Genomic DNA, 136584 nt, shown 5'->3' with positions numbered 1-136584 from the left:
TGCACTGCCTGAGAGTGTGGTGGAGACAGGTTCAATCCATGTATTCAATAGGGAATTGGATTGTTGAGTGAAAAGTAGGGGTGTGCAGGGGTACAGGGAGAAGGCCGGAGAATGGCACTCGGTGAATTGCTCCTTCGAAGAGCTGATGCAGGCACAATGCGCTGATTGGCCTCAGTCTGTGCAGTAACCATTCTGTGATTCTGTCATGTAGCCATCTTCCAGTCCAGATCAGGTCGGTGTTCAGTCATCTGTTTTCCCACATTCGATCCTCATCAGCTAGTAAACATACCAAAGAAGTTCAATAACCTCACATGGGCAGTCAAGGTCAGTCAATTCCTGCTCAAATGCCATATCATACCAACTGCGCCAGCAGCCTCACACACTGCTCAATGGAGTACACCCACATCACTCACCTACCTACAATTTCTATCACTCACAATGCCTCACTCACATTCACAAGGCAGTGGACACGCTTTGGGGTGTCAGGAGGTGAGTACCTTGCTGCAGAATTCTCAGCCTTGCTGACCCGCTTTACTAGCCAGAGTATTTATATGGCTGGTCCAGTTCAGTTTCAATGGTAAGCCCCCAGGAAGTTGATGGTGGAGGATTTGGCAATGATAATTCCATTGAATGTCAAGAGACGATGCTTTGATTCTCTCTTGTTGAGATGGTCATCGCCTGTGTCATAAAAACATAATAATTTTCATAATATTATCGTGATCTATTATGAAACTGGGTTCATAGTGGGGTTTGGAGCATTTTTTCTGTGTCTATGTGTGTGGGGGATTTAATTGAATGGACACAGCTGGCCTGGAGGTTTTGAGTTATCAACAACCAGCTAGGCTTGAAATGCTAAATACGTAAACATAGCTGACGTTTTATAACGTGAGGTGTGAGGATCATTTGCATTTTTAGATAAATTAGATTAGTTTGAATTTCAAAGAGATGGTAAGATGTTCCACCTAATCAGAAGAAGCTAAACAAAACAGTGTGTTTATTTCTCCCAAAAGTTACTGATAAGATTAGTGCTATGAAAAATTTATATTATGAGAAAAGCAAAGATGCAAAGATACATTGGAACAATGGAATTTGCATTACAAAGGGAGAAACATGAATAAAGGAGATGAGGCTATGTGTAAGAGGAGAAGGCTTTCTAAGATCTAGCACAAGTGTGAAAAGCCTCCAGCCTCTGTGGATCAAGTTGCTGTCTACAGGAACTGAAGCTGAGAAAGCTCATTTTGAACGTGACTGTCCAGGGTATTGTGTTGCTTTACCTGGGTCTTTTTAAATCTATTTGTTTTTACTGCTGCCTTAAGGGAGGTCTAACTGGGAGTCAGATTAATTGGGGCTTTTAGAAGTTATTATAAGAGTAATTTATAGACTCATGTATGCGCTTGAAATCTTTGCTTTTGTTAATAAATGTTTAATTTAGTTTTCTAAAATCCTCTGAAGTCGAGATTGTCTCATTACTTCTGAATTCAAGGCACACATCTTGTAATTAAATACAAATTGCAAAACAGTTGTGACCACGTGATCAAGTTTCTCTGGGGGATTTGACCAATGTGACATGCATCAGAAGCCAAACCTGGCACTTGTGGCACTTGTTACTTGCAGCCCAAGCCTGAATGTTGTCCAGGTCTTGATGCATACGGGCACAAACTCCTTCAGCATCTGAGGAGTGGTGAGTGGTGCTGAACATTGTGCAATCATCAGAAAACATCCATACTTCTGACCTTATGATGGAGGGAAGGTGACTGATGAAGCAGCTGAAGATGGTTGAGTCTAGGACACTACCCTGAGGAACTGCAGCAGTGATGTCCTAGGGCTGAGATGATTGGTCTCCAACAACCACAACTATCTTCCTTTGAGCTCGATTTGACTTCTTGCAAATACTCAGGAACTGCAACCTGCAGGAGGGGAGCTTCATGTGATCAAGGAAGAACAGACTGATGATGATGAAACACAGTCACTCACTCACACAATCACAGCGACCAGATCAAGTGCTAACACTTTGTGTGCTTTAAAAGATAGCTTTGAAGTTGGGTGTGTATGTGGTGAGCTTCATTGAATCACTGTCTAATGAAGTGTCCCAATGGGGCTCAATGCATGTTCGAGGAAGAGCACCTCGTCTTTTTATTGGGCACTTAACAGCCTTCTAGACTCAAAATTCAGTTCAACAATTGCAGACTGTATCCTCTGTGCACCCACTTTGGTTTCTTTTCTTTGCATGTGTCAGCCATAATCTTGTTGTTTCTTGCTTTTGCTTTTGTTCATCATTCTGCCATTGACACCTCCTCCAGACTCATCTTTTTTTAATTTGCTTTTTTCATTGACACTCCCTTTGTCCCTGCCCCACCAACTCTTTCGTCAGTTGATATCTCCCATCTTCTGCCCTGTCACAGACAATCCTTTTTCTTTTTTTATCCACTCTTGTCCCATTTCCCTTGTTGAAGATCTATTGCATCTCTAACTTTTCACACTTCTCATGCAAGAAATGTTAACTCTGTTTTTTACCTAACAGGTGTTTAGAATTTGAAATGCATTGTCGGCACAGGTGGTGGATTCAGTTGTAGAATTCAAAGGGAATTGGGTAAGTACTTTGTTAAGGAGAAGTAAAGGAATGCAGTAATGGTCAAGGGACTTGACTTAACATATCCCAGCATGCCAAAACCATAATTGCTAAGTAGTTAACGTTTAAAGTTCAGGCTGTGACAGAGAGAATGTTGAACCTTGCACATTCTCAGGTCTTGCGAGCATCTGCAAGTCCATATCGGGCGATGAAGAATGAAAATATGGAAGATTGGGAGTTTTGGGAGTTAGACTGGAATCAGAGAATGGTAATAATATAGATTAAGTGTGCTCTTCAACAGTTAGGGAAAGGACAGATGGTGCCAGCTTAAATAAGAAGGCAGGGCTCTGCCTGGGGGAAGGTGGGGTCAGATGCTGCATGTACCTTTGTACCAAAGACTTCTCTGCTCAGTGTAAACCTATATATTGAAGAGATCGAAATCTGGAAACTGTTCTTGTACGTGACCAATAATGTATAAATATGATGAACACTTGTAGTTTAGCAGAGTCCTGTCTCAAGCTGCATTGAGATGGTGCCCTCCTTGCAATTGCTTGAATAAACGATTGTAACCTGTACCTGAGTCTCCTGTGGTCTGTTCATCAAAGACACCACAACAACTTAAAGTAGCAAAATTAACAAAGACATGAGGGTAGGGGTTAAAAGTAAAATACTGCAGATGCTGGAAATCTGAAACAAAAACAGAAAATGCTGGAAAACCTCAGCCGATCTAACAGCATCTGTGGAGAGATAAAGAGAGTTAACGTTTCGAATCCGTATGACTCTTCTCCTTTCAACCGATGTGAATAAGTTTAGTGCCTTGACCTTTCTTCACAAACCTAATCTCCTTTCCATTGCTTCCCTGTATTTTCAGCAATTTGGGGACACAAGAGTCAAAATGAGGAAAGAACATTAAAAATTTTCTTCCAGAGGAAATGTTTCCCCATGCCATACAACACCAGAGACCTTGCCTCTCAATTTGTTTCACTTTATTTGTTCTTTGGATGTGAGCATCTCTGGCAAGCCCAGCATTTGTTGCCCATCCCTAATTGCCCTTGAACTGAGTGCCTTGCTAACGCTACTTCAGAGAGAAGTTAAGAGTCAACCACATTGCTGTGTGTCTGGAGTCACATGTAGGCCAGAATGGGTAAGTACAACGGCTTTCCTTTCCTGAAGAGCATTGCTGATGGGGTTTTTGTGACAATCTGGTAGTTTCACGATCACTATTACCAAGACTGGCATTTAATTCCAGATTTATTAATTAATTCAATTTAAATTCCCCCACCCCGCACCCCCCCTCTCATAGTGGGATTCAAACTCATGTCTCCTATCCTAGTAACATTACCACTATGCTACCATCTCCATGGGTTATATCATATGGACTTTCCAGTCACCTATAAATAATAGATAATATCAGGCTAACCACGACTCTATGAATATTTACACAGGTTGGGATGAATTTACACATGAGCAGGGAACCCACAACAAGTGATACCATATCGCTCTCCAGTTATAAATTTGGCGCAATATTCAATTCCACTGCCTGCTTTAGAAAACTGAAAACTGAATATAATGTGTGTCTTGTAATGCTCATCAAATGCCAATTACCACAACTGCCCCCAAAACACCTGACAATGTGTGATGCAACTGCTCACAGTGTGAGCTGAGAAAGCTTATTTTACATGAGGTAACTGAGCTCATAGTGAAATGGCATGCCTCAGTTTCATGGGATCATTCTCTCAGGGTAAGTGAGGTCTGCATTGTTCACTCCGTCATCTCACTTAAAGGAAGTTAATACCACTGACCACTCTGTGCAAAGTTGAAACCAGGGCTGATTATTCAATACTGAGCCAGGTAGTATTACCTAGAAAATCTCAGCAGCATCGGCAGTGAAGAAAAGAATTGATGTTTTGTGTCCTCAAGACCCTTCAACAGAGCTGTGTGAATCCAAGGAGAGGGGTGAAATATAAGCTAGTTTAAAGCCGGGGCGGGGGGTGGTGGAGGGGGGGGCAGTGGGTGCGGGTGGAAGGAGGGGGGTTTGGTGGGGGGAGAGAAGTGTAGGGGGGTGGTGTGGTTGTAGGGACAAGCAAGCAGTGATAGGAGCGGATAATCAAAAGATGTCACAGATAAAAGAACAAAAGAACACAGAGTTGTTGAAGTTGGTGATGTTATCTAAACGAATGTGCTAAATAAGAATGGATGGTAGGGCACTCAAGGTATAGCTCTAGTGGGGGTGGGGTGGGCATAAAAGATTTAAAAATAATGGAAATAGGTAGGAAAAGAAAAATCTATATAAATTATTGGAAAAAAACAAAAGGAAGGGGAAAGAAACAGAAAGGGGGTGGGGATGGAGGAGGGAGTTCAAGATCTAAAGTTGTTGAATTCAATATTCAGTCCGGAAGGCTGTAAAGTGCCTCGTCGGAAGATGAGATGTTGTTCCTCCAGTTTGCGTTGGGCTTCACTGGAACAATGCAGCAAGCCAAGGACAGACATGTGGGCAAGAGAGCAGAGTGGAGTGTTAAAATGGCAAGCGACAGGGAGGTTTGGGTCATTCTTGCGGACAGACCGAAGGTGTTCTGCAAAGCGGTCACCCAGTTTACGTTTGGTCTCTCCAATGTAGAGGAAACCGCATTGGGAGCAACGAATGCAGTTGACTAAGTTGGGGGAAATGCAAGTGAAATGCTGCTTCACTTGAAAGGAGTGTTTTGGCCCTTGGACGGTGAGGAGAGAGGAAGAGAAGGGGCAGCTGTTGCATCTTTTGCGTGGCCATGGGGAGGTGCCATAGGTGGGGGTTCAGGAGTAGAGGGTGATGGAGGAGTAGACCAGGGTGTCCCGGAGGGAGCGATCCCTACGGAATGCCGCTAAGGGGGATGAGGGGAAGATGTGTTTGGTGGTTGCATCATGCTGGAGTTAGCAGAAATGGCGGAGGCTGATCCTTTGAATGCGGATGCTGGTGGGGTTATAAGTGAGGACAAGGGTGACCCTATCATGTTTCTGGGATGATGACAAAACACTCAGACAATCACAGCGACCAGATCAAGTGCTAACATTTTGTGTGCTTTATAAGCTAGCTTAGAATTTGTGTGTGTATGTGGTGAGCTTCATTGAATCACTGCCTAATGAAGTGTCCCAATGGGGCTCAATGCATGTTCGAGGAAGAGCACCTCATCTTTTGATTGGGCACTTAACAGCCTTCTAGACTCAAAATTCGGTTCAACAATTGCAGACTGTATCCTCTGTTTACCCGCATTGGTTCCTTTTCTTTGCATGTGTCAGCCTTAATCTTGTTGTTTCTTGCTTTTGCTTTTGTTCATCATTCTGCCATTGACACCTCCTCCAGACTCATCTTTTCTTAATTTGCTTGTTTCATTGACACTCCCTTGGGCCCTGTCCCACCAACTCTTTCGTCAGTTGATATCTCCCATCTTCTGCCCTGTCACAGACAATCCTTTTTCATTTTTTATCCACTCTTGTCCCATTTCACTTGTTGAAGATCTATTGCATCTCTAACTTTTCACACTTCTCATGCAAGGTTGTTGGCCTGAAATGTTAACTCTGTCTTTTACCTAACAAGTGTTTAGAACTTGAAATGCACTGTCAGCACAGCTGGTGGATTCAATAGTATAATTCAAAGGGGAATTGTCTAAATACTTGAAGTAGCAAAATTTACAAGGACATGAGTCAAGGGGGTAAAAGCAAAATACTACGGATGCTGGAAATCTGAAATAAAAGCAGAAAATTCTGGAAAAACTCAGCAGGTCTGACAGCAGCTGTGGATATAGAAACAGAGTTCATCTTTCGAGTCCATATGTCCCTTCTTCAGAGTTTTAATTTATGGTAAGTGGGATTTCTTTTTTAACTTATTCATTCATGGAATGTGGTCATCACTGGCTGGACCAGCATTTAGTGCCCATCCCTTATTGCCCTTGTTCAGGGGACATTTAAGAGCCAATCACATTGCTGTGGGTCTGGTCTACCAGACCAGGTCAGTACTGCAGATTTCTTTCCGTACGGGGCATTAGTGAACCAGGTAGCTTTTCACAACAATCAGCATTGGTTTCTTGGTCATTACCAGAGTTTTTAATTCCAGGTTTTTTTATTGAACTCAAAGTTCATAAGGGCTGTGTTGGGTTTTGAAGCTGTGTCCCCAGAGAATTAACCCTGCACCTTTGGAAAGTCCAATGATAACACTACTATGCCACCACCTCCCAACTAACAGGACTTTCCTTGAAGGAGTTGTCTCAAACTCGGTGGGCTGAATGGCCTCCTCCTGTGCTGTACAAATCTATGGCCTGAGTTTTTCGAATGCCGGGGTTTCCCTCGCCACCATCTGAAGGGCCAATGGGGAACACGTGTCCATTGATTCTGACTGCCCGGCAGCCAATTCGCGCTCAAATGTGCGTCAATTGGCAGCAGGTGGGGCTTCCCTCCTCAGGTTGGAGGAAGTCCCACTTTAGAAAGCTGATTGGCTGTCAGCTCTCCAGTCCCTGCACCGCAAGGAGCTGCAGTGGCCTGAAGACGAACTTCAGGACTGGAGAGCAAGTAGGTTTAAAGGGCCCCAGGGGATGGTAGGGAGGGCATGGAGGGCGCAAAGAGGGTGATCAGCATGTCAGGGGAAAGGCCAGGGGGTGGAGGGTGGGCCAGTGGCCACTGAACCTTAAGGGACGGGGGCGCACTGAGTCAGAAGGGGTCTTCTAATGGATGTGCACCCCCAGCTTTCCTGCCCCTATTTCCGCCAATATTGGCCACTTAAGGGCCTCAAATGGGGCAAGGGCGGGCTGAGGCTTTGCCCGTCCCAGTGTGAAATCACTGTGCGGTCGGGGCAGATGGGAACGCAGAAGGAATCCCATTGCTTTCATTTCACACTCCCACCTTTCGCCTAAAAACGCGCTGGTGGGCAATTCAGGCCCATGATCTTATGATTGCAAAGCTCTTACACATTAAAGTGTGCAGTGCCTCCTGGTGCTCATGCCCTGGTAGCACAAGAAAACTAGTTACTCCCATTTGGTACAAATAAGAGTCATTGAATGATACATTCAAGAAGGAAGACATTTGGCCCATTGTACCTCTGAAAGGCTTATTCAATTATTTCCACTTTCCCCATGGCGCGATGTATTTTGCATTGAGAACACAAGATATAGGAGCAGGAGTAGACCACATGGCCCATTGAGCCTGCTCCACCATTCAATACAATCATGGCTGATCCTGGACTTCAACTCCACTTTCCCACCCTCCCTCCATGTCCCTTGATTCCCTGAGAGACCAAAAATTTGTCTGTCCCAACCTTAAATGTATTCAACAATGGAGCATCCACAATCCTCTGGGCCAAAGAATTCCAAAAACCAGCAAGAGAGCAGAAATCTGCCCGAGGCATGGAGCTGCCTCAGGGAGATTAATATCAAAATGAAACATTGAGAAAAAGAAAAAAGAAAATTATTCAGCCATGTCCCCTCGTGTGACAGTGTCACATGAGCTGGGACATGTTTATGAATTTTCAAGAAAATTTTTACTGAATTAATAAAACCTTCATGAAACCTAATCCCGCCCGTGGATGGGTTTCCATGAAAAATGCGAAGGCCGCCTGGGCTCTTCACCCGCCTCCCGCCAACCTTAAGGTTGGACGGAGAGCCCTGCTCAATTGGTTAGTTACATTATTAATGACCTTAACAGGCCTTTGATAGTTTGGCAGGTGCAGAGCCGACTCCGGTGCACGCCCGCAAACGCAAGATCAGAATGATGATAAAAAAAAAACAAAAAAACTGCGGATGCTGGAAATCCAAAACAAAAACAGAATTACCTGGAAAAACTCAGCAGGTCTGGCAGCATCGGCGGAGAAGAAAAGAGTTGACGTTTCGAGTCCTCATGACCCTTCGACAGAACTGTTCTGTCGAAGGGTCATGAGGACTCGAAACGTCAACTCTTTTCTTCTCCGCCGATGCTGCCAGACCTGCTGAGTTTTTCCAGGTAATTCTGATCAGAATGATGATGATGTCAGGAAGCACGCCTGATGTTACCGCGCATCATTTTACGCATCGGCAAGCCAGGCTCACCCCTGCAGACCGACCAGAAGATTCTGCCCCATGTGTTTATCCAGCTCCATTTTGAAAATTATTACCGAATCTGCTTCCACCACCTTTTCAGGCAGCTTAGTCCAGGTCACAACAACTCGTTGCATAAAAAAAATCATCGTCAATTACCTCCAATCCATCCCCTCTGGTTACTGAGCTTCTGTCATTGGAAAAATTCAGTGTGTCTGTCAATGGCATCTTCAAGCAACCAGCACATTACTTTTGAGTTGACATCAGTTGTGTGGTGGGGGTTGTGGGGGTTGCATGATGAGCACCTCCATGACCCTATCTTAACTCCAGCATTTAAAGGGCCAGTCCAAAGGCTGTGTGCCCCATCCACAAGACGCATCACAGCAACTCACCAAGCCTCCTTCGGTGGCACCTTCCAAACAAGGTAAAAGAATGGATTCAGAATGGGCCCCCTCCACTCCCCCCACACCTTGATACCTCTCGCTTTGCGCTATTGGGATTGTGAGGAGCTGGAGAGAGATACTCTGTGAAGAAACCTGCTGCTTTTACTTAGAAGGCATGTCTGGAAGTGGACAACAAGGTCCACAAGCAGGAATGTGGTCCTGCTGTCTTGGCTTGAGTGCATTAATGCATTAGTGACCTAAGTAGCTCAGGAATTTGCATTGCACATTCACCTACACACTGCACCACCCCCAAGCCCATCAGGCCACTTCTCATACGCACATACAAGGCACACAGATTTTTTGTCTGCTCCTTCATATTCCCATCTATCCATCCACCAGCCCTAACCCTTATTCAGTTTCATATCCCACCTGATAGTCACCCTTGCAAAATGCACTGCATGGGTGAACGCAAGCCGTTCCCCCATAGGTCTATTATTTTTCTCATTGTGGGAGAGGCTGTAAAACACAAGGGTCTGGGAAGAAACTGGACATTACAGCTCACAACAGCAGAGGAGGAGGCTCTGAAGATCAGTGGCATTCGGAGATGTGGGTACAGCTGCTCCCCTAGCTCCCTGATGACACAATGAAATCCCAGTGATCTACAGATCAGCCACCACAGTCAGGTTGACTTGATTTCATCAGCAAGTGATCATCTTCATAATGATACGTTGGAAGGTGCTTACCTTACAAATTCATATCTTTTCTCTTTGATAGGGCCTCGGTACATGCAGCAGGATTTCAGGACAAAGCAGCCCGTTTGATCGGCACCCATCCAGTATCATAAACAATCACTCCCTCCACCACTGACGCCCAGTAGCAGCAGTGCATACCATGTGCAAGATGCACTGCAGCAACTCAGTAAGGTTCCTTAGAGAGCACCTTCCGAATCCTTGACCTCTACCACCTAGAAGGACAAGGGCAGCAGATACATGGGAACACCACTACCTGCAAGTTCCCCTCCAAGTTACTCACCATCCTGACTTGGAAATATATCGCCGTTCCTTCACTGTCGCTGGGTCCAAATCCTGGAACTCCCTCCCTAACAGCACTGTGGGTGTACCTACACCACATGGACTGCAGCAGTTCAAGAAGGCAGCTCACCCAGCACCTTCTCAAGGGTAATTAGGATGGGCAATAAATGCTGGGCCCAGCCAGCGAGGCCCACATCCCGTGAATGATTAAAAATAAACTGAGATCTTGTATATGTGGGAAGTTATAAGCCTGACTTTACCCTGACTTTCTGTGGGATTATTGATGCAGAATTTTAATGTGTCACGAGAAAGATTTGTTATCTGATAATGAATACAGCATGATTAACCACCACTTCATTCTGCTTAAGATTTCCAAGCAATTGGAACATAAAAGCGGGAGAATGAAATGTGCACACATTCACATTGAGAGTAAAGAGTATCTGCACACTGACTAAATCCAAATTAGGTACAGCCAAAACTTTATCCTGTCACTTTGACAACTTGCTATTTTGTTTCCTGCGATCTAGTTTGCCACTTTAGTAGTGTCTCCAGCTTGTCATGTAACCTTCTACAGAATGAGTTCAGTGCATTTTTGAGATTAATTTAAATGATATACAGTTTTATGACTAATTTGTAATCTGTCTTTGTAAAACAGAATGTCGAAGGCAACAACTTGAAGCCTATCTGGCCAGAAAGGGAAAACTGAAGGTTCCAGGTCCCAATGCCAGGTTTGTCAGAATTTCTCTGCCAAGTGATGGACTGCATGTGGCTACATCTCTTTGAATGAATACTTGGAATAAAAGAAGGACAAAGGCAGCAGATAGATGGGAACACCACCACCTGGAAGTTCCCCTCCAAGCCACTCACCATCCTGATTTGGAAATACATCCTTCACTGCCAGTGGGTCAAAATCCTGGAACTCCCTCCCTAACAGCACTGTGGGTGTACCTCACCACATGGACTGCAGCGGTTCAAGAAGGCAGCTCAGCACCACCTTCTCAAGGGCAATTAGAGATGGGCAACAGATGCTAGCCTTGGTGACGACACTCATGTCCAATGAAGGAATTTTTTAAAATGTCCATAGACCTAGTGAATGATGAATCCTCAGAGGAGGTGAGTCACTCTGAGGGTGCACTGTCACAGGAGTTCCCAAGCATGAGGTCAGATACTGGCAATTCTGTGGCACCAGTTGGATGAGTAGTTGGCTGCTGATTCACATTATACAAGTGAGCAATAGCAGACAAGGGTGGCGGGGACAACAATGGGGTGCCCACATTGGAGACCACCACCCTCTCCAAACTCTACTTAGCTGGGCACAGATGTTGGGGCCTATCGATGAAAAGGATAATCATTGAGGAGACCTGGAAAATGTGGGCCCTACTGACTGGCTTTCCAAGCACCTCTCCACGATTTCAGAGAGAATGAAGTGATGTCACAGGGCATTGCAACAAAGTCTTCTCTCATGGAATGAACTGACCAACTCTATGGATGTAGCAATTAACCACATTCCTGCAAACCCTGGATGCCAACATGGCTGCCTCCTTAAATAGAATAAAGTTATATTCGCCTTGTTCTTGCAGTGCCTCAATGAGCCATTCTGCTGCTCCATAACAGAGTGGAGTGTGGGACACCTGTGAGAATGATGATGAAGGGGATGTGGGGACTCCAACCAAAGCTCTCCCACTTCCCACCCCATTCCAGTCAATACTGCACACCATGCCTCCTCTCCTGATGACCAAGTCTGCCCCTACTGAGTTGCACTTGGAGAAATCTTAGGAGAAGTGGGGGCCTGTCATGGACTACAAACCCAGGTGACATTGGCCGAAAGCAGCTCAGCACTTGGAGCAGGGATCTGAGCAGCCTGCCTCTACCTCTGCACAGGGCTTGCAGCTCCCAGTAACACATATGAGAAAATATTACGCTGGGAAGCTTTCCTTCTTTAGTAGAATCATTTAATCATTTGAATCTTTTAATCAAGAATAATTTACACCACTTTCCTATCTTGCCCATTGTTGGTTGCTGGGAATCGCATGGCTTTTGTTATGGTACAGCTGATGGTAAATGCCGAGCTGCCCAAATCCCAGAGGGAAACTTGAAACAGCTGCCAAAAAGGTTTTTGCAATTTGTATAGTATGAGAAGAGGTTCTGAAATCAGTGAGTGATATCCCCGATTACTTGTGATGATTTTGTAGTAAAGTAAATATTTATTAAAAATAAGCAAAAAATACAACACAATTACACTTAATCACAAGGATGGCTTTAGACAGTAAACAGTACTCTAAAATAGTTCCAAAAGATCTTAACTGAACTACCCTCAGAGCTAACCTTGCCCTTGTCTGTTCAGCAACTATTATAGATTTTAAAATCTATAGAATTCCAGTAATTTTTACCAAGCAGTGCCTTTTTCCCTTGGGGTATCCTCTGAGGCTGACAATAACTGGTTCTCCAGATTTAGCCTTGTTCGCACTGTCTTCTGGAAGGTCTGACCAGCTATCCTGCTGTCTTATGGGAGATCTAAACAGCTACCCCACATAGGCTGCAGTAGTTCCTTAAAAACGTTCCTTCACTTTAATTTCTCTATTGTCTCAGCCAGTCTCTTCAGAAATGCTTTCTTCCCAGAATTGATTACACTTGTTTCTTTTCTCTAGCTCTTAGGCTTTTTAAAAAATAAACTCACCCTCTCTTTACCTTATTTACTTACACTTTTTACAACCTTTGAACTAAAACAACTCAATTCAAAACTATTACTATTATTGTTTTATGTAAAATCCTGATTGAAGTTCTTCTTGGTTCATTAACATACCAAAACCACTTCTTATGGTTGGTTTTAGATTCTTGCAGTCACTCTGTCTCTTGCTCCAATTACCATACTTACAACCCCCAACAGCCTGTCTTCCAGTACGTAAGAAATATGACAGTGATATTACCAAAAGAAAACTATTAAAATTCCTTGATTTCTTGACACTTTTAGCTTGTTTAATGATAAATGTGAAGGCATAAATTGATGGGTTTCAATATGAGGGTATGTAAGGTGTGGTTGCTTGCAAGACTGTTTTGTATAATGAAGGTAGTGCTGAACAGTCCTTCTGACATGGGTCCACTGGTGCTACCTTTAGTGAACCTAGCGTTCATAAGGGCAGTTCTAGCATGCTGCACAGCAGTGTGAACAACCGTTGCTGTACTGCTCACATCATCATTCTCTTCCTTGTTGTCTTCTTTCTCTTCCTTAAGATCATTCACAGATGATCCAAGCCTTGTTCCTCCAGAAAGTGCAAATCTTGCTATTACAGACTGCTAGTGCACAGCACTGCACTGTACAACCTTTCCAGGCACCCTGGCTAGTGCGTACTGAAGGACACCTCTAGATCTGTCCGGTCAGCTGAAGCACATCTTTCACATGCCAATGGCTTATTCAGTCATACATCTGGCTATGAATGCAGCATCGTTGGGTTTCTTTGGTCTTCAGCCAAGTTTGAAACTGGTATCCCTTGTCCTCTAAGTGATCGTGCAGGTCCAGCGATGTCAGCTAGCTTGGACTATGTCAGGATGAAAGCCACTCCCTGGGAATCTCTTATGTGGTTGGATACCAGCTGCACATTGATAGACCAAAAGCTCTTGTGGAAACACAGAAACTTTTATTTTGTTCCTTTATTCTTCCGTAGGCTGTGGCTGTTGTGGCAGGGCCAGCGTTTGTTGCCCATCCCTAATTGTGCTTGAAATGGCTTGCTAGGCCAGTTCAGAGTGTCTGGAGTCACATGTAGGCCAGACCAGGAAAGGATGGCAGATTTCCTTCCCTAAAGGGCATTCATGAACCAGATGGGTTTTTATAACAATCAGTGATAGTTGTTGTGGTCACCTTGACTGAGACTAGCTTTATATTCCAGATTTATCAATTGAACTTAAATTCCAACAGCAGCCATGGGAGGATTTGAACCTGTGTTCCCTGGGAATTAGCCTGGGCTGCTGGATTACTAGTCCGGTGACATTACCACTGCGCCACCATCTTCCCCCTTGGGCAGAATTACATGGACATAGACAGAACAAAGACAGAACTACGCCACAGAGGAAACCATTCAGCCCCTCTTGTCATGCTAGCTGTGTAAGAGCTATCATCTCAATGCAGCACCTTCTCAGCTCTGCGCTGAGGTTGTTCACCAGTGTTGATAAGGTGACGATTCATTCGATCAATAGTTAAATGATGTAACTAATTTAATTGCTTTATTAAGACAGCACAGCACAGGGAAGATATGTGAACTGAAACGAGACTGCTGATTGGAATCGTCCACTCCTGCCAACAACGAGGAGCTCACCAGGCAGAGGTGGGGGGGTGGGTGGTGATTGGCTGGGGGTGGGGGCGGGGGGAGAGTCTTAATTTGGCATGAGGCCATAAATCAGTTTCACGACATTGGGACGCATGTTAGGAATTAAGTTCTTGGGACTTTAAAGGAGAGGGTCAAACTTGCCAACAAACAATGTCGGGAGTCCCTTTCGCATGTCCTGCACACTCATTGAAAGGCCGGAGTTCAGCTCCCCCTCCAAATGATGTTTCCTGCCAGTGGGAATTAGAGTGTTCACTTTTATGACTGTATATGTGTGGCGTGCAGCTGGTGAGCTTGACTTCTTCCATGATGTTTTGAGGTGTGTAGACAATGCTTTCACCTTCCTGGGAACCGCTCCCAACTTGACTCACATTGGGTGGGGCAGGCTGCATGAAGGCTGGATACAGGCAGCAGGCAAAGGCTGGAAGTTTTGTGGGGGGTGCAGGGGGTAGCTAGAAGGATGGAGCGGATGCTGGGCAGGGGAGGAAGGAAAAGGTGGGAAGGGGGTGTAGGGTGGAGCAGAGGCTGGACATGGGAGGCAGGCTAAGCAGGGAAGGGTTGGGGAGAGTGTCTAGGCAAGGGCCGGGTGAAGGGTGTCTGGTTAAGGGGGAGTGGTGTTGTAAGGCAGAGAGGGGTGGTGGAGGGTGAGAAAGGGAGACAGGATCTGGGGGTCTCCCGCGTGTTGTCTTTGGCCAACTCCACTCACATCCCTTCAGGAAGTATGAAAGCAAAATACTGAGGATGCTGGAAATCTGAAATAAAAACAGAACATGCTGAAAAACACTCAGCAGGTCTGACTGCATCTGTGAAGAGAGAGAAACAGAGTTAACGTTTTCGAGTCCGTTATGACTCTTCTTCATCCCTTCAGAAAGAATGGCTTGTAAAAATAAATCCTGGGACGGTGATTTTCAGTGGTGCCAGGAAGGAATCAGCAGCCCCTTCCCAAATTGAAAGAGAGAGTTCAGCGTTTTCTGGAGACTGAGGGGACAAGGGTGAGGATATTTCTATTCACTTTCCAGAGGCTTTGTGAATGGATTTGTCTCTGTCTGTCAGTCTCTTTCACTCTGTCTCTTTCTCTGTTTTTCTCTCCCTCTGTCTCTCTCTCTCTGTTTTTGTCTCTCTCTCTCCATGTCTCTTTGTCTCTCTCTCTGTCTATGCCTCTGTCTCTCTCCCTGTCTCTCTTTCTCTGTCCACCTCTCTCTGTCTCTCTCTCTGTTTTTCTCTCTCGCTATTTCTCTCGCTCTCTCTCTGTCTCTTTGTCTCTCTCTCTCTCTCTCTGTCTGTGCCTCTGTCTCTCTCTCTCCCTGTCTCTCTCTCTTTCTCTCTCTCTGTCTCTCTGTCTTTGTAGCTATCACTCTCTCTGTCTCTCTTTCTCACTTTGTTTCTCTCTCTGTTTCTCTCTCTCTCTCTGTCTCTCCCTGTCTGTCTCTCTATCTCCCTCTCCGTGTCTCTGTGGGAGAGGGACTTCTTCTGGACTCTTGCTGTGCACACACTGGCCTGCAGCCTTTTCTTCATTGCAACAGTGAGCGCACTTTCAAAAACTAATTCGCTGACTGCAAAGTGCTCTTGAATTAAAAGACCTAAACCTGAACACAAGACAAAGCAGAAGGTGAATTAATCCCCTCTCGGGACAGAGGGGATATTTAGCTATGAGCACATTTCTGCTACGCACAAATTGCCTGAGTCAGTTACTGCATGACAACAATCATGCAGAAACGGATGGAGAGACAGAGGGAGAAAAAGAGGGGAGAGTGAGAGAGAAACAGCCGGAGGCAGTCTGGCCTCTAGCAGTCCCCTGCAGAGTGTCAGAGACCGTGGCTGTCACTACCCCCGCAGGCTGCGGACCCTGTGTCAGTGATGCGCTCCTTCGGTTATGACTCCAAGCCCACTCTAGAACATGGACCCACTGAGGTGAGTGCATCTGTGTTGGTGGAGGGGTGCAGGTGAACACGTTGACCATGCATCCTCTGAGGGTTCTGAGGCAACCTCCTTGGGGGGTGGGGATGGAGCGGTGGCTGGTCCGGTTTGCAGACCTCCCCCTTTTCTTGCAGGTACCTGGAACAGAGAAAAGAAACAGTTAGTGATTGACCAAGCAGGCTTGTAAATTAAAGACATCCCACGGTCAGTGAGCGCTGCTGACAACTGCAGGCTGGAGACACCCTCACTGGCTCCCTGGGGGAGACCTGTCTCACCCTCAGCACAAACGTGGCCTTGCTCTTCCCCAGCTAGCCCGGCTGCCACTCCCTCCTGCTAGATCAGGACCCCTCCAGTCTTGGCCCACTCACGTTTGTTGTGTGTGTTCTACTCCTGAAGAAAGGGGGATTGATTGTCATCCCAATGGTTGCATGAGCGATTCAGGAGTATGGATGACTACGGCAGCTGCTGAGAACCCCCTCCCCAGTAAGTGATTAAGAAGCTGTTTGCCCTGCAACTGATATGAGATTGAGAGTCTGAAATGGCTGGTACACACGAGGTGCTGATGTCCCATCTGCTGGTTGTATCTGACATTGCAAAGCACTCCGCCCCCTGCAGACTGCCTGATGCCCTTGTGAGAGTGTCAGTTTGCAGTGAGCCCTTTACCCTGACGGAGCGCAGCAGATAATTCATCCTCTTCCTACGCTGCTGTGTGGTTCTGCGCTGGTCCATATGGGTGCTAACCTCTGCTGCGACCTCAGTCCAGGCCGCTGTGGTCAGATGGGACGGCCTCCTCTGCCATCCCAGGGAAACAGCACCTCCCACCTCTCCTGCATGGCCTGGAGGAGAGTCTCTGGGGAGGCTTCGCTGAACCTTGGGGCCACAGGTTGCTGTCTTCTCTTGGACATGTCGGAGCATGCAGTATTCTGGAACTCCTGGCCTGCGGTGAGTGAATGATAGTCCGGGTGCTCTTTAAACATGGCACCCAACCTTCGACCCCTATGACGCAACAGCGGGGAAGGTGACTCTCTGCCTGCCCCGCTGTGAGATTCACCGTGCTCTGTGTGGATAAATAAGTAATGAGCTGAACTGCGCAACACCGTGTGTATTTAGCCATCCTGCGCCCCCTTCCCCACAGTGGGTCTCACTCCTACTTTCACGCCCACCAACTTTGCTGCTTTGCTGCAGAAAATTCCAATTAGACATTGCTGCTACTGCAATGGTTGAAGTATCTCTGGGTCTTATTAGTCAGGCCAGTGTCATTGGCACATTGCTTATTTATTTAATTAAATATTTAATTGATTCAAATTAGTTAGTACTCATCCGGTCTGATCTTATCACTGTACATGATATCAAGTACATTTAACTAACAAGATGTACAATGGTGATGGATTGTTTATTGAGATCCTTGGGTTTATGGTGAAGTGTCTCCAGGCCTTATTCATCAGGCTGGTGGCATTTGCACATTAATTATTTATTTCATTTTTTAATTAATCTAAATTAGTCAGTGTTCATCCAGTCTGATCTTATCACTGTGCGAGATATCAGACACTATTAACCAGCAAGATGTACAATGGTGATGGATTGTTTATTGAACTGTTTGGTATTATGGAGTCAGTAATCAGTAAACGGGAAATATACTTGGTAGAATTTACAGTTTATTACCCATGAATGCCACCACATAGCGCCTTTCATGTAGTAAAACATCCCAAGGTGCTTCACAGGGATGTTATTTGTCAAATATTTCAGAGCACTTCAAAGAGAAAGAAAGGCAGGCAAAGGAGGGACTAAAAAGGAGGAGAAAGAGTAGGGGAGGTTTACAGAGCTGGGAGCCTAGACAGCAGCAGGCACAGACTGAAGGAACTGGGGTTTGCACAGGAGGCCAGAATTGGAAGAATGTAGACCTCTCAGAGAAATGAGACTAGAATGGTCCCAGGGATGGGGAACTTCAATTACCTAGTGAGACTAGAGAAGCTGGGATTTTTCACCTCAGAGCAAAGATGTTCAACAGGAGATTTGACAGAGGCGTTCATAACCATGAAGGGTTTCGAGGGAGCAAATAAGAAGAAACTGTTTTCTAGCGGTTGATTCAGATTTACGGCAATGGGCAAAAGATCAAGAGATGACTTGAGCAGAAAGAATTCACACAGTGAACTGTTACGATTAGAAATACACAGGTGAAAAGATGGTGGAAGAAAATTAAATACTAACATTCAAATGGGAATATTTGAAGGGGGCAAATTTACAGGGCTATGGGGAATGATTGGGGCATGGGGTGAATTGGATAGCTCTTTCAAAGGCCGGGCACCATTATAATGGACTGAATAGCCTTTTTTATTATCTCATGGGATGAGAGCATCACTGGCTGGGCCAGCATTTATTTCCCATCCTTAATTGCCCCTTGAGAAGGTGGTGGTGAGCCGCCGCCGTGAACCGCTGCAGTCCCTGTGGTGTAGGTACACCCACAGTGCCGTTAGGGATTTTGGACTCTGCTGTGCTGTAACATTCTGTTGGTGGGGGCGGTAATAGATTCCAGAGCCAAAACAAGGAAAAGAACTGCAAATACAGAGTAAACTAACCAGCTGCTAGAAAGGGCACAACTAGAGTTTGGTTCGTCCCTAGATAACCCTTAGAAACATAGAATGATAGCGGCACAGAAGAAGGCTCTTCAGCCCATTGTGTCCGTGTTCACTCTCTGAAGGAGCAACTACCTTTCTTTTCACTGTAGCCCTGAAAATTTTAACGTGTAAATTCAGGATTTTTGGAGGGTTTTATTGAGATCAATGGAGTAATTGGGGAACTGAGGTCATTGAACAGGCTAGGGCAGCCCTGGAGACTGAGGGCAGCCTTACACTTCAGGCTGGAGACCAAGGGGCGGGGCCGAGTGCGGGGCGGGGCGGGGCGGGGCCAGGGCAGAAGGGCGGGGCCAGGTGGCGGGGAGGGGGGCGGAGTCAATGGGGGCGGAATCGGGAGAGGGGCGGGGTCGCGTGGGGTGGAGCCAGGGGAGGGGCGGGGCCAGGGCAGGGAGCGAGGGAAGGGGGGGGTGGCACAGCCGCGGTCACTAACGCTCCGGATTGGTGAAATTTCGAATAGCGTCATGACGGCGGCGCCCAATCAGGCGGGGCGGCGGTTGGGCTTGAAGGGGGCGGTGGCGGTGGCGGTGGAATGGCGGCGAGTTGGTGGAGTAGTTGCGCTCGAATCGAGGAGTCAGGTAGGGTCCTGAGGTGGCTGTTAGCCCCGGCGGGTTCACCCTGACTGGGTCTGCGCTCTCTCACAGCTTCAGCAGCATTGAATTGCCGGCGTTGTTTACTGACAGCAGCTTGGTTATGTCGGTAACAGCAGGATAACATCACCGTCAGTAACAACCCCCTGTACACTCGGTAAAGTGACTCTGCATGGTTTATAAACGGCGCTTATTGGTGGCAAACTTATATTATTTTGCAAGCATTTGTAGAAAGCGTACTTAAAATGTGTTATGTAGTGATAGGTAATGTGTGTATGTGTATAATAAACAAAAATACATGTGTTTATATATGCGCGTATGTATATGTGTTTGTGTATATGTACACAGTGTGTATGTATGTGTGTATATCTATATCTATATCTCTACATCTTTATATATCTATATCTCTATATATATATCTACATCTCTACATCTCTACATATCTTTATCTCTACATATCTTTATCTCTACATATCTTTATCTCTACATATCTTTATCTCTACATATCTTTATCTCTACATATCTTTATCTCTACATATCTACATATCTTTATCTCTACATATCTTTATCTCTACATCTCTATATATCTATATCTTTATCTCTACATCTATATATATCTATATCTCTACATATCTATATCTCTACATATCTATATCTCTACATATCTACATATCTATATCTCTACATATCTACATATCTATATCTCTACATATCTACATATCTACATCTCTACATATCTATATCTCTACATATCTATATCTCTACATATCTACATATCTACATCTCTACATATCTATATCTCTACATATCTATATCTCTACATATCTATATCTCTACATATCTATATCTCTACATATCTATATCTCTACATATCTATATCTCTACATATCTATATCTCTACATATCTATATCTCTACATATCTATATCTCTACATATCTACATCTCTACATATCTATATCTCTACATATCTACATCTCTACATATCTACATCTCTACATATCTACATCTCTACATATCTATATCTCTACATATCTTTATCTCTACATATCTTTATCTCTACATATCTACATATCTTTATATCTACATATCTTTATCTCTACATCTCTATATATCTATATCTTTATCTCTACATCTTTATATATCTATATCTCTACATATCTATATCTCTACATATCTACATATCTACATCTCTACATATCTATATCTCTACATATCTATATCTCTACATATCTATATCTCTACATATCTATATCTCTACATATCTATATCTCTACATATCTATATCTCTACATATCTATATCTCTACATATCTATATCTCTACATATCTATATCTCTACATATCTACATCTCTACATCTCTACATATCTACATCTCTACATATCTACATCTCTACATATCTACATCTCTACATATCTACATCTCTACATATCTACATATCTATATCTCTACATATCTATATCTCTACATATCTACATCTCTACATCTCTACATCTCTACATATCTACATCTCTACATATCTACATCTCTACATATCTATATCTCTACATATCTATATCTCTACATATCTATATCTCTACATATCTATATCTCTACATATCTATATCTCTACATATCTATATCTCTACATATCTATATCTCTACATATCTATATCTCTACATATCTATATCTCTACATATCTACATCTCTACATATCTATATCTCTACATCTCTACATATCTATATCTCTACATATCTATATCTCTACATATCTATATCTCTACATATCTATATCTCTACATATCTACATATCTACATATCTACATATCTACATCTCTACATATCTACATCTCTACATATCTACATCTCTACATATCTACATCTCTACATATCTACATCTCTACATATCTACATCTCTACATATCTATATCTCTACATATCTATATCTCTACATATCTACATATCTATATCTCTACATATCTATATCTCTACATATCTATATCTCTACATATCTATATCTCTACATATCTATATCTCTACATATCTATATCTCTACATATCTATATCTCTACATATCTACATCTCTACATATCTACATCTCTACATATCTACATCTCTACATATCTACATCTCTACATATCTACATCTCTACATATCTACATCTCTACATATCTACATCTCTACATATCTACATATCTATATCTCTACATATCTACATCTCTACATATCTATATCTCTACATATCTATATCTCTACATATCTATATCTCTACATATCTATATCTCTACATCTCTACATATCTACATCTCTACATATCTATATCTCTACATATCTATATCTCTACATATCTATATCTCTACATATCTATATCTCTACATATCTATATCTCTACATCTCTACATATCTACATCTCTACATATCTACATCTCTACATATCTACATCTCTACATATCTATATCTCTACATATCTACGTCTCTACATATCTACGTCTCTACATATCTACGTCTCTACATATCTATGTCTCTACATATCTATGTCTCTACATATCTATGTCTCTACATATCTATGTCTCTACATATCTATGTCTCTACATATCTATGTCTCTACATATCTATGTCTCTACATATCTATGTCTCTACATATCTATGTCTCTACATATCTATGTCTCTACATATCTATGTCTCTACATATCTATGTCTCTACATATCTATGTCTCTACATATCTATGTCTCTACATATCTATGTCTCTACATATCTATGTCTCTACATATCTATGTCTCTACATATCTATGTCTCTACATATCTATGTCTCTACATATCTATGTCTCTACATATCTATGTCTCTACATATCTATGTCTCTACATATCTATGTCTCTACATATCTATGTCTCTACATATCTATGTCTCTACATATCTATGTCTCTACATATCTATGTCTCTACATATCTATGTCTCTACATATCTATGTCTCTACATATCTATGTCTCTACATATCTATGTCTCTACATATCTATGTCTCTACATATCTATGTCTCTACATATCTATGTCTCTACATATCTATGTCTCTACATATCTATGTCTCTACATATCTATGTCTCTACATATCTATGTCTCTACATATCTATGTCTCTACATATCTATGTCTCTACATATCTATATCTCTACATATCTATATCTCTACATATCTATATCTCTACATATCTATATCTCTACATATCTATATCTCTACATATCTATATCTCTACATATCTATATCTCTACATATCTATATCTCTACATATCTACATCTCTACATATCTACATCTCTACATATCTACATCTCTACATATCTACATCTCTACATATCTACATATCTACATCTCTACATATCTACATATCTATATCTCTACATATCTACATCTCTACATATCTATATCTCTACATATCTATATCTCTACATATCTATATCTCTACATCTCTACATATCTACATCTCTACATATCTACATCTCTACATATCTACATCTCTACATATCTATATCTCTACATATCTACGTCTCTACATATCTACGTCTCTACATATCTATGTCTCTACATATCTATGTCTCTACATATCTATGTCTCTACATATCTATGTCTCTACATATCTATGTCTCTACATATCTATGTCTCTACATATCTATGTCTCTACATATCTATGTCTCTACATATCTATGTCTCTACATATCTATGTCTCTACATATCTATGTCTCTACATATCTATGTCTCTACATATCTATGTCTCTACATATCTATGTCTCTACATATCTATGTCTCTACATATCTATGTCTCTACATATCTATGTCTCTACATATCTATGTCTCTACATATCTATGTCTCTACATATCTATGTCTCTACATATCTATGTCTCTACATATCTATGTCTCTACATATCTATGTCTCTACATATCTATGTCTCTACATATCTATGTCTCTACATATCTATGTCTCTACATATCTATGTCTCTACATATCTATGTCTCTACATATCTATGTCTCTACATATCTATGTCTCTACATATCTATGTCTCTACATATCTATGTCTCTACATATCTATGTCTCTACATATCTATGTCTCTACATATCTATGTCTCTACATATCTATGTCTCTACATATCTATGTCTCTACATATCTATGTCTCTACATATCTATGTCTCTACATATCTATGTCTCTACATATCTATGTCTCTACATATCTATGTCTCTACATATCTATGTCTCTACATATCTATGTCTCTACATATCTATGTCTCTACATATCTATGTCTCTACATATCTATGTCTCTACATATCTATGTCTCTACATATCTATGTCTCTACATATCTATGTCTCTACATATCTATGTCTCTACATATCTATGTCTCTACATATCTATGTCTCTACATATCTATGTCTCTACATATCTATGTCTCTACATATCTATGTCTCTACATATCTATGTCTCTACATATCTATGTCTCTACATATCTATGTCTCTACATATCTATGTCTCTACATATCTATGTCTCTACATATCTATGTCTCTACATATCTATGTCTCTACATATCTATGTCTCTACATATCTATGTCTCTACATATCTATGTCTCTACATATCTATGTCTCTACATATCTATGTCTCTACATATCTACATATCTATATCTCTACATATCTATATCTCTACATATCTATATCTCTACATATCTTTATCTCTACATATCTTTATCTCTACATATCTTTATCTCTACATATCTACATATCTTTATATCTACATCTCTATATATCTATATCTTTATCTCTACATCTTTATATATCTATATCTCTACATATCTATATCTCTACATATCTACATATCTACATCTCTACATATCTACATCTCTACATATCTATATCTCTACATATCTATATCTCTACATATCTATATCTCTACATATCTATATCTCTACATATCTATATCTCTACATATCTATATCTCTACATATCTATATCTCTACATATCTATATCTCTACATATCTACATATCTACATATCTACATATCTACATCTCTACATATCTACATCTCTACATATCTACATCTCTACATATCTACATCTCTACATATCTACATATCTATATCTCTACATATCTATATCTCTACATATCTACATCTCTACATATCTATATCTCTACATATCTATATCTCTACATATCTACATCTCTACATATCTACATCTCTACATATCTACATCTCTACATATCTACATCTCTACATATCTACATCTCTACATATCTACATCTCTACATATCTATATCTCTACATATCTATATCTCTACATATCTACATATCTATATCTCTACATATCTACATCTCTACATATCTACATATCTATATCTCTACATATCTACATCTCTACATATCTACATCTCTACATATCTATATCTCTACATATCTACATCTCTACATATCTACATCTCTACATATCTATATCTCTACATATCTATATCTCTACATATCTATATCTCTACATATCTATATCTCTACATATCTATATCTCTACATCTCTATATCTCTACATCTCTACATATCTATATCTCTACATCTCTACATATCTATATCTCTACATATCTATATCTCTACATATCTACGTCTCTACATATCTACGTCTCTACATATCTACGTCTCTACATATCTACGTCTCTACATATCTACGTCTCTACATATCTACGTCTCTACGTATCTACGTCTCTACATATCTACGTCTCTACGTATCTACGTCTCTACGTATCTACGTCTCTACGTATCTACGTCTCTACGTCTCTACGTCTCTACGTCTCTACGTCTCTACGTCTCTACGTCTCTACGTCTCTACGTCTCTACGTCTCTACGTCTCTACGTCTCTACGTCTATCATTTTATTTACTTAGTGTGTACAATGCACATATGCCAGAGGGAAGATCTCTTGTAATTCACCTAAAGCACAAGCAGTGTGCTGACGTTTAATACTGGAGGGGATGAGCTGTCAGTCTGTCCAGGGTAGGGCTGGTGTTTTGTGACACCACTTTGTGCAAGTGCTGCTACGTGCATGTGCAGTTTGTGAGGCTTTGGGTAGATTTGCACTGCTGCTGTTGGAACATTATGTTTTATTACCTAGAGGAAGGCTGGCAGAGCTTAAGATTTTAAAATGCACCCCCACCCTCGTCGTTTTCTTTTTTTAAAAAAAAATCCTGCCCTTTGTTGTTACTGGCTGTGTCAGATCTCTGCATCAGCACCAGCATTTATAAAAGCAGTTGGTATTCACACCTGTGGCAAGGATGGCCACGCTGTTTCTCCCCCTAACTTTTTCTGTTTCTGCATTTCAGAATAGTGTCAGCTACTCTTGTGCATGGCATGTAGCTGTTGTAATAGTGAAATGTTGCTCTCCCAGTGTCAATTCTAATCTTGGTAGACTATAGTTTTGTATGTGTGAGAAATGTCAATTTGAAGTGTGAAACACTCAGTAATACAGTTCATGATTGTGAGTTTTCCAAACTAAAGATTTTGAGTGACAAGGCACTGGTGTGAAGTATTGCTGTCAGTTGTATTCAGAACATTGAGAAATTAAGTAAAGGGCTGAAGGCAATGCACCACCACCTTGAGCGCAATTAGGGATGGGCAATAAATGCTGGCCTAGCCAGCAAAGCCCACATCCCTTGAACGAATAATAAAAAAAATTATCAAATGGGTTAAGTGTGTTCCTCCTTGCAATTGCATTGCCTGAAATGCAGGGACATGCTCACATATGTTCAATATTTCTATGTATACTCTGTATTGTTGCTCTATAGTTTGTGTACATGAGTGTAACCATTCATTTTCCTTTAACCGTACCAGTTGCTGTCAAGCTGTGTGATATGTGCTGCATGAACTGGAGGCAAGTTAAAACAAAAGGCTGTAATAAAAACATAGTTGCGTCACTTTCGGAAGAGAGAAAAGACTGGCTGGTGTTTTAAGAACAGACTGGTTTCCGAGAGATTTTATCCTTTATTCATTTATGGGATGTGGTTGTTGGAGGCAATGCTAGCATCGGTGGCAATTCCCTAAATGCCCTTGAGATGGTGGTAGTGAGCTGCCTTTTTTTGTTCATTGGATGGGGGCATTGCTAGCTAGATCAGCATGTATTGCCCTTGAGAAGGTGGTGGTGAGCTGCCTTCTTGAACCGCTGCAGTCCACGTGGTGTAGGTACACCCAGAGTGTTCTTAGGAAGGAAGTTTCAGGATTTTAACCCAGAGACAGTGAAGGAACAGCGATATATTTTCATGTCCGGATGGTGTGTGACTTGGAGGGGAACTTATAGGTGGTGGTTTTCTCATCTATCTTCTGCCCTTGTCCTTCTAGATGGTAGCAGTTGTGGGTTTGAAAGGTGCTGTGGAAGGTGCCTTGGCAAGTTGACGCGATGCAGCTTGTACACACAGTTGTCTTGATGCACCGGTGGTTGAGGGACTGAATGTTTGAACCAGTGGATGAGGTGCGAGTCATGTCGACTGCATTGTCCTGGATACTTGGTCCAACTCCTTGAGTGTTGTGGGAACTGCACTCATCTAGGCAAGTGGAGAGTATTCCGTCACACTCTGACTTGTACCTTGTAGATGGTGGACAGACTCTGGGGAGTCGGGGTGAGTTACTTGCCGCAGGATTCCTAGCCTCTGACCTGCTCTTGTGGCCACAGTATTTATATGGCTGGCCCAGTTAGGGGTTAATGCTGAACCCCAGGATGTTGATGCTGGGAGCTTCAAGCATTTAATGCTCTTGAATGACATAGGAAGGCGTTTAGATTCACTCCTAGAGCATAAGAAATAGGAACAGGAGTAGACCATTCGGCCCCTCGAGCTTGCACCACCATTCAATAAGGTCATGGCTGAACATCATGTGTTTCAATTTCCACATTCCCACCTACCCCCAATAACCTTTGATTCCCTTGCCTCACAAGAATCTATCTACCTCTGCCTCAAAAGGGTTCAGCGACCCCACCTCCACTACCTTCTGAGGCAGAGAGTTCCAAAGTCGCACAACCCTATGAGAGAAAACATTTCTCCCCATCTATCTTAAAAGGGCAACCCGTAAGTTTAAAACAGTGCCCCCTAGTTCTGGACTCACCCACAAGAGGAAATATCCTTTCCATGTCCGCCTTGTCAAGACCGTTCAGGATCTTGTATACTTCAAACAAATCACAGAATCTCTCAGTGCAGAAGAGGTCCTTCGGCCCATCGAGTCTGCACCGACACGTAAGAAACACCTGACCTACCTCCTAATCTCATTTACCAACACTTGGCCCATAGCCTTGAATGTTATGACGTGCCAATTGTTCATCCAGGTACTTTTTAAAGGATGTGAGGCAACCCGTCTCCACCACCCTCCCAGGCAGTGCATTCCAGACCGTCACCACCCTCTGGGTAAAAAAAATTTTCTTCACTTCCTGCCCCTCACCTTGAGCTTGTGTCCCCTCGTGACTGACCCTTCAACTAAGGGGAACAGCTGCTCCCTATCCACCCTGTCCATGCCCCTCATAATCTTGTACACCTCGATCGGGTCGCCCCCTCAGTCATCTCTGCTCCAACGAAAACAACCCAAGTCTATCCAACTTCTCTTCATAACTTAAATGTTTCATCCCAGGCAACATCCTGGTGAATCTCCTCTGCACACCCTCCAGTGCAATCGCATCCTTCCTATAATGTGACCAGAACGGCACACACTACTCAGCTGTGGCCTCACCAAGGTTCTATACAACTCCAACATGACCTCCCTACTTTGTAATCTATGCCTCGATTGATAAATGCAAGTGTCCCATACGCCTCTTTCACACCCTGCTTACATGCCCCTCCACCTTCAGAGATCTATGGACACACACGCCAAGGTCTCTTTGTTCCTCAGAACTTCCTAGTGTCATGCTGTTCATTGAATACTTCCTTGTCAATTTACTCCTTCCACAGTGTATCACCTCACACTTTTCAAGGTTAAATTCCATCTGCCACTTATCTGCCCATTTGACCATCCCATCTATATCTTCCTGTAGCCCAAGACACAGCCTCACTGTTAACCACCTGGCCAATCTTTGTGTCATCCGCAAACTTACTAATCCTACCCACCATGTAGTCATCTATGTCATTTATATAAATGACGTATAATAGGCGACCCAGCACAGATCCCTGTGGTACGTCACTGCACACTGGCTTCCAGTCACTAAAGCATCCTTCTGTCATCACCCTCTGTCTCCTACAACTAAGCCAATCTACCTTATCAAATTACCCTGTATCCCATGTGCATTTGCATTCTTTATAAGTCTCCCATGTGGGACCTTGTCAAAGACTTTGCTGAAATCCATATAAACTAAATCACCCATCACTCTTCTAAACTCCAGTGGAAACAAGCCCAGTCTGTCCAACCTTTCTTCATAAGACAATCCCCTCATTCCAGGTACCAATCTAGTAAACCACCTCTGAACCACCTCCAATGAATTTACATCCTTCCTTAATTAAGGAGACCAAAGTTGCACACAGCATTCGAGATGTGGTCTCACCAATGCCCTGTATAACTGAAGCATAACATCCTTACTTTTATGTTCAATTCCTCTTGTAATAAAGGATAGCATTCCATTAGCTGTCTTAATTACTTGCTGGAGATTTACACCTGGGGATGGTCATTGGTGCCACAGAAGTGCCAGGCAATGTTACTTACCACTTGTCAGCCAAAGCCTGCATCTTGTCTTACAGTAGACATGGACTGCTTCACTATCTGAGGAGTTGTGAATGGTATTCAATGCATTAGGGACATAGCTGAGTGCATACAGTCAGCATGATGGGAGCAAATGGTGTACAGATGTAGACTGTTAAAAGTGAAGTGGGGTGGATACCTTTCATAAATGTTGGTGATTAGCAGAAGCTTGAAGCAGTAGACAAGATGGTCAAAATGTGAATCATAGTTTTGGCTGTGGGAGAGCAGTAGAATTTCAAAATGTGCATCCTGTAACATGTTTGGCACTCCATCTGACAAAGCCTCTTTCATCAAGGCCTATTAACAGATGGATATGGTAGGTTTGGCAGGGCAGCTGCCCCATTCTTGCTGTCCTTTCCCCTGGGTTTCTAGTGAAGGTGTTGGCAGGTTTAAAAGTGGACACATCTCCAGGTCTGGATGATTTGTGTCCCAGACTGTAGAGGGAGGCAAGGGAGGAGATCGCAGGGACTCTGACCCAAATTTTTAATTCCTCTCTGGCCATGGGGGAGGTGCCAGAGGACTGGAGAACAGCTAATGTGGTTCCTCTATTTAAGAAGGATTGTAGAGATAAGCCAGGGAACTACAGGCCAGTGAGTCTCATGTCAGTGGTCGGGAAACTATTGGAGAAAGTTCTGAAGGAGAGTATCTATCTCCACTTGGAGAGGCAAGGTTTGATCAGGGATAGGCAGCATGCCTAACAAATGTGATTGAATGTTTTGAGGAGGTGACCAGGTGTGTAGATGAGGGGAGTGCAGTTGATGTAGTTTATATGGATTTCAGCAAAGCCTTTGACAAGGTCCCACATGGGAGACTTATAAAGAAGGCAAATGCACGTGGGATACAGGGTAATTTGATAAGGTGGATTCAAAGTTGTAGGAGGCAGAGGGTGATGACAGAAGGATGCTTTAGTGACTGGAAGCCAGTGTCCAGTGGTGTACCACAGAGCTGTGTTGGGTCCCCTAGTATTCGTCATTTATATAAACGGCATAGATGACTATGTGGGGAGTAGGATTAGTAACTTTGCAGATGACACAAAGATTGGCTGGGTGGTTAACAGTGAGGTTGAATGTCTTGGGCTGCAGGAAGATACAGACAGGATGGTCAAATGGGCAGATAAGTGGCAGATGGAATTTAACCCTGAAAAGTGTGAGGTGATACACTGTGGAAGGAGTAATTTTACAAGGAAGTATTTAATGAACGGCATGACACTAGGAAGTTCTGAGGAACAAAGGGACCTTGGCATGTGTCTCCATAGATCTCTGAAGGCAGAGGGGTATGTTAGTGGGGTGGTGAAAAAGGCATATGGGAGACTTGCCTTTATCAATCAAGGCATAGGTTGCAAAAGTAGGGAGGTCATGTTGGAGTTGTATAGAACCTTGTTGAGGCCACAGCTGGAGTACTGTGTGCCGTTCAGGTTGCCACATTATAGGAAGGATGTGATTGCACTGGAGGGGGTGCAAAGGAGATTCATCAGGATATTGCCTGGGATGAAACATTTAAGTTATGAAGAGAGGTTGGATAGACTTGGGTTGTTTTCGTTGGAGCAGAGACGGCTGAGGGGTGACCTGATCGAGGTGTACAAGATTATGAGGGGCGTGGATAGGGTGAATAGGGAGCAGCTGTTCCCTTTAGTTGAAGGGTCAGTCACAAGGGGGCATAAGTTCAAGGTGAGGGGCAGGAGGTTTAGGGGAAACGTGAGTTTTATCCAGAATGTGGTGACAGCCTGGAATGCGCTGCCTGGGAGGGTGGTGGGGGTGTGTTGCCTCACATCCTTTAAAAAGTACCTGGATGAGCACTTGGCACATCATAACATTCAAGACTATGGGCCAAGTGCTGGTAAATGGGATTAGGTCGGTAGGTCAGGTGTTTCTCACGTGCCGGTGCAGCCTCGATGGGTCTCTTCTGCACTGTGATTCTGTGAATGTTGGTGTTTCACTCCCTTTACTGCCGACGCACAGTAGCAGCAGTGTGTACCACCTACAAATGCACTGCAGCAACTCACCAAGGCTCCTTCAACAGCACCTTCCTAACCTGCGACCTCTACCTAGGACAAGAGTAAGAGACACATGGGAACGCCACCACCTACAAGCCCCCCTCCAAGCCACTACAGTCCTGACTTGGAAATATATCACCGTTCCTTCACTGTCGCTGAGTCAAAAATCCTGGAACTCCCTTCCTAACAGCACTGGGTGTTCCAAAACCACATGGTATGCCTTCTCAGAGGCTACTGGGATTAGGCAATAAATGCTGGTCTCACCACATACCATGAAAGAATAAAAATAAACTGAGATCTTGTATATGTGGGAAGTTATAAGCTTGACTTTACCCTGACTTTCTTTTTTGATGCAGAATTTTAATGTGTCACGAGAAAGATTTGTTATCTGATAATGAATACAGCATGATTAACCACCACTTCATTCTGCTTAAGATTTCCAAGCAATTGGAACATAAAAGCGGGAGAATGAAATGTGCACACATTCACATTGAGAGTAAAGAGTATCTGCACACTGACTAAATCCAAATTAGGTACAGCCAAAACTTTATCCTGTCACTTTGACAACTTGCTATTTTGTTTCCTGCGATCTAGTTTGCCACTTTAGTAGTGTCTCCAGCTTGTCATGTAACCTTCTACAGAATGAGTTCAGTGCATTTTTGAGATTAATTTAAATGATATACAGTTTTATGACTAATTTGTAATCTGTCTTTGTAAAACAGAATGTCGAAGGCAACAACTTGAAGCCTATCTGGCCAGAAAGGGAAAACTGAAGGTTCCAGGTCCCAATGCCAGGTTTGTCAGAATTTCTCTGCCAGGTGATGGACTGCATGTGGCCACATCTCTTTGAATGAATACTTGGAGTAAAAGAAGCAATTAAAGTTACCGATTGCATGCCAGGCTTTGAATATGCCAGTAACCTGATTGCCTGCGTCCTACAAATCTGTGCTCTTTGTGACATTAAAGCACAAGTACTGCAGTCTGTGGAAGTAATTATCTATTGATCAGAATGGTAACGTGTTGGTTGGGGTATCCTTAGAATCATAGGAAGATTATAGCACAGAAAGGGGCCACTTGGCCCATCCTATTTGTACTGGCTGAAAAACAAGCTACCCAGCCTAATCCCACTTTCCAGCATTTGGTCTGTAACCCTGCAGGTTACAACAATTGAGATGCATATCCAGACACCTTTTAAATGAGATGAGGGTTTCTGTTTCTACTACCTCTGCAGGCAGTGAGTTCCAGACCCCCACAAGCATCTGGGTGAAAAAAATTTTCCTCATTTCCCCTCTAATCCTTCTACTTACATCGATGCCCCCAGTATTCTGCCTTGTGTCTCACAATCGCTAATTGGAACTCTAGCTCTTGTGGTTAATCATACATGTTCTCATGGCTACAATAGCAGGCCAGGAGTTAGGAATCCTGTGGCGAATAACTCACCACCTGACTCCCAAAGCCTGCCCACCATCTACAAGGCACAAGTTAGGAGTGTGATGGAATACTCCCCACTTGCCTGGACGAGTGCAGCTCCCAGAACACTCAAGAAGCTTGACCCCATCCAGGACAAAGCAGCCCACTTGCTTGGCACTCCATCCACAAACATTCACTCCTTCCACCACTGACGCACAGTAGCAGCAGTGTGTACCATCTACAAGATGCACTGCAGCGACTCACCAAGGCTTCTTAGACAGCATCTTCCAAATACATGACCACTATCATCTAGAAGGACAAGGGCAGCAGATAGATGGGAACACCAGCACCTGCAAACCACTCACCATCCTGACTGGGAAATATATCACCGTTCCTTCACTGTCACTGGGTCAAAATCCTGGAACTCCCTCCCTAACAGCACTCCCTGTACCTACACCACATGGACTGCAGCGGTTCAAGAAGGCAGCTCACCTCCACCACCTTGAGGGCAACTAGGGATGGGCAGTAAATGCTGGCCTAGCCAGTGACGCCCATATCCTGTGAATAAGTTTTAAAAAAAACCCGCTTTCAAAGTGTTTCTGCCTTACTGGGTCTTGTTTAACCAGCCATCTCCTATGGAAGTAGTGTATTAATGAACTGCTCGCATTCTGTGCCAGTGTCCAACCCAGTAATGGTGTGTCTATATTTCCAATCTTGTTGCTGGATTTATTTTGTATGTTTGTACTGCTGCATTATAGTGTAAAGCTCACATGGAACACCATGTTTATTTAAATGTTCTCTTAATTCACTTTAGACAGCCTCTAATTTTGAGTTTCTCCCTTTTGCGCTGGAGGCAATAAATGCAATATGCCAACTGATTGCTTAGAATTTACGGAATCTACCTGGACAGATTCTGGCTGAACACCACTATCAATTCCTCTTTTATATTAAAAAAAAGTGCTATTGACAAGAAATGTCCTCAGTTGCTGTCTTTGTTAACTGGGTGCTTTGTCTCCTGTTGATTATTGGTTACTTTTAGGCAGTTTACTAGATTCAGTACTACTTCCACTCATATAGAAATCTTCCTTATATTCCTCTGACACTAATATTACAAGTCCTTGAATCTTAAGCATTTTAAGGCTCCTTGACTGAGTGATAAGCCTGCACATGGCCTTTTTTATTCTGAAACAGATTTGTGTAAAGGGGCCTGCCATTATTATACATTGTTTAAAAACCCCACTTGGCATAACATCAACATACTTATAGAATATCTTTTAACACAGCTTAGCGCAATCTAGATTGATATTTCTGTTTACTCATTTTCTATTAAAAGTAATGGCCTGCTGAGGGAGTTGGGGTGTGTTAGTAAGACTGAAGCTGAGTAAATCATTTCTAAACCTTGTGTTCTTTATTTTGAAGCCATTTTGTACAGAAATATATTATATCTCTTCAGGTACTATTTAGGGGACAAGACTAATCGAAAAATACAGCCACCAACTGCTCCATTCAAAGCTGGCTTGGTAAGTTGGAACATCTTCAGAATATAATCCTCCTCATCAAGCTATCACACCTTAAACTTAAGTAACTAGATAATAGGTTGAATTTAGACAAGTTAGTAGCACCCTTTCTGTATATGGAATTAAATCTGATTTGAATGGACTATTCTAATGAACTTTTCAGTCAGGGAGTTGAGAACTCCTAGTAACTATATTGTTTTGACCTCAAGTAGAAATGCCAAACATAACCTTTGAGTGTGTTCAAGATGAGGGACATCCTAGAAAAGAAACTAGGATGTAAACTGTGTTCCATCGTGCATGCACCATCTAAATTTTTAATGAACCTTTCCTTCAGCCCCTTAACACAGGCATTGGGCCTTTACTGGTTGGTTTTGACACCTTGCCTTTGGCTGCTTGTGTGGCTCAATATCTATTGAAATTTGCTTGATACAATTTGAACACTGCTGATCAAGGAGAAATATTAAGATGAAAGCAAAATACTGTGGATGCTGGAAATCTAGAACAAAAACAAAAATACCTGGAAGAACTCAGCAGGTCTGACAGCATCTGCGGAGAGGGATACAGTTGACGTTTCGAGTCCGAAATGAGAAATATTCATTGCTTAGCAGTGGGCAAATGTCATGCTTCATTTTCCCCATCATGAGAAAAATCTACTTTCTAGCAATTTGCTCTAAATTTCTGTGCCACCTGTGAGTTTTGATCTTGATGCAGTGTTTTGTTTTATGGTTTCTCCTCATCTGACCATTCCAGCAGCTAACAATCTGCAAGGACACGTCTACATCAGTCTTAAAGTCCATGTGTCATTTGTAGGAACATTAAGCATTCTTGTATCGTTTTCCCAGATTTATACTTATTGTTTTGGATGAGACTTAGGGCACAGCAATTGGCCATTGAATTAAACCCCTTGGGGCTAAATGTAAATCCAGTTCAGATTAATGGGCAGTTCTTTTCTCTGGTGCTTTGATTTTATTCAGAACTCTCTCCAGAAAATCCATTCACATGTGAAAAATGCCCTTGGCATCCACAGACTTATTGCAGATGATTGTATTGAGATAATGGCCTTGACAATGCTTGGCTAAGAAGTAATGACACCTTCCCATGTGTGTGTATACATTTGTTGGCCATGTTCAGCTGCCCAGGCCCTAAAATCTAGAATTCTCTCCCTATACCTCTGCACCTCGAGCTATCTTTCCTCCTCCAAGACACTCCTTAACACCTGCCCGTGTCAGCTGTGGCTCACTGGGTAGCACTGCCACCTGAGTCGGAAGGTTCTGGGTCAAAGATCCACAGGACTTAAGCCTTGAGTATAAACATTAAGGCTCATGCTTCCAGTGCTGCACTGTCAGAGAGACTATCTTTCAGATGAAACATTAAACCTCTTCAGGTGGACATAAATGATCCTTTGGCACTATTTTGTAGATGAGCAGGCCTGTGTCCTGACCAATATTTATTCCTCAATCAACACTACAACAGATTCAACAACTTTAGGTCCTGAACTCCCTCCTCCATCCCCAACCCCTTTCTGTTTCTTCCCCCCTTACTTTTGTTTTTTCCAATAAATTATATAGATTTTTCTTTTCCCACCTATTTCCATTATTTTTAAATCTTTTATGCATCCCCCACCCCCACTAGAGCTATACCTTAATTCCCCAACCATCCATTCTTAATTAGCACATTTGTTTAGATATATATCAGCAACTTCAACACCTATGTGTTCTTTTGTTCTGTTGTCTGTGACATCTTTTGATGATCTGCTTCTATTACTGCTTGCTTGTCCCTGCAACCATACCCCCCCCCACTTCTCTCCCCCCACCCAACCGCCCTCCCCCCCCCCACACACACACACACACACACACACACACACACACACACACACATACACACACACCTTAAACCAGCTTATATTTTACCCCTTCCTTGGATTCACTTAGTTCTGTTGAAGGGTCATGAGGACTCGAAACGTCAACTCTTTTCTTCTCCGCCAATGCTGCCAGACCTGCTGAGTTTTTCCAGGTAATCCTGTTTTTGTTTTGGATTTCCAGCATCTGCAATTTTTTGTTTTTACCACAACAGATTATCTGGTTATTATCATATTGCTGTTTGTGGGAGCTTGCTGTGTGCAAATTGGCTGCAGTGATTCCTACATTACAACAGTGCCAACACTTTTTAAAAAATACTTCGTTGGCTGTAAAACACCTTGAGGCACTCGGTGGTCATGAAAGTTGATATAAATCTAAGTCTTTTCTCTTTGTTTCTCTGTTATTTCTCTTTGTCTTTTCTTCTTTCCCACCATCCCCACTTCTGAGTTTTTGGCCAACCGCCCTAATAGAATTATGTGGCTCATGTTAAACCAGTTTTATAATGTTCCTGTGAAGCACTTTGGGATGTTATTACTCTATAGAAATACAACAATATTATTGTTGACTTTTTTTAAAAAAGACAGGCATGAGGAAAGATATTATTGACCCAGGAATGGAGAGTTGATAGGATGGATTTTGAGAAGTGTTTTTTAGAATGGCAGAGAGGTTAAGTAGTGAATTTTGAAGTGTAGAGCCTTTTAAGGATTGCGGGGGATGGGGATACGCAGAAGGCCAGAGTCAGAGTAATGGGGATTTTGGGCTGGAGGAGATAGGTTGGTGCTTGTCTATGGATTTGAGTCATGGTTTTAAATTTTACTTATTTCCCTAAAAGAGAAGCAATGTAGTTTAGTAAGGACCAAAGTGAGGGAAGAGCTGAGCTTACTGTGTAAACATTCTGCAGACTGCTGAATTTTGCTGACATTAAAAGTTTATGGCAGATTGAGTAAGAGAGACCAGCAAAGCAGATTGGAATGTTGGAGACTGAAAGCGACAGAGGTATTTCAGTGACTTTTAAAGAAACAAGAGTAGAAGGAAGGGTGGAGATGGGTTTTGAGTCAGAAAGGAGGCAGAAGTCATGAACTGTTGAGTGCGTGTAGACAGTGGCTAAGAATGCACAGGACGATGTGGCAAGAGGATAGTGTTCTTTATTTGGCCAAAGACACTGGCTTCCACTTTCTTGATATTAGGACAGTGAAGATTGTCTGACATCCCGCCTTAGATTGGCAGACAGTCTGACAGCAGAGGTAGTGGTGGAATCAAGGTGGATGTTTGGGGTGTGTGTAACAGCTGGCCCAGGTCTGTGGGTCATGTCACTGTAGGAACAGTATAATAGATGAGGAAGCAAGCCTATGGAGGGATGTTTAGGGATTCTGTAGGTGATGAAAAGGCAAAGGAGCTGAACATTCCAGAGGGATTAGGGCAAAGCTACAGGAGAGAAGGGCACAGTTCACTGGAAAAGATTCAAGCTTTTTTTCGCCCACTTCCTATTAACGTATTTGTATTTAAGGTTAACCCAGTCTAGTTCCAATTCAAAAACAAAAGTTTGGGCAGTGAAAAATCGACTTGGATTTACTCGCTGACTCAGCTTGCTTTTATTACTCTGTGAGCTTTTTCTAATTTTGTTTCAGGGAGGAGCGCTGAAAGATGGTGGTTCCACAAAACCATCTAAACTCAAAGGCATAAACAACTTAACATCTACCAATGATGGCAAATCAGTGGCTGCCAGGCCCAGAACTCAACCCAACACAAAAACCTCTGAAACCAAGAAAACTCTCTCCAAAACTGTTCCTACGTTTCCCCAAACAGGGATTACTGCCAATAAAATAGCACCTACTTTATTCCCAGTGGAGTCAAATACAATAGAAAATGAACCTACAGCTGCTCAGACAGCTCATTCAGAACAATATGAAGAGGGTTTAAACCCTGCAGCATCAACATGTGCTAAAAACCTCCATAAATCAGATGATCAAGAGAAGAAAAGCAAGCGCACGGTGGATATGGCTCCAAATGTTGGACACTCTGCTGATGCAGATTTAATTAAACCATTCACAGAACAGGCAATTAAATCGCAAGTTGGCACATCAAAAGACATTGCTTCAGATAATAGGTTATGGGCCATTGATATAGATAGAACAGCCAAAGCAGCCCCTGGTGCAGCTAAATTTGCCAAGGCAACCCTTGGTCCAGCTGAACCTGTAGGCACTGGCAAAGCAGCACATGGTGCAGCTAAACCTGTAGGCACTGGCAAGGTGGCACATGGTGCAGCTAAACCTGTAGGTTCTGCCAAGGCAACACATGGTACAGCTAAACCTGTAGGCACTGTCAAGGCAACACATGGTCTAACTAAACCTGTAGGCCCTGCCAAGCTGGCACATGGTGCAGCTAAACCTGTAGGCACTGGCAAGGCAGCACATGGTGCAGCTAAACCTGTAGGTTCTGCCAAGCTGGCACATGGTGCAGCTAAACCTGTAGGCCCTGCCAAGGCAGCACATGGTACAGCTAAACCTGAAGGCACTGCCAAGGCAACACATGGTCCAACTAAACCTGTAGGCCCTGCCAAGCTGGCACATGGTGCAGCTAAACCTGTAGGCCCTGCCAAGCTGGCACATGGTGCAGCTAAACCTGTAGGCCCTGCCAAGCTGGCACATGGTGCAGCTAAACCTGTAGGCCCTGCCAAGGCAGCACATGGTGCAGCTAAACCTGTAGGCACTGCCAAGCTGGCACATGGTGCAGCTAAACCTGTAGGCACTGCCAAGGCAGCACATGGTACAGCTAAACCTGTAGGCACTGCCAAGCTGGCACATGGTGCAGCTAAACCTGTAGGCACTGCCAAGCTGGCACATGGTGCAGCTAAACCTGTAGGCACTGCCAAGCTGGCACATGGTGCAGCTAAACCTGTAGGCACTGCCAAGCTGGCACATGGTACAGCTAAACCTGTAGGCACTGGCAAGGTGGCACATGGTCCAGCTAAACCTGAAGGAATGGCAATGGTTCCAAAACAGTCCACAAACGCAGAGATGGATAAGAACGATGGCTACAAGAGACTGAGCAAATCAGAACAACAGCTGGCAAGTGACAAAACCAAACCTGGTACTGGCTTACCACAGAATGCAACTAATTCTACTGGAAATAGGCCAATGATAATCTGGCAACCTTTCACCAGATCTGCTGAAAGAATGCATCCAGCTTTGCGGTGTGTCCCCAGGAGCATAAAGCAAAGTAATGGAGCAATACAGAGCGTTAACAAATTGACTGCACCAGCACTTGGCATTACTAAATGTCGGCCAGATGAAAACACTGTGAGTAAGACAGTAAAAGGACAAGATGAAAGGAGGTAAGAGGGAGTGGTTTTTAACTGCAGGAAAATGGTTTGATTCTGTTTTGACCTGCAACTCTACTGTTTGCACTAGAATGGTTTCTCTTTAAAGAATATGCTTTTGAAAGAAGTTTTCTGCCCAATTAAAATGCAGGGGAAGATCTGTGCTTAAATTTTTATCCTCAGTTAATAATAGCTTTGTCTGTCTCACATTTTGAAAAATTGTGTTCCAAAACTCCTGGGCTGGGTCTGTCCCCCCGTAAGTGCAACTCTCTTGCCTTCTGAATCTTTCTACCCTTTATAAATGTCATCAGACAGGGCGATCAGCCAAGCTACTACAGTTTGTAGGTTTATATTCCTATTCAGTGTACACATTAAATGTGTGATGGAAATCTCACACTAATGGACAACTCTTGGTTATTACGGAGTTTTTATGGGTTGCTGTGAAGTTCACTAAAGGGCCAAAGTATAAATAGCGTTTCACATAACTAAACTATTCGAGATGTAACTGGAGAGTGCTTGCAACTAAAATATAGCTGCAGAATGTTCCACCTTTTTCTAGTAACATCCCCTCTGGTTCATAACACAGCATTTAGAAGAAAACAAATGCGCCATCTTGATTTCAAATGAACAGTTTAGCCAAAATGTCAGATCTCATAACACAATGCATTGTTTTAAAGTAGAAATTCATTTCTTTTTTTTTTTAAACATTTGTTTTCAGTATCAGTTTTTCAAAAAACAAAGTTGCTTCCGTGTTATTCCATTGTTAGGGGAACCGCAGGTCCTACTCTGCGCATGAGTAGCCTGGGCTGATTTTCATTGCCCAGCCCCTCTTGTAGATGGAGTTGTCTTGAAGTTCTGTAGCTGTCTTAAATTCTTGATAGCTATATTGCACTGGGTGCCTTACCTGGTTGGTTTATTTGGGTAGATATTGGTGCTAAGCCCTGCTGCTTGCATTTCTGTGATCAGCAGACAAGGACAAAGTTTATTCCCAGAATTTTCCCTTGTGCAGGTGATATAAAATATATAAGACTTTAAGTGAATGTTGCAGAGAAATATAATTATGTGCCTGCAATGCTCAGAGGTTGCTAGAGGTAACTCGTATAATATGTTCATCCGGACACACATTCAGTGCTCTGTTTGCCGTTCAGGATTTGTAAATGACCAGATTGACATCTTTAAGATGGGAATAGCTACAAAAGATCAGTGAGTTCTGATAAAAAGTTGTCGACCTGAAACATTAATTTTGTTTATCTCTCTACACAATTGCTGCCAGACTTGCTAAGAATTTGCAGCACTCTGTGCTTGTTTTTCTAATGGTACTACTCCAATTTTGCTTTAGGAAATGTCTTGAAGAGTGGTTAGCTTCCAAAGGGAAGACCTACAAACGTCCTCCCATGCCAATCCCTTGGAAAAGATCAGTTCAATCTGTTAAAAAGAATTTGGAGTTTTCTTTTTGGGAGGCGATTGAGGAGGAGGAAGAGCAGAAGACCCTGACAAATCGGGTGAACCGCATGTTAGATGACTGCATGAGATTACTGGAGAAGGTATGGAAGTGCCACTGGGAAAGTCATTGATGTTACTTGGAAGCCTTAGGCACTGTGAAGAGGATAGTGATAAACTTCAGAAGGATACAGATGGGTTGGTGGAATGGGCAGACAAATGGTAGATGAAATTTAATGCAGAGAAGTGTGAAGTGTTTCATTCCGGTCGGAAGAACTAAGGCAATATAAAATAAAGGGTACAATTCTAAAGAGGGTGCGGGAGCAGAGGGATCTGGGGGTATATGTGCACAAATCATTGAAGGTGGCAGGGCATATTGAGCAAGCAGTTAATAAATAGAGGCAAGGAAGTTACAGCAAGCCTTTATAAAAGACTGGTTCAACCTCAACTAGAGTATTATGTCCAATTCTGGGTAGCATTTTAAAAAGGATGTGAAGGCATTGGAGAGGATGCTGAAGGATTTATGAGAATGGTTTTCATCCCTGGAACCATTGTTGGAGAAGCTGGGACTGTTCTTCTTGGAGAAGAGAAGGTTGAGAGAGACCAATTGTGCTAGAACAAAAACAAAAAATACTGGAAAAACTCAGCAGGTCTGACAGCATCTGTGGAGAGAGAGAGACAGAGATAACATTTCGAGTCTGTATGACTTCTCTTCAGATCTAAAGGGAGGTAGAGATGTGGTGAAATATATACTGATTAAGGGGGGTGAAATCGGTGAAGCTGGATAGAAGGTCAGCGATAGGTGAGGCAAAGGAGAGATGGCAAAAGATGTCACAAACAAAAGGCCAAAGAGTTGTTAATGGTGGTTGTACTGGCTAAAGGAGGTGCTAATGGTGACATTAAGGAAGCAAAATGTGATAATGGCCAGACCAGGGTAAGCACTCTGGAAAGTGACAGATGACCCTAGCAGGGGTGGGATAGGGGGAGAAAGATAGAAAGATCGAAAATCGGCTAAAAGCTGGAGGTAAAACAATGAATGAAAATAAATTTAAAAAATAATAATGAAAGTAAGTGGGGAAAAAATTAATGAACATTTAAAAATATATATTAAAACCCTTTTTTCATATTCATTTTAATTTTTTTTAATTTTCATTTTTTTCCCACTTATTTTCATTATTTTTTAAATTTATTTCCATTTTCATTCATTGTTTTATCCCCAGCTTTTAGCCGATTTTCGATCTTTCTATCTTTCTTCTCCCACCCCACCCCTGCTAGGGTCATCTGTCAATTTCCAGAGTGCTTACCCTGGTCTGGCCATTATCACATTTTGCTTTCTTAATGTCACCATTAACACCTCCTTTAGCCAGTACAACCACCATTAACAACTCTTTGACCTTTTGTTTATGACATCTTTTGCCATCTCTCCTTTGCCTCCAACTATCGCTGACCTTCTATCCAGCTTCACCAATTCCACCCCCCTTAATCAGTATATATTTCACCACATCTCCACCTCCCTTTAGATCTGAAGAAGAGTCATACGGACTCGAAATGTTATCTCTCTCTCTCTCTCTCTCTCTCTCTCCACAGATGCTGTCAGATCTGCTGAGTTTTCCAGCATTTTTTGTTTCAGATTTCCAGCATCCGCAGTATTTGCCTAATTTTGCTAGGGCTCCTTGATGCCACACTCAGTCAGATGCTGCCTTGATGTCAAGGGCAGTCGCTCTCACCTCACCTCAGGAGTTCAGCTCTTTTGTCCATGTTTGAACCAAGGCTGTGATGAGGTCAGGAGCTGAGTGGCCCTGGTGAAACCCAAACTATGCATCAGTGTGCAGGTTATTGCTGAGTAAATGCTGCTTGATAGCACTATTGATGACCCCTTCCATCACTTTACTGATGATCGCAAGTAGACTGATTTGGTGGTAATTGGCTGGATTGGATTTGTCCTGCATTTTCGTGTACAGGACATACCTGGGCAATTTTCCACATTGTCGGGAAGATGTCAGTGTACTAAACAGCTTGGCTAGGGGTGTGGCTAGTCCCGGAGCACAAGTCTTCAGTGCTATTGCTGGAATGTTGTCAGGGCCCATAGCCTTTGCAGTATTCAGTGCCTTCACCTGTTTTCTTGATATCACATGGAGTGAATTGAATTGGCTGAAGACTGGCACCTATGATGCTGGGGGCCTCCTGGAGGAGGCTGAGAGTTCACCCGCTTGGCTCTTCTGGCTGAAGATCGTTGCAAATGCTTCAGCCTTGCCTTTTGCACTCCTGTGCTGGACTCCCCCTTCTTTGAGGATGGGGATATTTGTGGAGCCGCCTCCTCCTCCTGTTGTTGTTTAATGGTCCACTCCCATTGACGACTGGATGTGGCAGCATTGCAGAGCTTAGATCTGATCCATTGGTTGTAGGGTCATCTAGCTCTGTCTGTTACATGCTGCTTCCGCTGTTTGCCATGCAAGTATTGTAGGTTCATCAGGTTGACACCTCATTTTTAGGTATGCCTGGTGCTGCTCCTGCCATGCTTTCCTGCACTCTTCATTGAACCAGGGTTGATCCCCTGGCTTGATGGTAATGATAGAATGGGGGGTATACCAGGCCATGAGGTTACAGATTGAGGTTAAGTACAGTTCTGCTGTTACTGATGGCCCACAGCACCTCATGGATGTCCAGTTATGAGTTGCTAGATCTGTTCAAAATCTATCCCATTTAGCATGGTGGTTGTGCCACACTACACGATGGAGGGTATTTTCAATGTGAAGGTGAGACTTCGTCTCCACAAGGACTGTGTGGTGGTTACTCCTACCAATGCTGTCATGGACAGATGCATCTGTGACAGGTAGGTTGGTGAGGATGAGGTCAAGTAGGTTTTTCCCGCTCATTGGTTCCCTCACCACCTCTGCAGACTCGGTCAAGCAGCTATGCCCTTTAGGACTCAGCACCACCTCAGTGGCGGTGCTACTGAGGCAATCTTGGTGATGAACATTGAAGTCTCCCACCTAGAGTACATTCTGCACCCTTGCCACCCTCAGTATTTCCTCCCAAGTGGTGTTCAACATGGAGGAGCACAGTTGTCAGCTGAGGGGGTGTGGTAGGTGCTAACACACAGGAGGTTTTCTTGCCCATGTTTCACCTGGTGCCATGAGACTTCATGGGGTCTGGAGTCGATGTTGAGGATCCCAGAGCTACTCCATCCCGACTGTATACCACTGTGCCGCCACCTCTGCTGGGTCTGTCTTGTCAGTGGGACAGGACATACCCAGGTGGTGATGATGATGTCTAGGACATGGCAACATAGAAACTAGGAGCAGGAGTAGGCCATTCGGCCCTTCAAGCCTGCTCCGCCATTCATTATGATCATGGTTGATCACCCAACTCTATAGCCTGCTCCCGCTTTCTCCCCATACTCTTTGATCTCTTTCACCCCAAGAGCCAAATCTAACTCCTTGAAAACATGCAATGTTTTGGTCTCAACTACTTTCTGTGGTAATGAATTCCACAGGCTCACCACTCTCTGGGTGGAGAAATTTCTCCTCATCTCAGTTCTAAATGGTCTACCCCATATCCTCAGACTGTGACCCCTGGTTCTGAACTCCCCCACCATTGGGAACACCCTTCCTGCATCTACCTGTCTAGTCCCGTTAGAATTTTATATGTTTCTATGAGATCCCCCCTCATTCTTCTGAACTCCAACGAATATAATCTTAATCGATTCAATCTCTCCTCATATGTCAGTCCCACCATCCCAGGAATCAGTCGAGTAATGCTTATAAGGTATGATTCTGTGAGTATGACTGTCCGGTTGTTACTTGACTAGTCTGTGGGACAGCTCTCCCAATTTTGGCACAATCCCCTAGATGTTCATAAGGAGGACTTTGCAGGGTTGACAGGGCTGGGTGTGCCGCTGTTGTTTCTGGTGCCTAGGATGATGCTGGGTAGTTGTCTGGTTTCATTCCTTTTTTGTAGGCTTCATAGTGCTTTTATAGAACTGAGTGGCTTTTCAGAGGGCAGTTAAGAGTCAACCACATTTCTGTGGACCTAGGTCACATACAGGCCAGACCAGGTAAGGCAGCCAATTTCCTTCCCGAAGGGACATCAGTGAACCAGATGGGTTTTTGTGACAATCAACAATGGTTTCTTGGTCACTATAAATGTAACTAGCTTTTAATTCCACCAACTGCTGCGATGGGATTTGAACCCTCCACCAGTCCTACAGAAGTTAATTACAGTCTTAACATGGGTTCTTTTGGGAACCAATGTTTCCCTTGTCGTGACTTTTGGAAAAGCAACCACAAGTGAGGACATACTATACTGGATACTAGCTGAATTGAATGGTTGTGTGACCCATTGAGAAACAGAAGGATGTAGATGAATAGTGTAAGGCACATTATTACTGACAGGCACCTTGTTACAAATCCCCAGTTGAGAAGCCCTAGAGCCACATTATACAGTCAATGCAGACAGAATTTTCTCACTTTATTAATAGTTGTGACAGGGGATATCAGTCACGGATGCAGGCAAGAGGAAGCAATTATTTTTCTAATCCCCTTCCAGCAGACAAGCTGTTCAGCTCCTTTGAGTAGCTGCAGAAGCTTATGTGTGAACTGTTGCTCCATGCTCTCAATGAAGCAGAAACTATTGATGAGTTATAAACTCCTTTAGAAAACAAACCATTGAACTGCAACAATTAACTTGCCCAATATCCTTTAATTAAAAACAAAAAAATGCTGGAAATACTCAGGTCAGGCAGCATCTGTAGAGCGGGAAACACAAACGTTCCTGATCAATGACCTTTCATTATTAGCTCTGTTTCTCTCTCCACAGATACTGCCAGACCTGCTGACTATTTCCAGCACTTTGTTTTTATTTCAGATTTCTAGCATCTGTGGTATTTGGCTTTTGTCCTTTGCCCGATTAAACTTAGTGTTCTCTCTACGTTTCAACATGGTTGTATTCAGCATCTGTAAATTGACTGGGTGGTACTCAGTTTTTAGGATGGATGTTGTTTCTTTGAATGGTGGACACTCTGCACCTTGTTTTGCACTGTTAGTTTGCTGTCTGCCCTTCCATTATGTTGAAGTGGGAAGTTTTTATAGATTGCCTTGTATCCCTTCAGGGATCCCCTCCTGAGCAGGTGTCTGCAGCATTGCAGAATGTTCCAGAAGGTGAAAAGTTTGCCAAGTACTGGATCTGCCGAGCCCGCCTGCTGGAATTTTCTGGCTCACTGGAGGCTGTCATTGCTCTGTTTGAGCGGGCTGTTCACAGTGGTGCAGAGGTAAGAATATGCAGCAGTTATAAGGACAATTTAGAGCTCTTACAATTTCGTTTCGCCGTCCATCTCTACACTTAGAAATGCCTGTGGCTTCAGATTTTATAAATGGCCATTTCAACAAATTGTGACTAAAGTGCACTCAGTTGTCTGGAATTTTTGGCAGTTTGCCATCACTTACACCTCTGGATCCTTCCGTAACTTCTGGATTTGCAGAGGTGTAGATTAACACAGACGTTGTGGTTTCAGTCACTGCTGTGCCACAGGCTTGGGACCACCCTTCCCTCCATGCCCTGCTCTGAGCTGGCAATCAATGGAATCAGTGGATTTGATAAGGATTTTCCCTTTTCCAGTCTCAGATCGTTGTTCAACCTGTTAGAAACGCTATAAAAGTTGAGCCTTGTTCACTGGGGTATAACTGGGTTTTTAACAGCAATCTGAGTAGTAATTACTGCTGAACAACTGATCTGGCCCTGAAAAAGGTAGTTTGTCTTTGTGGAATGTTGTTAAATGTTTACATTATGATTAATTACTAGATTTTTCTTAACATCTATAAAATTTATTTTAAAAAGTGATACGATTATTAGTGCTTTCCTTTTCCTGGCCGGCTGGCTGTGAGAATTCTTTAATGTGATTGGCTGCTGGGACAGTTTGATGGCATTACCACAGTGCAATGCTTGGGGAATCCCCAGTAAAACTACGCTACAATTGAGAGAATTAAAGTTCTCACCACAGCCATTGCAAAACCTTTCAGCTTGTGTCCTTGCTTCGCTACTGACTGCAAAATCTGGCCCAATATATTGTGAATACCAACGCCAGTTCATGTGCAGTTTAATTTTCCTAGGCCAGGTCAGTTTAGATGTTACTTAGTTGCGAAATGGAAAACTCTACTTACTTTTTATTTGCAAATGGAGCAGGCAGGTTTTCAATTATAGCTGCAAGCGTCATTTTAACTATTCAGATCAAAAGACTGCATTTATTTTGCAATGTAAAAAAACTTCTGCAGCAACACAAACATTAATCTGATCTGATCCACTCGACCCACCCCCACTCCCAAATTACAGGAATCAAGATTATATTTGCTGGTCAGTAAACAGATCTGAAGTACCTAGAATTTGTGTATAAACCAAAGAAAATACGCTAATGTTATGAAACCTAGATATGGTGACGAGTGCACGACTCAGTTGTACAGATTTGAAGATCCCAGGTTTAATCCAGACTGTCAGTCAGCCATTCTTGGTCAAAATGATGGTATGGATTTGAAGGTTGTGGAAAGTTAGCTAGGGCTCTTAATTCTGATGACTATGTAGTAGCCACCACTGGGAAATGCATATGTGCAGATCTGGAATGAAGACAAATTGAACTCCTTGACAATGTTTTCCATGTTCAGACTTGCTGATGCTCACTGTCTGGGCTAAAACATTAAGAGTGGCCACTTGTCTGAAAGAATTTTGGCAACCATGCTCATGAAACTTAAGCTCAGTAAGAGATATTGCCTTCAGAGGTGGGGTAGGAGAGAAAAATAACTTCCTGGAAAAAGAAATGTTTTGCCTAAATATATCTCTTATTGGTCTGTCCTCAATCTGTTTGGTGGAGTTTTGTTTGTATAGTTTTAAATTAGGAAATAACTTCATTGAGGTTAATATAAATTGTTAACTACTTGTTTTTAGTGGTACCTAACTGAACTACAGTACATTAATATTTACACACACATGCACACTGTTTGCCCAGTTAATTATTTCTTTAAGTATTGCATTGTTTTGTACTTATTGACAATATTATGAGGCAGATTTTCAAAGTCCTTGCCTGTGGCGGGTTGCAGAAAATCTACTCTTGCATGTTGTGTAGAATGTGCTGAATCACGTCTCAGATGGCTGCCAATCCATATTCCTCTGTTCTTGTCAAAATGCACAACCTTTCTTGCCCTGTGAGCTAGGTTTCAATAACAAATTTTATCAAACTTTTTCAGCCTGTTGAAGAGCTGCGATCTGCACTTGTACAAACCATCATGAGGAATGCAAACTCCCAAGCAGCCTCTGCAGGTAAATTCATGGCAATAAAAAGGAGCTTTGTTATGCTGAGCTCCTTGGAATTGAAAGAAACTGTCAGTTTTTAATATGGAAAAGAAAGAAAACTATTTTAGGAATCACGTGCTTTTAAACGCTACAGAGGCATGTCAGGATTCCTGGCTGTTTTTTTTTGTACAGAGAGGTATAAACCTCTTAACTAGTATTCTTTTCTGAATACCGGTGAGGGAGCTGGTTCCTCTGGGGAGCACGCCAGAGCCAAGATCAGAGTAACATGGTTGGCTCAGGTGTGAAGGAGAGGGAGGAAGGAGGTCAGGAAAGCAATAGTGATTAAAGAATTCTATAGTCGGGTGTTTCTATGGCCCACTCATTAGTGTAGGATGCTACATTGCCTCCCTGATTTCAGAGTCAAGAATACCACTGAGCTCTTACAGTAGGCGGGGTGAACAAGACAGAGATTGTGGTCCATCTTTGTAGCAATAACATAGCCTGAAAGAGTTAGTGCATGCAGATTTAGGGAGCTAGGAAAGAAATAGGATCATGCAGATGAATGTGTAGCTGGAGCAATGGTGCAAGACGGCAGGGACTTGGGGCGATTTATAGCAAGAAAAGAAAGGCAGTGAAACTGAGCAACAAAGTAGATGACAAAGTTCAGTGTTTAATGGTATATACTTCAATGCAGGGAGTCTAGTGAATAGGGCAGATGAGCTGAGGGTGCAGAGAGAGACAGTTGAAAGTATGATACCATTGCTATTACTGAAACAGCTTAAGGGCAGGCATGGCAGCTCAATGTTACTGGTTGCAGGAGTTTCAAATGGGATAGAGTGAGGGATAAAAAGCGAAGGAGGTTGCGATATGGTTAAAGAAAAGATCACAGCTGTGAGGAGTGATGAAGTACTAAGCAGACCATCAAACAAAGCCATAGAGTTGAACTGAGGAATGAAAGAGGGGCAGGCACACGCTGAGACAAACTTTTGACCCCTCTGAACAGTCTGAGGAAGATAGAAAAGTAAATATGTAATCAAACTTATGAGAATTGCAGAAACAACAGGAAAGTAATAGCAAGGAACTTCAACTACCTTCATATTAACTGGGATAAAATCAGTATAAAGGAATAGAGGCTGCAGAATTCTTCAAATGTATTCAGGAGAACTTTTTTTAACCAGTACAGAGCAAGTCCAACAACAGGAGGGACAGTTCTGGGCTTACTTTTAGGGAATGAAGCTGGGCAGGTGGAAGGAGTATCAACGGGAGAGCACTTTGATGTAGTGATCATAATTCAATTTGATTTAGTGTAGTTGTGGAAAAGATAGACCAAGAGTGAAAATTTCAGATTGGGAAAGCCTAGTTTACTGAGCGATGTAATTGGGAAGAAGTGGACTGGAAACAGCTACTTGAAGGTAAATCAGTGTCGGGGTAGCAGAAGATATTTAGGGGGTTCCAAATAAATATGTTCCCAGAAAGAATAGGGGTGGAACTCTCTAAACTTAGATCCCCTTGGATGTCAAAGAATCTACAGAATCGGATAAGGCAAAAGAGGGAAGCTTTTGTCTGATACAAATAGTTCAATAGTGCAGAAAGCCGAGAAAGTACTGGATGAAATTAAAAAGGAAAATAGGAAAGCAAAGAGAGGGGATAAAATATTGGCAAGTAAAATCAACCAAGATGTTACAGAGGAAAAGGATAAGTAAGTAAAAAGAAAGGCTGATTAAAGACCAAAAGGGTAAGTTGTGTGTGGAGATGGAAGACATGGGCTTGGTTTTTAATGGATACTCTAAGCGGGTGATGATGTAGACATTTTAGTTCAGGAGGAGGTATTTGAAATATTGAAGGAGATAAACCTAGTGAGGGGAACTATTAAGGCATTTAGCATCTTTGAAAGTAGGTAAGTCACCAGGCTTCCAGATGAAATATATCCCAGGCTGTTGAGAAAGGCAAGGGACGAAATAGCAGAGCCTTGAATCACCCTTTTCCTATCTCCTCTGGCTCCAGCTGTGGTGCTGGAGAGCTTGTAACGTTGTGCTGTTGTTTAAAAGGGATAAACTGACTAATTATAGACCAGTCATCCTAACCTCTGGTGGAAAAATTAGGAAAAAATTGAGGGCAGGTATAAGGTGTTATTTATTTAATCAAGAACAAAGAACAAAGAAAAGTACAGCACAGGAACAGGCCCTTCGAGTCAGCAGGAATTTGTTAAGGCAAGGTCATGTCTCACTAATTCAATGTTTTGAGGGGATGTCGTGAGGGTAGTACATTTGGTGTTATCGGTAGAGATTTTAGCAAGGCTTTTGACAAGGTCTGACATGATAGACTGGCCAGAAACTTAAAAACAGAAATGGCAGTTATGTCCAAAATTGACTCACTGGCAGGAAGCAGTGTTATGGTCAACGGCTGCCCTTATGCGAAGGCTGTTACCCATCATGTTCCTCAGAGTTCAGTACTAGGTCCTTTTGATTTTTCATGATGTATATCAATGGTTTAGACTTAAGTGTGAGGGCATGATTAAGAAATTAGCAAACGATACAAAAATTAGCTATGTTGTTGATGAAGGAGGAAGCTGTAATCTGCAGGCAGATATCAGTGGACTGGTCACATGGGAAGCAAAGTGGCAAACGGAGTTCAATCTGGAGAAGTGTGAGGTAATGAATTTGAGGAAGGCTAAGAATGCAAGGCAATGCACAATAAATGGTTGGATTCTGAAAAGTATAGAAGGACAGAGGGTCCATGGAATGTATGGATCTCTGATGAAAGCAGGACAGGAACATAATGTGGTTAAGAAGGCATAAGGGATATATTCCTTTATTAGTCAAGGCACAGAATATAAGGGCAAGGAAGTTATGCTAGACCTTTAAAACACTATTTAGGCCACAGCTCTGCATTGCAGGAAGGATAAGGGGGGATCTCATAGAAACCTATAAAATTCTAAAAGGACTAGACAGGGTAGATGCAGGAAGGATGTTCCCGATGGTGGGGGAGTCCAGAAACGGGTCACAGTCTGAGGATATGAGGTAGACCATTTAGGACTGAAATGAGGAGGAATTTCTTCACCCAGAGAGTGGTGAGACTAGAATTCGTTACCACAGAAAGTAGTTGAGACCAAAACATTGTATGTTTTCAAGGAGGAGTTAGATATAGCTCTTGGGGTGAAAGGGATCAAAGGATATGGGGAGAAAGCAGGAGCAGGCTATTGAGTTGGATGATCAGCCATGATCATAATGAATGGCGGAGCAGGCTTGAAGGGCCGAATGGCCTCCTCCTGCTCCTAGTTTCTATGAAGGATGTGGTCACAGTAGAGAGGAGATTGATGAGCATTTTTACTGAGGAGAGATTGGATAGGCTAGGGTTTTCTTGGAACAGAGGAGGCTGAGGGGAGATTTAATTGAGGTATATAAGATAATTGAGGGGTTGAGAGAGAGTGGATAAAAATTACCTATTTCCATTAGGGAAGTCAATAACCAGGGGGCAAAGATTTCAAATAATTGATAGAAGGATTTTTTTTTAAATTCATTCATAGGATGTGGGTGTCACTGGCTAGTCCAGCATTTATTGCCCATCCCTAGTTGCCCTTGAGAAGGTGGTGATGAGCTGCCTTTTTGAACCGCTGCATTCCATGTGGTGTAGGTACATCCACAGTGCTGTTAGGGAGGGAATTCCAGGATTTTGACCCAACAACAGTGAAGGAACGTCAATATAGTTCCATGCCTGGATGGCGTGAGGCTTGAAGGGAAACTTCCAGGTGATGGTGTTTCCATGTATCTGCTGTCCTTGTTCTTCTAGATGGTAGCAGTCATGGGTTTGTAAAATGCAGTTTAAGGAGCCTTGGTGAATTCCTGCATTGCATCCTGTAGATGGTACACACAGCTGCCATTGTGCTTCGGTGGTGGAGGGAGTGAATGTTTGTGGATGTGGTGCCAATCAACTGGGCTGCTTTATCCTGGATGGTGTCAAGCTTCTTGAGTGTTGTTGGAGTTGCACTCATCCAGGTAAACATGGAGAGTATTCCATCACACTCCTGTGTCTTCTAGATGGTGGGCAGGCTTTGGGGAGTCAGGAGGTAAGTTAATTGCTGCAGAATTCCTAACCTCTTGTAGCCACAGTATTTATGTAGTAAATGCTGGCCTAGTCAGTGACAGCCACATCCTATGAATGAATTAAAAATAAGTTTCTGGTCAAAGGTAACCCCCAAGATATTGATAATGGGGGATTTGGTGATGGTAATGTCAAAGATGATGGTTAGATTTGCTCTTGTTGGAGATGGTCATTGTGTGGCATGAATATTAGTTGCCACTTGTCAGTCCAAACCTGCATATTATCCAGCTTTTGCTGCATTTGGACATGGACTGCTTCAGTATCTGAGCAGTCACAAATGGTGCTGAACATTGTGCAATCATTAGCGAACATCCCCACTTTCTGACCTTATGATGGAAGGAAGGTCATTGATGAAGCAGCTGAAGATGGTTGGGCCGAGGACACTACCCTGAGGAACTCCTGCAGTGACGCCCCGGGACTGAGGTGATTGACCTCCAACAGCCACAACCATCTTCCTTTGTGTGGAGAGTTTCCTCGCTGATTCCCCTTGACTCCAATTTTGATTAGAGGAAAGTTAGGAAATGTTTTCCCCCAGAGGGTGGTAGGAGTCAGGAACTTATTGAAATGGTGGTAGAGGCAAAACCTCTCATGCTGTAGCCTACAGGGCTAAAGATCAAGAGCTGGAAAATGGGACTTCGGTAGATAGCTCTTTTTCAGCCACACTATTGCATGCTTCTGTGCCATAAATTGACTGTATTTTAAACATCACACTATAGTGAGAACAAATTTTTCAGACATCTAATTAATTTGCTTGTTCTGGAATGCCATTCTTTCCTATACTAAAAATACATTTATTGTGCTCCTGTTAATTTAAATAAGTGCCTCGAAGGCAGTGATCAGCTCAGCCATACAGACCAGAAAGACTCCAGATTTGACAAAAGCAAAATACTGCACAAAATCTAAAATACAAACAAAATGCTGGAAATGCTCACTTGTTTTTTATTTGTTCATGGGATACAGCTAGGTCAGCATTTATTGTCCATCCTTAAAATTGCCCTTTGGATGTTCTCAGCCCATGATCTTGCAATAGAACTGCACCCTGACTGCTGAGCTAGTTGATTTTGGCTGTGCTGCAGGAAGATTACTCCAGCAAGCATCTCCACCCTGTGTTAGAGTGGAGCTCAGATCCTGTTCCTGATTGCTTTTGGTGCCCTTTCTTCAGAAGTGTGGGTGTAAATGTATGGTGAGGATAGATTCAGGCTGGCCTTGCTCACTCTCCTTTTTTGTGAAATTGCATGACCCTCATTATGCGGTTGAAGTATGAATGATATGGGGGCTTGTCCAAGAGACTGGAAAGTGGCTAGTGTTAGTTAGAAATGTGCCCAACAACAATTAATAACTCTGAGAGAGAAGATGAAATTGTGTGTGAACTGATAAATATTAATGCTCAAGACTAGTTCATCACTCTTTTTTGTTTTGGCCCCTAGGTCAGTCCTGTCCTTTCCTGTATAACGTGGTATGATTCTCTTGTAATTAAGTCAAATGTTTGATGGATAAAGTTGAATGTTTGATAGATACAATACATGTGTAGAGGTTATACTGAGGAAAATGCAGGTGGAGTTCTGTGTCCTGTTCTGGTCATAATGCTCCGAAAAGCACTTGCAGTACATTGAAATGGACGTAGAGAAGCATGTTTTCTTCTGTGTAAAACCTTAAGGACAGAGGCAAGGAAATTGAGCAAAATAGTGCAAAAAAATGGATGTTCATGCAGATGCTGTTTGATAAAATATTTAATGATATGCAGAAGATGAGCCCTCAATATAACTAAAAGATAGTGTAGACCAAGTCAGAAATTTAAATTGGCAAAAAATAGACTAGAGAGTTAGGATGAGAGAAAAGTGAACTTCACAGGATCATAGAATGATTGCACCACAGAAGAGAACCATTTGGCCTGTTGAGTCCATGCTGACTCTCTGCAAGAGCTATTTAGTTAATCTCATTAAGCTGCCCTTTCCCTGTAGTCCTGCAAAGAAATGTTCCCTTCAGGTGCTTATCCAATTCCCTTTAGAAAGTCACAATTGAATCTGCCTCCACTTTGGAATGCATTGTGCATTCCAAATTCTAACCACCCTCTGCAGAAAAAAGGCGCTTCCTCGGGCTGCCTTCGGGTTTTTTTTTTTGAGAAATTTATTTCTTGCCCCTTTCTGACGATGGGAATGGTTTCTATCCACTCCATCCAGACCCCTCATGATTTTGAACACTTATCAAATTTCCTCCCAGTGTTCTCTTTAAGGAGAACAGCCCCTGCTTCTCCAATCGATCCATGCAACTGAAGCCCCTCATCCTCCCTGGAACCATTCTCATGAATCTTTTCTGTGCCCTCTCTCATGTCTTCATATCCTCGTAGAGTGCAGTGCCCAGAATTGGGGACACTACTCCAGTTGAGGCCAAACCAGAGCTTTATAAAGGTTCAACATTACTTCCTTTTGCACCCTGACTCTCTTTATAAAACCTAGGAATCCATCTGCCTTATTAATGGCTTTTTCAATCTATTCTGCCACCTTCAACTTTTTGTGGGCATACAACCCCCAAGTCTCCCTGCATTCTCTTCAGAATTGTACCCTTCAGTTTATACTCTCCTCATTCTTTCTACCAAATTTTGATTGGCTTTTTCTGTTCTTGTCCTTTGACAGCAGAAGAAGAGAACGAAACTGAAGATTATGAAACTGAAGATTTCGGCGAATTAGCCACGGTCACACCACATATGACAGCAACCAGGATTTTATATGAGAAAACAGATGGGCATGGTTCATCTGTGGTCAAATACAGAGTTACTGCAACGCCTCAAGTGCTCAGGTAAGGAATTGGGGGTGGAAAAAGCGATTAAAATTTAAATCTGCTGGAATTGCTTGCAACTCTTTCGAGTACAAACCCGTTTCCATCTGTTTCAGATGAAGTTACGTTGTTTCATAGTTTGCCATTGTGAGATTTGAACTCTTGATATTCTTGCAGTTTTACATTTCAATTCCTCCACGTGTTTTTGCCTCGTATGTAACTCTTTCGGGTACAAACACGTTTCCATCTGTTTCAGATGAAGTTACATTTTTTCATAGTTTGCCATTGTGAGATTTGAACTCTTGATCTTGGGGTTGCAAGCCCAGTACCATAACCACTTGGCTATTTAGGCCAAGCCTAAGAAATTTGTTGTAACTCTTTCGAGGACAAACATGTTTCCATCTGTTCCTATTCAGATGAAGTTACATTTTTTCATAGTTTGCCATTGTGAGATTTGAACTCTTGATACTCTTTTGAGTAAACCTGTTTCCATCTGTTTCAGATGAAGTTACATTGTTTCATAGTTTGCCATTGTGAGATTTGAACTCTTGATACTCTTTTGAGTAAACCTGTTTCCATCTGTTTCAGATGAAGTTACATGGTTTCATAGTTTGCCATTGTGAGATTTGAACTCTTGATCTTAGGGTTACAAACCCAGTACCATAACCACTTGGCTATTTAGGCCAAGCCCTTGAACTCTTGATACTCTTTTGAGTAAACCTGTTTCCATCTGTTTCAGATGAAGTTACATTGTTTCATAGTTTGCCATTGTGAGATTTGAACTCTTGATACTCTTTTGAGTAAACCTGTTTCCATCTGTTTCAGATGAAGTTACATTGTTTCATAGTTTGCCATTGTGAGATTTGAACTCTTGATACTCTTTTGAGTAAACCTGTTTCCATCTGTTTCAGATGAAGTTACATTGTTTCATAGTTTGCCATTGTGAGATTTGAACTTTTGATCTTGGGGTTACAAACCCAGTACCATAACCACTTGGCTACTTAGGCCAAGCCTTTACATTGTTTCATAGTTTGCCAATGTGAGATTTGAACTCTTGATCTTGGGTTTACAAACCCAGTACCATAACCACTTGGCTATTTAAGCCAAGCATTGCTTGCAAGAGGATGACGTACAATGATTCCTTTAATTACTTCAGTCTGGATGGTATGCCTAATAGCCAATTGTTTGATTTGAACAACTGGTCATTATCCTGGTTCTTTGGAAAGAATTATTGTAAGGGCTAGCTAACAGGGACGAGGAAAAAATCTACTGTTCAGTTGAAAATCTCTAACTCACCAGGATGTGAGACTAGGATTAAGGAAGTAAGAGTGGGCAGTATATGTGGATTACTGGAATGGGAAGACCTTGGGCGACCAACTAATCTTTTGCTTGCCAGTAAAAACATTGAGTAAATCACAGGAATTAGTGCATTACAATCAGTCTGTATTGTATCCAAGCAACACAATGGGCCAGCTGCCTTGAGTTCAGTTGCTGTCTCTGTTTGCTTTATAATTCTGGGCACAGTTCACATTTCCTTCACAGCTCCTTTGCATTCCGATGGAGCAGGGGTTTATTTTAAAAATAAACTGAAAATGCTCAAATCAGCAGCTGTCAGAAAGTTTCAGATGTTGATTGGCCAATGTATTTACAGCATTTACTGCTTTCCTTTCCCTTTCAATTCTTTCTCTTGAAACATTAAGACTGTTGACTCTCCTCTAGAACATCGCCAGTCTCCTCCTCTAGCCAGTAATATAAAAGAAGATTGCGAGAGTTTTTTTAGATATATAAAGGGTAAGAGAGAGGCAAAAGTGGACATTGGGCCGCTGGAAAATGACGCTGGAGAAGTAGTAGTGGGGAACAAAGAAATGGCGGAGGAACTGAATAGGTACTTTGTGTCAATCTTCACGGTAGAAGACACAAGTAACATCCCCAAAGTTCAAGAGAGTCGGGGGGCAGAGGTGAGTATGGTGGCCATTACCAAGGAGAAGGTGCTAGGGAAACTGAAAGGTCTGAAGGTGGATAAATCACCCGGGCCAGATGGATTACACCCCAGAGTTCTGAAGGAGATAGCTAAAGAGATAGTGGAGGCGTTAGTGGTGATCTTTCAGGAATCACTGGAGTCAGGGAGGGTCCCAGAGGACTGGAAAATCGCTAATGTAACCCCCCTGTTTAAGAAGGGAGTGAGGCAAAAGATGGGAAATTACAGGCCGATTAGCCTGACCTCAGTCGTTGGTAAGATTTTAGAGTCCATTATTAAGGATGAGATTTCAGAATACTTGGAAAAGCATGATAAAATAAGGCAATGTCAGTGTGGTTTCATCAAGGGGAGGTCATGCCTGACAAATCTGTTAGAATTCTTTGAGGAGGTAACGAGTAGGTTAGACAAAGGAGAGCCAATGGATGTTATCTACTTGGACTTCCAGAAGGCCTTTGACAAGGTGCCGCACAGGAGGCTGCTCAGTAAGATAAGAACCCCTGGTGTTAGAGGCAAGGTACTAGCATGGATAGAAGATTGGCTGTCTGGCAGGAGGCAGAGAGTGGGGATAAGGGGGTCCTTCTCAGGATGGCGGCCGGTGACTAGTGGAGTTCCGCAGGGGTCAGTGTTGGGACCACAACTTTTCACTTTATATATTAATGATCTAGATGAAGGAACTCAGGGCATTCTGGCTAGGTTTGCAGTTGATACAAAGATAGGTGGAGGGACAGGTAGTATTGAGGAGGTGGGGAGGCTGCAGAAGGATTTGGACAGGTTAGGAGAATGGGCAAAGAAGTGGCAGGTGGAATACAACGTGGGGAAGTGTGAGGTCATGCACTTTGGTAGGAAGAATAGAGGATAGACTATTTTCTAGATGAGAGAATTCAGAAGTCTGGAGTGTAAAGAGACTTGGGAGTCCTAGTCCAGGATTCTCTTAAGGTTAACTTGCAGGTTGAGTCGGTAGTTAGGAAGGCAAATGCAATGTTGGCATTTATTTCAAGAGGACTAGAATATAAAAGTAGGGATGTGCTGCTGAGGCTTTATAAGGCTCTGGTCAGACCACATTTAGAATATTTTGAGTAATTTTGGGCCCCGTATCTTAGGAAGGATGTGCTGGCCCTGGAGAGGGTCCAGAGGAGGTTCACAAGAACGATCCCAGGAATGAAAGGCTTAACATATGAGGAACATTTGAGGACTCTGGGTCTATATTCGATGGAGTTTAGAAGGATGAGGGGGGATCTGATTGAAACTTACAGAACTCTGAAAGGCCTGGATAGAGTGGACGTGGGGAAGATCCATTAGTAGGAGAGACTAAGACCCGAGGGCACAGCCTCAGAGTAAAGGGAAGACCTTTTAGAACAGAGATGAGGAGAAACTTCTTTAGCCAGAGAATAGTGAATCTATGGAATTCATTGTCACAGAAGGCTGTGGAGGCCAGGTCATTGAAAGTATTTAAGACTGAGATAGATAGGTTCTTGAATGGTAAGGGGGTTAAAGGTTACGGGGAGAAGGCGGGAGAATGGGGTTGAGAAACTTACCAGCCATGATTGAATGGCAGAGCAGACTCGATGGGCCGAATGGCTTAATTTCTGCTCCTATGTCTTATGGTCTCCCTGTTCTGACTGCCCAATAAGCCCAAATAGTAGCAATCATTGGAGACCGATGGTCCATGAGAGAGCGAATTGTGTGCTGCACTTTGATTTGCCCCATTACTGATCTACTTTTACCAATAGACTCCAAATATTCTTCTGAGGCACCATTGGCCAAAGACATTAGCCTTGATTGATCATACACATGGTATGTCCTATATGTCAATAAGATAATCTATAATCTGAGCATGAAAATATATTCTTTTTATTCTTAATTTCCTCACCTACCATTTACATCCGCTCGCTTTCAAGGAGTCATTGGCCAGTAATCAGGATTGGACCTTTGGCCTCTCTCCACCCCACAACCATTGAGAGCTGAGGCTAACTGCTATTCGAACAACGGTTCATTAAGCACAGACCAGGCAATCAAAGTGCAATTGTGCAGTTTAGTGTTGTGCTGGGCTGTTTGGCAGCTTTTACCTCTACCTAGTGATATTAGTGATTGTCTGTGGTGTCTTTCAGTAATAATTTTCTGTTAGTTAGTAATGTTTAATATTGGAATATCTTTGGGCTGTGTTCATACACTGTTGACTGACTTTAATGGGAAGTTCTGTATGAAGTATTAGTCCTGTTTTAAGATATGACCCTGCTGGCCATTTTGACACTGATGTAACCTTGGCTTATTGATAGAATCTGGCCTTTGAGTTTGAACAAGATGTGTTCACACCCTATTCCAGATACTTGAGCAAGTAATCTAGTACTGAGGCAGCACTGCCCTGTTGAAGCTCATCCACCCTGTCAGTTAACCCAAATGGTCCCACGGCAGTCTTTCAAAATGAGCAGCTGAGGCATTCTCAGTGTTCTAACAAGAACATAAGTAGGAGCAGGAGTAGGCCATCGAGCCTGATACACAATTCAATAGAATCATGGCTGATCTGATTGTGGCCTTAACTCTATTTCCTGCCTGTCCCCCTGTAACCTCTAACTCCCTTGTCAATCAAAAATCTGCCTAACTCACCCTTGAATATAGTCAATGACCCAGCCTCCAGTGGGGGGAGAGAATTCCAAAGACTAATAACCCTTTGAGAGAAGATTCCCCTTCATTTCTGTCTTAAATGGGAGAATCCTTAAACTGTGCCCCCTAGTTCCATATTCCACGATGAGGGCATCTACTTTGTCAAACCCCCTCATAATTTTATATGTCTCAATAAGATCACCTCTCATTCTTCTAAACTCCAGTGAATATAGGCCCAACCTTTCCTCATAAGACAACCCTTTCATCCCAGGAATCAGCCTAGTGAACCTTCTCTGAGCTGCTTCCAATGCAAATATATCTTTAAATAAAGAGACCAAAACTGTACACAGTATTTCAGATGCAGTTTCAACTATGCCCTGTACAGTTGTAGCAAGACTTCTCTACTTTTATACTTCATCCCCCTTTGCAGTATTGGTCCTGGCCAAATATTTATCCCTCAACTAACATCACTAAAAAAGATTATCTGGTCATTTATGACATTGTTTGTGGAATCTTGCTATGTACGAACATCTTGAGGTTGTGAAAGGCACTATAGAAATGAAAATTCTTCTGTTCCTCCATTAGTTCAGGTGGAGTGCTTCCAAGGTGATGCTCTCTATCATACTCCACATTGGATAGATGACGTGTTGGTCAGTTAGGAGGTGATTCTCTATCCTGATCTACAGGTGCAGCCTGGATTCTGGCCTTTCCTGCCCCTCACAGGTGAGGACTTGAGAGAATTGAATGGTGTATGTTTTTAAAGTACATCTTTCTTCACAGAGGAAAAGAAACTGTGGACAGATTATGGTCTGTTGGGAAACAAGATGTGAAGTTCCTCACCCCGGTCCGTCGCTCTGTACGGATTGAGCACGTATCTGCTTCATACCCTGAGATGCTGAAAGAACATGACTGCTGTGTGACTTCGCTAAATGAACTTTTAGCTGTGGAGGAGGCAGAAACTTTTGTTTATCGAGAAAACCGGGCCCTGCTGGGAGAATGACTAAAATGTGTCTCCCCAAAACACTTGTGTACGTACGTCAAGCACTGCCTGCGTTCTTTTATAAATAGCCTTGTTATAACTAATATGAAATGTATTAAGAATGTACATAATAAACTCATTTTAGTCATTTATGTTAAAAATTGGCCCATATCTATATCTCTGAACATGCCAGCATATGTCTCCTTGGGCAGGTCTTGCTCTGTTTTCACTAACATTCCAGTATTGCAAGTTCTCACAGTTGAAAGGACCTTTATTGTAATATTAACCCTGAGCTTCAATGATAAACATTGAAAACAGTTATTCTCCCTCTGCTGTCACTTATCACTTTTTCTGGTTTAGTCCCCTTTCCTCACCTTCGTTATAATCTCTTCTCTGAATGTTTTGCCATAAGTTTTAAATGCTTCAATATGCTTTTGCCTGCAGTCTCTGCTGCGATGGAGGAGGGTGTTGCAGCCTGTGCTTTCTCCCACCACTTTACTCTTGGTTGCACAGTTCAACAGCCAAGTCCCTCACCTTCCAAAACAGTAAAATGACAATTGGTCAATGGACACAGACTAAAACTACTGAGCAAGTTTGTTCAGTCAAATGCACAGGAGCAATGGTTGGTTTTACTGATGTATAACTGGAATAAATTGTGGCTCATCCAAGACTGGATAAGCAGTAAGACAATGTAGAGGCAGCAAAGGAGTTGAGAAAGGTGACAAACGGATAGATTTGGATGTCATCAGTGAGGGAACTGATGCCAAGTCTTCAGATGACAGTGTTAAGGAGCAAGAATGGAAGGCCATTGCTGAAGATGATCTAGCTGGCTACAGTCGGATAGATAAGAGTGAGTGCAGCCCCACTGGGATAGATGAGACAAGGTTGGTGTGGGCTATATCAGTGATTAAAGAGGAAAAATGTGAATCATACCCCATAGTCACAGACAATGTTGCTTCTTACTTTGCTTAGTCATTTTTGTGCCGTGGTCAAAGTGGAATCTGAATTAGTCATGGAGTTATGGAAATGCTGGCCACTGACATCACAGAGGAAAGAGAGGATGGAGATGGGGCAATAATTTGGAGAAAGATGTTGACAGAGATTGAAAAGTATGAGACAGGGAACCATTTACAATGTCAACCAACACAGGGATCAGAAGGGGGGAGTCTTTCTACTTTGTAAAATTGGGCATTTAGGATTTAAGATTTTAAAGATGTTGAATTTTTAGATAAAAGCAGATAAGCATGCAACATAAAATAAAATGGCCTGCATTATTTAAAAAAACAATTGGCCCCTGTTGATTCTTCAAGCTCTATTTATAAATATATTAGTTGAGCTGCAGGGGGTTTTTGACGGGTTTGCTCATTGGACTGGGCCCCAAGTTTGAAATCTCAGCTCTTGAGAAAAGCTCAATTTTTTCTGAACAAATGGAGGCCGTTTTATAAAAGGCTTCCTCTGCTTGGAAGATAATGCACTGATGTGTGGTTTTGACCTGGGCATGCTATATGCTTTGTGAGCATCTTGAATACTGGCATCATGTGTCTTGTAAAAGAAATAAATCAAGACCAGGACTCTGGTTAATATGCAGGACTCATTCTTCAGGGCAGTGCCTTAACCAATTAGAGTCAAGCTGCCTGGTTTAAATTTCAAATTGTGCTTGCCAGTTAACTGTCAGCCACTATCAACTGGTGCATCATCCATGGTGATGTATCTACCAATCAGAATCCACTTGCCAACCAATCAGCGCACTCCTGTCATACAGCATAAATTTGTCGCCTTCCTTGGATTTATATTGTGAAATGTCCTGATGAGTGCAAGATGAAAAGCTTGGGCAAAATGCCTCTTTCTAGCAATGTCAATATTCTTTGGTGCATCACCTATATCCTCCCTGATCTGCCAATCCCTTTCAGTGACATTGGGGAACTTACTAACGTTATACTTCAATAACTCAATCTGTTAGGCAATTACTGTATACTGCAACCACTATCTGGTAAGCACGCTATGCTTAATAGTGAAAATATTAACAGCTGTACTATCCCTTTGTCTGCAAGAAGCTCTAATGTGTGTACCTTAACTTATCTTGCAGACCTTCATGAAATCTCCATTCAAAGTTAGAATCCCAAATCAGTTGGGCAGTAAATGTTAAACATTGATTTCTGCTAGCTTTTTCCCCACCCACATACATAAATAGAAGTTAGTAATTGACCTATTATTACCAAAACTAGTTCCAGAACTCTCTTGTTTGATTAATGGAAAAGGAGCTTTCTTGTCTGACTTGAAACTTTTTCTGTATCTTTTATATAATGTATGCAATGTGGAGCAATTAACTTTATGGAATTAAATTTATTCTGGTTTCTCTACAAGTTTTTTTTAAAAAAAAAAACCTTTACGATATCTAAGCAGGACATCCAAAGCTAAAAACCTATTTTATACATTTGAAAATTGCACCTATTAATTCCAACTTTTTACTTGCAAGTAACAGACTTTTGGGATGTGGGAAAAACTGGCATGTCTATTTATTGCCTACTTTTAGTTCTGCAGAAAAGATACTGGTTGGCTTCAGTCCTTGTGCTGATGAAGTGAGAATGCATCACTGACCCAAGGCTGACACATGCAGAGCAACATTAAGCTACATGGCTGAACAGTAGAGCATTAGGCAAAGAAAAGTGTTGTCAAGACTGCATGCACCATGAGTACTCTTTCCAGTTCTGTTTGCTATAATACACAGCTTAATATAAATGATTTAGAGTTAATCACTATTACAGAGACATGGTTACAACCTGACCAAGGTTGGGAAATTGACACTAGGGGATACACATTTCAAAATAAGAGACAGAATGACCTGTTTTTTCCTATTTGTTCTGTCCGTTAACCGATTCTCAATCCATGCCAGTATATTACCCCCTATTCCATGTGCTCTAATTTTTACTTACAAAACTCCTGTGTGGGACCTTATCAAATGCTTCTGAAAATCCAAATACGCCACATCCACTAGTTCGCCCTTACCTAATCTGCTAGTAACACACAAAAAAACCTCCCAAGTTTGTCAAACACTATTTCTCTTTCATAAATCCACATTGACTCTGCCTAATCAGATCATTATTTTCTAAATATCCAGTTATCACATCCTTTATAGATTCTAGTATTTTCCCTACAGGCTAACAGGTCTGTAGTTCCCTGTTTTCTCTCTCCTGAAGGGGGAGGGAGAACAGCCAGAGGTCGTGGTACACATTGGTACTAACGACATAGGCAGGAAGTGACAAGGTCCTGCAGTGGGAGTTCAGGGAGTTAGGCAGAAAGTTAAAAAAACAGGACCACTAGGGTTGTACTCTCATGATTACTCCCTGTGCCACGTGCCAGTGAGGCTAGAAATAGGAAGATAGTGCAGCTAAACACGTGGCTAAACAAATGGTGTAGGAGGGAGGGTTTCCAAAATCTGGATCATTGGGATCTCTTCTGGGGCAGGTGGGACCTATACAAGAAGGACGGGTTGCATCTAAACTGGAGGGCCACCAATATCCTGGCTGCGAGGTTTGCTAGTGTCACTTGGGAGGGTTTAAACTAGTATGGCAGGGGGGTGCAAACCAGAGCAATAGGTCAGCATAAGAATTAAAAGACTGGGAACTAGTGAATATGGCCAGAAGGACTAAGAGGAAGAACAGGCAGGGAGAAATTACTGAACACAGTGGGACTGGGGGTCTGAAATGCATTTGTTTCACTGCGAGAAGTATAACAGGCAAGGCAGATGAGCTTAGAGCTTGGATTAGTACTTGGGACTATGATATTGCTATTACAGAGACTTGGTTGAAGGATGGACAGGATTGGCAGATAAGTGTTCCAGGATTTAGATGTTTCAGGCAGGATAGAGAGGGATGTAGAAGAGGTGGGGGAGTTGCACTGCTGGTTAAGGGGAATATCACAGCTGTACCACAGGAGGACACCTCAGTGGGCTCATGCAGCAAGGCAATATGGGTAGAGCTGCGGAATAGGTGAGAGATTGAAGAAGTTATGTAGGCAGATTTTGGAAAGATGTAAAAGCAATAGGGTTGTTGTGGTGGGTGATTTTAACTTTCCCTATATTGACTGCGAGTCACTTAGTGCTAGGGGTTTGGATGGTGCAGAATTTGTAAGGTGCATCCAGGAGGGCTTCCTGAGACAATATGTAGATAGTCCAACTAGGGAAGGAGCAATACTGGACCTGGTATTAGGGAATGAACCCGGCCAGGTGGTCGAAGTTTCAGTAGGGGAGCATTTCGAGAAAAGTGACCATAAATCAGTAAGTTTCAAGGTACTGGTGGATAACAGGAGTCCTCGGGTTAAGGTGCTTAATTGGGGAAGGCTAATTATAACAATATTAGGCAGGAACTGAGGAATCTAGAGTGGAGACAGATGTTTGAGGGCAAATCAACAACTGATGTGGAGGGTTTTCAAACATCAGTTGATAAGAATTCAGGACCGGCATGTTCCTGCTAGGATGAAGGATAAGCATGGCAAGTTTCAGGAACCTTGGATAATGAAGGATATTGTGAGATTAGTCAAAAAGAAAAGGGAAACATTCGTAAGGGCTAGAAGGCTGGGAACAGATGAAGCCTGTGGAGAATATAAAGAAAGGAAGAAACTTAAGGAGTCAGGAGGGCTAAAAGGGGTCATGAAAAGTCATTGACAACATATATATATAATAAAATGTAAAAAGCAAGAGGGTAGCCAGGGACAGGGTAGGCCCACTCAGGGACAGAGGTGGGAATTTGTGTGTGGAGCCAGAAGAAATGGGAGAGATACTAAATGAGTACTTCTCATCGGTATTCACCAAAGAGAAGGGCTTAGCGGTCGATTTGTATAGGGAAGAGTGTGTAGATAGCCTGAATCATGTTGAGATCAAAAAAGAGGTGTTAGGCGTCTTGAAGAATATTAAGGTGGATAAGTCCCCAGGGCGAGATGAGATCTACCCCAGAGTACTGAGGGAGGCAAGGGAGGAGATTGCTGGGGGCTTGACAGAAATCTTTGTATCCTCACTGGCTACAGGTGAGGTCCCAGAGGACTGGAGAATGGCCAATGTTGTTCCATTGTTTAAGAAGGGTAGCAGGGATAATCCAGGAAATTACAGGCCGGTGAGCCTTAAATCAGTGGTAGGGAAATTATTGGGGAAGATTCTTTGTGACAAGATTTACTACCATTTGGAAGCAAATGGGCATATTAGTGAGAGGCAACATGGTTTTGTGAAGGGGAGGTCGTGTTTTTCGAGGAAGTGACAAAGATGATTGACGATGGAATGGCAGTGGATGTTATCTACATGGATTTCAGTAAGGCCTTTGACAAGGTCCCTCATAGCAGACTGGTACAGAAGGTAAAATCGTACAGGATCAGAGGTGAGCTGGCAAGATGGATACAGAATTGGCTTGGTCACAGAAGCAGTGGAAGGGTGCTTTTCTGAATGGAGAGCTGTGACTACTGGTGTTCTGCAGGGATCAGTGCTGGGACCTTCGCTGTTTGTAGTATACGTAAATGTTTTGGAGGAAAATGTAACGGCTAATTAGTAAGTTTGTAGATGACACTAAGGTTGGAGGAGTTGCAGATAGTGAAGAGGATTGTCAAAGGATACAATGGTATATAGATCGGTTGCAGACTTGGGCGGGCAGATAGCGTTTAATCCGGACAAATGCGAGGTAATGCATTTTGGAAGGTCTATTGCAGGTAGGAATTATACAGTAAATGGCAGAACCCTTAAGTGCATCAACGGGCAGAGGGATCAGGGTCCACAGGTCACTGAAAGTGGCAACGCAGGTGGATAAGGTAGTCAGGAAGGCATATGGCATGCTTGTCTTCATCGGCAGGGGTATTGAGTGTAAAAGCTGGGAAGTCATGCTGCAGCTGTATAGAACCTTGGTTAGGCCACACCTGGAATATTGCATGAAATTCTGGTCACCACATTACCAGAAGGATATGGAGGCTTTGGAGAGGGTGCAGAGGAGGTTTACCAGGATGCTGCCTGGTCTGGAGGTTATTAGCTATGAGGAGAGGTTGGAGAAACTCGGATTGTTCTCACTAGAGCGACGGAGATTGAGGGGCGACTTGATAGAAGTTTATAAAATTATGAGTAGCATGGACAGAGTAGATAGAAGCTTTTTCCCAAGGTGGAAGAGTCAATTACTAGGGGACATAGATTTAAGGTGAAAGAAGAAAACTTGCGGGGCAAGTTTTTTACACAGAGGGTAGTGAGTGTCTGGAATTCGCTGCCAGAGGAGGTGGTGGAAGCAGGTACAATAGTGGTGTTTAAGAGGCAGCTTGACAAATACATGCATAAGATGGGAATAGAGGGATACGGACCCCGGAAGTGCAAAATGTTTTAGTTTGACAGTATGATCGGCGCAGGCTTGGAGGGCTGAAGGGCCTGTTTGTGTGCGTACTTTTCCTTGTTCTTTGTTCTTTTCTTAAATAGTAGGGTACATTTCCAAACTTCCAATCTGCGGGCACCATTACAGAATGTATAGAGTTTTGAAAGATGACCACCAATGCATCCACTATCTCTACAGCTGCTGCTTTCAACACTGGGATGTAGATCATCGGGTCTGGGGGATTTACTGCTTTCAGTCCCATTAATTCCTACAGTACTATTTTTTACTGATACTAATTCCTCATTCCAGCTAGTAACTTGGTTCTCTGTTATATCTGGGAGGTTTTTTGTATTTTCCTCTGTGAAGACAGATACAAAGTCATCATTAGGTTTATTAGTCATTTCCTTATTCCCCATTATAAATTCTCCTGTTTCTGCTTGTAACGGACCTACATTTGTCTTTGCTAACCTTTTCCTTACAAGTACCTCACAGCTCAAACAAGTGACGCAATGCAAACAATGCGAATATGAATTTCTGGCAGTAAACTTTGTTATTTCACTGGCTTTTATATTGTGACAGCAACAGAGACAAGAAGTGGTTCTGGCATTTTCTGAAAAAGAATTGAAGAATGAATGGTTGGAATGAAGAAACAAGTGGTTGAAAAATGACTGCAGACAAGAGCTCACGGGACTGTGGCTCCCCAGCCCATTCTCCCACAATAATTTATTGTCCAGCCTGGCCAAGCTAACTGAACCATAGCTTGAACAATGTACAAGAGAAAGAGCCTGCACACACACATTCATTATTCCCTTTCTTGGCTAGTCCCTGTACCTACTTGAGTCAATAAAATATCAAATGAGCTTTCGCAAGCGGCATGCATAAAACCCTCGGCCAAGATCTGAGTTATCAGGAGAGAAATTGGGAACCGCTTTTTCATGGAAGAGAAACTAAATGATTGCTTTGTACCTTGTGTCTATCTTCACGGAGGAAGATACAAAAGATCATGGAACCCTTTCCAACAAAAAGCAGTAGCTGTCAGCTTGATTAATAATTTTAAATCCATGATTGATAGATTTTTTTGCCAACCGAAGGTATTTAGGGGTATAGAGCCAAATGGAGTTATGATACAGATCAGCCACTAGCTCATTGAATGATGGAATAGGCTCGAGGGGCTGAATGGCCTGCTCCTGTTCCTATGTTTCCTAATAAGGAACAGTAGAATAGCACAAAATCTATATAACCACTTTATTTTTCATTTGTTGCGAACAATCTGTCAATATTGGTACCATTTCATCTCCTAGAATTTATTGATAAAATCTCTTATTTAAAAGTTTAGTTTCTTTTGAAGCAGAGTATGTATCAATTATTGATGCAGCTTTATTATTTAACTTTAGTAGAAGAGTTTCCCTGATTGATTTCCTCCCACCTGGGAATATTTGTATGTTTGATGATTGTCCATTGATGATAGCTGATATAGACAAAGAATGTTTTATAGTTTTCCAATTCCCTTCTAGTTTATTACTAAAATTAATAACATAATGCACGTTAAAGATTGATGAAACTGAATATTGACAGCAAAGCAATGTAAATAACGAGCAGTTACTGCAATACAAAAACAGCAACTGAGAAGTGAGTGCTTGAATTCACTGAAACCTTTTCTTCTTTGAAGATATAGGAGAGTGTTATGATGCTTGGACAGACTCTGACCCTTGGGGGCGATCCAGTTAGGGACCTTTAACGTTTTGTTTAAAGTAGGTAAAGTTTGAGATTCAAGACACTTACTAAGTGCTGAGTGGAATATCCATCTCGGCCTCCTCCGGAGGTCCCCAGCATCACTGAAAGGCCAGTCTTCAGCCAATTCGATTCACTCCATGTGATATCAAGAAACAGCTAAAGGCACTGGATACTGCAAAGTCTATGGGCCCTGACAATATTCCAGCAATAGTACTGAAGACTTGTGCTCCAGAACTTGCCGTGTCCCTAGCCAAGCTGTTCCAGTACAGCTACAACATTGGCATCTACCCGGCTATGTGGAAAATTGCCCAGGTATGTCCTGTACACAAAAAGCAGGACAAATCCAACCTGGCCAGTTACTGCCCCATCAGTCTACTCTCGATCATCAGTAAAGTAATAGAAGGGGTCATCAACAATGCTATCAAGCGGCACTTGCTTAGCAATAACCTCACTGATGCCCAGTTTGGGTTCCACCAGGGACACTCAGCTCCTGACCTCATTACAGCCTTGGTTCAAGCATGGACAAAAGAGCTAAATTCCCGAGGTGAGGTGAGAGTGACTGCCCTTGACATTAAGGCAGCATTTGACCAAGTGTGGCATCACTGGAGCAAAACTGGAGTCAATGGGAATCGGGGAAAATTCTCCGCTGGTTGGAGTCATACCCAGCACAAAGGAAGATGGTTGTGGTTGTTGGAGGTCAGTCATCTCAGCTCCAAGACATCACCACAGGAATTCTTCAGGGTAGTGTCCTAGGCCCAACCATCTTCAGCTGCTTCATCAATGACCTACCTTCTATTATAAAGTCAGAAGTGGGAATGTTCGCTGATGATTGCACAATGTTCAGCACCATTCGCGACTCCTCAGGTACTTAAGCAGTCCATGTCCAAATGCAGCAAGACCTGGACAATATCCAGGCTTGGGCTGACAAGTGGCAAGTAACATTCACACCACACAAGTGTCAGGCAATGACCATCTCCAACAAGAGAGAATCCAACCATCACCCCTTGATGTTCAATGGCATTACCATCACTCAATCCCCCACTATCAACAACCTGGGGGTTACCATTGACCAGAAACTGAACTGGGCTAGCCATATAAATACTGTGGCTACAAGAGCAGGCCAGGGCTAGGAATCGTGCAACGAATGACTCACCTGACTCAAAGACTGTCCACCATCTACAAGGCACAAGTCAGGAGTGTGATGGAATACTCCCCACTTGCCTGGATGAGAGCAGCTCCAACAACACTGAAGAACCTTGACACCATCCAGGACAAAGCAGCCCGCTTGATTGGCACCACATCCACAAACATTCACTCCCTCCACCACCGACGCACAGTAGCAGCAGTGTGTACCATGTACAAGATGCACTGCAGGAATTCACCAAGGCTCCTTAGACAGCACCTTCCAAACCCACGACCACTACCATCTAGAAGGACAAGGGCAGCAGATAGATGGGAACACCACCACCCGCAAGTTCCCCTCCAAGTCACTCACCATCCTGACCGGGAAATATATCACTGTTCCTTCACAGTCGCTGGGTCAAAACCCTTGAACTCCCTCCCTAACAGCACTGTGGGTGTACCTACACCACATGGACTGCAACAGCTCAAGAAGGCAGCTCACCACCACCTTCCCAAGGGCAACTAGGGATGGGCAACAAATGCTGGCCCAGCCAGCGAAGCCCACATCCCATGAATGATTAAAGAAAAGTGAACAAAGCCACAAGATTCCACAGGTTTTGAACAAACAAGAATAAACTTTACCATACAAGTTCAGAAAGATAAAACAATTTAAAATATCTAATACTTGTATGAAATATAAATGTGAATTAACAGGTGAGCTGTAGTCAGACACACAACACTACACAATAGATGACAGATGTGACCAAAACAGAGTCCAGGGATTTTTCAACAACCCACCCAGATATTTGTCACATTGTGAGTCAACCAATCTCATTGAAGCTTGGTCTTTCTCACAATAATTTCCATTCTCACATTTGAAGATCTTGCCTTGGAATTCTCTCCAAATTTCACTCCCACTCAGACAATTTCAACAACGATCCACCTCTGAGGATTTCAGTCTCGCTTCCCAAGATTCTTTACCCCTGGATTTATGAGTACACTCAAGCTTCACATTCCACACACGATTTCAGGTCTTCGGCCGTGCCAAGCAGAACACCACTGCTCCAAAGGGGTACCTTTGCGCCAGTGGCCCACAGCACAGAGTTACCAACCTTCGGCTGCCTTCTTGGATCTTCAGGACTTCTCTCATGCCCACTTTGCTTAAAGGCTGCTTCTTGCAGTTCTTTCTTCAAACTGAAGCATGTCTCTCTGCTCCCTTCTCGTAACTTTATGTGACTTATCTCCGTTCCCTATCTTTATCCCTTACCTGGGGCTTCTTTTAGGGACCTCTCCCTGTTTTGGGACCTTCTTTTTTTCCTCCGCCCCCATGGTGTACTCCTCACTACAATGGCACTCCGTATCTGGCCATCTGACCTGCAGTTTAATGCTATTCCTCTTCCCCTGTGTAGATGTGCATGTGTGGCCATTCCCCAGCCGTGCAAGCACAGAAGGCCCGAGGTTCATCGGGAATGAGAGTTCCTGACCTCCTAAGGTTTCTTAACAAGAGAAATAACAAACTTGCTTTCAATTATCATTAAATTTTCCTGAGTGTTCTCCTGAAGATTGACTTACTTTGGGTACTGTTGCTGATTTCTGCCCCATTTCAATTCTCCATCCATCATTTCCAAACCATCACTTCTCTGGGAGTAAGGAAACTCAGTGAGGTGAGGTCACCAAATACCAAGACAACCCTAAACCTGCATTTATTAGAGTCATAGGACCTAACAGCACAGAAGTATTCATGCCTCTTTGGAAGAGATATCGAATTAATCCCACTACCCTGCTCTAGGCCCTTCAAGTACTTATCCAAATTCCTTTTGAAAGTTAAAGAGGGATTTGTCTCTATACAGTGAGCTTCACGACCACCAGATGGCTCAAAGCACTTTTCAGCCAATGAAGCATCCTTGAAGTGTACTCACTGTGGTAATGTGGGAAACATGGTCGCCAATTTGTGCACAGCAAGCTCCCACAAACAGCAATGTGAAGATGACCAGTAATCTGTTTTTTTTTTCTCTGATGATTGAGGGATAATTATTGTCTAGGATACCAGAAGAAATCCCCTGCTGTTCTTCAAAACAGCCCCACGGGGTTTTTTACATCCACCCGAGCAGGCGGATAGGGGTATTGTTTTAAAATTTCATCTAGAGGGCAGCATCTCTGACAGTGCAACGTTCTCCCAGTCTCAATTCTTGTGCTTAAGCCTGAGTGTGGGACTTGAACCTGGAACATCATGATGCAGGAGCAAGCAGGCTACCAACTGAGCCACAGTTGACAATCATATTACTGTGACGGTTATTACTGAATCTACTTTCAGTACCTGTTCGTGCAATCCAGGTCATAAGTCGCTGCATTTAAAAAAAACCCACCCTGTACCTACCCCTCTGGCACTTTTGGCAATTATTTTAAATATGTGAGTCCTCTGCTTACATCTCTTTTGCCAGAGGAAACAATTTCTTCTTAATTACTCCATCAAAAGCCTTCATGGCTCTGGATGCCTCTATTAAATCTCCCCTTAACCTTCTCTCCACCCTGCTGTAGGCACAGGATAATCCCCTCCCCCAGCGGAATCCCACAGCATCACAAGAAGCAATGTCAGCCTATTTCCTCGGTTTTATTTCCAATGTTTATGCTGCTCCAGGCGTCGGGCAGAAAAAAACTGACCGTCAGTGAAGGTTTTCAGCTGTGCTGTCATGAATCATCTGAATTGGCTTATTAATAGGCAATAATGGTGAGACTTAATGTCATGGTTTACAAGGGAAATTAGAGATAGCATTAGATCCAAGGAAGAGGCATATAAATTGGCCAGAAAAAACAACAGACCTGAGGATTGGGAGCAGTTTAGAATTCAGCAAAGGAGGATCAAGGGATTGATTAAGAAGGGGAAAATAGAGTACGAGAGTAAGCTTGCAGGGAACATTAAAAACTGACGGTAAACGTTTCTTTAGGTATGTGAAGATAAAAAGATTGGTGAAGACAAATGTAGGTCCCTTACAGTCAGAAACAGGGGAATTTATAACGGGGAACAAAGAAATGACTGACCAACTAAATACATACTTTGGTTCTGTCTTCACAAAGGAGGACACAAATAACATACCAGAAATGTTGGGGAACACAGGGTTTAGTGAGAGGGAGGAACTGAAAGAAATCAGTATTAGTAGGGAAATGGTGTTGGAGAAATTGATGGGATTGAAGGCCTGATAATCAACATCTCAGAATACTTAAGGAAGTGGCCCTAGAAAGAGTGGATGCATCGGTGGTCATCTTCCGAGATTCTGAAGACTCTGGAACATTTCCTACAGATTGGAGAGTAGCTAATGTAAGCCCAATATTTAAAAAGGGAGGTAGAGAGAAAACAGGGAATTATAGACCAGTCAGCCTGACATCAGTAGTGGGGAAAATTCTAGAGTCTATTATAAAAGATTTAATAACTGAGCACTTGGAAAACAGTGGCAGAATTGGGCAGAGTCAGCATGGATTTACGAAAGGGAAATCATGCTTGACGAATCTACTGGAATTTTTCAAGGATGTAAAAGTCCCACATAAGAGATGAGTGTGCAAAATTAAAGCACTTGGATTGGGGGTAGTGTATTGAGATGGATAGAAAACTGGTTGGCAGACAGGAAACAAATAGTAGGAATAAACGGGCCTTTTTCCGAATGGCAGGCAGTGACTACTAGGGTACCGCAGGGATCAGTGCTGGGACCCCAGCTATCACAATATATATTAATGATTTAGATGAGGGAACTAAAAGTAATATCTCCAAATTTGCAGATGACACAAAGCTGGGTGGGAGGGTGAGCTGTGAGGAGGATGCAGAGATGCTTCAGTGATTCTGTCAAGCTGAGTGAGTGCGCAAATGCATGGCAGATACAGTATAATGTGGGTAAATGTGAGGTTATCCACTTTGGTAGCAAAAACAGGAAGGCAGATCATTATCAGAATGGCTATAAATTAAGAGAAGGGAATGTGCAACGAGACCTCGGTGTCCTTGTACACCAGTCGCTGAAGGTAAGCATGCAGGTGCAGCAGGCAGTAAAGAAGGCAAATGGTATGTTGGCCTTCATAGCGAGAGAATTCGAGTACAGGAGCAGGGATGTCTTGCTGTAATTATACAGGGTGTTGGTGAGACCACACCTGGAATACTGTATGCACTTTTGGTCTCCTTATCACAGGAATGGTGTTCTTGCTATAGAGGGAGCGCAGTGAAGGTTTACCAGACTGATTCCTGGAATGGCGGGACTGACATATGAGGACAGATTGAGTCAGTTAGGATTATGATCGCTGGAGTTCAGAAGAATAAGGGGGATCTCATAGAAATGTATAAAATTCTCACAGGACTAGAAAGGGTAGATGCAGGAAGGATGATCCCAATGGTGGGAGAGTCCAGAACCAGGGGCCACATTCTGAGGATATGGGGTAGACCATTTTGGACTGAGATGAGGAGAAATTCCCTCACCCAGGGAGTGGTGAACCTGTGGAATTCACTACAACAGAAAGTAGTTGAGGCCAAAACATTGTATATTTTCAAGAAGGAGTTAGATATAACTCTGGAGGCGAAAGGGGTCAAAGGGTATGGGGAGAAAGCAGGAGCAGGCTACTGAGTTGGATGATCAGCCTGATCATATTGAATGGTGGAGCAGACTCGAAGGGCCAAATGGCCTACTCCTGTTCCTAGTTTCTATGTTTTCTATGTATACTTACAGAAATAGATAACAATTGCTATGTAAAGGAATCACAAGCCATGAAGCGAGGGACCTGTTGTGAACTTGAGCCATCTTCCAACATATAAGTGGAACTTACATTCATCTGCAAACATATAAACAGTGTGGGACAGATAAAGACCCTCTGGTCCACACAATTGTCACACCTGCACCAGACTCTCTACACTCCCCACTCCAATTCCATCCATGCAAGTTTCTGGGAATGAAACTTAGATAAAAACAAGACAATTTGGAAGGAAAAATATTCTGGGAAATTACTATCTAACCCTCTGAGGCAATCTAAGCTTGTGCAATAGATCACTTTGGCTTTTGTAATTCTATATACAATTATGAGTTTTACAAGATTATGTTTGAGACTGCGTTGTTAACTTAAGGTAAAATGGAGGGGGGGGTCATGTGACTGTTCTGTAGTTTGCTTGACAACTGGCCCCGGGGCAGTTAAAGATCAAAGCTGGGGCGTTGGGGGAGGGAGGGGGATGGTCCTGGCAGTGTTACTGGGGCAATGGTGCAGGGGGTTTACGGTTTGAGACAAAGCTAACAGCATCTGAGTTCACAATGAGGGTGCACTTTTCCATTTTTGAAGTTAAGAGCGCTGGCGGGCAGCCTCCACACCACATTCCCCGCTGGTCAGAATGATGGGGAATCGTGCCCGGTTCTGCACTCGGAAGCTCATTAATTCTGCACAGGCAAGTGTCTCTCCCAATCACATGGTGATTCGGGAAGTGATTTGCCCCTGCCTCGCCACTGTTACCTAATGGGGTCAAAGGACTGGGTGCCATATTTAAACCCCATTCAAGGACACACATTTCACTCCCTCCAGCCCAGCTGACCTCAGGAACCACCAGGAATGGCTTTCAACATAAAGAAGGCTGAACCCCACTTCTGCCATGGCTCCCTCCAGGGAGGAGTACAGCAACACAGGAATGTCCTTTACTCCAGGGAGGCCTCACCTCACTGGCCTGGGAGGTGATAGCAGAGCAGGTCAGCACAGATTGCAAACACACCCAGAACGTTATCCCGTGCAGGAAGGGGATGAATGATTTCATCTGCTCCACCAAGGTAAGGCTACCTTCAGCTCCCACCAAGATCACACTCTCATCGTGGCATTATGCACTCCAAAGGGCTACACTGCTCAGGGATTTCAAACAATATTAGTGTTGTCTTTATAGTATTATCGGCACTGATTGTCTCATAGATACTGTCTCACGGATTTGTTCACATCACCACCATCTCATCTATCATGCTGCACAAACTCCATCCTCACTCCTTACTGGGGAGGGTTCGCCACACACACACACACATGCACTCTTCCCAACCTCTGCTCCATCCCTTCCCATCGCATTCCTTGCTTTTGACCTCATGCAGTACAAGCATGCCCACAGCAGAAAGGGAAAAATCCCACACTGGAGAAGGGATGGCCAATATCATACCCCTCACTACATTTGAGGAGGTTGCTGGCTGGGAGGACAGGGATTGCTCCTGTGGGGATGGTGAGGTTGGCTTCTCTCAGCAACCTAGTATGGATGACCCCTGCATGAGCTGATCACATTCTGATGTCCGGTGAGTGACATGCAATCTTGTATTCAGCCTGCTCACGAATTAAACCTGTCTTCTCTCTCTTACAGGCACCAGCAGGTCCAGGTGGAGAGCCAACATAAGCTCCATCCCCCGCCTACCTAAGACAAGGATACTGAGGAGTCTAACCAAGAAGATCCATTCACCTGCGCGCTCCACCAGCGCAGAGACACACATTCAGTGGGTCACAGCTCTAGATTAGTCACTTTCTGGAGAACACCTCACTAACACATCTCCACACAAGTCAGAGCCAGTGACAGCCCAGGTTTCTGACACTCGGAGGACTGCTGGAATCAGGCATCCGCTGAGTCTGAGTCAGATGACGAGCCTCTGCAAGGGGCTGCCAAGACAATGCTGGAGATGCAGCGACAGGCAGTGAGACATCAGGCAGAGATGCAAGAGGCACTCAGAAGACTGGAGTGAAAGATGGAGGACTCCAAACACGTTCTGTCTGATGTCAAGGATCTGACATGAGAACACCTCAGGGTCACCCTTGATCTGGCAGGTTTTGTCGGATATGCGCCTGGACCAATGTTCCATGGCTGTAGGCATTGATGGGATCCATCAGTGGCTAGGCAAGAGGGAGCAGCGCAGCTTGAACTCTTTCCAGGTACCACCCCCCCCCCTTCCTTCAAGGAGTCAGGGAGGGGCCCTTAGGCACCCACAGGGAGAATGAGCATCAGCCGGACACCCCAGGGACTCTACTCCGGACTCTCCAAGTGTATCCAGACACTTAAGAGTCACCCCAGACATCAGGAGGTAGGCTGCCTCCATATCTGCTGTGGATGTCAGGGCTGCACCCAGGCAGATGGTAGGGTGCCAACCACTATAAAACAAAAATTGCGCTTCTGTAAATACATCAGATATTAAGGTGAATGGTTTGGTTACCTGAAGGCATTGTGATTAGTTACATATGTTTCCGCTTGTTGCAGGGATAAGCCATTCTCTCACTCAGTGATAGTCTCCCTTTGTGAGATTCACATTCATGTGTTGTCAGCCTCACTGAAGATAGTTTCCACACCCTTGTGAGATGTCAGGGAGATGTGTCAAAATCTTCATTGGATGTATGTGCTTACCGCGTTTGAAACCCTTATTGCTCCACGACACACCATTGTGTGAGGGCAGCTCAGCAGCATTGAGGGAGTAGCGGCAGTTGTGTCTCCTCAGTGGTAGTGCCAAAGGACAAAACCAGGATGGGAGGATGATATCCCCAACCAGGTCCTCATCTCATTGGCCATTGTAGTTTCTCATTAATGTGGCGGCGACTGCGTCAAATAAGTTGATGTTCTCGCTGTTGAGTAGACTCTCACTTCCCAAAGCGAGGGCTTACAGGGTTCGCCACTGACCTTCTTAGAGATCATAGCCTGGTCAATCATAAGGCTGGAAGGTGCAAGCGTGAATGCTGAACTTGTTCTTGATGTGACTGTTTGGACATCCCTTTCAATGCAGTGGAACGGCATTAATGGACAGGAGGAATGTGACCATCATCCCTTGCCTTCACTTTACTCCTCTTGGGATCTGGTGGCAATTAAAGTGGCACGGGCACATCTTCCACATTGGGCTCCTTCGACGGCATCATCCTGTGAAAGCTGGCTCTCATCACCCTCTTCAGGTTCCTGGCCCTACCGCTTATCACCCTCCGAGGCTCTCTCAGCCTCCTCCATCTCCCCCTCTAGCAAGGGATCCTCCCCCACTTTGAGGCACCAGGTTGTGAAGGGCGCAACACACATAACGACGATGCAGCACACCCTAGCTGGAGTGTACTGCAGAGCCCAACTGAGCGGTCAGACTTGGGAAGCATATCTTCAGGATGTCAATGGTCTGCTCAGTTATGTATCCATGTGGAGCTACGCGCTGCCTTGGACCTCGCCTCTGAAGCACTCTGAGGCCCAAGCACAGGTGTCATGAGCCATCGTTTGAGCGGGTGCCGCTTATCCCCGATCAGCCATCCCTGTAATCCTGAGACCCTTCGAATATGTGAGGCACTTGGGAGTGACTCAGGATGTAGGAGTCATGGGAACTCCCAGGGTACCTGGATCAAATGTGCATGATGTGCTTCCAATGATCGCACACCAGCTGAATATTTCTGGAATGAAAGCTTTTCCAGTTGATGAACATTAGGGGCTGCTGCCGTGGAGCTCTCAAAGCCACATGTGTGCAGTTGTTGACACCCTGCACTCTAGAGAAGCCTGAGAGAGCTGCAAACCCATTGAATCTAGCAACCTGGCTAGTTTCATCAAGGGTGAACCTCACATATTGATGGGCATCTGTCACCTCCTTGATGCATCTATGTGTGGCGGACTGTGAGATGCCGCACGGGTCTCCTGTGGATTCCTGGAACGATATACAGGCAAGGAGGTTGAGCGTGACGGTCACCTGGAAGGGGTTAGCCTCCCACTCCACAAGGCATTCGGTCCTCCTGAAGAATGTGGCAGATGTGATGCAGCAGAGCTCGGGACAAGCACAGGCGTGTGCGGCATCATCTCTCGCTCATCCGCAGATAGGAGAGTCTTCTACGTTAGACCCTTGGTCTGGTGAATCACCTCTGTGGTCTGGGTCTATGCTCCCAATCCTCATGTTGTTGCTGGGGCTCCCCGGGACCCTGGACCTCTTGCAAGGCCTCCTCCTGAAGCTGTGCCCGGAGGTTACGATACTTCTTCTCCTCCTCCATTCTACCAGAACCCCAAAGAAGGAAGCATTGAGCCAAGACTCCATTCTCCTTTTGTCTTTCTCTTTGTGAAATGATAGGTTCAAGACATCAATGAATAACAGGTAAAAGCAGATATTCTCAGAATCTCGAAACAAATGGCACTGTCATGGTCTCGAGCAGCTTCTCCACTATGATCCTTGTCGCTGATGCAGCTTTGTATCTGAGGCACAATCGGGCACATCGAGGTGACCAAGGTCATCGAGGACCCAATCCTAAGACTTTACATCTCAATCCCACAGGAGCAGGTTAGAATGACATGTTCAACCTTCCCAAACTCACTGCTCCAATCTCAGATCTAACATACTGAGTAATAGGAACTTACTCATGATTAATGGCCGGATGTTCTTTGGCCCCGTTATGCATGCCAGTTATGGAAATCACATGAAAATCATTCATTATGGAAGCCAATTATGCAGCAGCTGTGGTTTTTGCTGCATTGCCAAGTGTCACATTCCTGTGTGTTAATGTTGAAATGGAGTGACCTTTATGTGAAGCCAGTGACTCCTGCATTTCCCTGTACAGCACAGCAAAATGCATGGGTTCCAATAGCAACCTTCTAAAGGAATTCTTCCTACTTTATCTCAGCTCTGACTTAATTTCTATCTTGTGGCTCCAACAAGTTAGGGGGCACCCCCACAGAGTCCAGCAGTGCGCTCCTCCCATACAGCCTCAGACCCTTCCCATGCAGATTCATTTCTAGTTTCAATTTCAAACAGCACCATTACTCCGCGTTGTGGTTCCTCACTATTACTTCGAGATCAGCTTCTATCCTCTCCCTGTCGGTGGTGGGGTCCCTCCAGTTTTCCTGGAACCTCACAGTGGTCAGGTAAAGCTCCCTCTGGTTATTCTCCAGTCTACCCCAGTAACACTGGGTCCCATGGTCAATGTGGTGGGGAATCCAACCCTCCCCCCCGAACCCTTCACTGTTGATGTGCCGTGTCACCTGTGGACGTCACCCCTCCCCATCTAGATGGGGTGTGATTTGTTACCTCCAGAGTAAACCTCTCCCACACCCAAAAAAGCTTCCAATTACACCACCCCCCCTTCCCAAACAACCAATCTTTATTATGTTTCCTTGTTTACAGGCTGCAGATGCCTCACAAAACCATTAACATCCCATCTGCAGTCCAGTAGAGTGACAGACAAGTCCATGGTCACCGACTGTGAACACGCCATGCACAACAAGCTGTGCATTATTCCTGTTGAGCACAGTCCTTGACCCTCCATGGAGCGGGAATACAACGTGCATGCCAAGCTTAGCCCCTGTAGCATAGCCCAGTGCTTCTCAGACAGTCTCGACACTCCCACTGCCGACAGCAAACCTCAGGAATGTCTTTACTCTCTCACTCCTGACTGTAAACCCCAAGACTGTCTATACTCTCTCACTCCTGACTGTAACCCCCAGGACTGACTCTGCTCTCTCACTCCTGACTGTAAACCCCAAGACTGTCTATACTCTCTCACTCCTGGACTGTAAACCTCAGGACTGTCTCTACTCTCTCACTCCTGACTGTAAACCCCAGGACTGTCTCTACTCTCTTACTCCTGGCCTGTAAACCTCAGGACTGTCTCTACTCTCTCACTCCTGGACTGTAAACCCCAGGACTGTCTCTACTCTCTCGCTCCTGGACTGTAAACCCCAGGACTGTCTCTACTTTCTTACTCCTGGACTGTAAACCCCAGGACTGTCTCTACTCTCTTACTCCTGGACTGTAAACCCCAGGACTGTCTATACACTCTTACTCCTGGACTGTAAACCTCAGGACTGTCTCTACTCTCTCAGTCCTGGACTGTAAACCTCAGGACTGTCTCTACTCTCTCACTCCTGGACTATAAACCCCAGGACTGTCTATACTCTCTCGCTCCTGGACTGTAAACCCCAGGACTGTCTCAACTCTCTGACGCCTGGCTATAAAGCCCAGGACACTCTCTACTCTCTCACTCCTGCCTGCGAGCATCAGGAGATGTTATTCACAATTACAGGTTGTGCTGGAAGGATTATTCGCCGCTGGTCTTTTGGTTCAATCTGATTTATTTTCAAGACAACTCCTCAGTGCTACTGCCTTCCAAATAGCTTCCACACGGTGTTCCAGCTGTATCTCTTTATTCTTTTTACATGAGGTAAACAAAGCCCATCACCTGCTTAACTAGCAATTGTTTTTAACAAGGTGATTCACATATTAACAGATTCCCCTCTTTTCTAACCTAATAAAAACTTAAAGAACAATTTTTTAAAAACAAGCAGAAGGAAATAATGTCACGTTTTTCCACATCTATCATTCCGAATTTCTATGTATATCATATATATATGCATTATAAATAAGACATCCCTCTTCCAACACATTTAATAATTTCTTAGAGAAGGCCCTACCTTTCATAAAACAATCTGATAGTTGGTGACTTGTGTCAACCCATTGTATCTTCGAGATGTCTCTTCTCTCTAACATTTCTTTTATGCTGGCTAGGTCTATTCTTAGCCCTTTTTCAGTGACACTTTTCGTGGAATGAACATTGTCCCAAAGAGACCAGTTATCAACATTACATTCCATGGGTAAGCTTTTCCCACATTGCCCCGTATATAATAATTCTGTCAGTATATTGGATAAGTAAACACCCATATCTAATGCTTCTACCAAGGTCAGTGTTTCAGCAGCTAAGGTGCTTTCCACTACCCTTTTTATTTTCTTGGCCTCCCAAGCCAGTGGGCAACATTTATCATTCTATCCCACCAAGAATATGATAAACCCTGCTGTGCTAGAGGACCAATCTGGAAGATTGGCATGTGAAGCATTGCTAAAAATGACCAACCTCATAACTTCTGGATCACCCAAGGCTGGAAACATGAGCACATAGCTCTCAGAATTTAATTTTTTTAAGTGTTTTATTGGCTCTCAGAACGTACTCAACTGCTGCATGTTTCATCATGTTACTCTGCTCCAACACATCATAACTAGCGTCAGACCTAGTCTGAGTGTGCAACCAGTTCAACTGCCCAATCGAGCTTCTCAACTGTTCCGTTTCTTCCTTGGTAGCAGGATCCACTTTTTGTGAGGATCTACCACGAATTATTGGGATATAATTAACATTTTCTAGATAACATTGTTGATTCAATGTCACTCCTAACTTGTCTGCTTAATGTGTAAACCTATGTATTTAAAGGCCCCTGAAGCCTGCCCTCCGACCTGGAATTCCTTCTTTATCTTCTCGATTACCAATTGTTCAAATTCTACAGAGCCTCCCCACAGGAAATCTTCAACATGCATGATAAAGATTCCAGCTAGTTTCTCCTTATAGTACCAGTAGAAACATGCCTTTTGTCTGACTTTAACTGAATGCAAACTCATAAATGGCTGGAAAAACTCAGCATGTCCGACAGCATCTGTTGAGAGGAATACAGTTAACGTTTCGAGTCCATTTGTTTTTAACTGATGCAACCTGTTTTCAACATGTCAGGCCTCAAAGAATAATACCAAATTCCTGATGCATCATTCAACACATAAACACACTTGTTCAATTTGCATAGCTTTCCTTCTACATCCTCGGCTTCTTTGGGTGGTTTCAAAAATACTCCCCTTTGAAACTTCTCCCCCTGTAAAAATGTAGCCTTTATATCAATCGATTTGCACTCCCAGGAATAGGATGCCAAAATAGCTAAAAAAAATCTTCAAACTCACGTTCCCCACAGTAGGCGAGTCCACTTTGACATCCTGATCTCCTCGTCTGTCTTCAAAGTCTCAGGCTACTATTCTCACTTGGGCCTTATATATGCTGCCTGGGAGTACCGTTCCTGTACAGATCCATCTGTGAGATAAAGCTGGCTGTCCTGTCAGGTATTTCAGAATATACCCCAAATTCCTTCCAACTTTTTAATTCTTTCTATTTGGCTTCCGTCACACATCATTTTCCAATTTATTAGCAGTTACTAGAATCTCTCGGTCATAATGACTTCTACTTCTATTGAGATTGTGAGCTTGCTCCCTAGTCCTTCTTGGTAAGCTACAGCCTCTACTCACATTCCTCTCCCATTCTGGACTGTTAAAATATGACCAATCTCACATGCGAGCAGAACTCCGTTCACAAATCCATGATTTTTTTCTAGTGATTTAGCCACTGTTTGTATTTAACAGTGGCCTTTCCTTCTCTGCCACCATCCCTCCACACACTGGTCCCTTTTGGCTTGTATGTTACCTTTGTTCGTCCTTTGGGTTGTTGCCCTTTTGGATGAATAACGTTGCTCTCTACCTCAGTATCGTTTTGTTAATATTCAGGCAAACCTGTATCTGCCGTCGTCTGCTCCTCATAACTACACAGTTGTGAAGTGCATGGTGCCTCCTTGCGTTCTATGTCCTGTTCAGAACCTGTACAAGGTACAGTCAGTACCAATTAACCATGAAGAATGTACCCTAACAGTTTGATTGCCATGTTGCACAATTACTACTTTCCCATCACCCCCTATTACCTTGCCAGGTCCTTTCCACTTTTTCTGGCCTTCCCTTTATAAATATACCATGTCTCCTTGTCTAAACTGTATTCCCGATGATCTTACGCGGTGCCGTACGGCCTGCCGAATTTTCTCCGAAAACTCAGCTTTAATGAAAGCTTTTCTGCCTGAATGCAAAGTGTTCAGATGAGCAGGAAAGATGGAGCTAATGCTAGTCCATTCTAGAGCAGGTGGAGCATCTGACAACACCAAAGGTAACTTCGGTTACCTTTGTCTATTACCACATGGTTTCCTTCACAAAGACCATGACCAAACAGGCTCTCAGCTGCAGTGTGCATAACTTAAATGTTCACATGTATCTCAAAATTCCTCATTGATGATTTCGCCAACATTATCTATGAAGAACTTCGTTGGTGTTCCGAATCCTGTTCCTATTTCTTCATGACTTTATTGACAATGGTCCTTTTATCTTTACTATGTATCACTGTGGATAGGTCAAATCTGATTGCCATATGTATGAAGTGTAGTGAACAAGTACCTTTTCCTTGTCCCAAATTTTCAAGTCCATTGCCACTGCATCATTAAACTCCCTAGTTGTAGCAAACTCACAACAGGCAGCCGTGGTATCTTGCGATATTGAAGGCAAATTTCACACTGAGCAGTGATCTGTTCAATAAGGTCATCATGTCCTTTCTCGACCACTCCCACATCTTGAAGTAGAGTCTCCAGTTGCTGTGGTGCCGGGTGTGCAGGCCCCAGGTGTACAAACTGTCTATCTCATTTCCAAATGATCTTTTTGTCACCAAATTCTTATTTTCAGCAGTTAACAAAACTTCATGAACTTTTTGATGAGAAATCTCTGGCTTCCTTTGTGGCAAGCAGCAAAGGCCTGATCGAGTAAAATATAGATCCACGCTTTCCAATCACAACTCCTCTATATTTTTTCATGTCTACACCATCTGAGACGTCTTCATCACTGAGCGACTCAACAATAGCAGTATCTCGCTCAAAGCCACACCATTACTGATAAACAGATTGATTCCTGCTATCTTACAAGGGAAGACCACCCATTTGGAGGATGTTATTGTTATGTCATCGCCGAACTTAAAGCAGGTAGAGCTTTTATCCTTGACCTTCCGCCGCTCTGCATTATCAAGAGACTCCAGATAGCAGTCAAGCCAGTCCATGCTGCACACCATAGAAGTGCAGCCACTGTCCAGAACTGCACACTTGAAGGAATTTACCATCGAGAGACTCATCACCGGATTCAAACTCTCAGTGATCAGTACAATTCCATCATGGCAGTCACCATCATCATTTTCAGTTTCAGATCAATCCGTCCCATGGGTCACTTCAAAAACACGATTCCTTTGCTGTGGGCAGTTCATCACGTAATGATACTGGGCTTCACACCGAAAACATCAATTAACAATTCCCCGTGCATTTTTTGGGTTTAAATGCCTACGGTAACTGTCCCAGACAGGCTTTTTGTCCCAACTCTCAAACTGACTAGGGTTACAACCATTTTCAGACCTCTTGTCACAAATCCAATCTTTGTGTTGGAATCTTCATCTACTGTTTAGTCGACCTCGAAATTCAGCCACCATTGAATCTTCTATCCTTTGTTTGACAGCATACTTGTTCAAATTTGCTAAGAAAGTGGCAGAGAAAGACTGTTTCCCCAGAAATCTTTTCAGGGCAGCAGCCATTTGATCCAAGAGAGGTTCATTCCCCCAGAATTCAACCCCTGTTAGTACTAAAAGACTACCAATGTAAGAAATGTGAGCAAAGTCCAGTAATTTAAAAGCCAATACAAAGTGTTCCCGTTGTATCTTTTTATTCTGTTTAGATGGGATAATCAATATCCATCGCCTGATTAACCAGTAATTGTTTTTAACATATTAACAGGACAGTCTGTACACTCTCACTCCTAACTTTAAACCCCAGGACTGTCTATGCTCTCTCACTCCTGCGGTGAGACCCAGGACTGTATCAACTCTCTCTCTCCTGCCGTAAATCCCAGGGCTGTCTTGATTCTCTCATTCCTGACCGTAAACCCCGGAATGTCACTACACTGTCACTCCCGATGTAAGCCCCAGGACTGTCTCGACTCTTTCACTGCTGCCTAAATTCCCCAGGACTGTATCTGCTCTTTCACTCCTGGCTATAAACCCCAGGACTCTCTCTACTCTTCCACTCCTGGCTGTAAACCCCAGGACAGTCTTTACTCTCCGACTCCTGGCTGTGAACCCAAGGACTGTCTCTGCTCTTTCACCTCTGGCTGTGAGACCCAGGAATGTCTCTATTCTCTCACTCCTGCTGTGAGAACCTGGACTGTCGCTACTCTCCCACTCTTGGCTGTAAACCCCAGGAGTCTCTCTGCTCTCTCACTCCTGCCTCCGAGCCCCAGGACATGTTATTCACAATAACTGTATGTGTTGGAAGGATTATTCGCCACTGGTCTTTTGGTTCAATCTGGTTTATTTTTAAGACAACTCCTCAATGCTACTGACTTCCAAATAGCTTCCACACGACGTTCCAGCTGTATCTTTTTATACCATTTCCATGGGATAAACGAAGTTCAAACCTGTTTAACTAGCAATTGATTCTAACAAGGTGATTGCCATATTGACAGATTCCCCTCTTTTCTAATCGAAGTAAAGCTTTAAGAAAATTTTTTTTTAACAAACGGAATGAAATAATGTCAGGTATTAAAACGTCTATAATTCCCAAAAATCTAGATATATATAAAAAAAATTATTGCATTATGAACAAAGACATCCCTCTTCCAAAACATTTAATAATTTCTTAGAGAAGCCCCTACCTTTCATAAAACAATCTCATAGTTGGTGACTTGTGTCAACCCATTGTATCTTCGAGATGTCTCTTCTCTCTAACATTTCTTTTATGTTGGCTAGGTCTATTCTTAGCCTTTTCTCAGTGACACTTTTCGTGGAATGAACATTGTCCCAAAGAGACTGGTTATCAACATTACATTCCATGGGCAAACTTTTCCCACATTGCCCCGTATATAATAATTGTCAGTATATTGGATAAGTAAAAACCCATATCTAATGCTTCTACCAAGGTCAGCGTTTTAGCAGCTGAGGTGATTTCCACCACCCTTTTTATTTTCTTGGTCTCCCAAGCCAGTGGGCAACATTTATCATCCTATCCTCCAAGAATATGATAAACCCTGCTGTGCTAGAGGACCCATCTGGAAGATCGGCATGTGAAGCATCACTAAAAATGACCAACCTCATGTAGTAAGACAGTCTGTTTGCACACGAACAGGAGAGAGAGAGCACATCCTGAGTGGGGCACAGCCAGAGTGGGTACTGGCAATTTGGTGCAAAGCGGGAATTGAGTGCATAGAGGATGAGGTGCTCTTTGCATTTTTTCTTTGCTATCCAGCTTCTTAAATCTTCAGAGTGTGCTACAGCACTAGAGTTTACAAGGGAAAGGAATTACTGGTAAGTTGTGGGTAAGGTATTTAATACTTTAATAGCTTATAGTTTAAGGTCTTTTTGTGGATTAAGTTTGTATATTCTACAGGAATGAGGATCAGGAAAGGAGGGCCCCTAGAGTAAATGACTTAAAAGGTTTAATTTAAAGGGATAAGTCATGGCAGGAGAGCTCAAAGCCGTGGTGTACTCCTCATGCTCCATGTGGGAAGCCAGGGACATTTCTAGTGCCCGGGACCAGCATGTGTGCAGGAAGTGTGTCCAGCTGCAGCTCCTGGAAGCCTGGGTTTCAGAGCTGGAACGGCAACTGCAGATACTGTGGAGCATCCGTGAGTCTGAGATCATTGTGGATAGCACGTTTATAGAGGGCATCACACCGAAGATGAAGGGACTTGAGGAAGGAAGGGAACGGGTGACCACCAGGCAGTGCAAGAGAATCAGGTAGGTACTACAGGAGTCTCCTGGGGTCCCGCTCACAAATTGGTATTCCATTTTGGAGGCTGATGAGAGCACTGGTTCCTCCAGGGATTGTGGAAAGAGCCAAGCTTCTGGCACCACAAGCAACCTGTCTAAACGGGAGGGGAGGAAGGGAGGAAGAGCAATAGTAATAGGAGATTCTATAGTCAGAGGAACAGATAGATGCTACTGTGGCCATCAACGTGACTCCAGGATGGTGTGTTAGCTCCCTGGTGCCAGTGTGTGGGATGCCAATGAACGGCTGCAGGGCATCCTGAAGGGGGAGGGTGATAAGGCAGAGGTCATGGAACATGTTGGTACCAATGACATAGGTAGAAAGAGGGATGAGGCCTTGCATCAAGAATTCAGGGAGTAGAGTTAGGCAGTAGACTAAAAAGCAAGACATCTCAGGTTGTAATCTCTGGATTAATCCCAGTGCCATGTGCTAGCGAGCTCAGAAACAGGAGAATAGCACAGATGAATACTTGGCTTAAGAGTTGGTGCAGGAAGGAGGGTTTTAGATTCCTGGATCACTGGGATCTTTTCTGGGGAATGTGGGACCTATACAAGCGGGACGGTCACATCTGAACTAGAGTAGGATGAACATCCTTTCGGCTGAGTTTGCTATTGATGTTGGGAGGAGCTTAAACTAATTCGGCAGTGGGAGCGAACACAGAATGTTAGCAGAATCGGGACACATCGTAACACAGTAAAACAATCAAGTCAGAGGAAGTAAAACTGTCGGTAAAAGTTCTATAGGTATGTAAAGAGAAAAAGATTGGTGAAGACAAATGTAGGTCCCTTACAGTCAGAAACAGGGGAATTTATAATGGGGAACAAAGAAATGGCTGACCAACTAAATACATACTTTGGTTCTGTCTTCACAAAGGAGAACACAAATAACATACCAGAAAAGTTGGGGAACACAGGGTTTAGTGAGAGGGAGGAACTGAAAGAAATCAGTACAAGCAGGGAAATGGTGCTGGGGAAATTGATGGGATCGAAGGTCTGATAATCTACATCCCAGAATACTTAAGGAAGTGGCCCTAGAAATAGTGGATGCATTGGTGGTCATCTTCCGAGATTCTGTAGACTCTGGAACAGTTCCTACAGATTGGAAGGTAGCTAATGTAACCCCGCTATTTAAAAAGGGAGGTAGAGAGAAAACAGGGAATTATAGACCCCAGCTATCACAATATATATTAATGATTTAGATGAGGGAACTAAATGTAATATCTCCAAATATGCAGATGACACAAAGCTGGGTGGGAGGGTGAGCTGTGAGGAGGATGCAGAGATGCTTCAGTGATTCTGTCAAACTGAGTGAGTGGGCAAATGCATGGCAGATGCAGTATAATGTGGGTAAATGTGAGGTTATCCACTTTGGTAGCAAAAACAGGAAGGCAGATCATTATCTGAATGGCTATAAATTAAGAGAAGGGAATGTGCAACGAGACCTGGGTGTCCTCGTGCACCAGTCGTTGAAGGTAAGAATGCAGGTGCAGCAGGCAGTAAAAAAGGCAAATGGTATGTTGGCCTTCATAGCGAGAGAGTTCGAGTACAGGAGCAGGGATGTCTTGCTGCAATTATACAGGGTGTTGGTGAGACCACACCTGGAATATTGTGTGCAGTTTTGGTCTCCTTATCTGAGGAAGATTGTTCTTGCTATAGATGGAGTGCAGCGAAGGTTTAACACACTGATTCCTGGGATGGCGGGACTGACATATCAGGAGAGATTGAGTCGGTTAGGAATGAATTCACTGGAGTTCAGAAGAATGAGGGGGATCTCATAGAAACGTATAAAATTCTCACAGGACTAGACAGGGTAGATGCAGGAAGGATGTTCCCGATGGTGGGGGAGTCCAGAACCAGGGGTCACAGTCTGAAGATACGGGGTAGACCATTTTGGACTGAGATGAGGAGAAATTCCCTCACCCAGGGAGTGGTGAACCTGTGGAATTCACTATAACAGAAAGTAGTTGAGGCCAAAACATTGTATATTTTCAAGAAGGAGTTAGATATAGCTGTTGGGGTGAAAGGAAGCAAAGGGTATGGGGAGAAAGCAGGAGCAGGCTACTGACAACAACACAGAAACAGAATTACCTGGAAAAACTCAGCAGGTCTGGCAGCATCGGCGGAGAAGAAAAGAGTTGACGTTTCGAGTCCTCATGACCCTTTGACAGAACTTGAGTTCGAGTCCAGGAAAGAGCTGAAATATAAGCTGGTTTAAGGTGTGTGTGTGGGGGGCGGAGAGATAGAGAGACAAAGAGGTGGAGGGGGGGTGGGTGTGGTTGTAGGGACAAACAAGCAGTGAAAGAAGCAGATCATCAAAAGATGTCAACGACAATAGTACAATAGAACACATAGGTGTTAAAGTTAAAGTTGGTGATATTATCTAAACGAATGTGCTAATTAAGAATGGATGGTAGGGCACTCAAGGTATAGCTCTAGTGGGGTTTTTTTTAATAATGGAAATAGGTGGGAAAAGGAAAATCTTTATAATTTATTGGAAAAAAAAAGGAAGGGGGAAACAGAAAGGGGGTGGGGATGGGGGAGGGAGCTCACGACCTAAAGTTGTTGAATTCAATATTCAGTCCGGAAGGCTGTAAAGTCCCTAGTCGGAAGATGAGGTGTTGTTCCTCCAGTTTGCATTGGGCTTCACTGGAACAATGCAGCAAGCCAAGGACAGACATGTGGGCAAGAGAGCAGGGTGGCAGGCTATTGAGTTGGATGATCAGCCTGATCATATTGAATGGTGGAGCAGACTCGAAGGGCCAAATGGCCTACTCCTGCTCCTAGTTTCTATGTTTTCTATGTATACTTACAGAAATAGATAACAATTGCTATGTAAAGGAATCACAAGCCATGAAGCGAGGGACCTGTTGTGAACTTGAGCCATCTTCCAACATATAAGTGGAACTTCCATTCACCTGCAAACATATAAACAGTGTGGGACAGAAAAAGACCCTCTGGTCCACACAATTGTCACACCTGCACCAGACTCTCTACACTCCCCACTCCAACTCCAATCCATGCAAGTTTCTGGGAATGAAACTTAGATAAAAACAAGACAATTTGGAAGGAAAAATATTCTGGGAAATTACTATCTAACCCTCTGAGGCAATCTAAACTTGTGCAATAAATCACTTTGGCTTTTGTAATTCTATATACAATTATGAGTTTTACAAGATTATGTTTGAGACTGTGTTGTTAACTTAAGGTAAAATGGAGGGGGGGGGTCATGTGACTGTTCTGTAGTTTGCTTGACAACTGGCCCCGGGGCAGTTAAAGATCAAAGTTGGGGCGTTGGGGGAGGGAGGGGGATGGTCCTGGCAGTGTTACTGGGGCAATGGTGCAGGGGGTTTACGGTTTGAGACAAAGGTAACAGCATCTGAGTTCACAATGAGGGTGCACTTTTCCATTTTTGAAGTTAAGAGTGCTGGCGGGCAGCCTCCACACCACATTCCCCGCTGGTCAGAATGATGGGGAATCGTGCCCGGTTCTGCACTCGGAAGCTCATTAATTCTGCACAGGCGAGTGTCTCTCCCAATCACATGGTGATTCGGGAAGTGATTTGCCCCTGCCTCGCCACTGTTACCTAATGGGGTCAAAGATCTGGGTGCCATATTTAAACCCCATCCGAGAACACACATTTCACTCCCTCCAGCCCAGCTGACCTCAGGGACCACCAGGAATGGCTTTCAACATAAAGAAGGCTGAACCCCACTTCTGCCATGGCTCCCTCCAGGGAGGAGTACAGCAACACAGAAATGTCCTTTACTCCAGGGTTGCCTCACCTCACTGGCCTGGGAGGTGATAGCAGAGCAGGTCAGCACAGCTTGCAAACACACCCAGAACGTTATCCCGTGCAGGAAGGGGATGAATGATTTCATCTGCTCCACCAAGGTAAGCCTACCTTCACATCCCATCAAGATTACACTCTCATCGTGGCATTATGCACTCAAAGGGCTACACTGCTCAGGGATTTCAAACAATATTAGTGTTGTAAAAACAAAAAAACTGCCGATGCTGGAAATCCAAAACAAAAACAGAATTACCTGGAAAAACTCAGCAGGTCTGGCAGCATCGGCGGAGAAGAAAAGAGTTGACGTTTCGAGTCCTCATGACCCTTCGACAGAACTTGAGTTCGAGTCCAGGAAAGAGCTGAAATATAAGCTGGTTTAAGGTGTGTGTGTGGGGGGCGGAGAGATAGAGAGACAGAGAGGTGGAGGGGGTTGGTGTGGTTGTAGGGACAAACAAGCAGTGATAGAAGCAGATCATCAAAAGATGTCAACGACAATAGTACAATAGAACACATAGGTGTTAAAGTTAAAGTTGGTGATATTATCTAAACGAATGTGCTAATTAAGAATGGATGGTAGGGCACTCAAGGTATAGCTCTAGTGGGTTTTTTTTTAATTTATTTTTTTTATATATAATGGAAATAGGTGGGAAAAGGAAAATCTTTATAATTTATAGGGAAAAAAAAAAGAAGGGGGAAACAGAAAGGGGGTGGGGATGGGGGAGGGAAATCACGACCTAAAGTTGTTGAATTCAACATTCAGTCCGGAAGGCTGTAAAGTCCCTAGTCGGAAGATGAGGTGTTGTTCCTCCAGTTTGCGTTGGGCTTCACTGGAACAATGCAGCAAGCCAAGGACAGACATGTGGGCAAGAGAGCAGGGTGGAGTGTTAAAATGGCAAGCGACAGGGAGGTTTGGGTCATTCTTGCGGACAGACCGCAGGTGTTCTGCAAAGCGGTCGCCCAGTTTACGTTTGGTCTCTCCAATGTAGAGGAGACCACATTGGGAGCAACGAATGCAGTAGACTAAGTTGGGGGAAATGCAAGTGAAATGCTGCTTCACTTGAAAGGAGTGTTTGGGTCCTTGGACGGTGAGGAGAGAGGAAGTGAAGGGGCAGGTGTTGCATCTTTTGCGTGGGCATGGGGTTGTGCCATAGGAGGGGGTTGAGGAGTAGGGGGTGATGGAGGAGTGGACCAGGGTGTCCCGGAGGGAGCGATCCCTACGGAATGCCGATAAGGGGGGGTGAAGGGAAGATGTGTTTGGTAGTGGCATCATGCTGGAGTTGGCGGAAATGGCGGAGGATGATCCTTTGAATGCGGAGGCTGGTGGGGTGATAAGTGAGGACAAGGGGGACCCTATCATGTTTCTGGGAGGGAGGAGAAGGAGTGAGGGCGGATGCGCGGGAGATGGGCCGGACACGGTTGAGGGCCCTGTCAACGACTGTGGGTGGAAAACCTCGGTTAAGGAAGAAGGAGGACATGTCAGAGGAACTGTTTTTGAATGTAGCATCATCGGAACAGATGCGACGGAGGCGAAGGAACTGAGAGAATGGGATGGAGTCCTTACAGGAAGTGGGGTGTGAGGAGCTGTAGTCGAGATAGCTGTGGGAGTCGGTGGGTTTGTAATGGATATTGGTGGACAGTCTATCACCAGAGATTGAGACAGAGAGGTCAAGGAAGGGAAGGGAAGTGTCAGAGATGGACCACGTGAAAATGATGGAGGGGTGGAGATTGGAAGCAAAATTAATAAATTTTTCCAAGTCCTGACGAGAGCATGAAGCGGCACCGAAGTAATCATCGATGTACCGGAGAAAGAGTTGTGGAAGGGGGCCGGAGTAGGACTGCAACAAGGAATGTTCCACATACCCCATAAAGAGACAGGCATAGCTGGGGCCCATGCGGGTACCCATAGCCACACCTTTTATTTGGAGGAAGTGAGAGGAGTTGAAGGAGAAATTGTTCAGCGTGAGAACAAGTTCAGCCAGATGGAGGAGAGTAGTGGTGGATGGGGATTGTTCGGGCCTCTGTTCAAGGAAGAAGCTAAGGGCCCTCAGACCATCCTGGTGGGGGATGGAGGTGTAGAGGGATTGGACGTCCATGGTGAAGAGGAAGCGGTAGGGGCCAGGGAACTGGAAATTGTTGATGTGACGTAAGGTGTCAGAGGAATCACGGATGTAGGTGGGAAGGGACTGGACAAGGGGAGAGAGAAGGGAGTCAAGATAACGAGAAGTGAGTTCTGTGGGGCAGGAGCAAGCTGAGACGATCAGTCTACCGGGGCAGTTCTGTTTGTGGATTTTGGGTAGGAGATAGAAGCGGGCCGTCCGAGGTTGGGCGACTATCAGGTTGGAAGCTGTGGGAGGGAGATCCCTCGAGGAGATGAGGTCAGTGACAGTCCTGGAAACAGTGGCTTGATGTTCAGTGGTGGGGTCATGGTCCAGGGAGAGGTAGGAGGAAGTGTCTGTGAGTTGACGCTCAGCCTCCGCGTGGTAGAGGTCAGTGCGCCAGACAACAACAGCACCACCCTTGTCAGCGGGTTTGATGACAATGTCAGGGTTGGACCTGAGAGAATGGAGTGCAGTAAGTTCAGAGAGAGACAGGTTAGAATGGGTGAGAGGAGCAGAGAAATTGAGACGACTAATGTCGCTCCGACAGTTCTCAATGAAAAGATCGAGAGAAGGTAAGAATCCAGAGGGAGGGGTCCAGGTGGAGGGAGAATATTGAAGATGGGTAAAAGGATCCGTTGAACTGGGAGAGGACTCCTGCCCAAAGAAGTGAGCCCGGAGACGAAGACGGCGGAAGAAGAGTTCAGTATCATGCCGAGCCCGAAATTCATTGAGGTGAGGGCGTAAGGGTATGAAACTAAGTCCTTTGCTGAGCACTGAAAGTTCAGCATCGGAGGGGGGAAGGTCGGGGGTATGGTGAATACACGGCTGGGGCTGGGATTGGAAGATGGGGTGGGGACGGAGGGACAGGCAGGGGTGGAGGGTCCTAGATGGGAGTTGGTGTCGATGAGTTGTTGGAGCTTGCGTTCCTTAGCACTTGAGAGAAAGAGAAAAAGTTTCTTGTTGAGGCGTCGGATGAGCCGAAGGATAAAATGAAACTGGGGGCACGCGCAGCTTTGAAAAAGGGTACGGCGGTGCTGCTGGAGGGAGAGGTCGAGTGTGTTCATATGGCGGCGCATGGCACTGAGAGTGGATTTCAGAATGTGACGGGAACAGCAGTCCGAGAAACGTTTTATGTCCCGGAGATACCTGTAATCCTGGGTGGGTTCGAAACATGAGGGGTGGAATTTCAGTTGAAATCCACGTGGGGTAAATATTATTGTTGTCTTTATAGTATTATTGGCACTGATTGTCTCATAGATACTGTCTCACGGATTTGTTCACATCACCACCATCTCATCTATCATGCTGCACAAACTCCATCCTCACTCCTTACTGGGGAGGGTTCACCACACACACACACACATGCACTCTTCCCAACCTCTGCTCCATCCCTTCCCATCGCATTCCTTGCTTTTGACTTCATGCAGTACAAGCATGCCCACAGCAGAAAGGGAAAAATCCCACACTGGAGAAGGGATGGCCAATATCATACCCCTCACTACATTTGAGGAGGTTGCTGGCTGGGAGGACAGGGATTGCTCCTGTGGGGATGGTGAGGTTGGCTTCTCTCAGCAACCTAGTATGGATGACCCCTGCATGAGCTGATCACATTCTGATGTCCGGTGAGTGACATGCAATCTTGTATTCAGCCTGCTCACGAATTAAACCTGTCTTCTCTCTCTTACAGGCACCAGCAGGTCCAGGTGGAGGGCCAACATAAGCTCCACCCCCCAGCCTACCTAAGACAAGGATACTGAGGAGTCTAACCAAGAAGATCCATTCACCTGCGCGCTCCACCAGCGCAGAGACACACATTCAGTGGGTCACAGCTCTAGATTAGTCACTTTCTGGAGAACACCTCACTAACACATCTCCACACAAGTCAGAGCCAGTGACAGCCCAGGTTTCTGACACTCGGAGGACTGCTGGAATCAGGCATCCGCTGAGTCTGAGTCAGATGACGAGCCTCTGCAAGGGGCTGCCAAGACAATGCTGGAGATGCAGCGACAGGCAGTGAGACATCAGGCAGAGATGCAAGAGGCACTCAGAAGACTGGAGTGAAAGATGGAGGACTCCAAACACGTTCTGTCTGATGTCAAGGATCTGACATGAGAACACCTCAGGGTCACCCTTGATCTGGCAGGTTTTGTCGGATATGCGCCTGGACCAATGTTCCATGGCTGTAGGCATTGATGGGATCCATCAGTGGCTAGGCAAGAGGGAGCAGCGCAGCTTGAACTCTTTCCAGGTACCACCCCCCCCCCCTTCCTTCAAGGAGTCAGGGAGGGGCCCTTAGGCACCCACAGGGAGAATGAGCATCAGCCGGACACCCCAGGGACTCTACTCCGGACTCTCCAAGTGTATCCAGACACTTAAGAGTCACCCCAGACATCAGGAGGTAGGCTGCCTCCATATCTGCTGTGGATGTCAGGGCTGCACCCAGGCAGATGGTAGGGTGTCAACCACTATAAAACAAAAATTGCGCTTCTGTAAATACATCAGATATTAAGGTGAATGGTTTGGTTACCTGAAGGCATTGTGATTAGTTACATATGTTTCCGCTTGTTGCAGGGATAAGCCATTCTCTCACTCAGTGATAGTCTCCCTTTGTGAGATTCACATTCATGTGTTGTCAGCCTCACTGAAGATAGTTTCCACACCCTGGTGAGATGTCAGGGAGATGTGTCAAAATCTTCATTGGATGTATGTGCTTACCGCGTTTGAAACCCTTATTGCTCCACGACACACCATTGTGTGAGGGCAGCTCAGCAGCATTGAGGGAGTAGCGGCAGTTGTGTCTCCTCAGTGGTAGTGCCAAAGGACAAAACCAGGATGGGAGGATGATATCCCCAACCAGGTCCTCATCTCATTGGCCATTGTAGTTTCTCATTAATGTGGCGGCGACTGCGTCAAATAAGTTGATGTTCTCGCTGTTGAGTAGACTCTCACTTCCCAAAGCGAGGGCTTACAGGGTTCGCCACTGACCTTCTTAGAGATCATAGCCTGGTCAATCATAAGGCTGGAAGGTGCAAGCGTGAATGCTGAACTTGTTCTTGATGTGACTGTTTGGACATCCCTTTCAATGCAATGGAACGGCATTAACGGACAGGAGGAATGTGACCATCATCCCTTGCCTTCACTTTACTCCTCTTGGGATCTGGTGGCAATTAAAGTGGCACGGGCACATCTTCCACATCGGGCTCCTTCGACGGCATCATCCTGTGAAAGCTGGCTCTCATCACCCTCTTCAGGTTCCTGGCCCTACCGCTTATCACCCTCCGAGGCTCTCTCAGCCTCCTCCATCTCCCCCTCTAGCAAGGGATCCTCCCCCACTTTGAAGCACCAGGTTGTGAAGGGCGCAACACACATAACGATGATGCAGGACACCCTAGCTGGAGTGTACTGCAGAGCCCAACTGAGCGGTCAGACATGGGAAGCATATCTTCAGGATGTCAATGGTCTGCTCAGTTATGTGTCCATGTGGAGCTACGCGCTGCCTTGGACCTCGCCTCTGAAGCACTCTGAGGCCCAAGCACAGGTGTCATGAGCCATCGTTTGAGCGGGTGCCGCTTATCCCTGATTAGCCATCCCTGTAATCCTGAGACCCTTCGAATATGTGAGGCACTTGGGAGTGACTCAGGATGTAGGAGTCATGGGAACTCCCAGGGTACCTGGATCAAATGTGCATGATGTGCTTCCAATGATCGCACACCAGCTGAATATTTCTGGAATGAAAGCTTTTCCAGTTGATGAACGTTAGGGGCTGCTGCCGTGGAGCTCTCAAAGCCACATGTGTGCAGTTGTTGACACCCTGCACTCTAGAGAAGTCTGAGAGAGCTGCAAACCCATTGAATCTAGCAGCCTGGCTAGTTTCATCAAGGGTGAACCTCACGTATTGATGGGCATCTGTCACCTCCTTGATGCATCTATGTGTGGCGGACTGTGAGATGCTGCACGGGTCTCCTATGAATTCCTGGAACGATATACAGGCAAGGAGGTTGAGCGTGGCGGTCACCTGGAAGGGGTTAGCCTCCCACTCCACAAGGCATTCGGTCCTCCTGAAGAATGTGGCAGATGTGATGCAGCAGAGCTCGGGACAAGCACAGGCGTGTGCGGCATCATCTCTCGCTCATCCGCAGATAGGAGAGTCTTCTACGTTAGACCCTTGGTCTGGTGAATCACCTCTGTGGTCTGGGTCTATGCTCCCAATCCTCATGTTGTTGCTGGGGCTCCCCGGGACCCTGGACCTCTTGCAAGGCCTCCTCCTGAAGCTGTGCCCGGAGGTTACGATACTTCTTCTCCTCCTCCATTCTACCAGAACCCCAAAGAAGGAAGCATTGAGCCAAGACTCCATTCTCCTTTTGTCTTTCTCTTTGTGAAATGATAGGTTCAAGACATCAATGAATAACAGGTAAAAGCAGATATTCTCAGAATCTCGAAACAAATGGCACTGTCATGGTCTCGAGCAGCTTCTCCACTATGATCCTTGTCGCTGATGCAGCTTTGTATCTGAGGCACAATCGGGCACATCGAGGTGACCAAGGTCATCGAGGACCCAATCCTAAGACTTTACATCTCAATCCCACAGGAGCAGGTTAGAATGACATGTTCAACCTTCCCAAACTCACTGCTCCAATCTCAGATCTAACATACTGAGTAATAGGAACTTACTCATGATTAATGGCCGGATGTTCTTTGGCCCCGTTATGCATGCCAGTTATGGAAATCACATGAAAATCATTCATTATGGAAGCCAATTATGCAGCAGCTGTGGTTTTTGCTGCATTGCCAAGTGTCACATTCCTGTGTGTTAATGTTGAAATGGAGTGACCTTTATGTGAAGCCAGTGACTCCTGCATTTCCCTGTACAGCACAGCAAAATGCATGGGTTCCAATAGCAACCTTCTAAAGGAATTCTTCCTACTTTATCTCAGCTCTGACTTAATTTCTATCTTGTGGCTCCAACAAGTTAGGGGGCACCCCCACAGAGTCCAGCAGTGCGCTCCTCCCACACAGCCTCAGACCCCTCCCATGCAGATTCATTTCTAGTTTCAATTTCAAACAGCACCATTACTCGGTGTTGTGGTTCCTCACTATTATTTCGAGACCAGCTTCTACCCTCTCCCTGTCGGTGGTGGGGTCCCTCCAGTTTTCCTGGAACCTCACAGTGGTCAGGTAAAGCTCCCTCTGGTTATTCTCCAGTCTATCCCAGTAACACTGGGTCCCATGGTCGTTGTGGTGGGGAATCCAACCCTCCCCCCCGAACCCTTCACTGTTGATGTGCCGTGTCACCTGTGGACGTCACCCCTCCCCATCTAGATGGGGTGTGATTTGTCACCTCCAGAGTAAACCTCTCCCACACCCAAAAAAGCTTCCAATTACACCACCAGCCCCCACCCCCCCCCCAACCCCCCAACTGACCTTTATTATGTTTCCCCGTTTACAGGCTGCAGATGCCTCACAAAACCATTAACATCCCATCTGCAGTCCAGTAGAGTGACAGACAAGTCCATGGTCACCGACTGTGAACACGCCATGCACAACAAGCTGTGCATTATTCCTGTTGCGCACAGTCCTTGACCCTCCATGGAGCGTGAATACAACGTGCGTGCCAAGCATAGCCCCTGTAGCATAGCCCAGTGCTTCTCAGACAGTCTCGACACTCCCACTGCCAACAGCAAACCTCAGGAATGTCTTTACTCTCTCACTCCTGACTGTATCCCCAGGACTGTCTATACTCTCTCACTCCTGACTGTAAACCCCAGGACTGTCTATACTCTCTCACTCCTGACTGTAAACCCCAGGACTGTCTCTGCTCTCTCACTCCTGCCTGTAAACCCCAGGACTGTTTATACTCTCTCACTCCTGACTGTATCCCCAAGACTGTCTATACTCTCTCACTCCTGACTGTAAACCCCAGGACTGTCTCTGCTCTCTCACTCCTGACTGTAACACCAAGACTCTCTCTACTCTCTCACTCCTGCCTGCGTGCATCAGAAGATGTTATTCACAATAACTGGATGTGCTGGAAGGATTATTCGCCGCTGGTCTTTTGGTTCAATCTGATTTATTTTCAAGACAACTCCTCAGTGCTACTGCCTTCCAAAATGCTTCCACACGGTGTTCCAGTTGTATCTCTTTATTCTTTTTACATGAGATAAACAAAGCCCATCACCTGCTTAACCTGCAATTGTTTTTAACGAGGTGATTGCCATGTTAAAAGATTCCCCTCTTTTCTAACCTAAGAAAAACTTAAAGAACAATTTTTAACAAACAAGCAGAAGGAAATAATGTCACATTTTTCAACATCTATCATTCCTGAATTTCTATGTATATAATATATATATGCATTATAAATAAGACATCCCTCTTCCAACACATTTAATAATTTCTTAGAGAAGCCCCTACCTTTCATAAAACAATCTCATAGTTGGTGATTTGTGTCAACCCATTGTATCTTTGAGATGTCTCTTCTCTCTAACATTTCTTTTATGCTGGCTAGGTCTATTCTTAGCCCTTTTTCAGTGACACTTTTTGTGGAATGAACATTGTCCCAAAGAGACCGGTTATCAACATTACATTCCATGGGTAAACTTTTCCCACATTGCCCCGTATATAATAATTCTGTCAGTATATTGGATAAGTAAACACCCATATCTAATGCTTCTACCAAGGTCAGCGTTTCAGCAGCTAAGGTGCTTTCCACCACCCTTTTTATTTTCTTGGCCTCCCAAGCCAGTGGGCAACATTTATCATTCTATCCCACCAAGAATATGATAAACCCTGCTGTGCTAGAGGACCCATCTGGAAGATCGGCATGTGAAGCATCACTAAAAATGACCAACCTCATATCATAAGACGGTGTGCTTGCACACGAACAGGAGAGAGAGCACATCCTGAGTGGGGCACAGCCAGAGTGGGTAATGGCAATTTGTTGCAAAGCGGGAATTGAGTGCCTAGGGAATGAGGTGCTTTTTGCTATTTTTCCCCGCTAAAACTTCTTAAATCTTCAGAGCATGCTGCGGCAGTAGAGGCTATAAGGGAATGGAACACTGGTAAGATGTGGGTAAGGTATTTACTATTTTAATTGCTTATAGTTTAAGGTCTTTTTGTGGTATTACAGTTTGTATATTCTACAGTAACGAGGATCAGGAAAGAAGGGCCCTAGAGTAAATGACTTAAAAGGTTTAATTTAAAGGGATAAGTCATGGCAGGAGAGCTCAAAGCCGTGGTGTGCTCCTCGTGCTCCATGTGGGAAGCCGGGGACATTTCCAGTGCCCGGGACCAGCATGTGTGCAGGAAGTGTGTCCAGCTGCAGCTCCTGGAAGCTCGGGTTTCAGAGCTGGAATGGCAGCTGGGGACACTGTGGAGCATCCGTGAGTCTGAGATAGCACGTTTATAGAGGGCATCACACCAAAGATGAAGGGACTTGAGGAAAGAAGGGAATGCATGGCCACCACGCAGTCCAAGAGAAACAAGCAGGTAGTTCAGGAGTCCCCTGGGGTCCTGCTCACAAATCGGTATTTCATTCTGGAGGCTGATGAGGGTGCTGGTTCCTCCAGGGAGTGCGGACAGAGCCAAGCTTCTGGCACCACAAGCAGCCTGTCTGTAGAGAAGGAAAGGAGGGGAGGAAGAGCAATAGTAATAGGAGATTCTGTAGTCAGGGGAACAGATAGGAGTTACTGTGGCCATCAACGTGACTCCAGGATGTTATGTTGCCTCCCTGGTGCCAGGGTCCGGGATGTCACAGAACAGCTGCAGGGCATCCTGAAGGGGGTGGGTTATAAGGCAGAGGTCATGGTACATGTTGGTTCCAATAACATAGGTAGAACGAGGGATGAGGTCTTGCATCAAGAATTCAAAGAGTTAGGCAGTAGACAAAAGCAAGACCTGTCGGGTTGTAATCTCTGCATTACTCCCAGTGCCACATGCTAGCGAGCTCAGGAATAGGAAGATAGTGCAGATGAATATGTGGCTTAAGAGATGGTGCAAGAGGGAGGGTTTTAGATTCCTGGATCACTGGGACCATTTCTGGGGAAGATGGGACCTGTACAAGTGGGACAGTCTTCATCTGAACCAGAGCGGGACTAACATCCTTGCGGGCGGGTTTGCTAGTGCTGTTGGGAGGAGTTTAATCTAATTCAGCAGGGGGAGGGGACACAGAATGTTAGCAGAATAGGGACACATCATAATACTGTAAACAATCAAGTCAGAGGGAGTACAGCTGCATTAAGCTACAAGGGAGTAAGGCAAGGCTGGATGGCCTCTACTTTAATGCCAGGAGTATTACAGGTAAAATGGATGAGTTAAGGGTGAGGACTGACACGTGGAATTGTGATATCATAGCCATCACTGAGACATGGTTGAGGGAAAGGCAGGATTGGCAGCTCAACATTCCAGGATATAGAATCTTCAGGCGAGACAGGGGAGGAGGTAAAAGAGGAGGAGGCGTTGCATTATTCGTTGAGGAGTCAGTTACTGCAGCAAGGAGAGATGATATCTTGGAGGGGGCATCGAATGAAGCTTTGTGGGTGGAGTTTAGGAATAAAAAATGGGCAGCCACATTGTTAGGTGTTTATTATAGACCCCTAGATAATCAGCGGGAAATTGAGGAGCAAATATGTGCACAATTTGTGGAGGTGTGTAAAAACAAAAAAAAACAGGGTAATTATATTAGGTGATTTCAACTTTCCCAACATTAATTGGGATAGACATCGTATTAATGGCTTGAATGGAGTGGATTTCTTGAAATGTGTACAGGAGAACTTTTAAGGTCAATATCTGGAGGGTCCAACGAGGGACGGCACAGTGCTGGACCTAATTCTGGGGAATGAAGCCGGACCGGTGGCTGAGGTGTTGATGGGCGAGCATTTTAGCAACAGCGATCACAACAAGGTACAGTTTAAAAACAAAAAAACTGCGGATGCTGGAAATCCAAAACAAAAACAGAATTACCTGGAAAAACTCAGCAGGTCTGGCAGCATCGGCGGAGAAGAAAAGAGTTGACGTTTCGAGTCCTCATGACCCTTCGACAGAACTTGAGTTCGAGTCCAACTCTTGGACTCGAACTCAAGTTCTGTCGAAGGGTCATGAGGACTCGAAACGTCAACTCTTTTCTTCTCCGCCGATGCTGCCAGACCTGCTGAGTTTTTTCAAGGTACAGTTTAAGTTTGTTACGGACAAAGAAATCAACAAGTTGCAAAAAACTGTTCTGGATTGAGGGAGAGTGGATTTTAGGAAAATAAGGCAGGATCTGGCCAAGGTAGACTGGGAACAATTACTTGTGGGGAAATATACAGAGGATCGGTTCAGGGTGTTCAAAAAGGAAATGGTGGGGGGGTACAGGCTCAATATGTTCCCTCTAGGGTGATAGGTAGGAGTATCAAGCCCAGAGAACCATGGATGACCAGAGGTATTGCAGGTTATGATGAGAAGGAAAAGAGAGGCTTTTAGCAGGTACAAGGGAAGCAAATCAGCGGAGGCATTAGTGGAGTACAGAAAGTGCAGGGTGGAGCTTTAGAAAGCAATTAGGAGAGCAAAGAGGGGATATGAGAAAGCTCTGGCTGGTAAAAGTAGGGAAAGTCCCAAGATATTCTATAAGTATATCAATGGGAAGAGGATAACCAAGGAAAGAGTAGGGCCCATTAGGGATCAAGGGGGCAATCTATGGGTGGAGCCAGAGGACATCGCTAGAGTGTTGAATGAATACTTCACATCCATCTTCACGCAAGAGAATGACAATGAAGGTATCGAAATTAGGGAGAGAGACTGCGAGGTTCTTAAGCAAATTAATAAAGGGAGTGACAAAGTATTAGAGGTGTTAGCAGGCTTAAAAATGGACAAATCTCCTGGTCCAGATGATTTGTGTCCCAGACTGCTGAGGGAGGCAAGGGAGGAGATCGCAAGGGCTCTGACCCAAACTTATAATTTCTTACTGGCCATGGGGGAGGTGCCAGAGGACTGGAGAACAGCTAATGTGCTTCCGCTATTTAAGAAGGGTTGTAGAGTTAAGCCAGGGAACTACTGGCCAGTGAGTCTCACGACATTGGTAGGGAAACTATTGGAGAAGATTCTGAAGAAGAGTAGCTATCTCCATTTGCAGAGGCAAGGTTTGTTCAGGGATAGTCGGCATGGCTTTGTCAGAGGGAGGTCATGCCTAACAAATTTGATTGAGTTTTTTGAGGAAGTGACCAGGTGTGTAGATGAAGGTAGTACAGCTGATATAGTTTATATGGATTTCAGCAAAGTCTTTGACAAGGTCCCACATGGGAAACTTACAAAGAAGGCAAATGCACATGGGATACAGGGTAATTTGATAAGGTGGATTCAAATTTGGCTCAGTTGGAGGAGGCAGAGGTTGATGACAGAAGGATGCTTTAGTAACTGGAAGGCAGTGTCCATGGCATACCACAGGGATCTGTGCTCGGTCCCCTATTATTCCTCATTTATATAAATGACATAGATGACTATGTGGGGGGTAGGATTAGTAAGTTTGCGGATGACACAAAGATTGGCCGGGTGGTTAACAGTGAGGTTGTGTGTCTTGGGCTAAAGGAAGATAAACAGGAGATGGTCAAATGGGCATATAAGTGGCAGATGGAATTTAACCTTGACAAGTGTGAGGTGATACACTTTGGAAGGAATAATTTGACAAGGAAGTATTCAATGAACGGCACGACACTAGGAAGTTCTGAGGAACAAAGCGACCTTGGCATGTGTGTCCATAGATTTCTGAAGGCGGAGGGACATGTTAGTGGGGTGGTGAAAAAGGCATATGAAACACTTGCCTTTATCAATCGAGGCATAGGTTACAAAAGTAGGGAGATCATGTTGGAGTTGTATAGAACCTTGGTGACGCCACAGCTGCAGTACTGTGTGCAGCTCTGGTTGCCACATTATAGAAAGGATGTGATTGCACTGGAGGGGGCGCAGAGGAGATTCACCAAGATGTTGCCTGGGATGAAACATTCAAGTTAAGAAGAGGGGGCGGATAGACTTGGGTTGTTTTCATTGGAACAGAGAAGACTGAGGGGTGACCTGATCGAGGTGTACAAGGTTATGAGGGGCATGGACAGGGTGGATAGGGAGCAGCTGTTCCCCTTAGTTGAAGGGTCAGTCACAAGGGGGCATTAGTTCAAGGTGAGGGGCAGGAGGTTTAGGGGGGATGTGAAGAAAACGTTTTTTACCCAGAGGGTGGTGACGGTCTGGAATGCGCTGCCTGGGAGGGTGGTGGAGGCAGGTTGCCTCACATCCTTTAAAAAGTACCTGGATGAGCACTTGGCACATCATAACATTCAAGGCTATGGGCCAAGTGCTGGTAAATGGGATTAGGTAGGTAGGTCAGGTGTTTCTCAAGTGTCAGTGCAGACTCGATGAGCCGAAGGGCCTCTTCTGCACTGTGTGATTCTGTGACCTCTGTGAACTCATAGCAAAAGCTGTGAACTCTTCTGGATCACACACGGCTGGAAACATGAGCACATATCTCTCAGAATTTAATCTTTTAAGTGTTTTATAGGCTCTCAGAATCTACTCAACTGTGGCATGTTTCATCATGTTTCTCTGCTCCAACACATCATAACTGGCATCAGACCTAGTCTGAGTGTGCAACCAGTTCAATGGCCCAATCAAGCTTCTCAACTGTATCGTTTCTTCCTTGGTAGCAGGATCCACTTTTTGTGAGGATCTACCATGAATTATTGGGATATAATTATAATTTTCTAGATAAGACTGTTGTTTCAATGTCAATCCTAACAAACAAAAACACCTGGAAAAACTCAGCAGGTCTGACAGCATCTGCAGAGAGGAACACAGTTAACATTTCGAGTCCGTATGACTCTTTAACAGAACTAAGGAAAAATAGAAAAGAGGTGAAATATAAGCTGGTTTAAGAGAGGGTGGGACAGGTAGAGCTGGTTAGAGGGCTAGTGATAGGTGGAGATAACCAAAAGATGTCATAGACAAAAGGACAAAGAGTCGTTGAAGGTGGTGATATTATCTAAGGAATTTGCTAATAGGTGCCATTAAGGGTAGAAAGCAGGGCGAGCAAGGTACAGATAGCCTTAGTGGGGGTGGAGTGGGGGGAAGGGATTGAAATAGGCTAAAAGGTAGAGCTAAAACAATGGATGGAAATACATTTAAAAATAATGGAAATAGGTGGGAAAAGAAAAATCTAAATAAATTATTGAAAAAAGGGAGATTGGAAATGGGGTGGGGATGGAGGGGAGAGCTCATGATCTACAATTGTTGAACTCAGTCCAGAAGGCTGTAAAGTGCCTAGTCAGAAGATGAGGTGCTGTTCCTCCAGTTTGTGTTGAGCTTCACTGAAACAATGCAGCAGGCCAAGGACGGACATGTGGGTATGAGATTAGGGTGGAATGTTGAAATGGCAAGGGACAGGGAAGTCTGGGTAATGCTTGCGGACACACCGAAGGTGTTCTGCAAAGCGGGCACCCAGTCTTTGTTTGGTCTCTCCAATGTCATGGAAACCGCATTGGGAGCAGCGAATGCAGTAGACTAAATGGAGGGAAGTGCAAGTGAAATGTTGCTTCACTTGAAAGGAGTGTTTGGGCCATTGGATGGTGAGTAGAGGGGAAGTAAAGGGGCAGGTGTTGCACCTTCTGCAGTTGCATGGGAAGGTGCGGTGGGAGGTGGTTGAGGTGTAAGGGGCATTGGAGGAGTGGACCAGGGTGTCCCTGAGTGAATGATCCCTGCGGAATGCCACCAGGGGGGTAAAGGGAAGATGTGTTTGGTGGTGGCATCATGCTGGAGTTGGTGGAAATGGCGGAGGATGATCCTTTGAATGCGGAGGCTGGTGGGGTGATAATTGAGGACAAGGGGGACCCTATCATGGTTCTGGGAGGGAGAGGAAGGTGTGAGGGCGGATGTGCGGGAGATGGGCCAGACACAGTTGAGGGCCCTGTCAACCACCGTGGGTGGAAAACCTTGGTTAAGGAAGAAGGAGGACATGTCAGAGGAACTGTTTTGGAAAGTGGCATCATCAGAACAGATGCGACGGAGGCGAAGGAACTGAGAGAATGGGATGGAGTCCTTACAGGAAGCGGGGTGTGAGGAGCTGTAGTCGAGGTAGCTATGGGAGTTGGCAGGCTTGTAATGAATAGAGGTGGACCAGAAATTGAGACAGAGAGGTCATGGAAGGGAAGTGTCAGCGATGGAACATGTGAAAAAGATGGAGGGGTGGAAATTGGAAGCAAAATCAATAAATTTTTCCAGGTCCAGACGAGAGCATGAAGCAGCACCGAAGCAATCATTGACGTACCGGAGAAAGAGTTGTGGGAGGGGACCGGAGTAGGACTGGTACAAGGAATGTTCCACATATCCCACAAAGAGACAGGCATAACTGGGACCCATGTGGGTACCCATAGCCACACCCTTTATTTGGAGGAAGTGAGAGGAGTTTAAGGAGAAATTGTTCCGTGAGAGAACAAATTTAGCCAGATGGAGGACAGTAGTGGTGGGTGGGGATTGTTCTGGCCTCTGTTTGAGGCAGAAGCAGAAAGCCATCAGTCCATCCTGGTGGGGGATGGAGGTGTAGAGGGATTGGACGTCTATGGTGAAGAGGAGGCGGTTGGGGCCAGGGAACTGGAAATTGTTGATATGATGTAGGGTGTCAGAGGAATCACGGATATAGGTGGGAAGGGACTGAACAAGTGGAGAGGGAATGGAGTCAAAATAGCAAGAAATGAGTTCCGTGGGGCAGGAACAGGCTGACACGATCGGTCTGCAGGGACAGTCCTGTTTGTGGATTTTGTGTAGGAGGTAGAAGCGGGCCATCCGAGGTTGTGTGACTATGAGGTTGGAAGCTGTGGAAGGAAGATCTCCAAAGGAGATGAGATCAGTAACAGTCCTGGAAACAATGGCTTGATGTTTAGTGGTGGGGTCATGGTCCAGGGGCGCTCAGCCTCTGTGAGGTGGAGGTCCGTGCACCAGACAACAACAGCACCACCCTTGTCAGCAGGTTTAATAACAATGTCAGGGTTGGACCTGAGAGAACGGAGTGCAGCAAGTGCAGAGAGAGACAGGTTAGAGTGGGTGAGAGGAGCAGAGAAATTGAGACGATTAATGTCACGCTGACAGTTCTCAATGAAAAGATCAAGAGAAGGCAAGAATCCAGAGGGAGGGGTCCAGGTGGAGGGAGAATATTGGAGGCGGGTAAAAGGATCCATTGAACGGGGAGAAGACGCCTGCCAAAGAAATGAGCCCGGAGATGAAGGCGGCGGAAGAAGAGTTCAGCATTGTTCCGAGACCAAAATTCATTGAGATGAGGGTGCAAGAGTATGAAACTAAGTCCTTTGCTGAGCACTGAACGTTCAGCATCGGAGGGGTGAAGGTCAGTGTTGAATACAAGTCTGGGGCTGGGGATTGGAAGACAGGATGGGGATGGAGGGACAGGCAGGGTCCTGGATGGGCGTTGGTGTCGATGAGTTGTTGGAGCTTGCGTTCCTTTGCACCTGAAAGAAAGAGACAAAGTTTCTTGTTGAGGCATCGGATGGGATGAAGAATAAAATGAAACTGGGGTCGCGGGCAGCTTAGAAATAGGGAGCGGCGGTGCTGCCGGAGGGAGAGGTCAAGTGTGTTCATAGGGTGGCGCATGGCACTGAGTGTGGATCTCAGGATGTAACGGGAACAGCAGTCCGAGGAGTGTTGTATGCCCCGGAGATACCTGTAATCCTAGATGGGTTCAAAACATGAGGGATGGACCTTCAGTTGAAATCCACGTGGGGTAAGTCGGAGACGGAGACAGTCACTGAGGAAGGAAATATGTCTGTGAATGCGAGTTTTAGTAAACACCTTGTCAAACACCAGGAGAGAAATGGAAATCAACAGGTGAACAAGGCAAGAGAGAGAGACGGAAATCCTGTCAGAGAGAAGAGCAATACTTCTTGAAGGTAGGCATTACTTGAAGAGAAGTGGCAGTCAATTAAACTCTAAGATAAAAGCAAAAAACTGCGGATACTGGAAATCCAAAACAAAAACAAAAATACCTGGAAAAACTGACAGCATCTGCGGAGAGGAACACAGTTAACGTTTCAAGTCCGTATGACTCTTCAATAGAACGAAGGGAAAATAGAAAAGAGGTGAAATATAAGCTGGTTTAAGGGGAGGTGGGTGGGACAAGAGAGCTGGATAAAGGGCCAGTGATAGGTGGAGATAAACAAAAGATGTCACAGACAAAAGGACAAAGAGGTGTTGAACATGGTGATATTATCTAAGGAATGTGCTAATAGGTGACATTAAGGGCAGAAAGCAGGACAAGCAAGGTACAGATAGCCCTAGTGGGGGTGGGGTGGGGAGAAGGGATCGAAATAGGCTAAAAGGTAGAGATAAAACAATGGATGGAAATACATTTAAAAATAATGGAAATAGGTGAGAACAGAAAAATCTATATAAATTATTGGAAAAAAAGAGGGGGGTCGGAAAGGGGATGGGGATGGAGGAGAGCGTTCATGATCTAAAATTGTTGAACTCAATATTCAGTCTGAAAGGCTGTAAAGTGCCTAGTCGGAAGATGAGGTGCTGTTCCTCCAGTTTGCGTTGAGCTTCACTGGAACAATGCAGCATGCCAAGGACGGACATGTGGGCATGAGAGCAGGGTGGAGTGTTGAAATGGCACGTGACAGGGAGGTCTGGGTCATGCTTGCGGACAGACCAAAGGTGTTCCGAAGGTGAAGCGCTCCTAACTTGTCTGCTTCACGTCTAAACCTATGAATTTAAAGTCCCCTGAAGCCTGGCTTCCGACCTGGAAATCCTTCTTTATCTTCTCGATTACCCATTGTTCAGATTCTACAGAGCCTCCCCACAGGAAATCATCAACTTGCATGATAAGGATTCCAGCTGGTTTCTTCTTCTGGTACCAGTAGAAACATGCCTTTCGTCTGCCTTTAACTGATTACGACCTGTTTTCAACATTACAGGACTCAGAAAAATACCAAACTCTTCATGCATCATTCACCACATAAATACACTTGTTCAATTTTCATAGCTTTCCTTCTACATCCCCGGCTTCTTTGGGTGGTTTCAAAAATACTTCCCTTTGAAACTTCTCCCCCAGTAAAAACGCAGCCTTTATATCAATCGATTTGCACTCCCAGGAATAGGATGCCAAAATAGCTAAAAAAATCTTCAACCTCACTTTCCCCACAGTAGGCGAGTCCACTCTGACATCCTGATCTCCTCGTCTCTCTTCAAAGCCTCAGGCTACTATTCTCACTTTGACCTTATGTGTGCCATCTGGGAGTAACGTTTCTGTACAGATCCATCTGTGAGATAAAGCTGGCTGTCCTGTCAGGTATTTCAGAATATTTCAGAATTCCCAAATTCCTTCCAACTCTCTAACTCTTTCCGCTTGGCTTCCTTCATCACATTATTTTCCAATTTATTAGCAGATACTAGAATCGGTCATAAGGACTTCTACTTCTATTGAGATTGCGAGCTTGCTCCCCAGTCCTCATTGTTAAGCTACAGCCACTACTCACATTCCTCTAGGCTGCTGCTATATGACCGTTCTGTGATGCGAGCAGAACTCCGTTCACAAGTCCATGATTTTTTTCTAGTGTCACGGCCCCTTTCAGGTCCACTGGCAGAACTCATACTGCCCTTTCTGGGTTTCCACATCTTTACCTCGGTTTGCCAATCGATAAGCCTTGTCTCCTGTCCTTCATCGTGCACGTTTAGCCAATGTTTGTATTTAACAGTGGCCTTTCCTGCTCTCCCTGTGATGGTGGCACCCTCCACACACTGGTCTCTTTGGGCATGTATGTTACCTTTGTTCCTACTTTGGGTCGTTGCCCTTTTGGACAAATAGCGTTGTGCTCTACCTCAGTATTACTTTGTTCATAGTCAGGCAAACCTGTATCTGCTGTCGTCTGCTCCTCATAACTACCCAGTTATGAAGTGCATGGTGCCTCCTCATGTTCAGAACCTGTACAAGGTACAGTCAGTACCAATTAACCATGAAGAATGTACCCTAAATGTTTGATTGCCGTGTTGCACAATTACTACTTTCCCATCACTCCCTATTGCCTTGCCTGGTCCTTTCCACTTTTTCTGGCCTTCCCTTTCTAAATATTCCATGTCTCCTTGTCTAAGCTGTATTCCCAATGATCTTATGCGGTGCCGTAGGGCCTGCCGAATTTTCTCCGAAACCTCAGCTTTCATGAAAGCTTTTCTGCCTGAATGCAAAGTGTTCAGATGAGCAGAAAAGGTGGAGCTAATGCTAGTCCCTTCGAGAGCAGGGGGAGCATCTGACAACACCGAAGGTAACTTTGGATTTCTTCCGTACACCAACTGATAGGGACTGTACCACCCAATCATGCACCACCCCTTTTAATGCCCTTTGCAATTTACAACCTGGTTGATCAGCTAATATTTTATGTAACATGTCATCTATTACCACATGGTTTCTTTCACAAAGACCATGACCAAACAGGCTCTCAGCTGCAGTGTGCATAACTATGATGTCTAAATGTTCACACATATCTCGAAATTCCTCACTGGTGAATTTCTCACCATTATCTATGAGGAACTTCATTGGTGTTCCGAATCCTGTTCCTATCTAATTCTTCATGACCTTATGACAATGGTCCTTTTGTCTTTACTATGTATCACAGTAGATAGGCCAAATCTGGTTGCCTTATGTATGAAGTGTGGTGAAAAAATACCTTCTATTCTTGTCCCAAATTTTCAAGTCTATTGCCTCTGCATCATTAAACTCCCTGGTTGTAGAAAACTCACAACAGGATTCAGTGGTATCTTGCGATATTGAAGGCAAATTTCACACTGAGCAGTGATCTGTTCAATAAGGTCATCATGTCCTTTCTCGACCACTCCCACATCTCGAAGTAGAGTCTCCAGTTTCTGTGGCGCCGGGTGTGCAGGCCCCGGGTGTACAAACTGTCTATCTCATTTCCAAATGATCTTCTTTTTGTCACCAAATTCTTATTTTCAGCAGTTAACAAAACTTCATGAACTTTTTGATGAGGAATCTTTGGCTTCATTTGTGGCAAGCAGCAAAGGCCTGACCGAGTGAAATATAGATCCACATGTTTTCCAAACACAACTCCTGTCTCATTCTTCATGTCTACACCATCTGAGACATCTTCCTCACTGAGCGACTCAACAATAGCTGTATCTCGCTCAAAGCCACACCAGTACTGATAAACAGATTGATTCCTGCTCTCTTACAAGGGAAGACCACCCATTTGGAGGATGTTATTGTATTGTCATCGCCGAACTTAAAGCAGGTAGAGCTTTTATCCTTGACCTTCCGCCGCTCTGCATTATCAAGAGACTCCAGATAGCAGTCAAGCCAGTCCATGCTGCACACCATAGAAGTGCAGCCACTGTCCAGAACTGCACAGTTGAAGGAATTTACCATCAAGATGCTCATTAGCGGATTTCAAACTCTCCACCGAAAACATCGATTAACAATACCCTGTGCATTTTTTGGGTTTAAATGCCTTCAGTCACCGTCCCAGACAGGCTTTTTATCCCAACTCTTAAAAAATTGACTAAGGTTACAACCATTTTCAGACCCCTTGTCACTAACCCAATCTTTGTGTTCGAAGCTTCACTTAATATTTGGTCAACCTCGAAATTCAGCCACTATTGAATCTTCTATCCTTTGTTTGACAGCATACTTGTTCACATTTGCTAAGAAAGTGGCAGAGAAAGACTGTTTCCCCAGAAATCTTTTCAGGACAGCAGCCATTTGATCCAAGAGAGGTTCTTTCCCCCAGAATTCAACCCCTGTTTGTAACTTTTTCGAGTACAAACCCATTTCCATCTGTTTCAGATGAAGTTACATTGTTTGCTATTGTGAAATTTGAACTCTTGATAATCTTTTAAATGAAAACCAAATCAACAAAATTGGGATAAATCAGGCACAGCCCCTAATTCAGGTCAGCTGTAAAACCAAGAACAAAGTTTAAAGGAAACTTACAAACTTTAAATCAAAATGTGATTAAAGGGGTCAACAAAACACCCCAGTCCCCGCGGTGCCCACCGAGCACGGAAGGCCTCGAGAGTGCCAGCAGACACCGCGTGCTCCTTCTCCAGGGACATCCGGCAGCAAACGTAGCCACGGAAGAGGGACAAACAATCGGGCGGGACTCCCCCGTCAATCACCCGCTGCCTGGACCTGTTAATGGCCAACTTGGCCAGGCCCAGGAGCAGGTTCACGAGGAGGTCCTCCTCCTTCCCGACCCCCTTCCGCACCGGGTGCCCATAGATCAGGAGCGTGGGGCTGAAGTGCAAACAAAACATCAATAAAAGGTTTTTCAAATAACTAAAAAGGGAGTGCAGCCTACAACACCCTATGTATACATGGTCCACGGACTCCACAAGACCGCAAAAAGGGATGTGTCCTGAGAGTCCGTGAACCTATGCATCCTCTTATTATAAGGGACTGCTGCATGCAACACCCTCCAACCCAGGTCCCCGATAGAAAGGGGGAGGACACCTCCGTAGAGGGCCTCCCATCGGGGGCCTCCGCCGCCGGACGGCAACAAGGCACGCCAGGGCGTGTCCGGTCGACGGACAAGGGCGAGAAAATGGAAGGTGTGCAGCAGCAGTCCGTACAAAAAGCCCCTCTTTGCCGTGCCAAAAGGCACAGAGGGCATGTCCCCGAGGCGGCTCATATTGCGGGGCACCAGCACCCGAGGGAGGGTTCGGGGCTTGGGGCCAATGTGGAATTCCGTCCAAACAGGGGAACGCTCAGACGGAAGACCACCGCGCACCTGGGCCACCTCAAGACCCAAAATAACGTCGGGTCCGAGCACGACCGTTCTCAGGTCTTGGATGGCATCGGATGCGACCCGGACACTCACAGACGCGCGTCTCGCCAACTCCTGCGGGAGCATCCAGCCCAGTCCTCCGCCACCCAGCACGTCCCCGATCCTGGTCACCCCTGCGGCCACAGCCCTCCTCTCCGCCAACCACTGAAAAGGACGGAGGGGCGGATTCCTGAGCAGCGGCTCTCTGACGATAGCCGCTACTCCTGACGGGGGAGAGCTGCGTCGCGAGGCGACCACTTTCCAGACTTTGATCAGGTCCTGGTAAAAGACGGGCAACGCCTGCAAGGAGCCACCGAGGCCCAGCTGTTCTATAAACAGGAGCTGCACGTCATAATTCAGGCCGTGCACCTGACGGAAGAAATACGTCATCAGGGCACACCATCTAGGAGGAGGCTCGACGTAGAGGTATCGCTACAGGGTCTGAAGGCGGAAAGTCGCCACCTGTGTGCGTAGGCACACTAGCGCCTGACCACCCTCCCTAAGCGGGAGACTCAGAACCTATGCAGCGACCCAGTGCAATCTTTTGTCCCAGAAGAAGTCGACTAACAATCTCTGGATTCTTGTGACAAAGTCCGGGGGAGGGGTCAAAGTGACCAGCCGATACCACAACATGGCGGCGATCAGCTGGTTTATGACCAGAACACGAACTCGGTAAGATAGCACTCGGAGCAGTCCTGTCCAGCGCCGCAGGCGAGCGGTGACTTTCGTCTCCAGTTCCTGCCAGTTTGCCGGCCAGGATTCCTCAGCGGGGCAGAGATGGACCCCCAGGTAGAGGAGGCTGGTCCTGCTCCAGGTGAAAGGCCTGAGCTCCTCGGGTAGGGGATCCATCTGCCACTGACCGACCAGGAGTCCAGAACATTTACCCCAGTTGATCCTGGCAGAAGAAGCGGCAGAGTAGACCTCCTGGCACTCGCGCATCCTCCGCAGGTCAGCCGGGTCACTAAACATAAGGAGCACGTCATCGGCGTAAGCCGAAAGGACCACCCCGATGCCCGGCCCGCGCAGAACCAATCCCGACAACCTCCTCCGCAAGAGGCGCAGGAAAGGCTCCACGCAAATAGAATACAACTGGCCAGACAGGGGGCAGCCCTGACGTACCCCTCTCCCAAAGCGAAGGGGCGCCGTCAGGGACCCGTTAACCTTCACTAGACACTCCGCGGCGGTGTACAGAAGTCGGATCCGGGCGACAAAATGCGTCCCGAACCCGAAAGCTCGCAGAGTTCCGAGTAAGTATTCGTGATCCATCCTGTCGAACGCCTTCTCCTGATCGAGAGACAGGAAGGCGCTCGACAGATCAGCCCTCTGGGAATGGTGGATGATGTCCCGGACCAGATGGATGTTATTATAAATGGTTCGGTCCGGGACGGTGTAGGACTGGTCAGGGTGGATCATGTGGTCCAGCACGGTGCCGAGCCGAGAAGACATGGTTCGGGCGAAGATTTTGTAGTCCGTGCTGAGGAGGGAGACCGGGCGCCAGTTTTTAAGAAGGCGGAGATCCCCCTTCTTCTGCAGCAGGGCAATCACGGCCCTGCGCCACGAAAGGGTCATCTCCCCGGTAGCAATGCTCTCCCCCAGGACCCCCGCGAAGTCGCTCCCCAAGACGTCCCAGAACGCCCTGAAGAACTCCACGGTCAGCCCGTCTAGTCCCGGGGTTTTGCCCCTAGAAAGACCGTCGAGTGCGCCGGTCAGCTCCCTCAGACTTATAGGGGAGTCGAGCTTTCCGGCGCACTCCGGGCCGACCTGCGGCAGGTCCTCCCACAAAACTCTGCAAGCTTCCTCACTGGACGGATCCGGAGAGAACAGGGCAGTGTAGTAATCTCGGGCAATGGCCCTGATGCCCTCCGGATCCGAGACAAGGGATCCGTCGTCGGCCAGCAGCGTAAAGAGCTGCTTACGGACCCCGTGCCTTTTTTCCAGTGAGTAGAAGAAGGGAGAGCCACGGTCCATCTCCTTAAGGAAACAGATCCGCGACCTCACGAACGCGCCCCGAGACCCGACCAGTTGCAGGTCCCGCAGCGCGCCCTTCTTCTCATCGTACACCGACCGCAGGGCCGGGTCCGCGTCGGGCTGACGGAGACGTGCCTCCAGGTCGAGCACCTCCTTCTCCAACTCCTCGACCCTGGATTTGCGTCTCTTTGTCGACCCCTTCGTGTACTCTTGACAGAAAACTCGGACGTGAGTCTTGCCCACGTCCCACCATAGCCTCAAGGAGGGGAAGCCTCCCCGCTTCCTTCTCCAGCCGGCCCAGAAGCGACGGAACGAGTCCAGGAACCGCTGGTCTTCCAACAACAGGTTATTAAAATGCCAGTACGCGGACCCCGTCCGAGCGCAGAACGAAGTGAGCTCCGCCCACACCAGACGGTGGTCCGTGCACGGAACCTGCTGTATAGAAGCAGCCGGAACGCAGGACACGTACGCCTTCGAAACGTAAAGGCGGTCGAGTCTGGACGCTCCGACTCCAGGTGACACAAAGGTGAACACGCTGGAGTCAGGATGGAGATTTCGCCAGACGTCCACTAAGTCGAAGGACCTGACCAGGTCCCGCAACTTACTCACACCTTGCGTGCAGTGCGGGGTACCGTGACGGTCCTGGACCCCGAGGGTGCAATTGAAATCCCCCCCGAGGACGATGCACTCGCCAGCGTCGATGGAGCCGAGATGAGTGGACACTTCTTCAAAGAAGCTCGCTTGCTGCTGCGTGCCCAGGGGAGCGTACACATTCACAAAGTGAAGCACCGCCCCCCCCAGACGCACAGTCAGGTGCAGCAACCGGCCTGGCACCGGCTCCTTGACCCCCAAGATCTCCGGCTGAAAATGCGGGGCCAACAAGATAGCCACCCCGCCAGAATTGGAGGCTAGGTGACTCATGTAGACCCCCCCTCGCCACTCCAGGAGCCACGTGGCTTCGTCTCCCGGAACGGTATGGGTTTCTTGCAGGAAGCACAACGCATACTTCCCGTCCCTGAGGACCAAGAAGTTCTGGAACCTGCGCTGTGCGGCCCTGCTGCCGCGGATGTTGAGGCTGGCTATAGTCGTCTTCATTGTCAAAGGTACATCAAACCTTCACCTTAAGTCATTAAAAAGAAGAAGAGGACTTTTTAGTCCTTCCTCTCCTTCAGGAGCCCAGCGAGAAACGTTTGGACCCTCCGCCGCGCGTTCCTATCCAACTCAGGAGACTTGAGAGCCTCGCGAGTGGACCCGAACACCAGCGGAAAAGAATGCCACCGGTCCAAGGCCAACTGAACCCTGTCTCGGCGACCGCGATGACTCGCCAAAAAGTCCCGGAGTTCCCTTGGGGGGATGAGGGGGGAGTCAGTGGAGGGCACCAGGGGATCCACCACCTCGCTTGAGAGCGACTCAGCGTAATCTCCAGCGCTCACCACGGACACCCCGTCCTCCTCCAGGTCGTCGCCTCCAGCTTCCGACCCCTCCCCCGCATTGAGTACGGGGGCTGATTCGGAGCTGCCAGCTGGCCCCACCTGTACCTCGATCCCACCCCCAGGATCAAGGCCAGAGGGGTCCTCTCTGGTCTCCTCTAAAGGTTTTGGGTCAGAGGACAGCGGCAGTTCTGATGCCCGCTCTCCTCCCGGCACCGGGTCGTCCGGGGAGCTCAGGACAAGCTCCTGACCTAAACATAGGACGCCCGGTGCTAAGGTTTGGGAGGGAGCGGGAAGGCCTTCCTTTTCGCTGCCACCCAATGACCCGTTAACATTTGTTAAATTTTGAAAGCTACAGTCCCCCGACGAGCCAGAAGGTACCTCGGGGGTATCGAGGGTTCCTGAGTCGGGCACCACCTCAAGGGAGGTGCCTTCAGTGACCCCCGAGGGGCCCTGTTCAGGGGACTGCAGCAGGTTGACGGGGGTAACAGTGGTGGGAGTCGGTGCAGGGGTTTTGAGTTCCCCCAGAGGACAGGGCGAGATTTTACTTGATGGAGACGCCACCACCTCTTCATCGGGGGAAGGGACACACCCAACTTCTTCAGTTTGGGCATCACCCACCTCCTCCTCCGAAGCGTGACGTCTCTTCCGGGTCAGGCTGGGGGCTAGGGAGACCTCCATTTCCGAGGCCCCCTCCTCCTTGTCCAGCCCTCCCGGACACTCCACCCTCTGGGTTTTGGGCGTTAGATTCCCCGGCTCGGGGTCCCGCGTCTTTTCCCCGCCGGCCCAGGGAGCACGCGCAGGGACGACGCCGGGCCCAGCACTCGGCGCCTTAGCACCCACGGGCCCGGGAGCACACGCGGACACGACGCCGGGGCCGGATGATGTCTTTTCCCCCGAGCCGGTGCTTGCAGGTGTTTGAGGGTTTTGGGGCGTTTCAGGGGCCGCCTCCAGGTTGCGGGTCTTCCTCCGCGCCTTCTTACGGCGCGGGGGCTCTCCCCCCACCTCACCGGCAGCCGAGATGGCAGTGGCCGCCGGCGTCGCTTCCCCTTGCGGGGAGGGAGATGGAGTGGTGGCGGGGGGAGGAGGGGCGGTGCCAGCCGTGGCCGCTTGGGTGGGGCTCGTGGCCTTGGAGGGTGGGCAGTTCTTCCTCACGTGCCCCGCCTCCTTACAAGCATGGCACCGCACGCCCTCCACGGTCCAGAAGACCCGATAGGCGGTCCCCTCAAAATTGATAATGAAGGCCCCCTCCAGGCACTCCTCCTGGGCCAAGCGGACAAATACCTGGCGCCGGAAGGAGTACACATGGCGGAGGGCCGAGTCTTTGAGGCCGAGCGGGATTGGCGCAACCCCCGACCTGACCTCCCCCAATTTATTAAGGTGGGGGAGGAGGAGCTCACTGGATAGAATAGGCGGGACGTTCGAAATAATAATTCTCTGGGCGGTGGCCTCAAGGGGGTCCACCGCCAGAAAAGTCCCGCCCACAGTGAGTCCTTTTTGCAGGGCGAGGTGCACCGCCCGCTCGGACCTCAAGAAGAATATGGCCTTACCATACATTTTAGAGGCCGCGACAATGGCTGAGGGGCCGACGACCCCAGCCATAGCCTTTACGCAGGCCTCTATTGTCATTTCAGGGTGAGCATAGCTCTTTACCCCAAGGGCCCTGGTGAGGAGGCGGAATGGTGACAGGGCAGCGGGAGCAGCTGGAGCCGCAGAAGCAGCCACCCCCGCATAGGTTTTCTTTTTTTGAGGCCCTGCCACCGGTGACAAAATCGCCTCCACATTAGCCCTCGAGGGCCCGGCCACAGGCGATGGTGAATTGGCCTTAGGGCCAGAGCCACGCCCACCCCGGGAAGGATTGGCCATTTTGTTTTTTTCTTTTTATATATTTTTTTTATATATATAGGGAGGAAAGGGGGTGGGGGAGAGAGGTAGAAACAACCTCCCCTCTTTTAGGCAGGAGAGGAGAGGAGGGAGAGGAGTAAAAGACAGGGAGGCACAGGAGGGAAAGAGATAAATGTCCAGGTGGGTGTCCTCGATGGTGGATGGACGGTGGGTGGGGGCCTGATGTTCTTCAGGCAGGGGGAGGCGATGTCTTCACCAGCTATTGCTGGCCTTACCGGGGAAAAGGGCTGGATTGGGGGGAGGGGTGGCAGAAAGATGGTTTCAGCACACACACACACCCTCCCTCTCTTCCTTCCCCAACTCCTCTGGCAGTCTTCTTGCCTCCCCCTACAAAACACAGTCCTTAATTGCCCCCACCTTAAACAAAAACACACAGTTCAGACACCCACCTAGGATGTTGTTTTTCAACTCAGTCCTGGCCTCCTGGCCTTCCTGTCCTGTAGCAACAGCAGCAACTGTTCTCTTCTCTCCTTCTCTCTCCTTTGGCACCACAGGGGCAAGGCAGCAGCAGCAGCAGCACTGGAGGAGCAGCAGCACACAGCAGAAGCAACAACCCCAAAGGCAGCAGCAGAAACAGTTGAAACACTGAGGAGCAGCAACACCAACACCACACACCTTCTCTCCTCAGTATCAGGAAACAAACTGAATCCACAATTACCTCCACGAGATCGTTAAGAAAATGAACTCTTGATAATCTTTTTAAATGAGTATAAGCCCATTTCCATCTGTTTCAGATGAAGTTACATTGTTTCATAGTTTGCCATTGTGAGAATTGAACTCTTGATCTGGGGTTTACAAACCCAGTACCATAACCAGTTGGCTATTTAGGCCAAGCTTCAACCGCTGTTTGTACTAAAAGACCATCAACATAAGAAATGCGAGCACAGTCCAGTAATTTAAATGCCAATACAAAGTGTTCCAATTGGATCTTATTATTCCTTTTTGATGGGATAATCAACGCCCATCGCCTGTTGAACTAGCAATTATTTTTAACAAGGTGATTTCCATATTAACAGGACAGTCTCTACTCTCTCACTCCTAACTTGGAACCCCAGTTGTGTCTCGTTTCTCTCATTCCTGACTTTACACCCCAGGACTGTCGCTATTCTCTCGCTCCTGGCTTTAAGTCTTAGGAGTGTGTCTACTCTCTCACTCCTGACTTTAAACCCCAGAACTCTCTCTAATCACTCACTCCTGTCTGTAAACCCCAGGACTCTCTCTACTCTATCACTCCTGATGTAAGCTCCAGGACTGTATCAACTCTCTCTCTCCTGCTGTAAATCCCAGGGCTGTCTTGACTCTCTCATTCCTGACCGTAAACCCCAGGAATGTCACTACACTCCCACTCCCGATGTAAGCCCCAGGACTGTCTCGACTCTTTCACTGCTGCCTAAATTCCCCAGGACTGTATCTGTTCTTTCACTCCTGGCTATAAACCCCAGGACTCTCTCTACTCTTCCACTCCTGGCTGTAAACCCCAGGACTGTCTTTACTCTCCAACTCCTGGCTGTGAACCCAAGGACTGTCTCTGCTCTTTCACCCCTGGCTGTGAGACCCAGGAATGTCTCTATTCTTTCACCCCTGCTGTGAGAACCTGGACTATCTCTACTCTCCCACTCTTGGCTGTAAACTCCAGTTCTCTCTCTGCTCTCTCACTCCTGTCTGCGAGCCCCAGGACATGTTATTCACAATAACTGTATGTGTTGGAAGGATTATTCGCCGCTGGTCTTTTGGTTCAATCTGGTTTATTTTTAAGACAACTCCTCAGTGCTACTGACTTCCAAATAGCTTCCACACGGCATTCCAGCTGTATCTTTTTATACCATTTCCATGGGATAAACGAAGCTCATCACCTGTTTAACTAGCAATTGATTCTAACAAGGTGATTGCCATATTGACAGATTCTCCTCTTTTCTAATCGAAGTAAAGCTTTAAGAAAATTTTTTTTTAACAAACAAAAGGAAATAATGTCAGGTATTTCAACGTCTATAATTCCCAAAAATCTAGATATATATCAAAAAAATTATTGCATTATGAACAAAGACATGCCTCTTCCAAAACATTTAATAATTTCTTAGAGAAGCCCCTACCTCTCATAAAACAATCTCATAGTTGGTGACTTGTGTCAACCCATTGTATCTTCGAGATGTCTCTTCTCTCTAACATTTCTTTTATGTTGGCTAGGTCTATTCTTAGCCTTTTCTCAGTGACACTTTTCATGGAATAAACATTGTCCCAAAGAGACCAGTTATCAACATTACATTCCATGGGTAAACTTTTCCCACATTGCCCCGTATATAATAATTCTGTCAGTATATTGGATAAGTAAACAGCCATATCTAATGCTTCTACCAAGGTCAGCGTTTCAGCAGCTAAGGTGCTTTCCACTACCCTTTTTATTTTCTTGGACTCCAAAGCCAGTGGGAAACATTTATCATTCTATCCCACCAAGAATATGATAAACCCTGCTGTGCTAGAGGACCAATCTGGAAGATTGGCATATGAAGCATCGCTAAAAATGACCAACCTCATAACTTCTGGATCACCCAAGGCTGGAAACATGAGCACATAGCTCTCAGAATTTAATTTTTTTAAGTGTTTTATTGGCTCTCAGAACGTACTCAACTGCTGCATGTTTCATCATGTTACTCTGCTCCAACACATCATAACTAGCGTCAGACCTAGTCTGAGTGTGCAACCAGTTCAACTGCCCAATCGAGCTTCTCAACTGTTCCATTTCTTCCTTGGTAGCAGGATCCACTTTTTGTGAGGATCTACCACGAATTATTGGGATATAATTAACATTTTCTAGATAACATTGTTGATTCAATGTCACTCCTAACTTGTCTGCTTAATGTGTAAACCTATGTATTTAAAGGCCCCTGAAGCCTGCCCTCCGACCTGGAATTCCTTCTTTATCTTCTCGATTACCAATTGTTCAAATTCTACAGAGCCTCCTCACAGGAAATCATCAACATGCATGATAAAGATTCCAGCTAGTTTCTCCTTATAGTACCAGTAGCAACATGCCTTTTGTCTGACTTTAACTGAATGCAAAATCAAAAATGGCTGGAAAAACTCAGCAGGTCCGACAGCATCTGCGGAGAGGAATACAGTTAACGTTTCGAGTCCATTTGTTTTTAACTGAAAGCAACCTGTTTTCAACATGTCAGGCCTCACAGAATAATACCAAATTCCTGTGCATCATTCAACACATAAACACACTTGTTCAATTTGCATAGCTTTCCTTCTAAATCCCCGGCTTCTTTGGGTGGTTTCAAAAATACTTCCCTTTGAAACTTCTCCCCCTGTAAAAACGCAGCCTTTATGTCAATCGATTTGCACTCCCAGGAATAGGATGCCAAAATAGCTAAAAAAAATCTTCAAACTCACTTTCCCCACAGTAGGCGAGTCCACTCTGACATCCTGATCTCATTTCTCTTCAAAGTCTCAGGCTACTATTCTCAATTGGGCCTTATATATGCTGCCTGGGAGTACCGTTTCTGTACAGATCCATCTGTGAGGTAAAGCTGGCTGTCCTGTCAGGTATTTCAGAATATATCCCAAATTCCTTCCAACTTTTTAATTCTTTCCATTTGGCTTCCGTCATCTCATTTTCCAAATTATTAGCAGTTACTAGAATCTCTCGGTCATAATGACTTCTACTTCTATTGAGATTGCGAGCTTGCTCCCTAGTCCTTCTTGGTAAGCTACGACCTCTACTCACATTCCTCTCCCTTTCTGGACTGCTAAAATATGACCATTCTCACATGCGAGCAGAACTCCATTCACAAATCCATGATTTTTTTCTAGTGATTTAGCCACTGTTTGTATTTAACAGTGGCCTTTCCTTCTCTGCCACCATCCCTCCACACACTGGTCCCTTTTGGCTTGAATGTTACCTTTGTTCGTCCTTTGTGTTGTTGCCCTTTTGGATGAATAATGTTGCTCTCTACCTCAGTATTGTTTTGTTAATACTCAGGCAAACCTGTATCTGCTGTCGTCTGCTCCTCATAACTACACAGTTGTGAAGTGCATGGCGCCTCCTTGCGTTCTATGTCCTGTTCAGAACCTGTACAAGGTACAGTCAGTACCAATTAACCATGAAGAATGTACCCTAACTGTCTGATGCCGTATTGCACAATTACTACATTCCCGTCACTCCCTATTACTTTGTCAGGTCCCTTCCACTTTTTCTGGCCTTCTCTTTATAAATATACCATGTCTCCTTGTCTAAACTGTATTCCCGATGATCTTATGCGGTGCCGTAGGGCCTGCCGAATTTTCTCCAAAACCTCAGCTTTAATGAAAACTTTACTGCCTGAATGCAAAGTGTTCAGATGAGCAGGAAAGATGGAGCTAATGCTAGTCCATTCTAGAGCAGGAGGAGCATCTGACAACACCAAAGGTAACTTCGGATTTCTTCCGTACACCAACTGGTAGGGATTATACCCCAACCCCACCCGATCATTTGCAGAGAGTTCTATTCATGCACCGCCCATTCTAGCGCCCTTCGCAATTTACAACTTTGTTGATCAGCTAATATTTTATGTAACATGTCGTCTATTACTGCATGGTTTCCTTCACAAAGACCATGACCAAACAGGCTCTCAGCTGCAGTGTGCATAACTATGATGCTTAAATGTTCACACATATCTCAACAGTCCTCATTGGTGAATTTCCCACCATTATCTATAAGGAACTTCATTGGTGTTCCGAATCCTGTTCCTGTTTCTTCATGACCTTACTGACAATGGTCCTTTTGTCTTTACTACGTATCACCGTGGATAGGACAAATCTGATTGCCATATGTATTAAGTGTAGTGAAAAAATACCCTCTCCTTGTCTCCAGTTGCTGTGGCGCCGGGTGTGCAGGCCCCGGGTGTACAAACTGTCTATCTCATTTCCAAATTATTTTCTTTTTGTCACCAAATTCTTATTTTCAGCAGTTAACAAAACTTCATGAACTTTTAGATGAGAAATCTCTGGCTTCCTTTGTGGCAAGCAGTAAAGGCCTGACCGAGTGAAATATAGATCCACATGTTTTCCAAACACAACTCCTCTATCATTTTTCAATCTAGCACCATCTCAGTCTTCTTCATCGCAAATCGACTCAACAATAGCAGTATCTCGCTCAAAGCCGCACCAGTACTGATAAACAGATTGATTCCTGCTCTCTTACAAGGCAGGAATACCCATTTAGAGGATGTTATTGTATTGTCATCGCCGAACTTAAAGCAGGTAGAGCTTCCATCCTTGATCTTCTGCCGCTCTGCATTATCAAGAGACTCCAGATAGCAGTCAAGCCAGCCCATGCTGCACACCATAGAAGTGCAGCCACTGTCCAGAACTGCACACTTGAAGGAATTTACCATCGAGAGACTCATCACCGGATTCAAACTCTCAGTGATCAATACAATTCCATCATGGCAGTCACCATCATCATTTTCAGTTTCAGATCAATCCGTCCCTTGGGTCACTTCAAAAATGCGATTCCTTTGCTGTGGGCAGTTCATCACGTAATGATACTGGGCTTCACACCGAAAACATCAATTAACAATTCCCCGTGCATTTTTTGGGTTTAAATGCCTATGGTAACTGTCCCAGACAGGCTTTTTGTCCCAAATCTCAAACTGACTAGGGTTACAACCATTTGCAGACCCCTTGTCACTAACCCAATCTTTGTGTTGGAATCTTCACCTAATATTTGGTCGACCTCGAAATTCAGCCACCATTGAATCTTCTATCCTTTGTTTGACAGCATACTTGTTCACATTTGCTAAGAAAGTGGCAAAGACTGTTTCCCCAGAAATCTTTTTAGGGCAGCAGCCATTTGATCCAAGAGACATTAGTCGTCTCAATTTCTCTGCTCCTCTCACCCATTCTAACCTGTCTCTCTCTGAACTTACTGCACTCCATTCTCTCAGGTCCAACCCTGACATTGTCATCAAACCCGCTGACAAGGGTGGTGCTGTTGTTGTCTGGCGCACTGACCTCTACCTCGCGGAGGCTGAGCGTCAATTCGCAGACACTTCCTCCTACCTCTCCCTGGACCATGACCCCACCACTGAACATCAAGCCACTGTTTCCAGGACTGTCACTGACCTCATCTCCTCTAGGGATCTCCCTCTCACAGCTTCCAACCTGATAGTCGCCCAACCTCGGACGGCCCACTTCTATCTCCTACCCAAAATCCACAAACAGAACTGCCCCGGTAGACCGATCGTCTCAGCTTGCTCCTGCCCCACAGAACTCATTTCTCGTTATCTTGACTCCCTTCTCTCTCCCCTTGTCCAGTCCCTTCCCACCAACATCCGTGATTCCTCTGACACCTTATGTCACATCAACAATTTCCAGTTCCTTGGCCCCTACCGCTTCCTCTTCACCATGGATGTCCAATCCCTCTACACCTCCATCCCCCACCAGGATGGTCTGAGGGCCCTTAGCTTCTTCCTCGAACAGAAGCCCGAACAATCCCCATCCACCACTACTCTCCTCCATCTGGCTGAACTTGTTCTCACGCTGAACAATTTCTCCTTCAACTCCTCTCACTTCCTCCAAATAAAAGGTGTGGCTATGGGTACCCGCATGGGCCCCAGCTATGCCTGTCTCTTTATGGGGTATGTGGAACATTCCTTGTTGCAGTCCTACTCCGGCCCCCTTCCACAACTCTTTCTCCGGTACATCGATGATTACTTCGGTGCCGCTTCATGCTCTCGTCAGGACTTGGAAAAATTTATTAATTTTGCTTCCAATCTCCACCCCTCCATCATTTTCACGTGGTCCATCTCTGACACTTCCCTTCCCTTCCTTGACCTCTCTGTCTCAAACTCTGGTGATAGACTGTCCACCAATATCCATTACAAACCCACCGACTCCCACAGCTATCTCGACTACAGCTTCTCACACCCCGCTTCCTGTAAGGACTCCATCCCATTCTCTCAGTTCCTTCGCCTCCGTCGCATCTGTTCCGATGATGCTACATTCAAAAACAGTTCCTCTGACATGTCCTCCTTCTTCCTTAACCGAGGTTTTCCACCCACGGTCATTGACAGGGCCCTCAACCGTGTCCGGCCCATCTCCCGCGCATCCGCCCTCACGCCTTCTCCTCCCTCCCAGAAACATGATAGGGTCCCCCTTGTCCTCACTTATCACCCCACCAGCCTCCGCATTCAAAGGATCATCCTCCGCCATTTCCGCCAACTCCAGCATGATGCCACCACCAAACACATCTTCCCTTCAACCCCCTTATCGGCATTCCGTAGGGATCGCTCCCTCCGGGACACCCTGGTCCACTCCTCCATCACCCCCTACTCCTCAACTCCCTCCTATGGCACAACCCCATGCCCACGCAAAAGATGCAACACCTGCCCCTTCACTTCCTCTCTCCTCACCGTCCAAGGACCCAAACACTCCTTTCAAGTGAAGCAGCATTTCACTTGCATTTCCCCCAACTTAGTCTACTGCATTCGTTGCTCCCAATGTGGTCTCCTCTACATTGGAGAGACCAAACGTAAACTGGGCGACCGCTTTGCAGAACACCTGCGGTCTGTCCGCAAGAATGACCCAAACCTCCCTGTCGCTTGCCATTTTAACACTCCACCCTGCTCTCTTGCCCACATGTCTGTCCTTGGCTTGCTGCATTGTTCCAGTGAAGCCCAACGCAAACTGGAGGAACAACACCTCATCTTCCGACTAGGGACTTTACAGCCTTCCGGACTGAATATTGAATTCAACAACTTTAGGTCATGAGCTCCCTCCCCCATCCCCACCCCCTTTCTGTTTCCCCCTTCCTTTCTTTTCCAATAAATTGTAAAGATTTTCCTTTTCCCACCTATTTCCATCATAAAAAAAACCCCACTAGAGCTATAACTTGAGTGCCCTACCATCCATTCTTAATTAGCACATTTGTTTAGATAATATCACCAACTTTAACTTTAACACCTATGTGTTCTATTGTACTATTGTCGTTGACATCTTTTGATGATCTGCTTCTATCACTGCTTGTTTGTCCCTACAACCACACCCCCCCCCTCCACCTCTCTGTCTCTCTATCTCTCCGCCCCCCACACACACACCTTAAACCAGCTTATATTTCAGCTCTTTCCTGGACTCGAACTCAAGTTCTGTCGAAGGGTCATGAGGACTCGAAACGTCAACTCTTTTCTTCTCCGCCGATGCTGCCAGACCTGCTGAGTTTTTCCAGGTAATTCTGTTTTTGTTTTGGATTTCCAGCATCCGCAGTTTTTTTGTTTTTATGTTTTGATCCAAGAGAGGTTCTTTCCCCCAGAATTCAACCCCTGATAGTACTAAAAGACTATCAATGTAAGAAATGCGAGCACAGTCCAGTAATTTAAAAGCCAATACAAAGTGTTCCCATTGTATCTTTTTAATCTGTTTAGATGGGATAATCAATATCCATCGCCTGATTAACCAGTAATTGTTTTTAACATATTAACAGGACAGTCTCTTCCCTCTCACTCCTAACTTTAAACCCCAGAACTGTCTCTACTCTCTCACTCATGCGGTGAGACCCAGGACTGTCTCTGCTCTATTACTACTGACTGGAAATTCCAAAACTATCTCTACTCTCTCACTCCTGCGGTGAGACCCAGGACTGTTTCTGCTCTCTCACTCCTGACTGTAAACCCCAGGACTGTCTCTACACTCTCACTCCTGCTGTGAGACCCAAGACGGTCTCTACTCTCCCACTCCTGTTGTAAACCCCAGGACTCTCTCTGCTCTCTCACTCCTGCCTGCGAGCCCCAGGACATGTTATTCACAATAACTGTTTGTGCTGGAAGGATTAATCACTGCTGGTCTTTTGGGTCAATCTGGTTTATTTTCAAGACAACTCCTCAGTGCCACTGACTTCCAAATAGCTTCCACACGGTGTTCCAGCTGTATATTTTATATACTATTTACATGGGATAAAGGAAGCCCTTGAACTAGCAATTGCTTTTTACAAGGTGATTGCCATATTAACAGATTCCCCTCTTTTCTAATCTAAGAAAAGCTGAAGGAACAATTTTTTTTAATAAACAGAAGCAAATAATGTCAGGTTTTTCCACATCTATAATTCCCAAATTTCTCTATGTATATATAATTTTTTTTATTGCATTATGAACAATGGCATCCCTCTTCCAACACATTTAATAATTTCTTAGAGAAGGCCCTACCTTTCATAAAACAATCTGATAGTTAGTGCCTTGTGTCAACCCATTGTATCTTCGAGATGTCTCTTCTCTCTAAAATTTCTTTTATGCTGGCTAAGTCTATTCTTAGCCCTTTTTCAGTGACACTTTTCGTGGAATGAACATTGTCCCAAAGAGACCAGTTATCAACATTACATTCCATGGGTAAACTTTTCCCACATTGCCCCGTATATAATAATTCTGTCAGTATATTGGATAAATAAACACCCATATCTAATGCTTTTACCAAGGTCAGCGTTTCAGCAGCTAAGGTGCTTTCCACTACCCTTTTTATTTTCTTGGCCTCCCAAGCCAGTGGGCAACATTTATCATTCTATCCCACCAAGAATATGATAAACCCTGCTGTGCTAGAGGACCCATCTGGAAGATTGGCAAGGTTTGATCAGGGATAGTCAGCATGACTTTGTCAGAAGGAGGTCATGCCGAACAAATTTGATTGAATTTTTTGAGGAGATGACCAGGTGTGTAGATGAGGGTAGTGCTGTTGATGTAGTTTATATGGATTTCAGCAAAGCCTTTGACAAGGTCCCACTTGAGGAAGACTCATAAAGAAGGCAAATGCACATGGGATACAGGGTAATTTGATAAGGCGGATTCAAAATTTGCTTAGCTGGAGGAGGCAAAGGGTGATGACAGAAGGATGCTTTAGTAAGTGGAAGCCAGTGTCCAGTAGCTTACCACAGGAACTTGTGCTGGGTCCCCTATTATTCCTCATCAATATAAACAACATAGATGACTATGTGGGAGGTGTAGGATTAGTAAGTTTGCGGATGACACAAAGATTGGACAGGTGGTTAACAGTGAAGTTGTGTGTCTTGGACTACAGGAAGATATAGATGGGATGGTCAAATGGGCAAATAAGTGGCAGATGGAATTTAACCTTGACAAGTATGAGGTGATACACTTTGGAAGGAATAATTTGACAAGGAAGTATTCAATAAATGGCACAACGCTAGCCAGTTCTGAGGAACAAAGCGACTTTGGCATGTGTGTCCATAGATCTCTGAAGGTGGAGGGGCATGTCAGTGGGGTGGTGAAAAAGGCATATGGGATACTTGCCATTATAAATTGAGGCATAGATTACAAAAGTAGGGATGTTATGTTGGAGTTGTATAGAACCTTGGTGACGCCACAGCTAGAGTACTGTGTGCAGTCCTGGTTGCCAGATTATAGGAAGGATGTGATTGCACTGGAGAGGGTTCAGAGGACATTCACCAGGATGTTGCCTGGGATGAAACATTTAAGTTATGAAGATGGGTTGGATAGACTTGAGTTGTTTTCATTGGAACAGAGAAGACTGAGGGGGCGACCTGATCGAGGTGTACAAGGTTATGAGGGGCATGGACAGGGTGGATAGGGAGCAGCTGTTCCCCTTAGTTGAAAGGTCAGTCAAAAGGGGGCATAATTTCAAGGTGAGGGGCAGGAGGTTTGGGGGGGATGTGAAGAAAAAGTTTTTTACCCAGAGGGTGGTGACGGTCTGGAATGCACTGCCTGGGAGGGTGGTGGAGGCTTTAAAAAGTACCTAGATGAGCAATTGGCATGTCATAACATTCAAGGCTAAGGGCCAAGTACTGGTAAATGGGATTAGGTAGGTAGGTCAAGTGTTTCTCACGTTTCGGTGCAGACTCGATGGGCCGAAGGGCCTCTTCTGCACTGTGATTCTGTGAACTCTGTGAACTCATGCCAAAAGCTGTGAACTCTTCTGGATCAGCCACGGCTGGAAACATGAGCACATATCTCTTAGAATTTAATCTTTTAAGTGTTTTATTGGCTCTCAGAATCTACTCAACTGCTGCATGTTTCATCATGTTAATCTGCTCCAACACATCATAACTAGTGTCAGACCTAGTCTGAGTGTGCAACCAGTTCAACTGCCCAATCGAGCTTCTCGACTGTATCGTTTCTTCCTTGGTAGCAGGATCCACTTTTTTTTGAGGATCTACCACGAATTATTGGGATATAATTAACATTTTCTAGATAAGACTGTTGTTTCAATGTCACTCCTAACTGGTCTGCTTAATATCTAAACCAATGTATTTAAAGGCCCCTGAAGCCTGCCCGCCAACCTGGAATTCCTTCTTTATCTTCTCGATTACACATTGTTCAAATTCTACAGAGCCTCCTCACAGGAAATCATCAACATGAATGATAAAGATTCCAACTAGTTTCTCCTTATAGTACCAGTAGAAACATGCCTTTTGTCTGACTTTAACTGAATGCAAAATCAAAAATGGCTGGAAAAACTCAGTAGGTCCGACAGCATCTATTGAGAGGAATACAGTTAACGTTTCGAGTCCATTTGTTTTTAACTGAATGCAACCTGTTTTCAACATGTCAGGCCTCACAGAATAATACCAAATTCCTGTGCATCATTCAACACATAAACACACTTGTTCAATTTGCATAACTTCCCTTCTACATCCCCGGCTTCTTTGGGTGGTTTCAAAAATACTTCCCTTTGAAACTTCTCCCCCTGTAAAAATGCAGCCTTAAATCAATCGATTTGCACTCCCAGGAATAGGATGCCAAAATAGCTAAAAAAAAATCTTCAAATTCACTTTCCCCACAGTAGGCGAGTCCACTCTGACATCCTGATCTCCTCGTCTCTCTTCAAAGCCTCAGGCTGCTTTTCTCATTTGGCCTTATATATGCTGCCTGGGAGTACCGTTTCCGTACAGATCCATCTGTGAGGTAAAGCTGGCTGTCCTGTCAGGTATTTCAGAATATACCCCAAATTCCTTCCAACTTTTTAATTCTTTCCATTTGGCTTCCATCATCACCTCATTTTCCAATTTATTAGCAGCTACTAGAATCTCTCGGTCATAATGACTTCTAGTTCTATTGAGATTGCGAGCTTACTCCCTAGTCCTTCTTGGTAAGCTACAGCCTCTACTCACATTCCTCTCACTTTCTGGACTGCTAAAATATGACCGTTCTCACATGCGAGCAGAACTCCATTCACAAGTCCATGATTTTTTTCTAGTGATTTAGCCAATGTTTGTATTTAACAGTGGCCTTTCCTGCTCTCCCTGTGATGGTGGCATCTCTCCACACACTGGTCCCTTTTGGCATGTATGTACCTTTGTTCCTACTTTGGGTCGTTGCCCTTTTGGATGAATAACGTTGTCCTCTACCTCAGTACTGTTTTGTTAATAGTCAGGCAAACCTGTAACTGCCGTCGTCTGCTCCTCATAACTACACAGTTGTGAAATTCATGGTGCTTCCTCGTGTTCTATGTCCTGTTCAGAACCTGTATAAGGTACAGTCAGTACCGATTATCCATGAAGAATGTACCCTGTTTGATTGCCATGTTGCACAATTACTACTTTCCCATCACCCCCTATTACCTTGCCAGTTCCTTTCCCCTTTTTCTGGCCAATCCTTTTATAAATATACCATGTCTCCTTGCCTAAACTGTATTCCCGCCATAGTGCCCGCCAAATTTTCTCCGAAACCTTACATTTAATGAAAGCTTTTCTGTCCGCACACAAACTGTTCAGATGAGCAGGAAAGATGGAGCTAACGTTAGTCCATTCTAGAGCAGGGGGAGCATCCGACAACACCGAAAGTAACTTTGGATTTCTTCCGTACACCAACTGGTAGGGACTGTACCACCCAATCATTTGCAGAGTTCTATTCATGCACCGCCCATTCTAGCGCCCTTTGCAATTTACAACCTGGTTGATCAGCTAATATTTTATGTAACCTGTCGTCTATTACCGCATGGTTTCCTTCACAAAGACCATGACCAAACAGGCTCTCAGCTGCAGTGTGCTTAACTATGATGTCCAAATGTTCACACGTATCTCAAAATTCCTCATTGGAGAATTCCCCACCATCATCTGTGAGGAACTTCACTGGTGTTCCGAATCCAATTCCTACCTAATTCTTCATGACCTTATGACAATGGTCCGTTTGTCTTTACTATGTATCACAGTGGATAGGCCAAATCTGTTTGCCATATGTATGAAGTGTGGTGAAAAAATACCTTCTATTCTTGTCCCAAATTTTCAAGTCTATTGCCTCTGCATCATTAAAGTCCCTGGTTGTAGCAAACTCACAACAGGCAGCCGTGGTATCTTGCGATATTGAAGGCAAATTTCACACTGAGCAGTGATCTGTTCAATAAGGTCATCATGTACTTTCTCGACCACTCCCATATCTCGAAGTAGAGTCTCCAGTTGCTGTGGTGCCGGGTGTGCAGGCCCCGGGTGTACAAACTGTCTATCTCATTTCCAAATGATCTTCTTTTTGTCACCAAATCCTTATTTTCAGCAATTAACAAAACTTAATGAACTTTTTGATGAGAAATCTCTGGCTTCCTTTGTGGCAAGCAGTAAAGGCCTGACCGAGTGAAATATAGATCCACATGTTTTCCAAACAGAACTCCTGTCTCATTCTTCATGTCTACACCATCTGAGACGTCTTCATCACTGAGCGACTCAACAATAGCAGTATCTCTCACAAAGCCACACCATTACTGATAAACAGATTGATTCCTGCTCTCTTTCAAGGGAAGACCTCCCATTTGGAGGATGTTATTATATTGTCATCGCAGAACTTAAAGCAGGTAGAGCTGTCATCCTTGACCTTCCGCCCTCTGTATTATCAAGAGACTCCAGATAGCAGTCAAGCCAGTCCATGCTGCACACCATAGAAGTGCAGCCACTGTCCAGAACTGCACACTTGAAGGAATTTACCATCGAGAGACTCATCACCGGATTCAAACTCTCAGTGATCAATACAATTCCATCATGGCAGTCACCATCATCATTTTCAGTTTCAGATCAATCCGTCCCATGGGTCACTTCAAAAACGCAATTCCTTTGCTGTGGGCAGTTCATCACGTAATGATACTGGGCTTCACACCGAAAACATCAATTAACAATTCCCCGTACATTTTTGGGTTTAAATGCCTACGGTAACTGTCCCAGACAGGCTTTTTGTCCCAGCTCTCAAACTGACTAGGGTTACAACCATTTTCAGACCTCTTGTCTCTAATCCAATCTTTGTGTTGGAATCTTCATCTACCGTTTAGTCGACCTCGAAATTCAGCCACCATTGAATCTTCTATCCTTTGTTTGACAGCATACTTGTTCACATTTGCTAAGAAAGTGGCAAAGTCTGTTTCCCTAGAAATCTTTTCAGGGCAGCAGCCATTTGATCCAAGAGAGGTTCTTTCCCCCAGAATTCCACCCCTGTTAGTACTAAAAGACTATCAATGTAAGAAATGCGAGCACAGTCCAGTAATTTAAAAGCCAATACAAAGTGTTCCCGTTGTATCTTTTTATTCTGTTTAGATGGGATAATCAATATCCATCGCCTGATTAACCAGTAATTGTTTTTAACATATTAACAGGACAGTCTCTTCCCTCTCACTCCTAACTTTAAACCCCAGGACTGTCTCTACTCTCTCACTCCTGCGGTGAGACCCAGGACTGTCTCTGCTCTCTCACTCCTGATGTAAGCCCCAGGTCTGTCTCTAATCTCTCACTCCTGACTGTAAACCCCAGGAATGTCTCTGCTCTTTCACTTCTGCTGTGAGATCCAGGACAGTCTCTACTCTCACCCCTGCTGCAAGACCCAGGAATGTCTCAACTCTCCCACTCCTGGCTGTAAACCCCAGGACTCTCTCTGCTCTCTCACTCCTGTCTGCGAGCCCCAGGACATGTTATTCACAATAACTGGATGTGCTGGAAGGATTAATCACTGCTGGTCTTTTGGTTCAATCTGGTTTATTTTCAAGACAACTCCTCAGTGCCACTGACTTCCAAATAGCTTCCACACGGTGTTCCAGCTGTATCTCTTTATACTATTTACATGGGATAAAGGAAGCCCTTGAACTGTTTAACTAGCAATTGTTTTTTACAAGGTGATTGCCATATTAACAGATTCCCTTCTTTTCTAATCTAAGAAAAGCTGAAGGAACAATTTTTTTTAACAAACAGAAGGAAATAATGTCAGGTTTTTCCACATCTATAATTCCCAAATTTCTCTATATATATAATTTTTTTTGTTGCATTATGAACAATGGCATCCCTCTTCCAACACATTTAATAATTTCTTAGAGAAGGCCCTACCTTTCATAAAACAATCTCATAGTTGGTGACTTGTGTCAACCCATTGTATCTTCGAGATGTCTCTTCTCTCTAACATTTCTTTTATGCTGGCTAAGTCTATTCTTAGCCCTTTTTCAGTGACACTTTTCGTGGAATGAACATTGTCCCAAAGAGACCAGTTATCAACATTACATTCCATGGGTAAACTTTTCCCACATTGCCCCGTATATAATAATTCTATCAGTATATTGGATAAGTAAACACCCATATCTAATGCGTCTACCAAGGTCAGTGTTTCAGCAGCTAAGGTGATTTCCACTACCCTTTTTATTTTCTTGGCCTCCCAAGCCAGTGGGCAACATTTATCATTCTATCCCACCAAGAATATGATAAACCCTGCTGTGCTAGAGGACCCATCTGGAAGATTGGCAAGGTTTGATCAGGAATATCGTCATGGCTTTGTCAGAGGGGGTTCATGCTGAACAAATTTGATTGAATTTTTTGAGGAGATGACCAGGTGTGTAGATGAGGGTAATGCAGTTGATGTAGTTTATATGGATTTCAGCAAAGCCTTTGACAACTTCCCACATGGGAGACTTATAAAGAAGGCAAATGCCCATGGGATACAGAGTAATTTGATAAGGCGGATTCAAATTTGGCTTAGTTGGAGGAGGCAGAGGGTGATGACAGAAGGATGCTTTAGTAACTGGAAGCCAGTGTCCAGTGGCGTACCACAGGGATCTGTGCTGGGTCCCCTATTATATCTCATTTATATAAACGACATAGATGACTATCTTGGGGGTAGGATTAATAAGTTTGCGGATGACACAAAGATTGGATGGTGGTTAATAGTGAGGTTGAGTGTCTTGGCTACAGGAAGATATAGATGTGATAGTCAAATGGCAGATAAGTGGCAGATGGAATTTAACCTTGACAAGTATGAGGTGATACATTTTGGAAGGAATAACTTGACAAGGAAGTATTCAATAAATGGCACAACGCTAGCCAGTTCTGAGGAACAAAGCGACTTTGGCATGTGTGTCCATAGATCTCTGAAGGTGGAGGGGCATGTCAGTGGGGTGGTGAAAAAGGCATATGGGACACTTGCCATTATAAATTGAGGCATAGATTACAAAAGTAGGGATGTTATGTTGGAGTTGTATAGAACTTTGGTGACGCCACAGCTAGGGTACTGTGTGCAGTTCTGGTTGCCAGATTATAGGAAGGATGTGATTGCACTGGAGAGGGTTCAGAGGAGATTCACCAGGATGTTTCCTGGGATGAATCATTTAAGTTATGAAGAGGGGTTGGATAGACTTGAGTTGTTTTCATTGGAACAGAGAAGACTGAGGGGGCGACCTGATCGAGTTGTACAAGGTTATGAGGGGCATGGACAGGGTGGATAGGGAGCAGCTGTTCCCCTTAGTTGGAAGGTCAGTCAAAAGGGGGCATAATTTCAAGGTGAGGGGCAGGAGGTTTAGGGGGGATGTGAAGAAAAAGTTTTTTTACCCAGAGGGTGGTGACGGTCTGGAATGCACTGCCTGGGAGGGCCGTGGGGGCGGGTTGCCTCAAATCCTTTAAAAAGTACCTGGATGAGCACTTGGCTCGTCATAACATTCAAGGCTAAGGGCCAAGTGCTGGTAAATGGGATTAGGTAGGTAGGTCAGGTGTTTCTCACGTGTCGGTGCAGACTCGATTGGCCGAAGGGCCTCTTCTGCACTGTGATTCTGTGACCTCTGTGAACTCATGGCAAAAGCTGTGAACTCTTCTGGATCACACACGGCTAGAAACATGAGCACATATCTCTCAGTATTTAATCTTTTAAGTGTTTTATTGGCTCTCAGAATCTACTCAACTGCTGCATGTTTCATCATGTTAATCTGCTCCAACACATCATAACTAGCGTCAGACCTAGTCTGAGTGTGCAACCAGTTCAACTGCCCAATCGAGCTTCTCAGCTGTTTCGTTTCTTCCTTGGTAGCAGGATCCGCTTTTTGTGAGGATCTACCATGAATTATTGGGATATAATTAACATTTTCTAGATAAGACTGTTGTTTCAATGTCAATCCTAACAACAAAAACACCTGGAAAAACTCAGCAGGTCTGACAGCATCTGCGGAGAGGAACACAATTAACGTTTTGAGTCCGCATGACTCTTAAATAGATCTAAGGACAAATAGAAAGGAGGTGAAATCTAAGCAAGTTTAAGGGGGGGGTGGTGGGACAGGTAGAGCTGGCTAGAGGCCCAGTGATAGTTGGAGATAACCAAAAGATGTCATAGACAAAAAGACAAAGAGGTGTTGAAGGTGGTGATATTATCTAAGGAACCTGCTAATAGGTGACATTAAGGGTAGAAAGAAGGACGAGCAAGGTACAGATAGCCCTAGTGGGGGTGGGGGGAAGGGATTGAAATAAGCTAAAAGGTAGAGATATAACAATTGATGGAAATACATTTAAAAATAATGGAAATAGGTGGGAAAAGAAAAATCAATATAAGTTGTTGGAAAAAAGGGGGATCGGAAAGGAGGTGGGGATGGAGGAGAGAGTTCATGTTCTAAAATTGTTGAACTCAATATTCAGTCTGGAAGGATGTAAAGTGCCTAGTCGGAAGATGAGGTGCTGTTCCTCCAGTTTGCATTGAGCTTCACTGGAACAATGCAGCAGGCCAAGGACGGACATGTGGACATGAGAGCAGGGTGGAGTGTTGAAATGGCAAGTGACAGGGAGGTCTGGGTAATGCTTGCAGACAGATACACAGTGTTTCGCAAAGCGGTCACCCAATCTGCGTTCTGCCCCCCCCATGTAGTGGAAACCACATTGAGTGCATCGAATGCAGTAGACTAACTTGAGGGACATGCAAGTGAAATGCTGCTTCACTTGAAAGGAGTGTTTGGGCCCTTGGATGGTGAGGAGAGGGGAAGTAAAGGGGCAGGTGTTGCAACTTCTGCGGTTGCATGGGAAGGTGCCGTGGGAGGAGGTTGTGTTGTAGCGGTTGATGGAGGAGTTGACCAGAGTGTCCCAGAGGGAATGATCCCTGCGGAATGTCGCCGGGGGTGGGGCGGGGGGAGGTGAAGGGAAGATGTGTTTGGTGGTGGCATCATGCTGGAGTTGGCAGAATGGCGGAGGATGATCCTTTGAATGCGGAGGCTGGTGGGGTGATAAGTGAGGACAAGGGGGACCCTATCATGTTTCTGGGAGGGAGAAGGCGTGAGGGCGGATGCGCGGGAGATGGGCCGGACACGGTTGAGGGCCCTGTCAACCACCGTGAGTGGAAAACCTCGGTTAAGGAAGAAGGAGGACATGTCAGAGGAACTGTTTTTGAAGGTA

General features: G+C 44.8%; 1 protein-coding gene across 2 annotated transcripts; it reads left to right on the top strand.

Moving 5' to 3' along the window:
* Positions 1 to 19402: 19402 nt before the first annotated feature.
* On the top strand, positions 19403 to 62785 carry ckap2l (cytoskeleton associated protein 2-like). Of its 2 annotated transcripts, none has more exons than XM_041210115.1 (9): positions 19403 to 19462; positions 31897 to 31969; positions 34038 to 34104; positions 37589 to 39294; positions 40619 to 40823; positions 45830 to 45988; positions 47952 to 48024; positions 54735 to 54894; positions 60233 to 62785. In XM_041210115.1, exons 1-9 carry the CDS (start codon positions 19417 to 19419, stop codon positions 60450 to 60452), a joined length of 2709 nt encoding a protein of 902 aa, XP_041066049.1. In that variant the 5' UTR covers positions 19403 to 19416; the 3' UTR covers positions 60453 to 62785. The 2 variants fall into 2 exon arrangements, with proteins under 2 accessions (XP_041066049.1, XP_041066048.1); XM_041210114.1 differs by having other exon boundaries at positions 54732 to 54894.
* The last annotated feature ends 73799 nt before the right edge of the window (positions 62786 to 136584 follow it).

This window comes from Carcharodon carcharias, chromosome 17 (assembly GCF_017639515.1).
Source record: "Carcharodon carcharias isolate sCarCar2 chromosome 17, sCarCar2.pri, whole genome shotgun sequence".
Lineage (NCBI taxonomy): Eukaryota > Metazoa > Chordata > Chondrichthyes > Lamniformes > Lamnidae > Carcharodon > Carcharodon carcharias.
Note: the sequence above shows the minus strand (reverse complement) of the source record. Positions and strands in the feature narration are given on the sequence as shown.

Bases quoted from the DNA above. Each gene is read 5' to 3' on its own strand.
- ckap2l (XM_041210114.1), top strand. From the start codon at position 19,417: ATGGCGGCGAGTTGGTGGAGTAGTTGCGCTCGAATCGAGGAGTCAG. The intron at 34,105-37,588 runs GTAAGTTGGAAC...ATTTTGTTTCAG, and splicing joins CTCCATTCAAAGCTGGCTTG to GGAGGAGCGCTGAAAGATGG. The intron at 48,025-54,731 runs GTAAATTCATGG...GTCCTTTGACAG, and splicing joins CTCCCAAGCAGCCTCTGCAG to CAGAAGAAGAGAACGAAACT.